Source organism: Ostrea edulis, chromosome 7 (assembly GCF_947568905.1).
Source record: "Ostrea edulis chromosome 7, xbOstEdul1.1, whole genome shotgun sequence".
NCBI classification, from domain to species: Eukaryota; Metazoa; Mollusca; class Bivalvia; order Ostreida; family Ostreidae; genus Ostrea; species Ostrea edulis.
Window position 1 is genome coordinate 7,266,427 of NC_079170.1, and position 121,665 is coordinate 7,388,091.

Genomic DNA, 121,665 nt, shown 5'->3' on the forward strand with positions numbered 1-121,665 from the left:
TAAAACAAGTACAATGCATTCCATTACACAAATGTCACAATGTTTAAATTCTTTGTAAGTTTTGTAATTTGTTATTTATATAATGTAACACTGTCCATGATATACACGTACATTTCATTGTAGGCCAGTAAATCTAAATAGTCCATTTATGGAGTCAAGTACTGAAGTAGTAGAATTTTGTTTTGGTATTTTTAATCTGACAGTATGAATGTTTGTGGACTTTAAATATTGTCTGTTGTTCAAATATTGGTTTCTTTATTTTGTAGATTAATCAAAGTCCACAAACATTCATACTGTCAGATTTAAAAAAGAAGAAAAAAACCAACACAATTCCTACTAGTTTTGAAAGTTTTGGGGCGAATTATATTCACGTGGACATGATACATTTCGAGCTCTTCTTCTAGCTTTTTACATTGACTTAGGAAATATGGAGAGTTCATTTTACCTTTGAGTATGGATGATACTTTCTCGGTGTAGAAGTGGATTTTAAATTCCGCGGCCTCCTATCAGGAGTTGCCATTTTGTAATATGCAGTTTAGAATCGCGTCGTGCAATCAAATTTATTCCGGTCATTCTTATGTAGTATCTCGTCCAATAACTATTTCGATATTTGAAATGTAAATCCAACTTTCGGGGCAGAAACGCTGACTAGGCTACTGGGTTGAACGAGTAAACTTTAGCCTGTTAGTCAGGCACATACACAATTACTAAAACCAGAGGTCCATACCGTTTCCCTCCATGATTGTGAAATCCATGATTCATTAATCATGTTCCACTCGCAGTTCCATAGTTCATACGCCCCTTACACGAACCGAAAGTAAAGTGGCCCCGTCTTTGGAGACAAAATATAATTAATGGCGGAGTCCCTAACACGACCCCCTGGTGCTAATCCTGTGGATGACACATTCCCCTGTCCGATATGTCTAGAAGAGGTGAGAAATCCAAAGTACTTGTCATGTTTTCATACGTTTTGTGAGACTTGCATTCAAACGTACATTTCAAGTACGGCAGCGCGTAAGGATAACGAAACTCTGAAAACCATCGAATGTCCCGTGTGCAGAAAACGTATCGAAGCTCCAAATAATGACATTACAAGCGAGGAGTGGGCGCTTGCTTTGCCACAAAACAAACTGATGGTGAGCATGTCGGTAGATCCTAAGAAAGAAGAACATAAATTCTGCATGTTTTGCAAACGGAATGACAAAAGCGTTACTGCGAAGCATTGGTGTAAATCATGCATGGAATCGATCTGTGATGATTGCAAATTCATTCATTCGTATGTTCCCAGTCTTCAGGGACACAAAATCTTAAGCCTCTCGGATGCACAGGAGTTAAAGAATGACATAGAAGTTGACGAGCCTTGTTCCATACATAAGGGGAAATTTCTTGAGGTATACTGCACGGATCACGACAAACTCTGCTGCAGCATCTGTTTTGCCATCGAACATAGAAAGTGTGAGCAAGTACAAGCGATTGAAGATGTTGCAGCAGGGATGGATGAAGACAGAGTTAAAAATAAACTGACAGTGTTTAAGGATCTGCTGGAAAGTCTTGAAAATTCGCAGGAGGAATACAGAGATAAAGTAACCACACTAAACAGCAGAAAACAGGAAATCATTTCAAATGCTGAAAAGAAAATTGAAGAAATAAAATCGCAGATAGACAATGCACATGCGCAGTGGTTAAAAAGATTTGAACAGAAACACACAGATTCTGTTGGAAACATTGAGGTTGCTTCTGACGAAATAAAACGGCTTACGACTACAGTACGAGATGCAAAAACCCTGCTACAAACAGTGCGAGAAAATGGATCTACAAAACAGATTTTCGTCACAAGTCACAAAATGGGTGTTCAGATTTTGGAGCATCTTGATCGGTTACGGGCTTTGGATATCTGGGACTTTGTCCAAGATTACAATCATCAGAACACAGATTTCCTTCATCAGATCTGTGACGATGGATCATTTCAGAATGTCAGTTTTTCTGAAATGCGATCTAAAACCTTACAGAAAATTTCCACATTTGTTTCATTGTTATCAGACAAAACGGAGATTGCACGTAGGAGAGAGATGTCCCGTAAAGATTGGATGAAAGTTAATTTTGAAAAGATATCTCGAATCAATCTGCCCACAGGAGTTTATTATGGTCTATTCATTAGTGATACAAAAGTCATTATGTCAACAGAGAACCCTCCGTCACTAAAGGTTTATGATATCTCTGATGCTGTTGGCGAGTGTGTCCACACTCATTCTTGTCAGGCCACTCCGTACGGTCTCTGTCAATCAGGGGACTGCATGGATAAAGTCTACGTCTCTTTTGAAGACTATGTTGATTATTACCAGATCAGAGTCGCAGGAAGTGTAACGTTTATCAAACTCGGTACCTTTCAACTGAAGGAACGGATGTTGGCCATTTCTTATGGAACAGCAGCTGTCTCCTCCGCTAATGAATCCAAGAGAATGATTTGTTCATCTAACTTTTCCGTCATCAATCACAGTTCACGGTACAGTAAAAGTGGAAAGAGACCGTTTGTGTCATCTTCGTCACGATCAGATCAACATTGTTTCATGAGAGAATCAAAAGTAGTCGTTGTAGACCAAAACAACAAGGAGATATTTCAGAGTTCTGTCACTGGTGGTTATCCACAAGGATTAACTTTTGACTTACAAGATAATATTTTGATTTGCTTGATGAATTCCAAAATAAAGCAAATTAGAAATGGAGGGACCGAGAGTAGGGACATTAATCTACCTGGTATTGTGTATTCCTACAACGTTGTACTTCATCCTACAGGGGAGAAGATGTTGGTACTAGACTTCAACAGTAAATGTTGTGTTTACAAAGTGTCATAAAATTCTTACTGGTGTAAAACAAAACAAGAGAGGAATAAGTTTGACTAATGTTTGGTTCCAGTTTCCGGTTTGTTATATTTTTCATTTTGGTTATCAAGGACGCATTGCTCATGTGACTGGAAGAAGACGAGATTCGTCTTTGTATATTTCATGTTTTATCTGAAGTATTAACGTTCTTGGTACTTCTCAACAAGAAAATTACAAACTAGGTACTGTTTCGGGCGTTGATTAATTATACACTATCTTGCATTGCACTGTAAATCATTTTAAAGATTTTATAAACGTATATGTACAATTATATATCTTACCAGCGTCCACCTTATCCCGCGACGGAAGTAGTCCGAAATATCTGACGTTTTCCTGGCTTTTTTTATGATTTTGATATTATTTACCGTGCCAGTAAATATCAAAATCATGAAAAAGCCAGGAAAACGTCAGATATTTCGGACTAGCGACGGGGGTGAGATTGACTGAAATCTAAATTATGAACATATATACTGTACTTCTGTATCAATACAGTGTTTCTACTCATAACGTTATCTTTGGTTTATATAATGTATGATAAAATAAACCCGTACTCAGGGGGCGTGATTGACGCGTTCCAAAAGGACATACGCGACGTTTCGCAATAATATATAATTTTTCATGACATTTCACGTACAATTCACTTGCGTTCCATCTTGTTTTTACAAATAATTTTGTAGTATATTACCATGTTTTGTTTTAGAGTTCACATAATTTGATAGTTCCTGGTTGTGGGAAATAAAATTGTAAAGACAGCTCTTATGTATTACAGTATAAGTTGCATGTATAAATGGACATTACAGTAGCAAGGAAGGAGAGAAAAATCTTTGGAACAATCCGGTATTGTATGGTGAGACCCCCCCCCCCCACCCCCCAGTGAGAAGTCTGGCTATATAGAGCCACCCGAATCTATCAAAAGTGTGGCTTTCCCCTACGTGCTCGGTCTGGATTTTATTTCAAAAATTTTCACCGGAAAACTGGCTATGGCATTTAGTGAGTCATGAAAGATAAAGATAATGAACAGTGATCAATCTCACAACTCTTATAAGCAATACAAAATAGAGAATTGGGCAAACATGGACCCCTGGACACACCAGAGGTGGGATCAGGTGCCTAGGGGGAGTAAGCACCCCCTTTCGACTGGTCACACTCGCCGAATTGAAGGTATCCTTAATAATTCAACTACTAGTATTGCATCTTGATCAGGTAAACGGAGTTATCGGTAGATTAATTATTCGAAGATATCAATTCAATTTGATATTGCGCAGTTGAATCATTGCTCTCGCCAATTTAATTAAAGTGCTCATCGATTCAATCATTGCGCGCATCAATTCAATTGGTGAGATCAAAAATTGATCTGATGAGCGCATCAATTGAATTATAAGAATTATTTCGAAGATTTATTAAATTGATACGCGCAGTAATTGAATAATTGCTCTCTACAATTGATTGTAGCGCACATCAGATGAATTGATGACATCTTCAAATGATTGAAGATATCTTCACTTATTTGAGTTTATGTTAATGCTAATGCCATCCCCCTTAAAATGGTGTCTATATACCCTAACCACTAGCAGTTGAACTTCCTCTACAATACACATAACGTGGTTGGTTGCAATTTTATCAATATCCTTGATACAACAATTGAACGGTTAACTCCTTTTCTCAGTCGTTCAAATACTAAATGAATGAGCTTATCAAGGATCATTTTCTAGAATAAGATGCATCTTCAAAGGAATTTAAACCGAAATGAATTAAATATATCATATTCTATTCAAAATAAAGATTTTTTGTTTTCCATTAATGCAATATTTGTACCATACACCGAATTGATGGTATCCTTAATAATTCAACTACTAGTATTGCATTCCATTTTTTATCCTATGTCATCATTAATTCAATTATTGCACACTATGCATGTAATTGAATATATGATATTTTAACAATTACTGATATCTTAATTCATCAAATCAAATAAACCAATTGATGACCTTATCCCAAGTTTTGTTTCTGCCTTCTCAGGTAAGCAGATCTGCAATATCATTACGAAATATACTCTGTTGTCCAGATTTCCGGGAGGTATGGTGTTAATTCAGTTACCTATGAAATTGGAGATATTTCGCTATTATGAGATTGATCACTGTTCGTTATCTTCACCTTGCATACATGTATATAGTCATATTTTCGTGGGAGTAATGCTGCTAGCTACCCAAGTTTCCGGGGGGGGGGGGGGGGGCTGCTTTACAGCAAAGATTTTGGAGGACAAATGGCTAGGGGGAAAGGCTACTTTTTAACTCTACACAAGGGCACAATGTATGGGCAGACGATTACGTATTTTATAGTATAACATTAAAGAATTTCCCTATAAACATGTATACACACCTATTGTTGCCCCACTCTACCCCCGGGGACCAGAATTTGAACAAACTTGAATCTAAACAGTTTAATATTTCGACCTCTAACGGTCCGTCGATTTATCAAATCGATATCCAGCAAATTGAATTGATGATGTCTTCAAATAATTAAAGATATCTTCAATTATTTGACTTTTTGGCGCTCCAAATATCCTTTGCTGGATATAGATATTATAGATCGGCGCGCGCAGTTGGTCTACTCCCCTTTCGTCCACAGCCCCGCCTCTGTAAGCTGAAACCTATCTTCCATCCACTCCTGATTGTGCGCCATGTCAGAATATCAGATTCCTGTAATTAACTTTTGATCATATAGATTGGTTATGTTCTGACAGTTCAAACGGATGTCCTTCAAATATAAAAAATTCCCTTAGGGATCCGAGTTAGAATAGATCCTCTGTACCCCCTTGCTTGTCGTAAGAGGCGACTAAATGGGGCGGTCCTTCGGATGAGACCGCAAAAACCGAGGTCGTGTGGCACGATAAAGACCCCTCCCTGCTCAATGGCCTTAATCGCCGAGTATAGGCCTAAATTTTGCAGCCCTTCACCGGCAGTGGTGACGTCTCCATATGAGTGAAATATTCTCGAGAGGGGCGTTAAACAATATTCAATCAATCAATCAGATATTAAAAGAGTCATTGAGAAGTTAAAATATATCAAAATATTCAATGTGAACACATCCCGTGTACTGGCCGAGAAGCCATGATATTTATTGATATAAAGTCGGCCTTTTTTAAAGGTAGGCCTACCTAATTCCTGTACATTATGTTTTTGTAAACTGAATTTAAAAAGTGCATAAAAGAAACTGTGCTTGTATTTCATATGATCGCACCATTGAACTACCCAAGCAGATATACAAAGTTTTGTAATATTACCACAATATAAACCTATTTAAAAAAATCACACTAGAATTCTTCATATCGAGGAGACGAAAAGATGAGTTTACAGAAAATTTTGGAAACGCGTCGCGTATGTCCATAACATTGAAAAAACCAGTAAGCCCTATAGATCAAAGAACAACATTTTCAGGAAAAACGATATTCAACGCCCAAATATGCGATGTGGTATTCGTTGGATATGCAAACTTCCTTTTTGTGTGAAAAAAGTACCATCTTGGCTTCCACCCACCTCCTATGAAATTTTTCGGGATCCTCCACTGCGTCTGCCTTAGTTTTTCCATTCTTATGTTCTCCTCAGCTAAATTAAGGGCACACACTTGTAGATATAGTTGTAATGAAATTTGAGATTAATGCCATTTTGATGCAATGCCGAAGAATAAATTGCTGAGTACATGGAAGATATCTCCAAATAATTTCATCTCTCTAAGGTAAATTTAATTCATTTAAAGATATTTTTGTATTCTTGATAGGATCTATCAGATTAAACAATGTTCTTTATCTTCACCATTTTCATTCAATAAGAAAGGTCTAAATAAAAGTAAAAAGTTTCTAATAAGACTAATTCTGAATTATTCAGTAATGAAGTTTCGATATTTGTCGTGCTAGAGCAGTTTCTCTTTAAGGTTTTGATAGAAAAGTTAATCTATTTCAAAACTTTCAAAACGTGTTTATGCTACACATATATACACAATACTCTTTCATACATGGTATGACATCGAGTATTTCAGAGAATGCATATCGTTTGGTGAAATACTAAATATTTGACATCAAATTCCATGCTCTTCATTTGTTTAGCTAACAAAGGGAATCCGATGGAGATATATTTTGTTTCAAAACTATCTTATATGTACTGACGCACTAATTTTCCACCTCTAGTAATCTGTGTTTGCCCAAATCTCTTTTGAACTGCTTATAGGAGTCATGAGATTGATCACTGTTCCTTATCTTCACCTTCCATATTATAATATTCAAGTAAGTTAAAAACTGCAAGAGATTTTTGAAAAAGTTTATGTAAACGTAAATTTTGAGGTTTCTTTATGTCCATCCTCTTCGTGTACGGTGTCGCACTGAAAATCATCGGTACCAGTTAAATGTTTCATAGGAATGGTAAAATTAATTCTCTAAAATCTCCTCAAGATAAACTTGAGCATCGACGATGTAAAACAGGATAATTATATAAGTCCCCGGTGTTAATATTAGCCAAACCATAACGGAGACCTACCACACAAACACACGTTGACGTCAGCAAAGTCTTCCCGCCCTGCATCTATTTGAACACGAATACATCCATCATTAATCTTAACAGTGATTCTAGACACCGTTTTATCTATTAACAGTACTCATTTTCATTCATAAAATTATCTCAATTCGATATATATCCCAGTGAACTCGATATAAAAGGTAACACAGAATCCTCCATATCTGTTTCATGTTTGGGTATGTTATTGAACATGGGAATTCTAACTGACTGTTGCAGGATCTGATCATCGAAGATGAACTATAAGAACTCCAACATATTTTTAACGTCAGAGTATTGTGCAATCTTTTTAACGTCAGGGTATTGTGCAATCTTTTTAACGTCAGAGTATTGTGCAATCTTTTTAACGTCAGGGTATTGTGCAATCTTTTTAACGTCAGACTATTGTGCAATCTTTTTAACGTTAGAGTATTGTTCAATCTTTTTATTGTCAGAGTATTGTGCAATCTTTTTAACGTCAGAGTATTGTGCAATCTTTTTAACGTCAGACTATTGTGCAATCTTTTTAACGTTAGAGTATTGTGCAATCTTTTTAACGTCAGAGTATTGTGCAATCTTTTTAACGTCAGGGTATTGTGCAATCTTTTTAACGTCAGAGTATTGTGCAATCTTTTTAACGTTAGAGTATTGTTCAATCTTTTTATTGTCAGAGTATTGTGCAATCTTTTTAACGTCAGAGTATTGTGCAATCTTTTTAACGTCAGACTATTGTGCAATCTTTTTAACGTTAGAGTATTGTGCAATCTTTTTAACGTCAGAGTATTGTGCAATCTTTTTAACGTCAGGGTATTGTGCAATCTTTTTAACGTCAGAGTATTGTGCAATCTTTTTAACGTTAGAGTATTGTTCAATCTTTTTATTGTCAGAGTATTGTGCAATCTTTTTAACGTCAGAGTATTGTGCAATCTTTTTAACGTCAGACTATTGTGCAATCTTTTTAACGTTAGAGTATTGTGCAATCTTTTTAACGTCAGAGTATTGTGCATAGTTTAACAAGGTATTTTTTTTTTTTTGGTATGACAGATCACAAGATATGAATACTTCTGAGTTCTATTTTTATTGAAGAAGCAGCTGTTCATGATATGAAGTCAAAAAGCCTACTCTTTTACTTATCGTAGGGAATGTAGTTCAGAAAGAGGAGGCAGCATTTAAAACTTTTTTTTCACAAAATTTACCAAGTTTTCAATACTATCATATTTTGGTATTTGCTAGCTCCTTAAACTGAATAATGTTTGGGCTCTTGCGAAATCTTTTGTTAACAGTATTTTTCTGTCATTTGCAAAAAGTGTATACATTACATCACATAATGAAATTCATCCCCAATACCAATGCAATCACACATAATACGTTTCCTTATACTTGTTTCGATTTCATTCCAATTGCCTGCTTTTACAGGAAGACGGAATTTACAAGTTCGCAATGAGATGTAATTCTTTATCTCTTGGCATACTAGTATTATAGGAGATGTTTGAAAAGAAATTGAATATATTTTTCAAATTATTCGCCATTTTAAAATGCCGATGACACTGTACTGGTAGCAGAATCTGAAAAAGATTTACAAAACCAATTTGATAGCTTCTATAAATACTGTAAAAATGGAATTTAAACACAAATATCGATAAATCTATATAGTAAAGGGAAACAAAAGAAAATTTGTAGTTTATAAATGATGTATTTCCTACAGCTATACTTCTACTATTGTAAATGGATTTATAAGAACATTTGTAGTTTATATATGATGATAGTTTAATGGAAATAGTTAGAAATTCAAATTATTTGGAAATAACATTAACTAAATGTTGCAAAATAGAGAAAAGCTGGAAAAGCAACAAAAGCATTAAATGAAGTTTTAAAAGAGAGAAGATTACATAATCTATCAGTACAGTGCCAACTTGATTTATTCAATAAAATTGTACAACCTATATTGTTATACGGATGTGAAGTCTGGAAATGTTACAATGATGCAATTATAGAAAGAGTTCATCTCAAGTTTTGCAAGCTTTTACTATATTCAAAACAACCAACTCCAGATTTCGTGACATATGGTGAACTTGATCGGTACCCCATGGAAATTCAAATTAAAACGCGCATTATATCCTAGCTGTTGGTCAAATCTAATTAATGGAAAAGAAGCAAAGATTGCAAATTCATTTTATAAATTGGAAATTGTCATAAATTAAGATATAAAAGGGAAAACTGATTGGATTGAAAATACTTAAAGTTTTTTTAAACTCTTGTGGACTCTCTGACATTTGGCTTTATCAAACCCCATGTAATGCAAGGTGGCTACACGCGAACATCAAACTAACAGTAATTGATCATTTGAAACAAAATCAATCTAATTAAAATCAGATCTTAAGATACGTTTACAATCGCTACAATAGGATCTGACATAACCCCATAGGGGGTCATGTCCGCATGCCCTTTCGCTTGGAATATTCATGAGAACTAGCAGCCAGTCAGATTGTGTCATACAGACAATGATGGTTATTTAGGCGGTTCCCGACAATTCGTAAACAAGCTGCAGAAAACTCTCTCCCACAAAATTTGTTCCACACTATAAATTATATATTCTCACAAAAACTTACTTTGTTAAACACCACTCTGATTCCACGCACAAGTATTCTGAAGTTGAAATAAAAAATATGCTGGAGTTCCTCATTGACAATATCTTCGTGGTCTTTGGTGATCAGGTCTTCCAACAGTCTGTTGGAATTCCCATGGGCACGAATTGTGCTCCTTTGTTAGCTGACCTGTTTTTATATTCATATGAAGCAGAATTTATTCAAAAACTTCTACGTGAGAAGAAAAAATCTCTCGCTGTGACCTTCAATTCGACTTTTAGATATATCGATGACGTTTTGTCTATTAACAATGATAGCTTTCATTCATCTGTCGATTTGATATATCCCTGTGAGCTCGAAATAAAGGACACCACAGGTTCGTCCACTTCTGCTTCATACTTAGATATTTTATTGAAAGTAGACATTATCGACAAACTAGCAACTCAACTGTATGACAAACGGGATGATTTCAGCTTCTCCATCGTCAACTTCCCACATTTATGTAGCAATATTCCATTATCACCTGCATATGGTGTTTATATATCTCAACTGATTCGATATGCAAGAGCTTGTTCTGGGTATAGTAAGTTTTTAAATCGAGGTAAGCTACTGACAAACAAGTTGATGGTACAGGGATTTCAACAGTCTCGATTGAAGTCAGCATTTCGTAAATTCTATGGTCGTTATAACGATCTAGTTCGTCAATACAACCTCGCATTGGGTCAAATGCTGTCTGACGTGTTTCATACCGATTGTTAAGCCGTTCTTGGCACACTGATTTTGACTGCGGATAACTCCGTTTACCTGATCAAGATATGGGGCTCACGGCGGGTGTGACCGGTCAACAGGGGATGTTTACTCCTCCTAGGCACCTGATCCCGCCTCTGGTGTGTCCAGGGGTCCGTGTTTGCCCAACTATCTATTTTGCATTGCTTGTAGGAGTTATGAGATTGATCACTGTTCGTTATCTTCACCTTGCATAAGGAATTTCAAACTTTGGCAATAATGCTTAATCTATTCCGTTCATACAAACAACAAAACGTACGATATAAAATACACCCAAATTGAATTAACTGTGATTCGCGATTTATGCATGAATACGGATGGGTACGATTTGAATAGTTTTCAAGATGGTTTACTTAAATAACGCGAGGAATATAACGCCAGTCAACGTAAACGATGCATTGTGACGTCACATCTAGCTGCGATGTGTTCGCAGCCATTTTATTTGATCTGTGAACACCGACGATTTCAGAGGCGACGTGCTGATTGGCTAACATAAAGTTCACATGAACGTGACCCCTAGTCGAGTTATGTCATAAGTCTGATTTTAATCAGAAACAAAATTGGTATTCTACGCTTCAAATTTCACCAAAAGCATTAAACTATAGAATCTATAGAGAACTGAAAATTGAAAATCTTTTGTAGATTCCCTACATCTAACCGCCACCTAGTGATTGAAAGAGGACGTTGGACTAATATACCAAGGAATCTACAAGAGATTGGAGAGAAATTTCATTATGTGCATAACAATAATTCAACACAATAACAAAGAATGAAATGTGTCTCACCTAAATAAATAAGAATTAAAAATGCCTTTTCTTTCAAACAAATTATGTCTAACAACAAATATTGTTTTAATGAAAACTGTAAATGTCTCCCCTCTACTTAAAATGTCCATACTTCATAACACGATTGTTTTTACCTCATAAGTATATACTCTATTTCACACATGTATTATTTTCTAATGTGCATGTTACAACTCTTTGTTTCTTTTATATCTCTGTATATCATTGTATAATAGTAATGAGATTCAATAAATTGAATTGAATTGGCATATTCAACAGCATCGTCGCTAGCCACAGTTACTACCTACCCTAGTGTAAACGGAGACAATAGGCGTGGCTTGCGACGATGATTCAACAGATAATGTTTGAAATCAAAATTTGTTTGAAAAATTCTGTAATTAATATACATGTAGATTGTCTATTGATAACACTACTCTATTCTTGTACAAAATTAATTTAACAAGAGATGTTTGTAAAACACATATGCCCCCCCCCCCCCCCCCCCCCCATGGTGCAAAATTGAAAAGGGTTATAAACACACACATCATTTAATTGAGAGTAGTATCATCAATTCAAAATATTGAGCAGACAATATCTTCCTATGTCAAGAGTGGATTGACCATGTGACCTAAAAATCAATAGGGGTCATCAACTCCTGAAGATGTACCAGTGTACCAAGTTTGATGTCTGTCAACTAAAGGGTTCTCAAGATATTGAACGGACAGTATATTCCTATGTCCAATTTGACCCTTGACTTTTGACCATGTGACCTTAAAATAATTAGTAGTCATCTTCTCCTGAAGATGTACTGGCGTACCAAGTTTGATGTCTGTCAAGCAAAGGGTTCTTAAGATATTGAGCGGACAGTATATTCCTATGTACAGTTTAACCCTTGACCTTTGACCACACGACCTCAAAATCAATAGGTGTCATCTTCTCCTGAAGATGTACCAGTGTACCAAGTTTAATGTCTGTCAAGCAAAGGGTTCTCAAGATATTGAACGGACAGTATATTCCTATGTCCAGTTTGACCCTTGACCTTTAAACATGTGACCTCAAAATAAATAGGGGTAATTTTCTCAAGAAGATGTACCAGTGTACCAAGTTTGATGTCTGTCAAGCGAAGGGTTCTCAAGATATTGAACGGACAGTATATTCCTGTCTAGTGTGACCCTTGACCTTTGACCATGTGACCTCAAAATCAATAGTGGTCGTCTTCTCCTGAAGACGTATCAGTGTACCAAGTTTGATGTCTGTCAAGAAAAGGGTTCACAAGATACTGAGCAGACAGTATATTCCCATGTCAAGTTTGACCCTTGACCTTTGACCATGTGACCTCAAAATCAATAGGGGTCATCTTCTCTTGAAGATGTACCAGTGTATCAAGTTTGATGTCTGTCAAGCAAAGGGTTCTCAAGATATTGAACGGACAGTATATTCCTATGTCCAGTTTGACCCTTGACCTTTGACCATGTGACCTCAAAATCAATAGGGGTCATCTTCTTCTGAAGATGTACTGGCGTACCAAGTTTGATGTCTGTCAAGCAAAGGGTTCTCTAGACATTGAATGGTCAGTATATTCCTATGCCCAGTTTGACCCTTGACCTTTGACCATATGACCTCAAAATCAATGGGGGTCATCTACTCCTTAGGATGTACCAGTGTACCAAGTTTGATGTCTTTCAAGCAAAGGGTTCTCAAGATATTGAGCGGACATTATATTCCTATATCCAGAGTAGATTGACCCTTGACCTTTGACCTTTTGACCTAAAAAACAACAGGGATCCTCTTCTACTCATAACTAATCCACATATGAAATATCATTATCATCAAGTGAATGGTTCTCAAGATATTGAGCGGACAACACATGGTCTACAGACCGACCGACCGACAGACCGACCGACCGACCGACAGGTGCAAAACAATATGCCCCCTCTTTTTCAAAGGGGGCATAAAAAAAGGCAATTTTAAAAAGCTAGGAAATGCTTTATTTATCTATAAACAACATACCGGGGGTAAGACAATATGGATCCACAAGAATTACGCGGGTTCGAATCCTGCTCGCGCCGATAAGTGAGAAAGTTTCCCAGTTTAATTTCGGAAGGTCGGTAGTCTCTTCCCAGGTACGTTGTATCTGGGTTCTCTCTTCCACCAAAAAACAAAAAAAACAAAAACAAAACTGGGCGCCACTATATAACTGAAAAATTGTTGAATGTGGCGAAAAACATCAAAAATCAAATCAAATCAAATCACAAGAATTAAGTATATCTTGTATACATTTTATCCATGGGTTTATAAATGACCCATCAAAGAAAGCACGTAGAAAGAACAATTATTTTCATGGCCTGTTGAATTTTTTGTGCAGTACAAAACCATTCTTATATAATTTAAGATTAATTGACAATGGGTGCCTGCCAGTTTCTTCCTACGCCATACAATTGTCGGTATTGATTTAAAGTTCGAGATAAATTTCTAAATTTTAAGTGCACTTTTTCGATGAAAACAGATATTGAAATCCATAATTTTGTAACCGTGATGAATTTAATGTAGGCACAGACCCAATTAATTGATTTTTTCGTTAGGTTCTATATTTGTGATCTTGAAGATGAATATATAATATATACCGGTACCGGGGCTACCACTACAAAACTTAGTGAACAAGGCAAAACAAGAAAACAAATTAAATTAAAAATTTCGGAGACTATGTAAATACAAACATTCTTTCAAACTAAGTTAAAAACAACAGCAAGTGCTTAGAAACAACTACAGCCAACAGAAAACAGTAAAAAATCTTCATTCTTTATGGACATCATAACCAGATGGAACAAGCGTGAAGACCATGTAGTGTGCGTTAAAACTGTCAAGGCATTCAAGACCGCCCTCGACAGCCTGTGTCAATATCTTACATTTATCATAGGGGATAATATAATTGCATTACTCTGAATTAATCTGTACTATGTAATAGAAATAACTTCTATTTCACTCAAGCAAAAATCATGAGTATATATATCTAATACTACAAAAATGTAATACATGTATACAATATAATAAGCGATAACTAAAATAGTTACCGAAGTGTGGATTCAGGCAAAAGAAAGAATTGGAACCATGTCCATAGTGTATTTACAACACATCAGACCTGTGTATAGTAATACACACATTCACTCTTTATGTAAACATATATAATAATGTCTTACATCAAGGCTGATAGTATCATATCTACCGATACATAGCATTAATAGTTATATCAGTGTAATTTACTTTAAACACTGCTGATACATTTATATTTGATCACTATACTCTCTCTCTCTCTCTCTCTCTCTCTCCCTCTCTCTCTCTCTCTTACATACATGTACAGTGTATAACGATAACTCACCATTTTCCAGCTTACATTCATATTGTAGAATTGTTCATGGAAATTATTAAAGAAAGGACCTCCTTTCAAGGTCTTCAATAGATTGTCCAATTTTCTCCAATTCTTAAATAATGGACAACTATGTGGCACTAGCAATTTCTATGACTGCTAACTTCAAAGTGATTTAAATTTACAGAATAAAACTCTACAGAACTTTGACCTCCTAGACCTTACAATAAAATTCCAATGGATACTTACAGTGACCAGTCAAATACAACTGACCTCTAAACTAGTTTTCTGACTATGCTAGTTTTAAATGAATAAAACAATAAAGACAACTCTTATTCTAAAGAAAGATAACTCTGATTATACATGAGTAACCGAAAAATGCAATCTCTACCCAGAGTTATCGTTCCCGCTAAGCTCCACTAATACCTTTGTCAACGTCTAAAAAGTTATATCAAAATGTACAAAAACTAACTTAGCATATCGAACTGTAATGATAATATTTGAGCAAATCAAACACTGCTTTGAATTTTTTAAAATCAGAAGATGGTAAATATGAGACACCTGAGCGAATTAGAAGGTTTATATAAATATTCATTCATTCAATAATACTAGTATAATCATGGAATTCGTTGTTTTTGTGAACCTACTTTAAGATTTAAAACTTAAACTTATAAAATTATTATCCATGATGCTATAGGTATAGGTAAGTTTTGCCAAGAATCTTGACATTTAGACGTTGACAGAGGTGTTGTAGCGCAGCGTAATACGCCCTCTGGTGAGAGATTGCGAAAAATGCAGTGCTGGTTAGTAATATGTACATGTAGTTTAATTTGAAAGTATTTAATTTAATTTTCTTTATTTATTTACAAGTATTTCATTGGTATATTAATACCTAAGTTTAGATTATTTCAAGTTTTAAAACACTTCAAAATAACACATTATCACATTTTTATAACTCTAATTTTCACAATAATAAAGAATGAGATGAATGTTGTCTTAATAAAACAAGTCAATAACCGTCAATTTATTGGTTAATATCAAAACAGCAAATCTTGCTTAATACATCCTCTATGATTCATTCTTTCAGGGCTTTTCATTTTAATTAAATCCAATTTCAATTTCAAATTCGCAACACAGTTCAAACCATACAGATATTGAAATATCGTTTTTAGGTATATATAAGCTGAAACACAGCGTTATTTCGTTACAAATTAAGTGAACATTTGATATCAAATTAATGATAATAGATGGTATCATGTCTTTTATTTTGCCTTTATACTCATATTCCATTTTGTATTGTCAACGTGGGTTTTCAGATTTTACAAATTTCGCTAAATGATGATATTGCACAACACGTAGTCTTTAACAACATTTGCTGATTTAATGAATTCTCGCCTGTGAAGAAAGAAGTACATTTAAATCATCGTTGACTCTTATGTAATTCAAAATTTATGCTGCATATAGTTTTGTTCATGAAAATGCACGATTTAGGTGTTAAATGCACTTAGATAAAACGTTTTTTTTTTTTGGGGGGGGAGGGTGTTATTCGTTCCGTTGTAATAAGTTGTTTCTAAGGTTACGCAATATTTCCCCTATATCCGTGTTAGGTGTCCCCTAATTTTGTTTTACAAAAACCTCTCACTTACACACACACAGACACACACACACACACAGACACACACACACACACAGACACACACACACACACGGTATTTTGGGTCACCCCCCCCCCCCCTCTTGAAAATTGACTGGATCTACCACTGTTAATCTCCCTCTCCCAATTGATATTATTGACTGTCTCTCTTATTCTGGTATACAATTAATATTGTTGACTGTCTCTCCTATTGAGGTATACAATTAATATTGTTGACTGTCTCTCCTATTGAGGTATACAATTAATATTGTTGACTGTCTCTCCTATTGAGGTATACAATTAATATTGTTGACTGTCTCTCCTATTGAGGTATACAATTAATGTTGTTGACTGTCTCTCCTATTGAGGTATACAATTAATGTTGTTGACTGTCTCTCCTATTGAGGTTTACAATTAATGTTGTTGACTGTCTCTCTTGTTCAGGTTTACAATTAATATTGTTGACATTCTCTCTTATTCAGGTGTACAATTAATATTGTTGACTGTCTCTCCTATTGAGGTATACAATTAATGTTGTTGACTGTCTCTCCTATTGAGGTTTACAATTAATGTTGTTGACTGTCTCTCTTGTTCAGGTTTACAATTAATGTTGTTGACTGTCTCTCTTATTCAGGTTTACAATTAATATTGTTGACTGTCTCTCTTATTCAGGTTTACAATTAATATTGTTGACTGTCTCTCTTATTCAGGTTTACAATTAATATTGTTGACATTCTCTCTTATTCAGGTTTACAATTAATATTGTTGACATTCTCTCTTATTCAGGTGTACAATTAATATTGTTGACTGTCTCTCTTATTCAGGTGTACAATTAATATTGTTGACTGTCTCTCTTATTCAGGTGTACAATTAATATTGTTGACTGTCTCTCTTATTCAGGTGTACAATTAATATTGTTGACTGTCTCTCTTGTTCAGGTTTACAATTAATGTTGTTGACTGTCTCTCTTATTCAGGTTTACAATTAATGTTGTTGACTGTCTCTCTTATTCAGGTTTACAATTAATGTACCTACCCGGGCAGCGTAATATACATTGTGCAGGGTTCCAAATTCGACTGAATACCTTAGGGGCCAAGTGGGCCCCTGAATAAGAAATTATGTTAGCCCACATGGAATTTTAGTAGCCCACACATAACATGAAATTGAATAACATGGTGTTTTTTTTACAAGAAAAAGAAACATCAAGTCACATTGCAATTTATTTAAAAAATTAAAATATCAATATTTGAATTCTGTTTCCTTCTCCGTAATTCTTTCAAATACCTCTCTCATTTCCACTCTCATTTCGTCAACCTAGCAAAAATATCAGAGTTCATGGACTTTTATGATCTTTGCTGCGTCTGATTTTAACTCGCATTTCTTCAGACTTTTATGTTATTTCAAAATTTCTCAGCTTTACGATGCTGTCAACTTTATAACTTGGACAAGCTGTCACAACGATTGGACTATTCGTGTCATGTTTTGTACACACAGCACGTCATCCCCTTTTCGCCGTCATCGAGCCATATCCTCCCCTTCTTTCCACTTTGGTTAAAAGCAGACGCTTTCTTTTCGTTTGAAGTAACTCTTGCGTTGTTCAACTGCTGGTTTAAATACATTTTGGAAGGTTTGATACCCCAGGAATCATGAATGTCTCACCAAGTGACAAAACCTCAACCGGAAATTGAACTTCAATTATAATAGGACTCGAATCGGTCGGAAAGAAAAATGTTGATCGGACAATTACGGTCGCCAAGTGGGCGACGAGAACGGAAATTTTGGGTGCCCACAAGCAAAGTTTAGTCGCCAATGCGAGTGGGCGAGCGGTAATTTGGAACCCTGATTGTGTACTATTTGAAGGAAAAAATATTAACTAATATGTCTGTCTTTTCATTTCAGTTGAATTTCTAATATGCAGCAATCGTCAATGACCCCCCCCCCCCCCCCCCCCCACTTGCACTTTAGAATAAGATATAAGATTCTTCACATCAAATTTCATCAAACAAGTAACAAAACATACCCTTTTCCAGCGTTTCTTTGATATAGAAAGAATCCTTATTGAAAGAATCCAAAATTTCCTGCCCAGCCTTTCTGCGTCTTCTTTTTGTCATGTTTGTTGACTCCCGCCTCAAAACATTTATACTTCCGTTTTCTTTACACAAGCACATGCGCATATAACATGTGTGTATCGTCAGAGGTGCGTAAACGAAGATGGCAACTTTAATCCACACAGTATCTGTGTAATCATGTGTTTGATGAAACCCCGAAAGTGGGACACATTATTATTTTTATTTTTCTAGATAGTAGACATGCTATTTATTTGTTTTGAACGATAAAAAAGATTGGGGACCTTAGTCAAGTCCCCAAACTTTTTGAGGCCCCCATTTTAAGACTTGCGTATCTGTAGCAGGTCCCCAATATGGCAGAATCACACACGCACACACACACACACACCGCGTGTCAAATGAACACGTTAACTTCCCACCTGAAACTGAACACTTCTACAGTTATTGGTATTTTAGTACGAAAATTTACTATCTGGTACTATAAAAACAACATAGAAGACAGTGCTACGGTCGAAATTTCTGAAATATAATTTTATTCACTCCTTGAATTTTTGCTTATCAAGTGAACACTTTCCTTTACACACGGTTAATTGAACACTTTCCTTTACACACGGTCAATTGAACACTTTCCTTTACATACAAGCAATTGAACACTTTCCTTTACACACGGTCAATTGAACACTTTCCTTTACACACGGTCAATTGAACACTTTCCTTTACACACGATCAGTTGAACACTTTCCTTTACACACAAGCAATTGAACACTCTGACACACACAAGCAAATGAACACTCTGACACACACGGTTAATTGAACACTGACGCACACAACCAGTTAAATATACTCTGACATACCACTCTGAAACATGCAAACAATCATTCGCACCACGCTAAATAGATTGGCTTTCTTCCGGTATTAGTCCAGTCATTCTAGCCAAAAATATAGCGTATAACCTCAAACTAATTGCAACAGAAATGTTTTTGTTTTCAAACGGTGAGTCAAGGGATGCTCTAGCGTATATAAAAAATCGAGAGCACAAAACAAAGAGGAAACGTGTATTTTGGGGGTAAAATCGTACATTTTGATAAAAAATAACCGAAAACCGGGATTTATCATTTATCTTCACACATGAAAGAAATAAAAGAAACACAATTGCTATAATCATCGGGAACGGTGTTAACATTCACAAACTACTTTATTCATACCAAAATTTCAAATGAATGATTTTTTATGAGGCGTAAAGCCTTATTTTGGAAGAAAAATCGATGAAAATGAGAAGAGTTAATATGAAACTCGTAAACATTGATTCTGGCACAAAATGAGATACTATTTATATGAGACAGTTAAAGAAGTGATAATTAATTCATAAAAATTATTTAACAGTTTGAGATTTTAAAATCATGAGTGTATCTGGCTGGAGATCGTAAGCCTACCTTTGAATTTAAAGACATAGAATCCGTGGGAATAGAGGTAACGATTTTAGCAAGACTTTAGATAGAATTATAAGTAGATATGACAACAGTCTGATTAAAACCAGCCCCCCTTCTCCTGTCGTCCCCCCTTCAGGGGGGCTGGTTTTACCTGACGACGATAGGAGAAGGGGAGGGGGAGCTGGTTTTAATCAGACGACGATAGGAGAAGGGGGGCTGGTTTTAATCAGACTGATATGACAACTACATCGTTATTGGCGATTTAAATATCAACATGCTTGACAAACAAAAAAGCTTAATATTGTCTGATATATGTGATACTCATGGTGCTAAGAACTTAGTGAAAAAGGCAACATGCTTTACCAAAATTGGTAAACCATCCCTACTAGATGTCATAATCACCAACGAAAATTCAAACACAGGCAAAGTATGTAATTTTGATTCAGGAATTAGTGACTGCCACACTTTTATATCTGTTCAGGTTGACATAACCATATTAGAGAGACAAGCAGAACACAGATATGTAGAAGTTTTAAACATTTTGATGCTGAAAAAATTGCAGGGTAATTAGAAACCAAATTATGCTTATTGTGTGATGGCAAAGATGTAAACAAGTCTTATAATGATTTTAGCAACTGCTTTCTAGATGTAGCTAACAAACATGCCCCACTGCAATCAAGAAAAATCCAAACAAAACAAGTCCCATACATGAATAAAGAACTTAGGAAGGCAATATACAAGAAAAAATGTTGTTTAACAAGTACCATTCCATAAACTCCTCTGAAAATTGGGAAAAGTACAGAAAACAAAGAAACTATGTAACCACCCTCAAAAATAAGTCTATAAATCAATACTTCATTAAAAGATGTGCTGGAGGCCCAAAATCAAAAGACTTTTGGCCAACTATAAAACCATTTTTAACAAACAAAGGATGCACCACACAGAAAAACTTAATTCTCTCGGAAAATAACACGCTTGTAAACAGCCAGAAAGAAGTATGTGAAATTTTTAATGACTTTTTCATAAATGTTGCTAAAAATATTGGGAATGCAGAACAAGTAGATGAAAATCACCCAAGTATACAGGCAATAAAAGCAAATAAAACAGAATGACCACAACAACATCCATTTTCCTTTAAAGCTATCACTGAAAACTTTGTAACAAAAAGTATAAAGAAAATAAATATAAAAAAAGCCACTGGTATTGATGGAATTTCTCCAAAACTCTTACACATCGCTTTACCAGTTATCAGCAAATCTCTAAGTCAACTAATTAACATGTCCCTATCAACATCAACTTTCCCATACCAGCTTAAGATAGCACAAGTGACACCATTACACAAGAAGAATAGTTCATTAGAGAAAGGCAACTATAGACCTGTTAGTGTTCTTCCTGCAATCTTAAAAGTTTTTGAAAGAGCAATTGAAAATCAGTTAACAATGTTTTTTAAAAAAATTTTCAATCCTTTTTTGGCAGCTTTTCGGTCAAGTGTTGGATGTCAGTCAACTTTATTAAGAGTAATTGAAGATTGGAAACAGGCATTGAATAAAAACGAGTACACAGCAGCAATTTTAATGGACCTTTCTAAAGCCTTTGACTGCCTTCCTCATGAACTACTTCTTCTTAAACTAAAAGCATATGGTCTCTCAAAAGCAGCACAAGAGATGTTAAGTAGCTATCTCTCATGTAGAAAACAGTGTGTTAAAGTAGGGGAACACACCAGCATCATGTCAAATATAATCAAAGGTGTGCCACAAGGGTCTATCCTCGGCCCCTTACTCTTTAACATCTTTATCAATGACCTCTTTCACTTTGTAAATAAATGTAATCTCTACAACTATGCAGATGACAATACTTTATCAAAATCAGACAAATCTTTAAATCATGTAATAGCAGCACTTCAAGATGATAGTAGATCTCTGATTAAATGGTTTAAATCAAACAAAATGCAGGCAAATCCAGAAAAATTCCAAGCTATCTCTGTTGGAAACAAAACACACAATGAAAACATAGTTTTTGATTTAGATGGGATAAAAATTTCATGTGATGAAGAAATAAAATTGTTGGGCATTACAACTGATTTTAAACTTTCTTTCAACACACATATTACCAATATTTGTAAAAAGGCAGCAAGGCAATTAAATGTTCTTAAACGAATATAGGCAAACATCTTAGCAAATTAGGTAAATTAACCATATATCATTCATTTATTATGTCAAAATTTAGTTATTGCCCGTTGACATGGCACTTCTGCACTGAACAAAACACCCGCAAAATTGAAAAGATTCAGGAAAGAGCTCTGAGGTTTATCTATGGTGATTATAAAAGTACTTACGAAAACCTATGAAAACAATCTAAATTGCCTTCACTAAAAACCAGAAGAATGCGAACAATAGCTTTAGAAACTTTTAAAATTATCAACAAAATGTCCCCACCTTTTTTTTTTTTACAAGATCTAGTTGTTATAAAAAACCATTCATACAATTTTAGATATTCAAATACAGCGGAGTACCAAGACCTAGAACAACCAGGTACGGGATTAAATCTTTTAGATATGAGGTAGCAAAGCTCTGGAACTCTTTGCCAAACGAAGCAAGAAATATTACATCATATAATCTATTCTCAAATTATATTCAAAATTGGTGTGGGGAATTAAATTGTAAATGCAGTTCATGCAGATTCCAGCCTCTCCTGCCTAAATCTTAAAGTTTTGATCTAACTTCTAACTATGCTTCTAAGCTTACATGTACAAATTTAACTGTATTATATTTACTCCGCTCTGTCTCTTAGGTATGCATATTTATTTAGTCTATGTATATATCCATATTTTTATGTTTGTGTTGCAAACTGTTTTCAGTGCTGTGCATCTTAATATAGCTAGTCCCTGTGTATATATATGCATGACTTGTGATGTCTGTATACATGTATGCGTCCTGTTTTATTTCAAATTTCTGTTTTTATGTCTATGCATGCAATTATATATCATTAATGCTTTGTGTTTTTATGCTATATAGTCAGTTAAAGAGCTCTTAGCTCATGTTTATTGTTACCTGTATATAGTTCCGACTTTAAATAAAAATTACTTACTTACTTACTTATCTAAGGGGCGCAGCCCCCCCCCCCCCCCCCCTTCAAAATTAAGATAAATCATGGCCTTTTCTTTAGAAAATTGTAAACAATAAAAGAAGCAATAATTTCTTCCACTCTCGGAGAAATAAATGACAAAATGTTTTGATTTATTTAATTACTTTTATTGGGAGAACTTGCACCCCCCACACCCCCCCCCACCCCCAAAAAACCCCCTTAAAATTTGCGTCATTTTATTAATTTCACTTTTATCCTAAATGACAGAAAATAGTAAAAATAACTACTTAGGAGACATATTTCAAGCCCTATGAAATCTGTAAAATCCATGCAGGAGTTCAAGGTGGCCCCCAGACCTCCTGCCTCATAAACTTGCGCCCCCCCCCCCCCCCTCCTCCCCGCCTAACCGCAATTACTGGATCCGCCCCTGTGTATGATCCCGTAATCGTGTTTGCTCTGTTCGTTTGTTTGTCAGTCCGCAAAATGTTTAAATTTGGCCATAACATTTGAATGGTAAATGACAGTATTTTCATATTTAATATGTGTATTTTTTGTGACAAAACCTTTAGATGGTACCAAACATTTTGACATTGTAACCTTGATGATTGACCTACTTTTCGTGACCTTGGAAAAAAAAACTTGCTTAGGGTGTAGAGATTTGCTTACAAGTTAGAAAATTCACGCTACATGTTTAGTGATAAATTGAATCGGGTGCATCAAATTAGCCGGGACGAGGGTATTGTTTTTGACCATTCCTCATTTCTTTCTCTACAAATATCTATAAGTTTCTTTGAGAAATCTACAGTTCGGATAGAAAAGCCATTAAGAATGGTAGTGGTTAGGCCGTCAGACTCTCGACCGAAAGGTCGTGGGTTCGAGTCCTGGCCGCGGCAGGGCTGACGTTGTGTCCTTGGAAAAGGCACTTTACATGAATTTCCTCACTCCACCCAAGTGTAAAAAGGGGTACCTGGCTATAGACAGTGAAAGATATTGTTAGAATGTTAGTGCTCTAGCGCTTGTAATGGCAGCTTGCACTGTATGCTTCCTAGGAGGCTGAGAAAGTTCTAGATTGATATAAGGTCTGCCGGGGTAATAGTGTACATTGATTATTGTAAAGCGCTTTGAGCAGCATACGCTGGATAAGGCGCTATATAAAACCAACCATTATTATTATTATTAACGCCACGTTTCCTATCAGCAAATCTGCACAAAATATACAGTTCTTGTTGAAGTAAAAAGTAGGTGTTCAGCGAAGACCGCGACTTGATCATTCATGACTAAGACTTGTAGATTTAGACACCAAATTTCCTTTTTTTTTTTTTTTTTTAATATATTATTGTGTTCGGATTAGTGTAGTCACGGCGACATTTTTGATGCACTCTTTTGCCACGCATTGTTACAGTAAGTCAGTAATTATAGTGACATACATATAGGCTGCGTGTGGAGAATTTGTGATAATGACGAAGTTCGCGATTCTGAACCATCTCAATGTTGTGGTAGTTTCGGAGACCCCATACTACACTACAATAGTTCAAAACGAGCTACACAAATTAAGAAAAGTTTTTCGAAAGTTGAAATTCCTAGGTCTTTGTAAAAACGAATTTTCGAGACAATGGAGTCATTTCTGACGGCACTGGTCCTGTTCACAATATATTGACTATCACCAAGAGATGTATTGCAAATTCAAGTGTTCATTCACTACCTGAAAATTAAAAAGTCGATGCAATTCACTTGTGAGGGACAAATACCCAATGCTTGAAAAACATTTGATTTTACTAAATCAGCTGGAAATTATTCTCATGTATGTACAATCAGAAGCTAAGTTCAAGGCCGCTCGTGTCATGGCTGCATCAAACCTAAGATGCGATTACTCTTTCACCAAACGCTCGACATTTCGAAGTGAAAATCACGTGACTTTCGAATATGACCTTAAAAATGGAGATCCCGTGTCGCGACAGACGTTGGCACGTTAAAGAATCATTACAAGTGGTATTTAACCTACAACTACAAACAAACAAAATACCAATCATTATATCGTCGACTGACCAGTTTCGGTGACCTTAGTGATAAACCGCGATTTTCTCATTAATCACTTGGATTAAATAAATAAATTACATACCTACCTTTAAAGTAATTAAAGTCCTTTACTTTCATCCAAAAATTTCAAATTCATTGGTACATTAATTGAACATATTTTCCTAACAAAAAGCATGTCACTTTGTGGTCCTAAAACAGTGACGTCACCTATTTCGGTGATCATTGTTAATATAGGTTTGCCAAAAGTTTGTAACTGTTAAAACGTATATACAGGAGGAATGTGCAACTAAATGTCAATGAATGAAATAACATAGTGTAGAGTTCTAGACTTTTGGTATACTTTAATATTAATTTGATGGTTGGCTTGAAAAAGTAATAAGTAAATGGGCTTATTTTTGGGGTGCTCGTGTGGATTTTTTGCATACTCTCCTTCAAATAGTTCATTTTCGGAAAAAAAATTGAAGACGTACGCTATATATGTTTGCAAACACTACGACGAAATTGATGACGCAATCTACACCCGGAAACGACAACGCACACACGTAAACAAAAGGTCACCGATTCTGGTCAGTCACTGAAATAGGGCAGTCGACGATATAAACGTTTGAAGAAATATTAAAATTGATAAGAGATACGTTTTTGTTGTTCTTATGTTTTTGCGACATTTAACGCTAAACATGATCAACTAATGGCAAAAACTGCTTTCCATACCTTTTTGTTTGTTGTTAGCGAGGGCTTACATATTGATAAGATATTTTTGTTTTGGAGAGAAGTTAGACTCCAATATTTTATATTTTTCAAATTGTAGTTCTTTGATTATATATGATCACTTGGTTTTAGATGCTTTGGAACCGATGTCTGTAAGAATCAGACATAATAAGGATAGTATACATAGAATATTGTATAACGTTGAACTTCATTAGGCCTAATTAGCTTTTATACAAAGTCATATTTTTTTTCGTATGAAAATGTAATTAGTGGTCAAAAATTAGCACATGTCTGAAACAAACTAGCATTTTAGAGGATAAAATTGACTTACCAGTATATATGCAGTACCACAGGGGCTAAGCCCGTTTTGGGCCCGAACCCTGTGATACCATAAATATAGAAAGGGGTCGAACTCTGACCCAGATAAAAAACTAACCTCTCGCTTCAAATGCCTAAAAAATCTTAAATTAGGTACGCTATGCGTAATTTGCCGATCTCCTTGCATAGATTAATGTTTTAACTACTTGCATGCCAAATTTCAAGTCACAGGTTCTTAAAAAAATAAAGATATACGTCATCGTTCTCTTGATTTCACTTGTTTATTTTTACTAGGACATTTACCGGTCCAGGTCACGGAGTCGTTTCTCGCCTATGACAGCAGTGAAATTCAGACTAGTGTGGAAGATTTCGGACCTGTCAATTAAAATTTCACATCAATTGTACCTATAATTTCTTTTGTGTGTCGCTGGTGTGTTGAATCTTTTGTGTTTGGACCTGCAATGTAACCATCAAACACGATAGTAACATCAGTATTGTAATTGTAAACAATGAAGTCAATATATGTCTGACATATGTCACCAAAGGACTGTCCATTTGTCCACTGAATTCGATGCAACAAAGACACACCATCAATGACATAGTGCACATTTGTCTCTGGTATATGAACAGCAGAACAGTCACCTTTACTCCAGACTGCATCTCCAAATGCTGACTTCTGTGGAATTCTCATCAGTCCACTAGAATCAAAGATTGAACTCGGATGACTACGGAGTTCATATGTAAATATTTCTTCTTGATTTTCGCCAATGTTATTTGCAGCAGCAAGGAAACGCTGAAACAAAAGCTGGGAATTTACAGTAATAACATCATCATCAACTTTGATTGCTGACTTGGCGATTAAAATGATAGATTGGTCCTTCTTTTTGAATGAAAATTCGATTATCTTTTTGCCATCCATAGATGATAATATTTTGATGCCCAGCTCTCTGGAATTGTCAACATTTACACGTGAATCAGCCGTTACACCTGTTTCTATGTTACGTAAGCTAATGTCCTCAACGAAAGGATCTCGTTCGACAAGAAATGATATGATTGTTTTCACATCACTACAGTCTCTTATTCGCCTTGATGCGCCATCCTCTTTGTGCTGATCACTTGAATTATAATTAACTCCAGTGAACTCTTGCATAGCGTATTAGGAGACCATAAGATCGGGATGATAATCAAAGTAAGATCACAATCTTAATCCGAGGTGTGACCTGCGAGATCTTTGCAACACATTTTTTTTTTTTTTTTTAAATCATTACGCTCTCTCAGTCGCGTGCATTAAGCTAGTTCATAATATCCGTTCATAGTCAATATGGACGGATGGTGTCGCGTGCTGAAATTGGTTGGTTCATAGAGGAAAATGCGATTTGTAATATGAATATGGTGTTTTGAACAACGAATTCTGTATGAAAGGTGAAGATAACGAACAGTGATCAATCTCATAACTCCCACAAGCATTACAAAATAGACACGGACCCCCGGACACAACAGAGGCGGGACCAGGGGCTTAGGAGGAGTAAGCATCCCCTGTCGACCGGTCACACCCGCCGTGAGCCCCATATCTTGATCAGGTAAACGGAGTTATCCGTAGTCAAAATCAGTGTGCCAAGAACGGCTTAACAATCGGTATGAAACACGTAAGACAGCATTTGACCCAATGATAGGTTGTATTGACGAACTAGATCGTTATATCGACCATAGAATTTGCGAAATGCTGACTTTAATCGAGACTGTTGAAATCCCTGTACCATCAACTTCTTTGTCAGTAGCTTACCCCGATTTAAAAACTGACTATACGCAGAACAAGCTCTTGCATATCGAATCAGTTGAGATATATAAACACCATATGAAGATACATTATTTGTCGAAATGCGCATCTGCTGCATCAAAATTGGTACCGTATAAGTTTTACATTATGACCCCTGGGTCGAGGCCTCGGCTGGTGGACTGTTAGTCCCCGAGGGTCTCTACAGCCCAGTAGCTAAGTACTTCGTTATTAGCTTGAAAATACGGATGTATACTTAATTGCAGTTATTAAATTTAGAAATTCAGTTCAAAATTAAGGATTATCTCCCTCACGCATAGCTCTTATCCTTCGACGAATTTGACTCCACTTTTTTGGCACACTGTTTTTCCCTATAATAGCTCTAAAACTTCATTGTTATTTCGGATTTCAAACATTTCGGTTGGGCATCACTGAAGACATTATTTGTCGAAATGCACATCTGGTGCATCAAAATTGGTACCGTATAAGTTTTACATGCGGGTGATAATGGAATATTGCTACATAAATATGGAAAGTTGACGATGGAGAAGCTGAAATAATCCCATTTCTCATACAGTTGAGTTGTCAGTTTGCCGTTAATGTCTACTTTCAATAAAATATCTAAGTATGAAGCAGAAGTGGACGACTCTGTGGTGTCCTTTATTTCGAGCTCACAGGGATATATCAAATCGACATATAAATGAAAATTATTATTGTTAAGGTAACTCCATACTCAAAGTTTTATCTGATACAAGTTTGAGAAATGTATCTATTTCCATTTATTAGAGTTAAAACTAACAAATTATCAAATAAAATACATATGTCATCACACTTTTTAAGATACAAGACGTACATAAACAGAATCATCTATCACCGTCAGAAAATTGCAATTTTCCTTAAATAACTATCGGGAAAGACTCAAACAAAATGTATGTTCCTATCACGCATAAATGTAAATAAATCATTGATTTTGCAAAATCTGATGACATCACAGGAGGGTGGAATTACTTTAATAGACAAAACGTCATCGATATGTCGAAATGTCGAATTGAAGGCCACAGCGAGAGATTTTTTCTTCTCACGTAGAAGTTTTGAATACATTCTGCTTCGTATGAATATAGAAACAGATCAGCTAACAAAGGAGCACAATTCGTGCCCATGGGAATTCCAACAGACTGTTGGAAGACCTGATCACCAAAGACCACGAAGATATTGTCAATGAGGAACTCTAGCACATTTTTTATTCAACTTCAGAGTACTTGTGCGTGGAATCAGAGTGGTGTTTAACAAAGTAAGTTTTTTAATGACTGATCACTAGATATGAATATTTCCGTTTTCCATTTTTGTTGAAGAAGCAACTGTCTATGATGTCAACAAGTCTAATCTTTAATTCATCGTGAGGAATGATCGTGTATAGTGTTGAAAAGTCATTGGTTTTAATGTTACTGATTTGGGAAAAATTCTGCGATATAATTCACATTTGATTAACACCACTTCTGGCATATGTAGTTGCAAAGTAAGTTTGAAGTTTCTCCTTCACAGCTGTTAATATTTTCGTGAGGAGCAAAGATAGGGGCTTGGTAGAGCACTTACTGAATCCAGCAATGTATCTTTGTTTTTAAAGGTTTTTATGTAATTTAGGAATCCAGTAGAGGTACGGTAACTCATATTCATTTGACCCATTGACTGGGATATTAAATGTGTTTAAAAGTGAAGCATGGTTTTGAAGAATTTCGTCTTTTGAAAGGGCAGTTGGAGTATATGTACGATTACTAAAAGTGGAATTAATGCGAAGTTCGTTGAAAATACAGTTGTAATAATGAGCCATACAAACAAAGACAATGTTGTTACTAGCTTTGTCAGCTGGAACCAAAACATATTCCTCATGTAACCTTTCTAATTCTTTTATCACTTCTGGTTTACTAAACACAGAAGGATATATGGTACGTACTTTTGTTTTCATATGTCGAATGCGGGATTTTAATATTGCTCTTATGCTTTTAACCCATTCTGACAGTGTATCAAGTTCTTACTTTTCATATTTAGCCCATCGTCTGGCATAATCTTCGACAGAATTCATAATAGAGATGAAGTTTTGTCGCCAATTAACAGACCGAGGTTCTCTGTATTTAGGACCTTTTAGAATAAGTGATTTGAGGTCCTCATTTTTAACTATATCAACATCACCAGTAATGACATGTCAAGCTGGACTATAGTTGAAGGAAGATGAAGAAGAAGAACACGTTGGTGGATTACGTATAAGATGGTCTATATCTAGGCACTGCAAAGTTTGTTTATAATTAAAAAGTTTGGATGCAATAGTAGAAGTATAGCTGTAGGAAATGCAGGGTGTAGACTTGAACTTGAAATAACTTGGAATACACGACTGAACCCTTTTATGACAAAGAATGTTGCTTATGTTGACGGCATCTATTCCTTTGTTTGTAAATTGGAGCTTAAGGAATTGGCGGCATGATTTGGAAGGAATATCATCCATGACCCGTGCTGGTGTAAAGAGCCTGTGATGGGCAACATCCATAATCATAGAGTTCAGTCTATATTCAGGTGTTGAAAAATCCAAGTATAGACTAGCCATAGCTTCTTCAAATAACGTGTGTAAAACTCTCAATGGAACAGAGTAAAGTTTTGTACGAATATGATGTGGACATAATTGTCTGTTAACGTAAGGCAAAAGTGAATCAAACATGACATCATTTATACTTGGTCTTTTATATGAACGATGTCCATGACTGCGTTTCCGTATTTGGTTATTGGGAAAGAGTCCCATCACATTCACGTTATTTCCTTGTGGACTAGTCAAATTTCCCACACCATATACATTATCATTGCATCCATATGGAATAGTCTGGATCATCCCGACGTTTGTGATTTGTGGGGGAGTCGGCGTATACACAAACGTCGGGATGATCCAGACTACCATATTCTCTCCGTACTACATTTTTTTTGACCGAGTTACGTTTTAAACCGTCATAAAATTGTTAGTTACAAGAAAAATTTTCTCACGGTGAAAATAGTTATATCTCATTTAATATGTTAGAAGGGGATCCCCCATTGCAATGTTCAAAAGTGCAGTATGTCGTATACAGTACAAGGGAGATGGGGAAGGTACAGCCGGGGCGCATGCCCCCACACTTTTCAAAGGGGGAAGAAGTATGGTTGTGCCCCCCCCCCCCCCCTTAAGTAAGGCTTTTTTACAGTCTGATTAGAATAAGATCCCCGATCCGCTCCTTTGTTTTCATATTGTCTCTACAACATAGAAACAAAGGAGCAGATGGAGGATATCATTTTAATCAGATTGGGATTGTTAATTAGTACCCACAAATAAAACAATTTTGAGTCATTACAGTCGGAACATGAATCTTGAATTCTTCAAAATTTTCTTCGGGAGACATGAAAATACATGAAACTTGATTAATAAAGTAAGTAGGAAATGTCATACAAGCAAAGTATATAAAGTGTTAAAAAAAAAAAAAAAAAAAAAAGTGACATGGGAAGTGTAAAAAAAAAAGGGGGGGGGGAGAGAAGGGAAGTGTGTAAAAGGGCTTATCGACAGAAAAATTTTGACATGTTAAAAATTTCTGCGGGAGAAAAATTTGTTCTGATCCTGTCAGAATTCCGCTTTCATGTCCTCTCCGGTGAACATCCGTGGTGATTCCGTTGATTCTATATAATAAAATCTGCATTTCTTTCAGCGGATATGAAGAAAACATGCATGTAGTGTTCTGCCTTTTTGCTCCCAGATTTCAAATGGATGAACGCTTATATATACATGTAACTGATGGGTGATATGCAGTTCATGTATACTTACATGTATTTTGATAGTGTGCTTTGAAGCAGTTTTCTTAGTGAATACAAAAGAGCTTTTTTTCAAGTACTTAAAAGAATCACTCGATCATTAAATATTTCCTTTATTCCTTACATAAATTCCTTTTCGTTTTTAGCTCACCTGAACCGAAGGTTCAAGTGAGCTTTTCTGATCGCTTTTTGTCCGTCGTCTGTCTGTCTGTCCGTCTGTCTGTTAAACTTTTCACATTTTCGACTTCTTCTGCAGAACCACTGGGCCAATTTCGACCAAACATGGCCAAAAGCATCCTTGGGTGAAGGGCTTTCAAGTTTGTTCAAATGAAGGGCCATGTCCCTTTCAAAGGGGAGATAATCACAAAAATGCAAAAATAGGGTGGGGTCATTTAAAAATCTTCTTCTCAAGAACCACTGGGCCAGAAGAGCTGAAATTTGCCTGAAAGCTTTCTGACATATTGCAGATTCAAGTTTGTTCAAATCATGGCCCCCGGTGATAGGATGGGGCCACAAGGGGGGATCAAAGTTTTACACACAAATATATAGGGAAAAACTTTAAAAATCTTCTTCTCAAGAACCACTAAGCCAGAACAGCTGAGATTTACAAGAAAGCTTCCTGACATAATGCAGATTCAAATTTGTTCAAATCATGGGCCCCGGGGTTTGGATGGGGCCACAATAGGGGATCAAAGTTTTACATACAAATATATAGGAAAAATCTTTAAAAATCTTCTTCTCAAGAACCACTGAGCTAGAAAAGCTGATTTTTACATGAAAACTTTCTGACATAGTGCAGATTCAAGTTTGTTCAAATCATGGCCTCCCGGGGATAAGATGGGGCCCCAGGAGGGGATCAAAGTTTTACACACAAATATATAGGGAAAAACTTTAAAAATCTTCTTCTCAAGGACCACTGAGCCAGAAAAGCTGATTTTTACATGAAAACTTTCTGACATAGTGCAGATTCAAGTTTGTTCAAATCATGGCCCCCCGGGGGGTAGGATGGGGCCACAAGGGGGATCAAAGTTTTACACACAAATATATAGGGAAAAACTTTAAAAATCTTCTTCTCAAGGACCACTGAGCCAGAAAAGCTGATTTTTACATGAAAACTTTCTGACATAGTGCAGATTCAAGTTTGTTCAAATCATGGCCCCCCCGGGGGGTAGGATGGGGCCACAAGGGGGATCAAAGTTTTACATACAAATATATAGTTAAAATCTTTTTCTCAATAACCACTGAGTCAGAAAAGCTGATATTTACAAGAAAACTTTCTAACATAGTGCAGATTCAAGTTTGTTCAAATCATGGCCCCCGGGGGGTTGGATGGGGCCACAAGTGGGGGAGGGGGTGGTCAAAGTTTTACATACAAATATAGGAAAAAGCTTTAAAAATCTTCTTCTCAAGAAGTTGACATTTACATGAAAGCTTTCTGACATAGTGTAGATTCAAGTTTGTAAAGGGTAGTTTGGACCATAATAGGGACTAAGGTTTTACATGCAAATATATATGGAAAGTCTTCAGATATGGGCCAAGGTGACTCAGGTGAGCGATGTGGCCCATGGGCCTCTTGTTGTAAAGTAAAATTAAGTATCTTAAGGATGATGTGATCCAAGGTCATATTCTTCAAATGTCGTCATCCACGTGGATTAAGTATCTTAAGGATGATGTGATCCAAGGTCATTTTCTTCAAATGTCGTCATCCACGTGACTACTTATAATGAATGAGTGTTTAATTGATTTCTGTAACGATCATCGCATTAAGGGCACTAATTTCCTTCTTGTAGTTTTTTTTCTTCAAATTTCGGCATTTTAGTTTCAATGATAGAGTTTTCCTTACAAAATCAAAAATACTATTGAATATGAATTGTAGAAGGATTTTATTTCGGTGATTCAACCAGTATTGACTTCATAGGCGGATCTAGAAATTTTTCAAAAGGGGGTTGAAGATTTTGAAATTGGTAGAGGTGTTAGAATACATTAGTATCATCTAAAGCCAGTGGCAGTTCCAGGAATTTCCTAACGGGAGGGAGGGGGGTGGGGGGGGGGGAGTAGAAGTCAGGAGATCTTGGGCTGCATTGAAGCCCCCAGTAGGTCCAGAGCAAGCTGACGAATTCTTACAAATAAGAGGTGAATTTTCATTTAAATTAAAGATAACGAACATATAAAATAATACATTAAAAATTCAAACAGTGGGAGGGGGGGGAGGCTGGATCCGCCTTTGTACAGCTATGATTACAGACCGAGTCTAGATTTGTTTTATTAGATTTTAAAGTAAACATACTGATGACATAGGAACAAATATGATTTGATAAACCTTCGTCGTCATTAATTGTTCAAACATCAGGTCATAAATGATTTTAAACAGGACCTCGGTTTTTTTAAGGTCATTCCGAAGGTCTGTGCCATTTAGTAGCATATTCTATGACAAGCAAAGGATGCTAAAGACTTATTGTTGGTCGGTCCCCAAAAATATTTCATGTCATGCAATGCATACATATGCATATCCATTGTATCTTCCCATTATGAACCTGTCTCAACAAATTGCATTCACAACAATGTGAACCGCGTAATTGCTTACATTAACTCTCAGAAGTCAATATACCTAAAGCAGTGAAATGCTTACATTAACTCTCAGAAGTCAATATACCTAAAGCAGTGAAATGCTTACATTAACTCTCAGAAGTCAATATACCTAAAGCAGTGAAATGCTTACATTAACTCTCAGAAGTCAATATACCTAAAGCAGTGAAATGCTTACATTAACTCTCAGAAGTCAATATAACTAAAGCAGTGAAATGCTTACACATGAAAATTTGCTAAGTGTTTTAGGTCTGTCAATTACAAATTTTAGTTTCGATTTGCAGTTTTTGCCAAATCTGACTTTGTTAAGAATTTCTAAAGTCAATAATAAAGAACAAAAGTGAAAAAGAGGAAAATTTTGACATTTCATGAGGAATGCTCCCGGAATTATTCATTTCGTTGGTTTCATTTGAAAATACACCTGTTGTTGATACATAGTTACGTATTCCTCTGCCTGCTCCTCTATGTCTCAAATTTCCTTTTAATTAGTGAATTGCACCCAAACTCTTGGATTTTTTGCAAATAACGTCATCCACAAATATTCGACTCAGTTCGAGTACCCCCCCCCCCCCCCCCCCCCCCCTGCTCATAGACACATACAAGGTGGAACGTGATAGAGGCCTTTGAGGAAGTTACAAAACTATATACTTAAATTATAAAACAAATATGAAGACGGATTTCTTCATGAAAATGTTCCCTTCAATATTTATCATAACCGACCCATACAATGGTCCACGAAGAAAATATGTCAAATCAATAAATGTTTTATCGTTGAGCATGACATTATGAAGTGCGATTGCTCTGCAGACAAATTCCCTATCATGCGTGTTAAGTGCATCGTAGAATACACCATCAGAGCAATTGCACTTCATTCTTCATTTCTTATATGATAGACATTTTGCTTTTCGATTCATATCATAGTACTATATCACAGCATATGATTCAATATCATAATATGATTAAATGGAATAGCATCATATGTATCAATATAACATCAGAACATATGCTTACAATGTGATATGATACGATATTGTACGATACAAAATCATATGATAACCTACTATGACAGTGACAATGAGGGGGAAGGGACTGCCAACTTACCCCATGATCCTTGCACAGAAGATATGAAATTACGATCTTTAATTGAAAATTGTGCGAAAAACTGTATTTCTACATTTAGTTTATCAGACATCAGAGAACACACCATTTCCTTATCTGAGATGACAAGAAATGAAATTAAAGACTTTTATATCATGGCGAAGTTAAAAATAAAATCTAAATGTAGACAGTCAAAAGATGGAGATTCAAATAGAAAACGTCTTTTGTACATTTATGAATTTAAGGATGTTGAAGTTTGTCGACAAACTTTTTTGATAACACACAACATTGGCGAGATGACATTGAAATCTCTGATACATCATCTGATCACAAATGGGTTGGTTTCAAGAACTCATGGAAATAAACATAGGCGGCCTAAGAATGCACACTGTTTTGATGTTTTGAGGGATGTTGCTCAATTCATATCTAATTTTGACGAAGAGTATGGTCTGTATCACCCGGCAGCAATCAACAGAAATATCCGTGGACACATACTTCTACCATGCAGTGAAAGCAAACAGTCCCTGTACAGAATATACAAAGATGTTTGTATCGATAATGACAAGACAGCAGTACAGGGCTAACGACGTTCAAGGGCATCTGGCAGAGTTGTTGTCCAAATATAAAATTCATGTCACCCAAGACTGACGTATGTTCTATCTGTGAACAACACAAATCTCACATTCAATTGGCCATGACAGAAAACGAAGTTATCTGCTCTGGACAAAAATAATACACATCTGAATGAAATGAAAGTAGAACGACAGATACCTTACAATACATAAAATTCCCAAACCATTAAAGTGTGGAAAAATATTTTATAAAATGCATTAAGATACTGTATTACAGCAAGTGTGTTTGATATCCGTTGTAAATACTGTGGTATCTACCGATAATAAGAACTATTTTTTTTTTTAAAAAGACTTATACTTTTGGTTAACGAAATCCAAAAGTCCTTTGAAATTAATTGATATTCTAATAGCAGTTATATAACCAGTCTATCACTAATGCGAGAACCAAGGTAGCTGAGCAACCAGTCCCGTACAGTCAGCTTCGCCGATATCAAGAGAGCTTAACCATGTCCATTATACCTTCGATTACTCGCAAGCTGTATCCATACCGCATCATGTTTGTCAAGTTGGACCTCTCTACTTTTACACCTAAAAGATTCAGTGGTTTGGAGTTGCTATGGAGGGTGGCTATTATCTCTATGTACTATTTTTCTAAATTTAGACAATTTAATATTAATACGTTAGCATTTTCTAACGAAAAAAAGCTATTTAGAAAGAGGCTTTGTAATTCACGTAGGTATTTCCTAGTAGATGAGGATTCGACACCGGGGGAAAACGGAACACACGTCAAGGGCGCGATTGGCGTAATTTCCATGCTTCATTATTGCTTTGAGAATTTTGGACTGAGTGAAAAAGAACACCACTTACATTGTGATAATACTTCAGGTCAGAATCCAAATTAAATAATAAAAAATGATAATGAAAAAATGAAACACGATTGTATAGTTGCACATGCATTATGAGTCTTACAATTCTTAAAGAAGCATTCTAATTTTACTTTGAAGGAGAAAACAAAAATATATTCATGTTGGCGTACTTACTTTGGAGAACTCTGAGTGGCAAGCACTCCCAAATACATTTTCACATGCAAGTTCGATACTATGACAACGGCTTAGTGGACGCCGGGTTTGCTTACATAAAAAAAAATTATACAGAAAGTCAGAGGTTGATTCATTGGATCAGTTAGCATCCGTAGTCAGAAAAAGCGCGACATCTAACGAAGTGGTTGTATTCGGTGGTGCTGATGGAGAATGGCTGGATTGGAAAACATTGACATCCAACGATTTCATTCCCTTCAAGGGTATTAGAAAATTCAGACAATTTGTTTTCCTAGCAGATAAGCCAGGTAAAATAAACTAAAAGGTTTTTTTCACATAAGAAATGGATTGTAAAAAGTCTTGTTTATTATGTTACCACATATCGATTTTTTTCGGTTGTTAAAACAAATCGTGAGAGGGGATACGTTGTATTGGGTGATGTGTGTGTGTGTGTGTGTGTGGGGGGGGGGGGGACTTTAATTCGCTGACTCGTCATCTCATAAAAAAAAAAATTCCTAAATCATTTCCAAACAAGGTACTGGCACATTTCTAAATTTTCTCTTTCTGAATTAAACTCTCATAAATGATTTACATTTTTTTAAAATCATGTTACCACATATCGATTTTTTTCGACTGTTAAAGTAATTCCACCCTCCTGTGATGTCATCAGATTTTGCAAAATCAATGATTTATTTACATTTATGCGTGATAGGAACATAAATTTTGTTGGAGTCTTTTCCGATAGTTATTGTAAAAAATCTTGTTAAAAATAAATTATTTTAAAAGTCTTAGTTATAAATGAATAATCAATGATACGTTTTAAATTATTGAATCCAAGGGCAATAACTCTGTTTCTATTGATTTCTTTATCAAGTCTATTATGCGATAGCTGCAGAACTGTAGCTCTCTGAAAAAATATTTTGATCAAAATATTTTTTTAAAGAGCTACAGTTCTGCAGCTAATTATGCGATAGATTTCCTTTATTTTTACAGACATTTCGTATATTTTTGTGAAGATACAGTTTCATGAAATTGTTATGAATGCTGCTATATCGTCATAACCAGTTTGTATGAAGTTTTGATAACGCTGTTTAAGGAAAATTGCAATTTTCTGACGGTGATATATGATTCTGTTTATGTACGTCTCGTATCTTAAAAAGTGTGATGACATATGTATTTTATTTGATAATTTGTTAGTTTTAACTCTAATGAATGGAAATAAATACATTTTTCAAACTTGTATCAGATAAAACTGCGAGTATGGAGTTACCTTAAAACAAATCTTAAGAGGGGATACATTGTATTGGATGATAGGGGGGGGGGGGGGTGCGGCGACTTTAATTCGCTGACTCGCCATCTCAACCAAAAAAAATTTCATACCTTAATCATTTCCAAACAAGGTATTTGTACATTTCTAAATTTTCTCTTTCTGAATTAAATTCCCATGAATGATTCATATTTCTCCGATATATTGTGCACATTCTTCTACAGATATTGTTGTAGCTTAAGAAGTGCCAGACTCACCTAGAACTGAACTAAAACTGCTGAAAGCATGCGTTGATACAGATATCATTCAGCCTCCAAGAGTCAAATTTATTAACCCTTTTGTCAGGGCCCCGTATAAGGACGTAGTCACCCCCTTCACCCAACACCCAGGAAGAATAAAAGACTCTAAAAACTAGCCTATTTTGAATCTGTCATAATTTAAATAGTTGTGTGAATGTTGATATATGTATACTTATATATCAGATGATATAAAAAATCTCGACTCATGCATTTTGATTACGTTTAAAACAGTCACAAAACGTAACGAAATACAACGTAAATTTCCAAAAATCATGACGTCAAACGACTCGATGCAAGTTTTTTACGAAATTTGATGGGAATATTTGATGTCATTATCATTGGATTATAATGGAATGCTACATATCAACAGAAAGAGGAGAAATTCCTCTACCTAAAACATTTAAAAAGTGAAAAAGTGATATTTTTCACTTAAGGGTGGTTTTTGCGTGACGGTAATCATATTATGATAACCTACTATTCTGTATATTATATATTTATTACAAATAACATTACATAATTGCATGCCATAATGGTATCATAAAATGTGCCATATATCCACAATCACATCAGCCAAGCAAGTGTGAATGAGATCGGATCAGTAGATCTTCCTTAAGAAATAAGGTATCATTTTAAAATATTTATTGGGATATAAATACGGGTTGGTCACGTGATCAAATTCGGGCTTTATGGAAAATTTGATCATGTACCAACCCGTATTTATATCCCGATAAATATTTTAAAATGATACCTTATTACTTATATTTACATTTTTGGTCGGTAACATTGCTGAATTGTGTTAACAACACGTTTCCATACATTTTAAATTGTTGACGTCCACAACGAAGCGTCAATAGATGTTCAAAATGACGACAACACAAAGCAAAGTTCCATGAAATGAAGAACTGTTTTAATTATTAAGACGCTAGAAAGGAAGTATATCAACATTTACTTATACATTAACTCGGGAGTATATAATGGAAAACTCTTCCATATGTCTAATTTTAGGGGGGGGGGGGGGGGGTGCGCATTAAAAAAATAATGTACACATGATGCACCTTTTTTAAAACCTCAAAAAAAACAACCGGATTTTGGTGGTGGATTTTATTTATATAATCTATTATTCGGACACAAATCATGCAAAACTGCAATATATTATTCGGGAACAAATAATACAAAACTTCAATATCTGACAACCGAGCCCCTGTGGTACCTGTTACCTACGTTTAACAAATGTTTATACGCACAGCGATGACCTCTGTTGACCCCGCAGTGGATTTATGCAGAGATAAATACGTATTGCTCGTAATAGTGTTCTGTAGGAGAAAACAGTTGCAAATGTAAATATATATGTATAAACCGCTAAGAATAGTCTCGGAGAAAATCCAAAACAGGCTACATGTAGCTCTGTGCTATGCATGTATATTCATAACAACATTAACAATTCAAGTCTGATGAGAAATGTTCTTGACGAGTATTTGTCTGCATTCTTAAGCAAAGTCTTGACGAGTATTTGTCTGCATTCTTAAGCAAAGTCTGACATTTGATATCATACTCCATATTCTTTGTAAAATATTTATAAGCTACATTGACTATATGCAATTCTGAATGGGTTAGCATAACACTCTAACCTTAATAACACATGGGGACACGGATTTCACAATTATGGTAGTAGCTACTCTGTGTATATCAAATCAATTACGCACTCTCTTTGCATGTTATGGTCCTTAGTGTAGAATAAACTAATGCATGTTTACAAATGTAACTATAGAGCCCCCTTCCACGCCTGAACCCATATTCCCTTTATGGCAAGACGATTGCATGTATCTCGATATAACTATGCATGTATTTACTCGTAATAACGAATATAACTCGTTGTGACTAGACACTTATTTGGTACGAGTCACTATTTTGTTAAAACTAAGTAAATTCTTATTTTTGAAACAAAATTACAATTCCTAATATGTTTTAATCTGGTTACGTTTCATATGAACGATAGATTTACTTATAATATGACAATGTTGGACTGCCTCCCTTAGGCATTACCAGAGAAATAATCCTTAATAAAATTTACAAGGGGGTCATTATTCCACGGGGGTCATTTTTCTAAACGTGAAATGGACTGATTTTTTGAAAAAGACATTTTTTCTACGGGCAAAAGGGGTCATTATTCTACGTCGAAAGGGAGTCAAAATTTGCCTCTACACCGGCCGCGATAGATCGATGATGAGAACAGGGGGGGGGGGGGGGGGGGGGGGGGGGGGGGGGGGGGAGATAGGGTAAGATAACTATAGGTATCTCTGTAGAGAATATTTAGCTGTGGTTAGATGGTGAATTGTTTAATGCGAATAAATATTTGGATTTTTTGTACGATTCCAATACCATTTTCAATGGAGGCCGTGATCGCCTTTTTGTTAATCTCATTAAACTATTACATGTTTGACTTGTTACATTTTATATATTGATAAATTTCTATTTGAAAATCTATAATATGAAAGTATCATTTTAACAAACCACTATCTAGCGCTTTAAGTGTATGCATCTTTTGTTTTTATTTTCCAAGTAACATGCATGTACAGGACTAGTGCCATAGATCTCTCTCTCTCTCACGCGTACTCAATATCTTAATTAAGCAGTACGAAATGATTTGATCGTTTAAGATATATGATGGCATTCATCAATACAAAAAAGAAAAATATTGCATACATTTGTGTATATAGTTTAGATTTGAAAAAAAATATATAGATAAAAATCTAAACTTGGTTCAATAAGTCTCATTCCTACTCGAGATATATGTGGATCAGTACCCGATGCTATATGTACATCTAATAATGTATAGAGGGAGTTCTGGGAGTTGTAATTCACTCAGTACCGGATCCATAGGGGGGTCTGGGAGTTGTAATTCACTACAGTACCGGATCCAGAGGGAGGTCTGGGAGTTGTAATTCACTACAGTACCGGATCCAGAGGGGGTCTGGGAGTTGGACACCTCCCCCTTCATCAAAAGACTATTAAATAACGCATTTTGAAGGTGGACCCCTCCTTCCTTTGAAAACCAAAATTAATGGTAGCTATAGACCCCCCACTTTTAATACTTCCTGGATCCGCCCCTGCACTAATTCAACAAATCCTAAATATTAAGGAAATAAAACTCAAACACATAATATTGGATAAGCTCGCACGCGCGAGTACAACAGAGTTTATTCATACACGTGTACATAGACATCTGGAGGTTCATTATTCCACTCAACTCATTCTACAACAGAAAAAAAGTATATCAAAACACAAGTATGTATTTATTATTTAGTACCAAAAGCGGAGGTCCGCTGCATGAAATCCCCCACCCCCCTCCAATGAATATTGCTAATCGTTTTATAACAATAAATATGATTCTATTTGTACAAAAGGCCGAATTCAATATAAAAAGGGATATAATCAAGAAGTTATATCTATACATTGTTTGCAGATTCCAATTTTTTAATGAAAAGAAATCTTTACGTCTGACGTAAATGTTAGCAAAACTACCCAACATAAACTAGGTCAAAGCAAACTTTAAAACTATATATTTACTCAAGCGATAACACGTAGATAGTGTATACAGGCTGACATGCCGCACAAGTATTTAATTCTCAGGACTAGACGGAAGGTCGAAAGAACAGGGAGGCCATGTTGGATTTTAAGGTGAGACTAAATTATTATTATAGTAATGACTGCTTTGTTTTATATCATATTGTAATTCTATTTCGTTAATTGTTTTAATCTGTCAACATCTTTAAATGAAATTCCGGTTTTATTTAATCAACAGTAAACTTCTCGTGTGATCCCGCCATCAGAAATGCATCCCCGGCGCAGTGCTCAGGAAGTCCTACTGTGTGACCTCTGTGAAACTGTCCCCCTACAGAGTCACTGTGAACTTTGTAATATAAATCTCTGTGTTAACTGTGCAGGAAAACATGTCTCAGACTCGTCTAAAAGACACAAAGTCGTGCCGTTTTTACACAGAAAGTCTACTCCTAACTACCCGAAATGTCCAGACCACGCCGATAAACACTGTGAAATTTACTGTGAAAAATGTGGCGTTCCTGTCTGTTCTACCTGCGTCACTTCAGGTAAACACAAAGGTCACGATATATCAGATATTCTGGAAAAACTTGGATCTAAAACAGAAAGTTTACAAAGAGATCTAGAAGAACTCGAGACAAGAATTTATCCCCGATATGAAGAAATGGGGTCTAATGTCGAAACTGAGAAAACCGAATTAGAAACGAAATACGGGAAACTGACGACAGAAGCCGATCAACAAGGAGAAATCTTACACCAGGAGATTACCGCCATTGTCAACCAGCGGAAATCCGCCATTGCGGAGATGAAAACTAAACATCTGGACGCGCTAAATAAAAATACAAAAGAAATCACACAGAAAATGGCGGAACTCAAACAGATCATGTCCGACTTGAAATCAATCCTAAAATCAAATGATGTCTCCTTAACCTCTGCTTACAAATCTAGGAATTCCCAATTTAGAACATTACCGCCTAAAGTCCGAGTCACATTACCGAGTTTCTCTCCTCAGAAAATAAACAAAGATCAGCTCAATGAAATGTTTGGTTCTCTGCCGCCATTATCCATTAACACAGAACATGGCGACACAATGAAGTCAGCAGAAGCTGTATCGTCTCCTCCAGTCAAACCACTGCTTGATGAGCCGCGCCTCACCGCCACCATAGACACTGGGTATAGCAGGTTCTTAGACAGTCTATACAGTGTTAGCTGTCTGAGTGAAGATCAAGTCTGGACATGCGGGACTAACGACACCATGAAGCTGCTCAACCTCCAGAGTAAACTACTGACATCAATACAAACCAAGTCAGGGAACACACCAGAGGACATAGCAGTGACACGGGACGGAGATCTTGTTTATACTGACTATTGGAATAACACCGTGAACTTAATTAAGAATAAACAGATACAGACCGTGATCACACTACAGGGGTGGAGACCTGGCTATGTCTGCTGTACCGCGGGTAACGACCTCCTGGTTACCATGATCAGTGATGATGAAACACAATCCAAAGTCGTGCGTTACTCCGGCTCCACAGAGAAACAAAGCATTCAGTTTGATGATCAGGGTCGTCCTCTCTACTCATCTGATAATAACACTAAATACCTCAGTGAGAACAAGAACCTGGATATCTGTGTGGCTGACTTTACAGCTAGAGCAGTAGTGGTGGTCAATCAGTCAGGAAAACTCCGATTTAGATACACTGGTCATCCCTCTAATACCGAGCAATCATTTCATCCATACGGCATCACTACAGACAGCCAGAGTCACATCCTGACAGCAGACTATCACAATCATCGTATCCACATCCTAGATCAGGACGGACAGTTCCTCCGTTACATTCACTGTGATGTAGTCTATCCATTCGGTTTATGTGTGGACATCAGAGACAACCTCTTTGTGGCTGAGTTATACACTGCTAAAGTGAAGAAAATCCAATATCTATAAACAGTGTTAATTACACAGCTCTACACAGTGTTAATTACATAGCTCAACACAGTGTAATTTACAGAACTGTGTTAATTCCTTCTACTTGTTAATTACATCCCCGTGTTAATTACAGCCCTGTGTTAATTACAGTCCTGTGTACATTACAGTCCTCTGTTTGTGATGTGTAACATGTACTTGTGTTTGTGAGTTTAACAGAACATTATTTTGTTTGTGAATTAATTCAATATGTGTTTGATTTTACAATGTATATATTAGATAAACATGATACAGAGTTCAGTCTTACATTATTACTGAGTACTTACTTAGATTTGTAGTACTGTAACAGAGAGTGACCCCAAACGTCCAGTCTTCATCACAGATCTTCAGATTCAAGGTCACAGTCTTCTGTTTACCATCAATAACATCACACCACTTATCTAAATCTCCACCGTCCTACAAAATAAACAAAGTGTAATCATATCAAACTGAATTGTCAAGGATAGTCTGTGATATATTTACATGTTTACATATATGTCAATGTAATGGGAAGGAAAAGAAGATATGGCTGAACCGGTGTCACAACGGGGATCGAATCCAAGGCCTTCGTTCCCACGATATGACAGGACCAGGGATTGGACCCGAGACCCCTGTACAGTGTATTACTAGTCAGGTGCTCTAACCACTGAGCTATCCAAACCAATATCCATGGTTTGACTGGACCGGGAATCTAACCCAACACCCCTGTATTACATATGTAATAGTCATGTGCTCTAAACACACAAAACTATCCAGGCCAATATCCACAATACAAAGTGAGCTTTTCCAATTGAAATTTATCTGTTGTTATTGACTTTTTACATTATCATCTTCTTCTCCACAACCACTTGGCCAAATCCAATCAAAACTGGTACCATTCATTCTTAGGTAAAGGGAATTTGTGTTTGTTCACATGATTGATTGATTGTATCTTCTTTAAGATTTAGACCTATACTCGGCACTTACGGCCATTGAGCAGTGAGGGTTCTTTAGCGTGCCACACCTACTGTGGCACCGGACATCCATTTTAAAGGTCATCTCCGAGGACCTGTGAAATTCACACCTGATGTCGAATGTTTGACGATAGAACTGTCACTACCTGTTTTAACGACTTAGATCTGTTGTGGTCAGGATTTGAACACCGGCCTTCAGCATGCGGGGCGTGCGCTCTAATCTCTAGACCACCACGGCGATACCGTTTGTTCAAATGAAGGTCAAAGGGAAAATAATCAAGAAAAGCCAAAAATAGGGTGGGTCATTTAAAACTCCTCTCAAGAACCACTGGGCCAGAAAAAATGAGATTGATGTAAAAGTTTTCTGATATAGTATAGATACAAGTTTGTTGAAACCATGGCCTCCCTGGGTTTGGGTAGGACATCATCAGCGGGTCAAAGTTTTACATGGAGATATAAAGGAAAAAATCTTCTTCACAAGAACAAGGTCATAATTAATCATATCAATATGCAAGCATCCCCAGGTAGTGAAGATTCAAGTTTGTTCACAATGTGGTCCTCGGGGAAGCATGGGGGGTGAACCACAATAATGGACACAAGTTTTTAAGGGAATGTATAGGGAAATGTTTTTGAAATTCATCTAAAAAACAGCAGGGTCATGATTGGTCATGTAAATATGCAAACACGTTTAGATAGTGCAGGTAATTCACTTAAACAAATCATTTTCAAGTAGGAGGTGTGCTGAGTCAAGTGTTTTATACCCCTGCGACTGTAGCTGGGGAGGGGGAGGCATATTGTCCTGTCCTGTATGTCTGCCCCCTACTTTAACATTGCTACTAACTTTTGAATTGGGAGTCGTATGGCTCTCATATTTCATATATCAGCATTCTATGTAAAAAGACCTTCCTGATATTACTAGAGATTTTAACCTTGTGACCAAAACCTTAGCGTTTGAATTTTTTTTAAAGAAACCCAAACTTAGACAGTATCTCCTGAACTACTTAAAGTATGACCTTTAGATTTTGTATATAGATTCCTTCTGACAGAACCTTTCATTTTACACCATTGTCTTTGACTTTGCAGTCTTGACCTTGAAGTTTGACTTATATTTCAAAACTTCAGGTGAAACTTGAACCTTGCTGCTCATCACTTTTGAATTGTAAGGGATAGGTCATTCATGTTTCATGCGTGCATTTCTTGTGACAAGACATTTTTAGCTATCAAAGTTTTTACTTGTGACATTGGCTTTGGAGTTTGACCAACTTTTAAAAAACCTCATCAAGGTCATATCTCCAGAACTATTTAAGCTGGGGCTTTCATATTTTGTATATCAGATCCTTTATCACAAGACCCTTTGATAAAATGATATTTGATACAATGACCTTGACGATTCACTCCAGCTGGAATTTAACCTTCATTGGAAATTCAACTTGCTGATAGCTTTTGAATGGTGAATAAGAGATCTTTCATTTTACTAAATCCGAAGAGACCTTAAACAATTCTATATGACCAATCACTTCATGTTGAATTCTTGAGTCGGAGAGGACAGTCTAAGATTTAGGAACTTGTGCCCAATTATTTTGTTAAAACATCTGGAAAATAATATATGTTAAAATCAAATTTAGTTGATTAGTAGAAGAATACTTATGTGTTAATAAAATGTCCACACTTAATGCAGAGAGTTAATTAGACATGGTCGTTGACTACACTCTTTTCTTTGTTATTCGCAATTTTTTTAACTTCTTGATATTTTACTGCTCACAGTTTAGTCCAGTCATTCTACTGTTTTACCTCAAACTAACTGCAACAGAAATGGTTTTTGCAAAACTTGTAGTGGAATATGCTTATACTGATCATATAAAAAATCGAGAGAAGGGAAAGTCGTCGATTTGCTAATTTAAATTAGAACATTTTCATAGCATAAACTTTGTTATGGCATGGCTTCCATAGACGCAGAAGAGTTTACAAGGGAGATAATTGAAGTTATGTAGACGCTCTTTGTAGTACTGCATATATACTGGTAAGTCAATTTTATCCTTTAAAATGCTAGTTTGTTTCAGACATGTGCTAATTTGTTTACCACTAATTACATCTTCATACGAAAAAAAAAAGACTGTATAAAAGCTAATTAGGCCTAATGAAGTTCAACGTTATACGATATTCTATGTATACTATCCATATTATATTATCTGATTCTTTAACAGACATTGGTTCCAAAGCATCTAAAACCAAGTGATCATATAATCAAAGAACTACAGTTTGAAAAATATAAAATATTGGAGTCTAACTTCTCTCCAAAACAAAAATATCATATCAATATGTAAGCCCTCGCTAACAGCAAACAAAAAGGTATGGAAAACAGTTTTTGCCATTAGTTGATAATGTTTAGCGTTAAATGTCGCAAAAACATAAGAACAACAAAAACGTATCTCTTATCTATTAATATTCCTTCAAACGTTTATATCGTCGACTGCCCTATTTCGGTGACTGACCAGAATCGGTGACCTTTTGTTTACGTGTGCGCGTTGTCGTTTCCGGGTGTAGATTGCGTCATCAATTTCGCCGTAGTGTTTGCAAACATACATAGAGTATGTCTTCAGTTTTTTCCGAAAATGAATTACTAGAAGGAGAGTATGCAAAAAATCCACACGAGCACCCCAAAAATAAGCCCATTTACTTATTACTTTTTCAATCCAACCTTCAAATTAATATTAAAGTATACCAAAAGTCTAGAATTCTACACTATGTTATTTCATTCATTGACATTTAGTTGCACATTCCTCCTGTATAAACGTTTTAACAGTTACAAACTTTTGGCAAACCTATATTAACAATGATCACCGAAATAGGTGACGTCACTGTTTTAGGACCACAAAGCGACATGTTTTTTGTTAGGAAAATATATTCAATTAACGTACCAATGAATTTCAAATTTTTTAAAATGAAAGTAAAGGACTTTAATTACTTTAAAGGTAGGTGTGTAATTTATTTATTTAATCCAAGTGATTAATGAGAAAATCGCGGTTTATCACTAAGGTCACCGAAACTGGTCAGTCAACGATATAATGTTTGGTTGTTTGTAGTTGTAGGTGACACGGGATCTCCGTTTTTAAGGTCATATTCGAAAGTCATGTGATTTTCATTTCGAAATGTCGAGCGTTTGGTGAAAGAGTAATGGCATCTTAGGTTTGATGCGGCCATGACACGAGCGGCCTTTAACTTAGCTTCTAATTGTACATACATGAGAATAATTTCCAGCTGATTTAGTAAAATCAAATGTTTTTCAAGCATTGGGTATTTGTCCCTCACAAGTGAATTGCATCGACTTTTTAATTTTCAGGTAGTGATAGAACACTTGAATTTGCAATATATCTCTTTGTGATAGTCAATACATTGTGAACAGGACCAGTGCCGTCAGAAATGACTCCATTGTCTCGAAAATTCGTTTTTACAAAGACCTAGGAATTTCAACTTTCGAAAAACTTTTCTTAATTTGTGTAGCTCGTTTTGAACTATTGTAGTGTAGTATGGGGTCCCCGAAACTACCACAACATTGAGATGGTTCAGAATCGCGAACTTCGTCATTATCACAGATTCATTCCTTTACCTGCACTACATGTATGGCGAATTCGGATGGAAGAATTCTTAACGCTGACACTGTATAGGCTATTTGATACTGGAATTTTCTACTATCAATGGACAACATTACTAAACATGTGTGAATCAATATAATAAGTCTAACTGGACATCACAAATGAAGTCATTATCGGAATCTTTAAATTCTATAGAAAATATATAATAGATTACTAATGTGTGACACTGGTGATTTCAGAACAAGTTGCTTCATAACTATAAGAAGTAGTGGCTAGTACATGTAAAAGTAAATCAACTATTAAGTTATGTTTATATAGAGATATTAAAACAAATTTTAGAGCCGAAAATTAATTTTCCAAGAGCATTCCAAAATATATAAGATCTTTACTTGCAGTATGAAGATGTGGTATACTTCCAATTAGAATAGAAATGGGGCAACACAAAGGAGAAGAATTAGAAGACAGAATATGTACACTGTGTTCTTTAGATTGTGTTCCCGTGGGGGAATAAATGGAGCGACCCTTCGGATGAGACCGAAAATATTGAGGCCCCGTGTCACAGCAGGTGTGGCATGATAAAGATCCCTCCATGCTCAAAGGCCATAAGCGCTAAGTATATAGGCCTAAATTTTGCATCCCTTCACCGGTGATGTCTCCATATGAGTGAAATATTCTTGAGAGGGACGTTAAACAATATACAATCAATCACTTTTAATAGATGAAGATATGAGTGAGTCACGTTTTACTACCTTGTACTGCATACTTAAATCTCAGAACAGATTATTTACTAGTTGTACCCCACATTGTGTATGTCAACTTAGATTGTATTATTTTTTATTAACAAATTCCCCTCGGCAAACCATCCAGTTCATACATTCCGCTTATATTTACAGACATTCTTTGATTTACAGAAAACACTCTGCGTAATTATTGTCTTTGTATTGCTATTATTTCTTTATCATAGTGACATATAGATCCGATGGATCGGGTGTTTTGAATTCGCATTTATTCGATATGATGTATGTCACTTTAATTACTGACTTACTGTAACAATGCGTGGCAAAAGAGTGCATCAAAAATGTTGCCGTGACTACACTAATCCCAACACAATAATATTTTAAAAAAAAGAAAAAAAAAAGAAGGAAATTTAGTGTCTAAATCTACAAGACTTAATCATGAATGATCAAGTCGCGGTCTTCGCTCAACAACATCTACGTTTTACTTCGACAAGAACTGTATATTTTGTGAAAATTTTCTGATAGGAAACGTGGTGTTAATGGCTTTTCTATCCGAACTGTGCAGTCTTTTGGCCCGCCACTAATGCCCCAGGGGTCCTGGAGTCCTGAAATTTACAATTTATGTCCCCCTTGTCCTAAATATGCTTCATACTAAATTTGAAAAGAATTGAACAGGCAGTTATCAAGAAGTTAAAAATGTTCAATTGTTAACGCATGACGGACGACACACAACGCACGACGACAGACGACAACCCATTTCAATGTCACCTGAGTAAAAAACTAGCTGTGTCGTAGCCATACAATTGCCTTTACTCAAGGTTCATCATTTAACAAAAAGAGAAGAGTTTCCCTATATATTACTATGTAATTCTTCTGATCCTCTAATATGACTCCGCCATTTTTGATCCCCTACTGTGGTCCCATCTTACTCCGTGGTGCCATAATTTGAACAAACTTCAATCTACACTATTTCAGGAAGCATTTATATAAATTTCAACTTTTCTAGCTTAGCGGTTCTTGAGAAGATTTTTAAATGACTCCACCCTATTTTTTTTTTATTACCTCCCCTTTGATGGAGCATGGTTCTCCATTTTGTACAAACCTGAATCCTCTCTACCCAAGCATGCTTTGAGGCAAGTTTGGCTGAGTGATATTAGCCCTGTGGTGCTTGAGAAGAAGTCGAAAATGTTAAAAGCTTATGAAGAGACGAAAAGACTGATGCTGGACAAAATGTGATCAGAATGGCTCACTTTAGCTTTCAGCTCATGTGAGCTAAAAAGAGTTAACATTATATGCCCCAGTCATTGTCTGAATGAGGTATAAAACATTTTACATAATTTCATTAACAAACCTGACATTTTCTACAGTAATAAAGCTATCCAAGTCCTACAAAATGTTAGAGTCTCAGGGAAATTATCCTCATCAATCAGCCGGACATCTCAAGTAACTGCTACCCTGTAAAATTGATTTCAACATTAAGTACTAGGTAACCAAAATGATTCCTTCCCACCATTATATTATGCTATTAGAACAAGAATGTCTACAAAAAATCCATGTAATCATTCTGAATGTACCAAATTGAGAACAAACGTCAATTTAAAAACACTCATCACACAATATCTAATCTCTGTATACAAAAAAAAAATGTACATCAAGTCCTATACGTCATCAATGAAAAGTTTCTCACCCCCTCACCTCCCAGCATAAAGTTGAGAAAATAGTTCTCCATCCCCTCACATCTCAATGTAAAGTTCAGAAAATAATTCTCATCCCTGTCACCTCACTACACAAAGTTCTGAAAATAGTTCTCCAACCCATCACGTTTCAATGTCAAGTTAAGAAAATAGTTCTCCATCCCTCAACTCCCAACGTAAAGTTCAGAAAATAGTTCTCCAACCCATCATGTCTCAACATAAAGTTCAGAAAATAGTTCTCCATTGATCACTGTTCATTATCTTCAGCTTTCTCCTATCCTAAGGATATAAGACTTTTCCCCGTTTTTCCCCATGTAAAACTTTGATCCCTATTGTGGCCCATCCTACCTCCAGGGTCCATGAATTTAATAAATTTGAATCTGCACTGTCAGGAAGCTTTCGTGTAAATGTAAACTTCTTTGGCCCAATGGTTATTGAGAAGATTTTTAAAGATTTTCCCTTAATATTTGTATATAAAACTTTGATCCTTTATTGTGACTCCACCCTTCTCCGGATGTCTCCATATGAGTGAAATTTTCTCGAGAGGGACATTAAACAATATACAATCAATCAATCAATCCACCCTTCTCCTGAGGGCATAATTTAAAAAACTTGAATTTGCACTAGGCCAAAATAAAAATATTGTTTGTTTCCCCTCGCCCGACGGAGTCTGAAAATTCACACAAGTTTTTATTACGCCATTCTGGTGAAGTTTTTTTTTAATTTCAAGAAAATTTCAAGGTCGTTTCTGGTGCAGATCAATATTTTATAATGACAAAAATTTTCTATTATCTTCTTTGGTTTCGATCCAAAATTAAAAAATAATGATACGAATATAGGAGGTGTTCTGGTCCGAAATCTAGAAATTTCGCCGCCTCCAGCTGGAGGCGGCATTCTCGGGCTGATTTCAAATACTTACAAGCCGAATTCAATTTTAAACTCATAACTAATCAATAAAACGATTCTTCTTGTACTTACTAATATCAATTTTAAGGGTTATTTCATCACATAAACAGTCTCTTGAAAACATTTTATCAAACTGTCGAGCTTAGTTTTGAGTCACGAGACTCGTTAGTTCAAATGGCAGTGAAAATTCGGTTGACTACAATTGTTGGCTTCTGTTATCGAATTTTGGAGTGATATTTTCTTTTAATCGATATTAATAAGTACAAAAACCATTGTTTTATTGATTAGTTACACTTCGTGAGTTTAACATTGAATTCAGCTCGCAATTCGGACTAGTGATCTGCAAAATCAAGATGGAGAAATGTTGTCTACACGAGGAGCGAGGAAACATGAGAAATGTTTCACACAATGAAGTAGGGAGAAAACCAATCCAGAGTGAATTAAAGTAGAACTGGACTCTTTCTGACTTTCAATTTGGTCAAAGCTTACCTCATTCAAATAAGCAGAGGTCAAAATATTAGGTTTACATAACAATTTTTTAGGTAAAAATTGTAACCTATGGGACAGTGAAGATTTATGAACAATTAGGCTACTCTGCTTTGATTTGTTTTCATTGCTTGGGAATTTCAAAGTACAAAATGGGAAAATACCTGCTATTTAGCTCACCTGAGCTAAAAGCTCAAGTGAGCTTTTCTGATCACCCGTAGTCCGGCATCTGTCCGTCTGTAAACTTTTAACATTTTTGACTTCTTCCCAAAAACCAATGGGCCAATTTCAACCAAAGTTGGCACAAAGCATCCTTATGTAAAGGGAATTCTAAATTGTTAAAATAAAGAGCCAGACCACCTTCCAAGGGGAGATAATCAAGAAAAGGTAAAAATAGAGTAGGGTCATTAAAAAATCTTCTTCTCAAGATCCATTGGGCCAGAAAAGATGAAATTTATAAATAAGCTTTATTAGGTAGTGCAGATTCTAAATTGTTAAAAGCATGGTCCCCGGGGGTTGGATGGAGCCACAATAGGGGATCAATGTTTTACATACAAATATATAGGGAAAATCTTTAAAAATCTTCTTCTCAAGAACCACTGAGCCAGAAAAGCTGAAATTTACATGAAAGCTTTCTGACATAATGCAGATTCAAGTTTGTTAAAATCCTTGCCCCTGGGGGTCAGATGGGTCCACAATAGGGGATCAAAGTTTTACATACAAATATAAAGGGAAAACCTTTAAAAATCTTCTCAAGAACCACTGAGCCAGAATAGCTGATATTTACATGAAAGCTTTCTGACATAGTGCAGATTCAAGTTTGTTTAAATCATGGCCCCTGGGGGTAGGATGGGGCCACAAGGGGGGGGGGGGGGGAAATCAAAGTTTTACATACAAATATATAGGAAAAATCTTTAAAAATTTTCTTCTCAAGAACCATTGGGCCAAAGAAGTTCACATTTACATGAAAGCTTTCTGACATAGTGTAGATTCAAGTTTGCAAAAACCATGGCCTCGAGGGATAGGTTGGGGCCAAAATAGGGACTACGGTTTTACATGCAAATATATTTGGAAAGTCTTCTGATATGGACCAAGGTAACTCAGGTGAGCGATGTGGCCCATGGACCTCTTGTTTAGCATGGGAATGGAACCTTATTTCAGCCCCCTAAAGACCCTGAAATTAGAGGGCATTTCATATATCATAACAAAGCATTCAGATAACAATAATAATGATTGGTTTTATATAGCGCTTTTTCCAGCTGCTCAAAGCGCTTTACAATGCATTATTACCCCGGCAGACCTTATATCAATTTAGGACTTTTTCAGCTTCCTGGAAGAATACAGTGAAAGCTGCCGTTACAGGTGCTAGAGCACTAACATACTAACAATATCTTTCACCAGTCAATGATATAAAGATTTGCAAACCACAAGCCATTCGGGCAACCATTTTCAGGAAATCCACATGCCCGAACTCAATTTCACTTGCCCGAAAAAAAATGTAATTATATGCATGCGAAATCTGAATAATTTTCAAGACAAATCCGGAACAGACCGAGTGAAGATGTGTAATCAATGGGACAAATGACTTTGTTTGGGACGAGTTATTCTAATTTTATGACTTGAGCATGCGCGTAATATTTACTTCCGATTGTCAAATTAAAACTCCGATGGGTAAATTTTTTTTACAGGCCAGTGAAATTCACTATCTATAGCCAGGTACCCCTTTTACACTTGGGTGAAGTGAGGAAATTCATGTAAAGTGCCTTTCCCAAGGAAACAACATCGGCTCTGCCGCGGCCAGGACTCGAACCCACGACCTTTCGGTTGAGAGTCTGACAGGCTAACCACTAGGCCACCGATGGTGGACAATGCATCCCATCTTAAGACAGACATACAAGTATACATTGCTGTACAATAATACGTCCCACCTACAAACGGACTTACAAACATTGATTTACCATGGTATACCCCGTCTACAGACAGTCATACATTAATATACCATAATATGTCCCACCTACAGACATTGTTCCACAATACACCCCATCTACAGACGTATATGCAGACATTGCTGTACCATAATACAATCTATCTACAAACGGATGTACAGACATTTCTGTACCATAATACGTCCCATCTACAGACAGACATACAGACATTGTTGTACCATAATACGTCCCATCTACAGACAGACATACAGACATTGTTGTACCATAATACATCCCATCTACAGACAGACATACAGACATTACTGTACCATAATACGTCCCATCTACAGACAGACATTCATGTACCATAATACGTCCCATCTACAGACAGACATGCAGACATTGTTGTACCATAATACGTCCCATCTACAGACAGACATACAGACATTGCTGTACCACAATACGTCCCATCTACAGACGGACAAAAAAATTGCTGTACCATAATAAGTCCCATCTACAGACAGACATACAGACATTGCTGTACCATAATACGTCCCATCTACAGATGGACATACAGACATTGCTGTACCATAATGAGTCCCATCTACAGACAGACATACAGACATTGCTGTACCATAATGAGTCCCATCTACAGACAGACATACAGACATTGCTGTACCATAATAAGTCCCATCTACAGGCACACATACAGACATTGCTGTACCATAATACGTCCCATCTACAGACGGACATACAGACATTGCTGTACCATAATGAGTCCCATCTACAGACAGACACACAGACATTGCTGTACCATAATAAGTCCCATCTACAGACGGATATACAGTCATTGCTGTACCATAATACGTCCCATCTACAGACAGACATACAGACATTGCTGTACCATAATACGTCCCATCTACAGACAGACATACAGACATTGCTGTACCATAATAAGTCCCATCTACAGGCACACATACAGACATTGCTGTACCATAATACGTCCCATCTACAGACGGACATACAGACATTGCTGTACCATAATGAGTCCCATCTACATACAGACACACAGACATTGCTGTACCATAATAAGTCCCATCTACAGACGGATATACAGACATTGCTGTACCATAATACGTCCCATCTACAGACAGACATACAGACATTGCTGTACCATAATACGTCCCATCTACAGACGGACATACAGACATTGCTGTACCATAATACGTCCCATCTACAGACAGACATTGCTGTACCATACTGAGTCCCATCTACAGACAGACATACAGACATTGCTGTACCATTATACGTCCCATCTAAAGACAGGTATATAACATGTTCAATTGGTAATGCACGACAGACGAAACACAATGATGTATGCAGACCAACAGCAATAAATGCATCCCTAGAGCGTCAGGTACATGTAATCTACTGTTAATTCTGTAGGTAACTGTATGTGAACTGGTACAATACAGGCAGCTATAACTCATGTCTTTGACTACAAACCAAATTGACAACATTCAAACAACATTTAATAGGTGAAATAACACCATTAACAAGAGCTGTATCATAATTTACATAGTCTAAGGGAGATAACTGTAAAATCTGCCTTCATGCTCTTTACATGAACTTAACTTTTTCCAGTAAAAATGAATACTTCTCTGACTCTTCTCAGGGCAAATGAGGACACCCACTGATTGCTGCACCCCAGCAATTTTCAATAAAGTGTTCAGTCTCCAACAGCTGGCAATGATGGGATAGTCAGTCAAGAAAATTTCTTCTGCCCATTCATACAAGTCCCTAAAAATTTTAATGATAATTCATTGCTAAAATTGAGAATGTAAATGAGGCTGAGCTGATCGAGACACATATGTTGCCAGCTGGTGAATGTCAAGACACTCGGGAGAAATGAGTCCCTACATGAAATCCCTGTTTAGAGTGAGTGGTACCTGCTATAACCCCCTGTACACTTTAAATATGTATGTACTCGGGGGTGGGTGAGTCGTTCTTGCAGCCAGCAACACAAACTGTGTACTCCTTCCTTAAAAGTGTCACCTCAAAGCATGAAATAATTAAAATGGTGACAAAGAATGAACTTTGCTGAATACATGGTCACTTACTAGATGACAATGACAAAACGAAGATGAGTTAGATGACATCGACTATTGTGTTAGTTTTATGTGACAAACAAAACCTAGCTCAGACCCATTTTTAAATATTATCTATAAATTATGTAACAAGAAGACTTGATTTATTTCTTCAGGAGATTATAGATACAGTGTATTTTTTTCTTTTCTTAATTATTTGCTAGCAGTTAACATGGTTATTAGGTACAATATATATACTATGTGTTAGCAAGTTTAACAATGAATGTTTGAAATCTAATAACTTGTTTTTAATAAAAGTGTTTTATTATATTCATCAATCATGATATTTCAGCCAGCTGTTTTTAATATCCATTGGGCCCAAGGGGCGTTATTAGTTTTCAAATGATACTTCAAAAAAATAAGTTGATAACTGGCCAAGTGACCAGGAAGTAAAACTAATTTAAAATAATGTAGCTCTGTATCTTGTAATGCTTCTCCAGAAACTTCTCTGACGGAACGAACAGTCCTGGTCACTCTTCTGATAATGGACTAGGCAGATCCATTCCATGTCTGTGTGCAGGGTAGTGCTACGATCCCCATCATTAGCTTAGTGGACAACATCCTAGATAAAATAGACAATACGAATTAAATAAAAAACATAAACAAATATCTCAGTACAAAAACATAACAAGCAAGACACAAAGTAGACAGGATTACGAGCCCGAGACAAAAAAGTGGACATCTTGAGCATCGTTCAGATCCAAATCTGTGTGTTAGTTTTTCATTTATTCTTTGATATTAATATTCATTTAATTATTACATTAAATGATGCATTTTTGATGCTGTGCCCCACAGGTGGATATAGACCATCTTCTCCTACCTGGACTCAGGGGTCGCGATGTTAACTGAATCTACAAGACATTGAGATGCTAGTACACATAATTTTAAAAAAATTGAATTCATCATGATTTGGTCCTTTAAAAGATTTTCATTAAAAATGTCTACTTTATTCATACGTAATCATCACAACTCTTTGTGACTCCATTCTAATCCCAGGGGCCATCTTAACATGAAATAACTGTAATCTACAGTGAATGAGGATGCCCATCGGAGTTGTCGCATTATCTCTTTTCAAACAAAAATCTCAGTTCTGTGTATTCCTCCTTAGTGACCAAATCTTGAACACAAGAGTCGTGTTGTGTACAAATTAAAGTACATGTTGATGCTTGCATAATATATATTTAATTGTAAAATGAATTTAAATTTGTGGTTCCTAAAAAGAAAATTTATTTTGAAAGAAAACACTTTTTCCTCTTGTGACCTCACAGGGTTTGACACTAAGGCACGTCCGACCGACCGAGTCTACTAAATGATAGGTCCGGTCGGGTAAAATGTCGATTTACTAGTCCGACTGGTCGTGTTAAAAAAATAAACAAGAAACTTTATTTTAAACCATAAAATATCTTATTTTTAACTTAAAAAAAAAAAATAACTGTAAAGAGTTTGCGAGCAATTTTGAACCGCGTCATGACAAAATCTCTATTTTTAGTTCTAATATATAAGTCGCTGTCGGAAGTGATGTTTTACGACATTTAATACTCTTTGTTAATGGGTGTAAAGTTATGTTTCGGATAAATAGATATAAACTGAATTCATTTTCATTTGAAAAAAAAAGAAGGTTTATTTTAATTGAATATAAGAAAGTGTCTATCAAATGAATAAATTAAATCGTAAATAGCCATTTTTCGTTGTTGACACGTGTGCAGGAATGTCTCGACTTCTTGTCCTCAAGGAAGGATGTTCCAAGAGAAAAAAGGAGTAGGTTGGGAAGAAACAAAGCAGTGCTTATGAAAAAGAAATTATAAAAAAGCGGTTGAGGTCATTTTATTCTAACAAAAGACTAAAGAATTTCTGTGCCGAGTAGAATTTAAAGAAACAGAAAATGCGTTTGAAAATAAAAGCATCAAATTGAATGACGAGACTAAAGATGTTTTTGAGACAATTAAGTACGTTTTAGTTTAAACTTAACGTTTGTCATTTGAATTAAGTACTTAAATATGGAGAAACCATCAGGGTTTCTTTTCTCTGGAAAGTTGGTCAGGGCTAGTGGATGTAAGGTCAGGTCTAGTAAAAATCATTTGAAGTAGCCCGACTGGTCTAGTGCTCAAGAAAGTAAATGTGAAAACCCTGCCTCACCCTGACCTCAGTAGTCATTGTGTGAACAAACTTGAATGTACACTTCATGAGGATACATGTATATTAACATATATATATTCCAATAACCCTTATGGTTCTTAAGATATACGACAGAGACTTGGTGGGCCTTACTGCTCACACGAGTTTTTGTATGTCTGTATTTCTGTAGCCGCTGTCTGAAGTCATTGTGTCTACAAATTGGAATCTACACAAAATGAGGGTGTGGGCATTACAACATAAAGAATTAGGCTGATATAGGCCTATATCATTGTGGATTTTAAATGCATTTTGCAAGAATTCTTTTGAAATATACTTCTATATAAAACTTAAGACTCCTAGGCTGTCCCATACCAATGGGTGGGTGGAGGTCACATTGGTGTGCATTTTAATTTTTTCTGAAGTCTTTTAATAGTCCTTACTCCTAACACAGAGGCCACAGTATTGAACCTTTATATCAAATGTCATATTGCACCCTGTGGTTCTTTGAACCTCTTTTAATACCTCATCCTTGTCCCCAGAGACAGTTGTGACCCAAACCAGTGACGGATCTACAGGGAGTTAACACAACACCCGCCCCCTACATTTGGTTGAATATTTTTTTTAAAAAGAAAGACATTTTTGTCATTTCATGGTCTTGGGTAGAAAAAGTACACATTTAGGTCGCACCTTTTCAAAATTGCCTAGATCCGCCACTGGTGTAAACAAACACAAAGTTACGTTCGGCCTCAATCTGACTAAAGTACTTTAGTCAGATTGGTTCGGCCTAGGTTGACAATCCCTAATCCGAGATTCCTCTGACTCTTAACCCCGCTTTTATTTTGTGACTTCTGCGGGGGAGAGTCAGAGCGGACTCCATATTGAAAAGTGGGAATTCAGTGACACCAGCTGGTGTCGCTGCTTTACCTACCTCTTACAACTTTATTTCGCGGACCCATCTTCCAAGACGCGAGGATTCAGTTATCGGAAGATTATTCTACAAATACATCATGATTAATACGATGCTATCGCCGTTTAAACGATGGAATTTTGTGTTTACATGTGCTGACGTCATGCGCAAAGAAATCAATGGCGAGGCGGCGATCTAATTCAAGTGATGCTCCATTTGTCGGTGTTAGGGCCGTTTAAACGGCGATAGCATCGTATTAATCATGATCTATTTAAAGATTTATCTTCCGTTAACTGAATTCTCACGTCTTGGAAGATAGATTCGCGAAATAAAGTTGTAAGAGGTAGGTAAAGCAGCGACACCAGCTGGTGTCGCTGAATTCCCACTTTTCAATATGGAGTCCGCTCTGACTCTCCCCCGCACATGTCAAATGTCGGGGGTAAGAGTCAGAGGAATCTCGGATTAGACAATCCCATACTGGCTAAAGATATTTCTTTTATGCAACTCACATAGATCTATATAGATAATTAACCAGACGATATATTTAGTGTTCTACCTAATAGCACTGTACCTGACGGTCATTTTTGCTAAGTACCTGTAAATATCCCCAAAATGAACTGTCATGTCCTTCGGATTCGGCATCCATTTCCGTTTTCACAGCAAGTGTCTTCTGCTTCTTAAAGAAAGACAACTCTTGTAGATTTTTAGTGGTATACATGAACATGGAATGAGTTGTATTTCTTGATAAAAAATCATTGGCGGATCCAGATAATTCCTTCAAAAAGGGAGGTGAATCGAAGACCGTAAACGAGCAAATGTTGATAATTTTTGGTTGATAACGTTTAAATAAAACCCACCCACTAGATCCGCTACTGTAAATTATGTAGTGCTCAGCTAAAATTATCATTTCAAAATAACAGCACATAATCTTCCCACTCCACATACTTATTGAATTGTCAAAATATTGTAGATCCCGCCATATTTTTTACGCTTTGGCTGTAAGGTTGATTTGAACAAACTTTTCTCGCAATATTCAGATTTCGTAAGCCATAGGAAGACAAGCAGTCATTTCACCCCCCCCCCCCCCCCTCCCTTAAGGTAGAGACCGATAGCAACCACGTGATCAGTAAAAATCGTGTATTTTCACGTGAAATTATTTTTCGGAATTCCGTACATCGCCATAGAGTAGTTGAAAAACAAAAAGGGGTTCCGAAAGTACAAGTTGCTGTGACTGAATCGATGATTGAGAGGGTCGTCTCGACGAAAGATATAGAAATTTGGCCATAGTTTAGATTAGGAATACGTCAATGTAATAATAGTGGACTAAATGTTTCGTCCGTGCAGAATGGCACTTTTTACCTCACGAAATTCACCACCATGCATAGCTGCGCTACGTAAACAAAGTTGTTGATGTAGCGTGATCGTGGTGTCCGAGTGCTGCGAGTTTCAATACTGTTTATGTAGTCATTGAGAGTTTAAACAAAGTTTCTTCTGAGAAGAGGAATTCGATGGATGCATTCAACGTGGACAACGAAATCATAATTTCGTTTGGTAAGTGAAAAAAATGGCAAATTGAATTTGTATTCAACCCACTTTTCCTCTGCTATTTCACAACGCGATTTTATAATAACATCTATAAACGCACAATTTGGAGCTGTTTCATTTTTTGTGCATTTATGTATTCCATATGTGCCCAAAATATAACTCCTACATGTGCATGTAATTGTAAATGGATGTCATGTATATGCCAGATTTGAAAAAAAAATAGGGCTCTCACAAGTTTGGGGGGGGGGGGGGGGGTGTTGCACTAAAATTCTATTTTGGTATAAATGATAGTACTTCTAGTATCTTGAAATTTCATTGACCTAAGAGATATCTCAAATCTGGGGTTTCATGTTTCATGCAAGCATGTAGGTCTACAAAACTTTATTTAAAATATTTGTAAAATCACAAGCCCCCCTCATAGGCAAATAAATGTATTGTATGAAAATAAGATATGGATGTCCTTCTCTTGACCCACACTCCGTAAAGGAGACAGGTCTGATAAATCTAGAGTTGACTTGTTTTGATATTATTAGAATGAACTGGCAGTTTATGAAAACATATCTGTCATCTCATATTGTAATATGATAATTATGATGTTTATTCACCTCATTAAGGACCCGGGGGTGGGAGGGTATGTACAGTTTAAATAGAAGGTAACTATAACAATATGAAATAAATAGCAATCATGCAGATGTACTACTACTGCAAGAGTTCACATTGCTGCACTGCACACATTTAACATACATGTAGTGTTACATATGTAATACTGATTTCAGACAAGATTTTAAAAATTAACATAATAAAATACATGTTATGTGTGTAATTTTCAATATATCAGCATTTTAAAGTTCACTAAACATGCATTGAGACACACGATTTTAAAATTGACATTGTCTGACACAGTATAATTAATGATTAATACTGACTGTGCAAATATTAATTATGATGATTTTTTTTCTAAGCATCATCCTAAGGACAAGTGCAAGTTGAAATGGGCTTCCAGCCAACAACTTCAACAGCAATTTGCCATGAAAATCAGCAAGAAAGGTACAATATTTTCTATCTTAGTAAGATAGAATTTTTCATTTTAACACCAGACATTTATAAAGACAATTCTTAGTATATTAGATATTCATCTTTTTTTCAATATTTGAATATACAGAATATATTTTTTATAACAGGTACTTCATTTACATTGATGATGTCATATCCCCTGGACCCCACAACTTCACAGGTTACAGAGAAAATTCAAGAACTTCTGCAAAATGTGGGACTTGGATAGAATCAATAATGTATTTGTGAGCCCAGAGCAATGGATATATTGTGCAACATACTAAAGTGTGAATTTAATGGAAAACAAGTACATGTACTCATGTATTACATGTCTTTTTTAAAGACAATAATATTGTATAAATATAGAGGAAGTGTCATTGTTGATTATTCTAAGTTTTTGATATATCAAAATCAGTAAACATTTCTAAATGAAAATAAAATACCAATTTTATAACTTTAATCAATGTGTTTGAATTTCTCATTTTCTAACCCCCCCCACCCCCCCCCCCCCCCCCCCCCCCCCCCCGTTACACACACTCAGTGCATATATACTGCCAAACGCTCAGCATCAGGTGTGAATGTCACTGGTCCTCGGAGATGACCATCAAAACGGATGCCCAGTGTCACAGTAGATGTGGCACGCTAAAGAACCCTCACTGCTCAATGGCCGTAAGCGCCGAGCAAAGGCCTAAATTTAAAGCCGTTCACCGGTCTTGGTAACGTCTCCATATGAGTAAAAAATTCTCGAGAGAGACGTTAAACAAGATACAATCAATCCATGGGTCGATTGGGTGGAAATCTTTCCATTGATATTAAATATAAAGTTGTTATTTAAACATATTTGGTGCACTATGCTGTATAATCATATCAATTTCTTATAATAGGTAATCGTGTCTGGTTATTATAAAAAAAAAATGTATGAAAAATAACTAAATATTAATGCAATCATTGTGAGTGCAAAAAGGTCAATCGCAAGAGCACATACATAAATGCATTGGCGGATATAGTGGATGGGGTGGGGGGCAACCGGCGCGAGCCCCCCTAAAATTTTCAAGTTTAAAGTAAATCGTGGTCTCTTGTTTAGAGAAATATATACGATAAAAGAATCCATAATTTCCTCCACTCTCAGAGAAATAAATGTCTGACAAAATCTTTTGATTTATTGAATTACTTTTAGTGGGAGAACGGCTACTTTTTCCAAAAACCCTTAAAATTTGCGTTATTTTATTAATTTCACCTTATTAAAAATGACAGAAAATAATAAAAATGACTACATAGGAGACATATTTTAAGCCCTAAAAAATCTGTAAAATCCAGGAGTTTCTGGGGAATCGCCCCCCCCCCCCCTTTCAAGGCGGCCCCCAGACCCCTGCCTCATACAGTTGCACCCCCCTCTCAACTTCAATTCCTGATCCGCCCCTGAAATAGCTTATAGAAACCTTCTTATTGTCATGTTCAATTTTCAAAGAGGTAATTTGGGAATGCTTAAACATTCTAAGTTATAAAAAGGTCAGTAGTTTATCTCTGCTGGCTGAATCTTTCTTCTCAATGCACCGAGTGCATATTCATGACGTCTATGTTCCTGCTCATTCTTTCTCCTCCATACCATGCAGTATATTAAAGGGGTTGGGATGTAATGGAGACATTTGTTTTAACAAATATAAATTGTATTTCAATTTTTTGTGGGGATTTTTATTTGAGAAAACTCTTAATATTAATCATCAAATATGATGACGTATGATAAATCTATATTCTGAGTGTAAGTGCACAAAGGTCAACAACGAGAACTACAACAAAATATAAGCTAAAATTTGAAATACATACTTTCTGTATTATATTTATTAATTTAAAAAAGGTATTACAAAGAATCTTCGAATTTCAGCAAGCTGTTTTTGATGGATTGTTTACAACATCTTTTAATAACCCTTTTTCTTACGAAAATGTGTAGTTTGTTAAAAGGGGGTGGGGTTAGGAATTTTTTGCTAGTTCCATATTGAACCCCATTATGGTGTATAATTTTTTTCATATATTTTACTTACTAATAGACTGACCACTTAATGAAATAAAATAAGAAATTTGATGGGTAATTTTTTTGCAGCTTAAGCAAAGGTATGACCCTGTGTGCAAATATTGTGCACTGTTTTAAGGTAATTGGTCAATGTAGCTCTGTTGAAGTAATGTTGTTGCATGTTAATAATGATTGCTGAACTTGAAATTGATGTGTAATATACAATTATGTGAAAGGTTGTTTGGAACCATATATGACAAGTTATGATCCTTTTTACAATAAAAATGTTATAGCTCTATTTGTATATTGCTCTCTACTTATTTTTCTTCACTTTTTACGCTTTACAAGGACTAAAGAAGGTGTTGTTAAAATCGCCATATTTCTCAAAAACAAGGTCGATTACCTACATTGATTTTTTATTATGTTTTATATCGAAGCTTCATCATAAACATATATCAAAATAAAAAAAATTCAATGGTTAATTTTTTTAGCATCAACCTATCAATCTCTACCTTAATTGATAAAATGACAAATGATATATCATATATATATATATGATATAATATATTTATTCACCAATCAAGGGCCCTTAGGGGGATATATACAAATTAACAATTAAACATTATAACTACATGATACAATTTACACATGTGTGTACCATATATACACATGTTAAGGGTTTCTACATTAACATAGGTATTGAATTGTCTCATCACTGATTGGAAATGCACTGTACAACTGTACAATAAGTGTGCTATACGGGAAGTAAAGTAAAACAATATTTAAAATGTTGTCACAAACACAGAGGGTAACAAGGGACGGTGCCTGAGCCAATTCGATCAGACTGGCAGTCTTGTACCCTAAGTATTTGAGACATTATAATTTTGGTGGTCTGGTTCGAATGGGCTTTTTGCTTTGGTCACGTGGTTAAGACATATACATAGGCGAACATGTGTTTGGGCGGCATTCTAAGCACGCTCGTTAGTTTTGAACTATTTATCATGTTTATTGGGTAACTTGTGTTTCTGGATCATCTAAGATAGTCAACAGATAAAGTCACAATGTGCTAATCGTCTTATGAGTTACGTGTGTTACTGAAACATTTGAGACAGTTCATAGATAGAAGCACCATGTGCTAAATATATTATGAGGTATATGTATTACTGTAAAGCACCATGTGCGTGTCGTGTGAATGTATTCAGAGTTGTGAAATGAAATGAAATGAGATGGAATGATTGAATTCATGGAAATAAAGTATCAAAAAAGCCGTAAGGAAGTGTGGAAATTTCATCATCCTAGCATGAAGCTAAATGGGGGGGGGGGGGGGGGGTCATTTATCCAAATTGTTTTCCTTTTCTATAGGTATACAGTCGTTTTCGATCGGAAATTCAGGAAATGAAAAAGGACAGCAGATTTGCTTCGGCAGCTTCACATATTAATTATATTATCAGAAAAGGAAACAGCGACAACTCTAATAAAAAATACGACGCTTATTTCAAGAGATTTAAATCCTGGTGTTTGGATCATGGTGTTGCATTTTACCCGCAGCAGTGAACACTGTGGCAGTCTTTCTCAGTGGCCTCGTACAGCAATCAGTTTCCGAATCCGTATTATCAACTTATTTTTATAGCATTAGCTGGTACCACAATTGCAATATGTATTATAATCCTTGTGATGAAAAAATTCTGCATATGATTATGGAAGGGGGAAAACGGATCATTTCGAAACCGCCAAGGATAACCCATGAAAGCAATTTATAAATCTTGCTTATTTCCAATGGGGTCCTAAGATGTTATAAGTTGATTATAGATTATGTATGACTAAGACAACATAGACAAAAATAAGAGAGAGCATTAGATGACATTTATAGATGTGTTTATTTGAAAGTGACAAGGAGTAAATTAAACATACTAGTATAGTTATACAATCCTTAGTATTCTATATCCCTGTTTTTAAAATCATTTTACTGATTTATTTGAGTATTTGTGCATTTTCATTTGTCATGAGCCAGATCAACTTTTGATCATTATTCATGTTACAAGAGTTCTTACAGCAGTTATTCACCAATTCATATATAATATATAATGTGCATACATTCATATTAGGTCCGCCCCAATGCTCGAGCTGTGATTTTGCCGTTTAAATTTAAAAAGTTTAAATTTTTAATTTTATGTTTAAATACTTTAAATAAATCTTTGCCTAGGATAACCCATGAAAGCAATTTATAAGTCTTGCTTATTTCCAATAATTATTTCCAATCTTGCTTATTTCCAATAAATTTAAATTTGCAATTTAAATAGCCACTTTATACGATCTATAACTCTGTTATTTCTGTACCTATTTTGATGCGGTTTTTAACGCTCAACTCGGTAAAGAAAATTATTTTTAAACACAATTAAATATGATTTCATTGCATAGGCCCTTTAGAGGCGATTTTTTTTTCAAAAGTGAAAAAAAAAATCAAAAGTGATAAACAAAAGTTTTTGCAATGTATCAGTGAAAATATGCCTTGTGTGTTGATTTTTTAGTAGTATTATAGACTACTTATGCACATAGTTCTGTTATTTCAATCAGCGCCGGGTCGCTTTAGTACAGACAGATCCCGGGTAGGTTAGATTAATAACCCCAGGTAGTTTGGGATAATAATGCAATGTGTATATAAGATGGGTGTTTGACATTTACAGATAGCATTATCGTCTCCATATCGTATACATCGAGTAGAAAACTCACGTGTTTTCATTGAACACATGGTTGACTATTGAGTTAACTTACGCGTATTCATTTTGAGCTTTTCACACGATAGATTACAACCACCCACCCTCAGCTTCTGCATTGACATTTTTTTTTTTGTTCCTTAAAAGATTTGAATTTATATTACAAAGTATGCGTATCGTTGTAAATATCAAGTTCTATATCAAGACGACGAGGCTGATATTCACGTGGTCTATGTACTTTAAATACGATGACGGATGCGCACGAGAGAAGGACCGCCCATCTCTTTGATAATGTGAATTTTACGAGGATGCTAGAAGATGACCCACTTCAGGCTTTCAAGCTGGTCCTTATTTTTCTATAACAGCCCTTATTTTCCTTATTTGAGCTTTAGAATCCTAAAAAAAGCCCTAATTTTTTGTTGAAATTCCTACATTTTCAAATTTTGAAAGTTTAAATAAATATGACATAAAGTAAGCGTTGGAATTTATTAAATTTAGTCTTAGTATACTTTCAGAAAATGAATATGTTGATTAAATGTACATCTCAGAAGACATCTTGATGGTTATCAGCTATATTCAGCATTGATTGTGAGCCATGGGAGTCCACCTGAATTATATCATGGTTTGTGCTGAATGTCGAACATGGCTGTTGATGACCACTGGTATGATCTTCTGAGTGGGTAATTAGTTTTTGTATTATTGCTCTTGCAAATGGTGAGTAAAACATTTTTTCTTTCCTATTGATTTGTAAATTTAATCCTTATTTTTGTCTAAAAAGCCCTTAAAAATCCTTAAAAAGTCCTTTATTTATTGATAATTTTGCCCTAAAAATGGCCCTTATTTTTTGCAAAATGTTACTTGAAAGCCTGCGATTTGTCACATATTTCAAAAGCTTCTCATTTTACATTATTGAACCATACATTCAATACAATGGTAGATTGTCATATACATGCACCATCATCGAACGATGCATGTGTTTATAAAAAAAAATACGCTTTACCCGTAAAACAGCAAAACTAACTTAACGAAAACTGATTATCCCTGTCATTATCAATCACATATTGGTGGCTTCATAAATTATTTTTCAGAAATTTAATTCTAAACATGTATTTGTACAAATGTTTTAAGAAAACATGTATAACACAAATATGAAAATAGGAAAAGGATTAAAGACTTGCATTAGCAAACACTTTATAAAATGAGAGAGAGAGAGAGAGAGAGAGAGAGAGAGAGAGAGAGAGAGAGAGAGAGAGGACTATTGTTGCATATACTACACATCAAAAGTTTTCTCATTTACTCCTCTGTTGAATGGTATGGGTATGCTTGTGTAGCATAGTCTATTAGGCTGTAAAACAGCAAAGTGTTATCTCCCTCGCTGCATAAATTTTCTAGATTTGCATAAAATGGCAGAAAGGTTATTCTATAGCAATTATATCTAAGCTAAAGTGGTTAAATGTGATATGCACAACTAACATAAATGTGCACAGATTAGGACATGTGAGTCTACATATACATTATGTAATACTTACAGAGTTATGTATAATTAACATGGTACCACGTGGCACTGTATGCAAGGTGAAGATAACGAACAGTGATCAATCTCATAACTCCTACAAGCAATACAAAATAGACAGTTGGGCAAACACGGACCCCTGGACATACCAGAGGTGGATGCAATGATCTTAAATCGAGATTTTACAGTTTAGCTGGTCTGATTTTGCATATTTGTGGATATTTATTCATGTGTGTTCATATTGGGACACAGAGGCGAGAACCGTTGCCGATATAACAAAGTCTGTAAATACGACCAAAGAAAATTGACTCAGTGGTCCTTTCTCGCCGATTGCAAGTGCGAGAAGTCAACCCTGAAGACGTACATAGACATGAGCTGTCCACAAGATCTTCCTCGCCCTTTTGTGATGAAGGGAATATGAGAAAACTACGAAGTCAGGCCCAGCAAAGCAGCTAGATGCATCAGTATATTGCAACACTGGCCAATTCAGTGGAATTGTATCATCAGCATACGTACTGAATGAAATGTCATTAATACAAGGAATTAAGGACACATTTCTCGACCTTGCTGGTGTCTTGCTGAAGTTGATGATGAACTCCTTTGACAGAAATCAAGGTACAGAATCAGTGGCTGTTAAATTTGACAGATATGACCAAAACCTCAGTATGAAGGCAGCTGAACGAAACAGTCGTGGAGAAACAGAGCAAGCTAAATACGTTATCCAAGCAAGTCGTCAGGTTCCGAATTACCAACGATTCCTGAAGTTATAAGGAAGCATAGCTGTCCATGTTGCCTTTGTCTCTGACCACATTGTCAGTGTTGCACACAGTATGGCATTAGAAAATCAGAGAATAATTCGTGCTGGAGGGGTTCATGAAGGACATATAGTTAAACTTGTCACATCCAAAGAGGCAGCTACCATTCCAAGCCTTTTCAGTTCCCGAGAAGAAGCGGATACAAGAATGCTGCTTCATGCCATCGACCTGTCTTCCACTCATGATCAAGTGATGATACCGATGTTTTGGTGCTGTTGGGCAAAAAATGAAACATATTTTTGTTTCCTGTTACCAAAGCAAATATTGCAAGTAGATAGGTAAGTTTTAAAAAATTATTATTATTGTTTGATTTAGAAGCTAACCTGGATCGAATCAAAACACATTCTGATCTGGAAATAATTTTTGTCCGGAAATTTGGTCAGAAACAAATCCAAGTCAGCAGCTTTGAGTCCAGGTACATGTAACTCAGGAAAAAATGGGGGGCGTTATTATGCTATTGCAGTGATAACATGCTCACTGATTTTGTGTACATGCTGGCAGGTCATAACAGTCGACAAGCAACTTTACAGTCCTGTCCATTCCATTGTGGCAGAACTTGGTGTGAAGTTCTTTGAAAGTCTCCCAGCAGCACATGCACTTATGGAATGAGACAGCACAATCAGTTTATACTAAATAGGAAGCGCGTTGCTGACACAAAACTGCAGCAACATGTTGGAAAGGACATCCATTCATTGACAACCTTTTGAATACTGACTAACGTGGAAGCAAATGAACGGTGAAGAAAACGAACAGTGATCAATCTCATAACTCCTATAAGGAATAGAAATTAGAAAGTGGGGCAAACACGAACCCCTGAATATACCAGAGGTGGAATCAGGTGCCTAGGAGGAGTAAATATCCTCTGTCGACCGGTCACACCCGCCGAGATCCTATATATTGATTAGGTAAACAGGGTAATATGTAGCCAAAATCGGCTTAACAATCTGCATGAAACACGTCAGACAGCATTTGACCCAATGATTGGTTGAATTGACGAACTCGATCGTTATAACGACCATAGAATTTGTAAAATACTGACTTTAATCGAAACTGTTGAATTCTGAAACCGCTGTAGCATCACCTTGTTTGTCAGTGGCTTGTCTCGATTTAAAAACTGTCATACGGAGAACAAGATGTGTCTTTTGCACGTTCTTATGTCCTCAAATTGTATGGGGGAAAGCGAAGACATGTTTTTCCCTGGATCAGCTTTGGTATTTCTAGGCCTCGACAACAGACAAAACCGAGGGTCGCTACCATCGTCGCCTCGCTACAACAAATCATCAAATTAACCTGCCTGACATTTCCCACTAATAGAAGATGCTTACAGGATGTCCTCAGAGCAAGGTAACAGACCAGCATCTGGTGTCAAAGTCACTTTGGCAATCTGAACGGCAACAGATGGTATGTGTCAGATGATCAGCTTGAACCAGTACTTTATACCAAAGAATCAGCTACAGTGGAAGTCCGCAACCTCACTCATATGTACTGTACAGACCTTGACTGCCGACAATCTAATAATTGTCGCTAACACCGAGTTTTGTTCATGTCACGGCGCACGGCCACTGTCCGAACATTCTAGAGGCTGCTGTTGACTCTAACAGTGATGGTAATCTTGACCGAGAATCTTTTACTCAAACGATGATGATCTTGACGTGATATACATTCACAACTTTACTTCTACTGTTCACTATATATTTTGTGTTTGTGGTGCAAATAGATTTAGCTTTTCACTTACGTGGTCATTTGAGCATCACGCGGAAAAATAATATTGTTAGAGAATTGGTGTATGTTTTGTATACTTTCCAATTAATACAAATTATAGTCATCCATGTCTTCATTCTTCTCATTTTCCTGCCCATATATTTAACAATTAGTGAATAGTTTATGATATATGACATTGTATGAATATGGATGTATGATAGGTGAAAACAACGGTGATCAATCTCATAACTCCTATAAGCAATACAAAATAGAGAGTTGGTCAAACACGGACCCCTGGACACACCAGAGGTGGGATCAAGTGCCTAGGAGGAGTAAGCATCCCCTGTCGACCGGTAACACATGTACTTATGGCACATGTGACGTACTTATAGCATATGTAACATAAGTAATGTGTAAACTTGTATAGTTGATATCACTGAATAATGTTCTTTAACATTGTACGAATATTTATCTGTTGTTATTTTAAATACCACATTGATGACAAAGTGGATATGGTACTTCAACAGTGTTAGGGATTTAGATTTACTAGTGGTTGTAAGAAATTATTCAGTATATTTTCATGTCACAAGCTTATTCATGCTACTTTTGCATTGTTGTGAATGATTAACCACTTTAGATTTGATAAAATTACCATTATATGTAAATCCACAAAATTTAGGCGGTTTCTCAAATTTGGGGAGGGGAATAACACTTTGCTGTTTTACAGTCTAATAGACTATGCTACACAAGCATACTCTATACCATTCAACAGAGGAGTAAATCAGAAAACTTTTAATGTGTAGTATATACAACTTTTTTCATGAATGGGTCTGTCAGATTCAAGAAATGAGGGTATGCGGAACGAAAAATGGAGACATTTTTGACAATTTTAGTCCATATTTCTTTCATTATTCAAAAAACTTGCACAGTATTGGCATATGAAAGGCATGATACAATCTACTTGATCAGGCTGCATGGTTAAGAAACCAACTTTGTTTGATTCTCTGCATAAAGTCGGCCATAAATGTACAAAATGTACTTGCTATCTCCCCCCCCCCCCCCCAAATTGTGACTTTGTAACAGAAAATCCAAATTTAAGCTAAGTCAAACATATTTTATCAGACTACAACCATCATTTGTATAATCTAGACAAAATTATGCATCAAATCATATAGGTTGTACTTTGTTCTACCTTAGGTTAGGGTCATCTTTTTGACCTCGTGGCCACTGCACTAATATTTCAGCCATTTTATGGCGGTTAAATAATTGAAATATGTTTGGTTGTGAGTTTCCCTAACGGCCCCCAGTAAGCCTACTCTTTTTCGAAAATCAGGGAAACAATCTTGTGTAAAACGTATACGGTACCAATGTTGACGCACGTGCCATAGAGGCTCGATCCTTGATACGGGACACCCTTTAACCATTAACCATTGGATGGGACATCCAATGGTCATGAAAATTAGAAATACATACACAGGTTAAAATACAGATCATATTCTTGTAATAATCACTTCGTCTTGGCATCTCATTACGATGTTACACGGTTTCTTTACTTTGTTATCAATAGGAAAAGTTTACTTGTGTCACAGAAATCCCAAAATATTTTCAATAGAGAATTTGAATCTAGTTTTATGAAATAATTTTTTTAATCAGTGTAGGGAATTTTAAAGTGTGCAATGTTATCTTGAAGTGCATTTTTCGCCGACCACGGGGAAATGTGTATTTAAAAAAACCTACGAAATTCTATGGCGTGTAGTTTGATTTTCATTTTTTTGGACAAATTCTCTTGAAAACACACAATAAATATTTGTGTGTTTTTGAAAATCAATATTTGATTTGATTTACAACTGAAAGTTTAAACTGCATGACTGGTTGTTTGCACACTAAAATAATCAAAATGAATTTACTGTCGAGCTCATAAACATATTTCTTGGTTTTATCTATAAGGTGAGAAATGAATACAGCCACTCTAACATTGAATATGGCGATGCACGATATTTTCGGTTCGTTTTAATTCCTATTTAACACAGATCAGTCGACGCTACTATCATCGTCGATCAATTAATTTCCGATAGTGGACACGTGCGTACATGTTCATGTATACTTGAATTTGATTTTCTAATTTTTGTTTTTACGCACGAAATACATCATTGGTATGAAACTGATGTACGTAAGTGCAGTTACGTACATCCCAAGATGGCGGAAGAAGAAACAGGTAAATTAGAATAGCGATGTTTTTGTCTTTTAGAAAGCAAAGTGAAATAAACTTCACGAAAGAGGGTGTCTATTTATATCAATAGTTCACAATTGTACCCAAAGTCTTCATGATACTGTCCCGAATTTGCTGCAATCGGTATTTGAAATACGTAGATTGATGTACGTAACTTTCACAATATGATGTACGTAACTTTCCGATTTGCACATAAAAGATGTGCGTAACTCAAAAGATCTCCATTAAACTTTTATTCATTTGTTCATTCAAAAAGCCCGATAGAATGCCTTCATCAATAAAAATCACATGTTAAATAATGCTACCAACATGCCATTAAAACAGACTTTCTCTTTTAAGAAGATTTAGGAACGTTCTTTCATATCTATGATGTAGTACCTATAATGCTATAAGTTAAAGAGCAATCAATCAAAAAATGGCACAATCACTGATAAACTTCATTCAAAGTACGCCACAAATATTCCTCAACAGTAACCAAACTCGTTAATGTATGAGCAAGTACAGTACCGACCATGTTTTTGTAACAAAAGGATAAGGGACCGGTCATTTAACTTGGTTGGTGAAAGCTGCAAATGTAGGTTAAACTGACCAAACTCTTTTTGTTCAGGTGTGCCAAATGTAGTTGTGATATGGCACTGTGTGCGCGTGTGTCATTTGCTATTTTTCTTCTTTCCTGTTATGTCATGTAATTTAGGTAATAATTTTATCACTAATTAGGTGTGTCTTATGCTATATTTTCCCCCTTTCCTTTTATGTATATCGTTCAGTCGAGTCGCAAACAAGGCAGACGGTAAACGTTCTTCATACAAATGTCTTGAACCTCAACTTGTCATTACGCAAATGATGGATCCACAGTTTATATAGTCTTTTCTTTTCAAATGACTTGACTGAGTCGGGAATTTCGAGGGGAAAAAACCCAACCTTTTTCACATCTCCCCTTCGCATTAGTGTAATTAACTGCTTGCCAGGAAGACATCAACCTATTTATTCATAAGATCCACCGCATGCACATCTTTGATGATCTCACAGGTGCTTGGGTTCAGGACACACAAACACGCACGCACGCACGCACGCACGCACACACACACACACACACACACACACACACACACACACACACACACACACACACACACACACACACACACACACACACACACCGAATAAGCTACATGAGTTGATTTAATTAAATTTTTGTTGAAAATATTTCTGTTTTGACATGCATTAGAAATATTTTCAAGAAAAAAATAATTAAATCAACTCATGTAGCTTATTCGGGGGGGGGGGGGTGGGGGGGGGGGGGTCCTGAACCCAAGCACCTGTGGATGATCTTAGAATCTCATCAAAACCGGAACAGACGGTGTGACGTCAATATTATTGATTTTTGTGGTCTTGAATACAAAAGAGTTACACATCATGGCAGCCTCTATAGATTGCGGGAATTTCAATTTTTGACGTTATCAAATTAGTATTGAAGCTTATCTAGGCCATATATCAACATAATTGTATGACAAATCTTTGTCAATATGATTAATCCTATCATTTATCATGTACAAATATTTTGGGCTGCTTTTCCCTTTCAATTGAAAGTTTGATGGCATGTTGGTAGCATTATTTAACATGTGATTTTTATTAATGAAGGCATTCTATCGGGCTTTTTGAATAAACAAATGAATGAAAGTTTAATGGAGATCTTTTGAGTTACGTACATCCTATATGTGCAAATCAGAAAGTTACGTACACCATATTGTGTAAGCCATGTTGACAAGGAGAAAAGATGGACGAGTGCTAAATCTTTACACACTTGTTACACACATCTCATAAATCCTGTGAGTAAACACTTCAGGATTTTGAATGAAGATGAATTATTTAATGATTTTATGCTGATTTTTATACAAATCCAAATGAACATCACCATTTACGTATTCCTTTGGCCTACCACGTGTTAATTTGCACGTGTGCCTTCTTACACACACACACTCACGCACGCACGCACACACACACACACACACACACACACACACACACACACACACGCTCACACACACACACACACACACACACACACACACACACACACACACACACACACACACAAACAGAGTGATGTAGCTTTCTATGAAGCACGGAAACATGTGCTTCCACATTGTTACACGGTAAAGATATGAAATCATTACTTAATTTGACTATATTTAAATTACTACAAAATATATTAGAAAAAAACTATGGCATAAAGTTAGTGTTGTATTATGTTTATCAATCTATTTAAAATCAAAGGCACATGGGGTAAGGCCGGACATCGTATCCTACCCCGTCATTTAAAAAAAAATCATCAATTAGATTAACTGCAATTTTTTAGACGTTATTCACTCTAGTTATAACAACTACTTAATGTGTTTCTGAACTCTCTCAAAGCTTTATTTAAAACTACTAAAATTCGATTGTGTCTTCTTTCATGAGATTGATCACTGTTCGTTATCTTCACTTTGCATACGTCGAATTTTAGTAGTTTTAATTAAACTTTTTACGGAATTCAAAAACACATTTAATTTAGGTGTTATAAAAAGAGTACAAAACGTCTCAAAATCAAAAACAAATTGCAGTAAAACTAATGGACAATTGTTTTTTTTTTTAAAGGAAGTTACCATGTCCTTACCCTCATGTGAAAGTGTTTAAAATTAAAGAAAATGTGTATTGAAGACTTTGAAAATACCTTTCTTAATTGTCTAAAATGCACCAGCTTCCGGGGGCTTTACCTCCTGGCCCCCACCAGGCATTTGCCCTGGATCCATTGGGGGCCATAGGGCGGCCCTCAAACCGCCTGCGCTTTCTGCTTCCATATTTATCTTCCCCAAGCTACACCGCTGATTATAGAGTAACTAGAGGCTGACAGACGAGTTAAACATTTGGCGTGTTAACTATATGTAATACAAATTATAAATCCCGGGCCCCTACATCTCCGTATGCAGTGGCAGATCTAGAGGGGTATGGGGGGGAGCAACCCCCCTTTCGATTCGCTAAGAGAGAGAGAGAGAGAGAGAGAGAGAGAGAGAGAGAGAGAGAATCCCGAATATTTATTGTGTTTTATTTTTCCTGAAACGGTTTTGCTTTCGTCTAGTTTTACCATATACTTTTTCGTGAAGTGATGCTTTTCCGGTTTTAAGTAACATTTTGAATGATAAAATCATGAATTATTTACGTGAAAGAAGATGGAAATTGACATCTGATTCTAATTACGAGACTGTGTGATTTTTATAGAAAACTTAAACAGGAGCTTAACAAACGTGTGCTTTGTTGGGGTCCAGATGAAGAGAAACTAGACATCGACGAAGTAGGGAGCGCGCTCATACCAGACGACATTGAAATGACTATAGAGTTATTAAAATCCTAAGCGATGGAAATTGTTTATATAATTGTGCGTCAACATTTCTATCAGGTGATGATAATTTAAATTATCTTTTATATAGTTTGTATCTGTAATGTTTCATTTTATTTTTTTTTAAAATGAATTACTGGCAGTAAATCGGAATGTATTTTAAAACAAAAATACAAATTATATGATGAATGATATGGGGGTTTATTGGTTTTAATACTTTTGAAACTGTTTGGTAATTTTATAATTAACAACAGGAGAAAGAAAAACACGAAATCAAACGACATTATACTGTTTACAGACATTGTCAGGTATCTGATCATTAATACTTTCATGAATCGATATTTAAAAAACAAATTGCAGTAAAGGCTCGTGAATTTGGCATTGGCATGAAAATATTTTATTTCTGTTTCAGGTGACATTTCTTGCAGGCAATATATTAAGGGCCTTGACGGCGTTCGAGTTATATAAAGAGGCAGAAAAGTATGCTCAGCACCCAGTTTTGTCACAAACCCTTCAAGAAGGTGTCGTGTTTACTGATCATGAAGACACGCTTTTTTCGCTTTTGCCGACCGAAGAATCATCAGCTCATTTTGATGAATGTAGATATCGTTGTTCTGCTGTATATAAAGAGGCAGAATTGACCTGCAATGACTTTTGTTGGTCATCTATGATTCACATTTTTGCCCTAAACAATTGCAATGTTCTGCAAATTTCCATTGAGTATGTTTATCCGAATGTAAATCATGGTATACGCCCACTATGTCACAGAAAATCATTCCTCTCCTATCGTCAGACTTTAAGAATAACTGGATACTAGTATAGGAATATTATGGGCAAGAAATGGAGCTCTTGATAATCGGACAGGATTTTCTTATGAGCCAAACCATTTTGTTCTGTTGTTACCGGACCATTCTAAGCCTCGTCGCACGTTTTCCAGTATCAGTGACCCTGCAGACACGCTCTCATAATCCCCACCATTTGTTTCCATGGAAGTTGATGAAGAAGAATTATCCGATGAGTTTTATAAAATATCAAAAATTGGATCATATAAAACCTCACAAATGAAGAGTTGTCAGCTATGTGTGCCAGAGGAATGAGAGAATCGACATCAACAAACAGTCCATTAGAAATAGAAAAGGACAGTACTTCAAGGAAGAAGAGCTCTTCAGATAGTATTCACACATCACCTGCTGGGTTTTTTTTTATGTCGGAGAGCTTATTGCTGGGGGTTCTACACCAGGTCGAGTATTGACTGATCAGGAAAGGTATGCTCATCTGAAAGACCACTTTGTTCCAGATCAAAACTATGCACATTTATCAACTCAAACCCGGCCTGACAAAGGGTAAAAAGAAACACAATTACACTCTTAAATTTCAGACCTCTTGGTTTCAAAAACATTCATGGTTAATCTTTAGCCCAAGGCAAAAAGGATGTCTGTGCAAATGTGTATTATTTCCACCAGCAACAGATCGCGTGAAAAATGCTGTTTTCGTAAACTGAGCTTTTCATAAATTATCAAAAGCAACTGGAAAGGATGGAGCCCTTGAAACGCATAAAAGCTGTAGCTACCATAAAGAGGCAGGTCTACGTGGAACAGCTTTTTGCTGAGAACTATGCAGATTCATCGAAAAGTATTCAGTACAAAATTGCAAGCACACATATCTGAAAGTTGTAAAATTTTATTTGTATCTAATCAGTTTCTTTATTACAACGAATGTTATGTTCTTATTTATTGATATCATTCATGTTAAGTTGTCGTTTAACTATATCAACGTATGCTATAACATTATAACAACTCTTATTTCCTCTTCAACGCCCCCCCCCCCCCCTTGAAAAAGTTCTAGATCCACACCTGTTATGTATATTACAAGGGCGTAGCTAGGACTATTTCAATGTGTAGACCCAAAAGATGAAATTGAAGGTTTCACCGAGGCGAGAGGCGAGAAGCGGCGAGGGGGTAGGTGCGGAATCCCCGCTGGGGAGGGAGAGGGGGGTTGAGTTCGACGGTCACATCCGATAAAAAAAATTGAATACTAGGGCTCATCTGCACTGCTCTGTATCAAAATGATTACAATAGACTTTAAATATTGTACAACTTTTCAATGATTTTAAACTGTTAAGTTGAATGTGTAATTGTGATCACCATAAGTTTAGAAAAACATAATTAACCATTATGTAGAATACATTATGAAAATAAAAGTCTGACGGAATAATTATTTTAAATCCGATTTTAAAAACTAGAAATATATATGAACATATTAGGTTTTGCAAATATTTATGGGGGGAAATGTGTACGTACGTGCCTACTGGAGCCTAACGAAGCTACGCCCCTATGTATACATGTATATATCTCGCGGCTAAGCTATTCCGAACAGGACTTTCATGTTCCGTTTGTCGTTCCACAGTTGATAAGGACCGAAGGTAACTGGTTCCGGTTTTTTGGGACAAGATATTATAAATGGCGGAGTCCTTAACAGGACCCCCTGGTGCTAATCCTGTGGATGACACATTCCGTTGTCCGATATGTCTAGAAGAGGTGAGAAATCCAAAGTACTTGTCATGTTTTCATACGTTTTGTGAGACTTGCATTCAAACGTACATTTCAAGTACGGCAGCGCGTAAGGATAACGAAACTCTGAAAACCATCGAGTGTCCCGTGTGCAGAAAACGTATCGAAGCTCCAAATAACGACATTAGAAGCGAGGAGTGGGCGCTTGCTTTGCCACAAAACAAACTGATTGTGAGCATGTCAGTAGATCCAAAGAAAGAGGAACATAAATTCTGCATGTTTTGCAAACGAAGTGACAAAAGCGTTATCGCGAAGCATTGGTGTAAATCGTGCATGGAATCGATCTGCGACGATTGTAAATGTTTTCATTCGAATGTTCCCATTCTTCGAGGACACAAAATCAGAAGCCTCTCGGATACACAGGAGTTGAAAAATGACATAGAAGTTGACGAGCCTTGTTCTGTACACAAGGGGAAATTTCTTGAAATATATTGCATGGATCACGACAAACTTTGCTGCAGCATCTGTTTTGCCACCGAACATAGAATGTGTAAGCAGGTAAAGGCCATTGAAGATGTTGCAGTAGAGATGGATCAAAACAGAGTTCAACATAAACTGACATTGTTTAAGGATCTGCTGGAAAGTCTTGAAAATACGCAGGAGGAATACAACGATAAAGTAACCACACTAAACAGCAGAAAACAGGAAATCGTTTCAAGTGCTGAAAAGAAAGTTGAAGAAATAAAATCACAAATAGACAAGGCACATGTACAATGGTTAAAACAATTTGAACAGAAACACACAGATTCTGTTGGAAACATAGAGATTGCTTCTGATGAAATTAAACGGCTCGCGACTACAGTACAAGATGCGAAAAACCTGCTACAGACGGTGAAAGAAAATGGATCTACCAAACACATTTTCGTCACTAATCACAAATTGGGGGTTCAGGTTTTGGAGCATCTGGATCGGTTACGGACTTTGGATATCTGGGACTTTGTCCAGGATTACAATCATCAGAACACAGATTTCCTTCGTCAGATCTGTAACGATGGATCGTTTGAGGATGTCAGTTCTTCTGAAATGCCATCTACAACCTTACAGAAATTTTTAACATTTTCTTCATTATTATCAGACAAACTGGACATTACACGTAGGAGAAAAGTGATGTGCCGTAAAGACTGGATGAAAGTTAACTTTCAAAATATATCAGAAATGAATCTGCCTACGACAGTTTATTATGGCTTATTCGTTAGTGATACAAAAGTGATTATGTCAATAGAGAGCCCTCCGTCACTAAAGGTTTATGATATCTCTGATGCTGTTGGTGAGTGTGTCCACACTCATTCTTGTCAGGCCACTCCGTACGGTCTCTGTCAATCAGGGGACTGCATGGATAAAGTCTACGTCTCTTTTACAGACTATATTGATTATTACCAGATCAAAGTCGCAGAAAGTGTAACATTTACCAAACTTGGTACCTTTCAATTGAAGGAACCGATGTTGGTCATTTCTTATGGAACAGCAGCTGTCTCCTCCGCTAATGACAACAAGAGAATGATTTGTTCATCTGACTTTTCCGTCATCAATCACAGTTCACCGTACAGTGAACGTGGAGTTAAACCGTTTGTGTCATCTTCATTACGATCAGATCGACATTGTTTCGTAAGAAAACCTGACGTAGTAGTCGTGGACCAAAACAACAAGGATATATTTCAGAGTTCTGTCACTGGTGGCTCTCCACGAGGATTAACTTTTGACTTACAAGATAATATCTTGATTTGCTTGATGAATTCCAAAATAAAGCAAGTTAGAGATGGAGGGACCGAGAGTAGGGACATTAATTTCCCTGGTATTGTGTATTCCTACAACATTGCACTTCATCCTACTGGAGAAAAGATGTTGGTACTGGACTACAACAGTAAATGTTGTGTTTACAAAGTATCATAGAATTCTTACTGGTGTAAAACAAAACAAAATAATAAGCTTGACTAATGTTCGGTTCCTATTTATGATTTTTTTTTATTTTGACTATAAAGGGGACATTGCACACATGACTGGAAGGAGGCGAAACTTGTCTTCGTATATTTCATGTATTGTGTCCTATGGTTTTCAATTACTCGACAAGAAAAGTACAAACTAGGTACTGTTTTAGGCGTTGAATATAACTTACATTGTACTGTAAATCATAATAAAGATTTGATCAAAGTATGCATATATATTTGACCATCAACTGCCTGGACCCTCTATGGAGATGAAATCGACTGAAATCTAAATTATGAACGAATATATTTCTATATATGCAAGGTGAAGATAACGAACAGTGATCAATCTCATAACTCCTACAAGCAATACAAAATAGATAGTTGGGCAAACACGGACCCCTGGACACACCAGAGGTGGGATCAGGTGCCTAGGAGGAGTAATCATCCCCTGTTGACCGGTCACACCCGCCGTGAGCCCCATATCCTGATCAGGTAAACGGAGTTATCCGCAGTCAAAATCAGTGTGCCAAGAACGGCTTAACAATCGGTATGAAACACGTCAGACAGTATTTGACCCAATGCGAGATTGTATTGACGAACTAGATCGTTATAACGACCATAGAATTTGCGAAATGCTGACTTCAATCGAGACTGTTGAAATCCCTGTACCATCAACTTGTTTGTCAGTAGCTTACCTCGATTTAAAAACTGACTATACCCAGAACAAGCTCTTGCATATCGAATCAGTTGAGATATATAAACACCATATGCAGGTGATAATGGAATATTGCTACATAAATGTGGGAAGTTGACGATGGAGAAGCTGAAATCATCCCGTTTGTCATACAGTTGAGTTGTTAGTTTGCCGTTAATGTCTACTTTCAATAAAATATCTAAGTATGAAGCAGAAGTGGACGACTCTGTGGTGTCCTTTATTTCCAGCTCACAGGGATATATCAAATCGACATATGAATGAAAGTTATCATTGTTAATAGACAAAACGTCATCGATATATCTAAAAGTCGAATTGAAGGTCACAGCGAGAGATTTTTTCTTCTCACGTAGAAGTTTTGGAATAAATTCTGCTTCATATGAATATAAAAACAGGTCAGCTAACAAAGGAGCACAATTCGTGCCCATGGGAATTCCAACAGACTGTTGGAAGACCTGATCACTAACGACCACGAAGATATTGTCAATGAGGAACTCTAGCATATTTTTTATTTCAACTTCAGAGTACTTGTGCGTGGAATCAGAGTGGTGTTTAACAAAGTAAGTTTTTGAATGACTGATCACTAGATATGAATATTTCCGTTTTCCGTTTTTGTTGAAGAAGCAACTGTCTATGATGTCAAAAAGTCTAGTCTTTAATTTATGTATCAATGCAGGACGTGTTATCTAGGCTCAACCTTTTTTGCGATTCATAAAATAAACTAGTACTCAGAGGGGGCATGAATTATGTGTTTTGAAAGGACATATACGCTACGTTTCTCAATAATATATAATTTTTCGTGACATTTCACGTACAATTCATTTGAGTTCTATCTCATTTTTCAACAACAAAAAATTGGGGTATATTACCACAAAGGCGGATCCAGGAAATTGTGAAAGGGTGGGGGGTGTCTAGCACTTGATCTTTTACGTGCTTTTTACAGCCTCCACCCCTATCCCATTTTATACCCTTTGCTGGTGTACATAACATCCTGGGTAGATTTAGAGACCGTTTATACATGAAAATGTCTTGTTTATTTACTACTTGCTTCCAAAGTTCTAGTCATTCTAATCGACAGACTCGGATCTGATTTCGCATTGAAATTTCAAAAAAGCTGATTTAAAGGTTATTCATAATAGAATGGGGACCGACTAGGCTCGCAGAAGGTCACGAATAAATGGTGAAAATCCTGCATTCTGAGCATTTTCCGGAACTTCTTTTTCACTTTCCAATTGTCCACTTCGCAAACAAAATTTTTATGTTTCATATACTTTTTAAGAATTCTTAAGTGATACTTGTATCTGACGAAAATATCGTGAATACATATCTTTATCATAGAATTAAATGATATGCTGGTACTGATAAACCTCGTACCTCCAAATGATTATATATCTCTAAGATGTGTATAATTCATTGAAGATATTTTTGAATTCTTTATAGGAGAGATGAGATTAATCAATGTACTTTATCTCCACCATTTTCATACAGTATGAAAAGTCTAAATCAAAGCAAAACGTTTCTAATAAGATTAATTCTGAATTATTCAGTAAAGAGGTTTTCATATTTAGAGCAGTTTCTCTTTAAGGTTTTGATAGAAAACTTAACCTATTTCAAAACGTGTTTATGCTACACATATACTGTATACACAATGCTCTTTCATACATGGTATGACATCGAGTATTTCAGAGAATGCATATTATGGTCTGGTAAATTACTAAGTATTTGACATCAAATTCCATGCACTTCATTTGTTTAGCTAATAAAGGGAATCCGATGGAGATATGTTTTGTTTAAAAACTTTCTTATATGCGCTGACGCCCTAATTTTCCACCTCTGGTATATCTAGGGGTCCGTCTTTGTCCAACTCTCTATTTTGTATTCCTTATAAGAGTTATGAGATTGATCACTGTTCGTTATCTTCATCTTCCATATTATAAAATTCAAGTCAGTTTATACAAAAAGAAACTGCAAGATTTTTGAAAAAGTTTTTGTAAACGTAAATTTTGAGGGTTTTTTATATCCATTAGAAATTCATTTCAAAATTAAGGATTATCTCCCTCACGCATAGCTCTTATCCTTAGATGAATTTGACTCTACTTTTTTGGCACACTGTTTTCCCCTATAATAGCTCTAAAACTTCATTGTTATTTCGGATTTCAAACATTTCGGTTGAGCATCACTGAAGAGACATTATTTGTCGAGATGCGCATCTGGTGAATCAAAATTGGTACCGTATAAGTTTTACATCCATCCTCTTCACGTACGGTTTAGCACTGGAAATCGGTATAAGTTAAATGCTAAAATTCATTCTCTAAAATCTCCTAGCCCAAGATAAACTTGAACATCGACGATGTAAAACAGGATAATTATATAAGTCCCCGGTGTTAATATTAGCCAAACCATAACGGAGACCTACCACACAAACACACGTTAACGTCAGCAAAGTCTTCCAGCCCTGCATCTATTTGAACACGAATACATCCATCATTAATCTTAACAGTGATTCTAGACACCGTTTTATCTATTAACAGTACTCATTTTCATTCATAAAATTATCTCAATTCGATATATATCCCAGTGAACTCAATATAAAAGGTAACACAGAATCCTCCATATCTGTTTCATGTTTGGGTATATTATTGAACATGGGAATTCTAACTGACTGTTGCAGGATCTGATCATCGAAGACGACGTAGATATTGTCAACTAAGAACTCATGCATCCAATCTTTTTAACGTCAGAGTATTGTGCCATTTTTTAACATCAGAGTATTGTGCAATCTTTTTAACGTCAGAGTATTGTGCAATCTTTTTAACGTCACAGTATTGTGCAATCTTTTTAACGTCAGAGTATTGTGCAATCTTTTTAACGTCAGAGTATTGTGCATAGTTTAACAAGTTATTTTTGGTATGACTGATCACAAGATATGAATACTTCCGAGTTTTAGTTTTATTGAAGAAGCAGCTGTTCATGATATGATGTCAAAAAGTCTACTCTTACATTGTAAGGAATTAAGTTCAGAAAGAGCAGGCAGCATTTAAAACTTTTTTTCAAAATTTACCAAGTTTTCAATATTACCATATTTTGGTATTTGTTAGCTCCTTAGATACCGAGTTTTTCGACCGGTCGGTTTACCTCAGGTAAGTTTAGTTGGGGGCGGAGCTAATTTTAAGCAGGTGTGAAGCCCCGAGGGAAGAATGGTAGCTCGTGTATAGCTTCCTGAATACACGGGATGTTACCTGTGTTACCTGTATACGTTTTCGTAAGATAAATCATAAGTGCAATTATTTTTCTTGTGCATGTTATTCAAAATATTGATAAAAAAAATTAAAGAATCAAAACATGTTAAAGCACGATAACTTTATTTTGTAATTGAGGACGTTAGCCATTGAAAAATCAGGTTTGGATACCATGCTCGGACTTTACGAATAACACAGTCAGGCATGATATCTCTCTTGTATCCGTGCGTCTACCAAACATACAGATTCCTACGAGAATCCCTTCCTACTGCGGCGGATTTTCTGGCGATATAACGATCATCGTCCCACACCCCACGATGACTCAACATAGTCCAGAATTTCTTATAAAGTTTTTTTCTGATAGATTTATTTTTTCTGGACTGCACACCGGGATTTTCTGGCCACCAAAGTTGTCTGTGCGACTCGTCCATAACGCACGGCCTACACCAACAGTCGGGACATTCAGCTCTTCCGGCATTTCCCTCAATAGCTGGTCCAGGCGAAGAGGGTACTTCCTCAGATATAACTTCTTCTTCCTCGGCATCCCAATCCCAACCATTGTATGCAAAAAGGGCCCATACAGCTGATAATTTCTCTTCTGATAGAGTTGCGGTTACTTTTGTTGCCATGTTTCGTCGTAAAATGACGCTGATAAAATTTCAACTGAATATAAACGGAATTTTAATGATGTATTTACTCATAATTAAAATTTTGATAATAATATATAAACACGACATTTCCAATGAGAGTCGGTACAATCTCTTGAGCATAAATTCCATGTCCATGTAAATTATGTTCTAACCATCCATAATTTTCTATCGCACTTCTTCCTAAACACAACCCATCATAATTTATTATAATTGATGTAATTATATGTAAGATTTTCTACTCAATACATTATATTTTGTGACTATAGATGTAATACAAAGCCATAATTTTCTTATCAAAACTTTCTCTATTGAGCTGGCATACTACGCGGTAAACATCAAAAGATTTCACGGACGCCTCGATCGAGAGACGAGGTGGACAATGTATACACACGGATAGTAACTAAATGTCCATCAATTTCTAGCATCCAATCTGAAGCTAAATTTCTCCTGATTGACAGGGGTTTACAGACCAGGTAAAATTGAAGGCGGTGCTTATTTCCTCGGTCTTTAAACTGAATAATGTTTGGACTCTTGCGAAATCTTTTGTTAACAATATTTTTCTGTCGTTTGAAAAATGTATACATTCCATGACATAATGAAATTCATCACCAATACTACTGCAACTACACATCGTACATTTCCTTAGACTTGTTTCGATTTCATTCCAATTGCCTACTTTTACAGGAAGACGGAATTTATAAGTTTGTAATGAGATGTGATTCTTCATCCCTTGGCCTACTAGTATTATAGGAGATGTTTGAAAAGAAGTTGAATATGTTTTTCAAATTATTCGCTATTTTATATGCAGATGACACGGTACTGGTAGCAGAATCTGAAAAAGATTTACAGAACCAATTTGATAGCTTCTATGAATACTGTAAAAATGGAATCTAAAGACAAATATCGATAAATCTATTTAGTAAATGGATTTATAACAAAATTTGTAGTTTACATATGATGATAAATTAATGGAAATACATGTAGTTAGACATTCAAATTATTTGGGAATAACATTAAGTAAATCTTGCAAAATAGAGAACAGCTGGAAAAGCAACAAAGCATTAAATGAAGTTTTAAAAGAGAGAAGATTACATAATCTATCAGTACAGTGCCAACTTGATTTATTCAATAAAATTGTACAACCTATATTGTTATACGGGTGTGAAGTCTGGGAATGTTCCAATGATGCAATTATAGAAAGAGTTCATCTCATGTTTTGCAAACTTTTACTATATTCAAAACAATCAACTCCTGCTTTCGTGATATATGGTGAACTTGATCGGTACCCCATGGAAATTCAAATCAAAACGCGCATTATATGCAAGGTGAAGATAACGAACAGTGATCAATTTCATAACTCCTAGCTACTGGTCAAATCTAATTAATGGAAAAGAAACAATGATTGCAAATTCATTTTATCAATTGGAAATTATCAATGATTACGATATAAAATTTTACAGCAAATCTTGTTAGGTATCCTATGTCCTTAAATTGAAAATTGACGCACAGTTAATTGTGTGGTCAATCATTAATTTACAAAACCGAAGAATTGGACATACACTGTACATGTACAACAATTTTGTAACATATTTCCATGCGTAAAAGTGTGAACTCAGCTTCCCGAGAAGCCGTGACCGAATTTAAAGTATTGAAGCACGCGGACCTCGTGTATTACAATCAAGTTTTTAGTTCTCCAAGTCAATTTAGTATGGTTAAATAATTCTCCATGATACTTGACTCATCAATACTCATCTAAATTTTACAACACTTCTGTGTAGAATTAATTACTCGCGTTTCCGTTGATCGACTTCTTTATTTGTATACAACAACGTTGAACACGTTACATTTATAGTCAAAAATAATTCATAATATGAATTTCTGATAGATAAAAAAATAAGTAATTCTGTTCATCAAGGTGAAAGATGGGATAAAGCTTTGTAGCTGAATGCTTCGTTTACTGACAGTTCAAACAATAATAGTACACAGGGAAAGTCGATGAAAAATGTTAACTTTCTGAATGACCATACCTCGTGGCTTCACTGATTTTAAGCCGCTATTACTTCATCAAAATTTTGGGATTCAAGAATACCGCCGAATGGTTCATTTACATCATTTAACATAAAACCCAGGTTTCAATGTCATTTTTATACGATCTCACGGTGGATATCAGGGACTAACTTGTTAGACAAGGCAGTCTTCTTGTGTATTCGAAATACACATACATCGTGCCACGCCGTGTCCACGGACCATTTCACACCGTGTGTTTTCTACCGTGCGATGAGGAATACTCGTGGTCTGTACTATAGATTTTATTATCAACATTGTTGTATTCACCCGTAAAATTACTAACTGAACCTAACATACACTAAGTACGCAAAAAAACAACATATCAGTTTACAGCGTACAGTACCTGGCCATGAGTCATAATTGTTTATTTTTTCACTAAATATATTTCATTGAAAAATGCCTTTTTGAATAAGCTTAGTTTAGTATCACTTAAATTGTAGGTAATTTTTATAGATATACAAGAAATTTTTATATTTCGAGGTTAAAAGTTTGCCTTGATGATTTCAAAAATTATTCTCAATGATCATGGTATCACAATTTGCTTAGCATTATGGAAAAGAAAATTTGAACAATTTTGCATATATTTCATAATCTTTTCTAACAATTATTTCCTCATTATACAAAATTTCCTTTTCATTAAAGTCTTAAAAGCTTACACTCGAACAGCTTCCATTTCAACAAACAACAATAACATAAATTCAATACATTCAATACACATCTATATTAGCCAAAACAACATCACATTGTCGGTAGTTTGTCGCTTACGAAACTTGGGCCGAAACGACTAGGTATCTAAGACCGAAACGACAAGAGGCCGAAAAAACCTTGGACCGAACTGTAAAAAGGCCGAAACAATTTGCCTAATAACAACACTCGTAGTCTAGGTCACCTACACGTTTGTCAATGCAGTGTTCTACGAGAAAAACGTCTAGGAGCATTTTACCATAAACATTTACACTCCATAACGAGGCTTATCCGAATTCTGATAAAGCAGCTGATTGGTTGATGCATAACGATGACGGACGCAGTCGAACAGAAGATAAACAAAGTTTTATCAGATTTAAAAATCGAATTCTCGCTGAAACCTTTACAGAAAGAGTGTTTACTTAAATTAGCAAATAGGTCAGACGTGTTCGCAGTATTACCAACAGGCTATGGGAAATCGCTATTGTATACGATTCTACCGCAATTAATGTTTGGAGAAGACCTGCATAGTAATACTAGTTCTCGTGAAGTCAGCATAATTCTGGTCATATCGTTACTGGTCTCTCTAATGAAGGACCAAGTTTCGAACTTGCAAAAACACAACGTTTGCTTTCTTTAGAACAAGCGACACATAAACTGACATTTGGAACAACAGCTGTGGTCTTTGTTTTCTTCCGTGTCGCCATTTCCGTTTTTCGATAGCGCCCCTCGCGGTGTAATATTTTTAAATAGAACGCTCCAAGGCGTTTGAGTGGGAAGTCAAACGGCTTGCGTGACCTAGGCTACAACACCCGTTGATAAGTGGTCCTGTCTTTTGGGGACAAGATATATATGAATGGCGGAGTCACTAACAGGACCCCCTGGTGCTAATCCTGTGGATGACACATTCCGTTGTCCGATATGTCTAGAAGAGGTGAGAAATCCAAAGTACTTCCCATGTTTCCATACGTTTTGTGAGACTTGCATTCAAACGTACATTTCAAGTACGGCAGCACGTAAGGATAACGAAACTGAAAGCCATCGAATGGGACATACGTGTGCAGAAAACGTATCGAAGCTCCAAATAACGACATTACAAGCGAGGAGTGGGCGCTTGCTTTGACACAAAACAAATTGATTGTGAGCATGTCGGTAGATCCTAAGAAAGAGGAACATAAATTCTGCATGTTTTACAAACGACAAGACAAAAGCGTTACTGCGAAGCATTGGTGTAAATCATGCATGAAATCGATCTGCGATGATTGTAACTGTTTTCATTCGTATGTTCCCATTCTTCGAGGACACAAAATCTTAAGCTTCTCGGATGCACAGGACTTGAAAAATGACATAGAAGTCGATGTGCCTTTTTCCATACACGAGGGGAAATTTCTTGAGGTATACTGCACGGATCACGACAAACTTTGCTGCAGCATCTGTTTTGCCACCGAACATAGAAAGTGTGAACAAGTACAGACCATTGAAGATGTAGCAACAGAGATGAATGAACACAGAGTTCAAAATAAACTGACATTGTTTAAAGATCTGCTGGAAACTCTTATGAATATGCGGGAAGAATACAGAGATAAAGTAACCACACTAAACAGCAGAAAACAGGAAATCATTTCAAGTGCTGAAAAGAAAGTTGAAGAAATAAAATCGCAGATAGACAAGGCACATGCACAGTGGTTAAAGAGATTTGAACAGAAACACACAGATTCTGTTGGAAACATTGAGATTGCTTCTGACGAAATAAAACGACTTGCGACTACAATAGGAGATGCAAAAACTATGGTACAAACGGTGAAAGAAAATGGATCTACCAAACAGATTTTCGTCACTAATCACAAATTGGGGGTTCAGGTTTTAGAGCATCTCAATCGGTTACGGGCTTTGGATATCTGGGACTTTGTCCAGGATTACAATCATCAGAACACAGATTTCCTTCGTCAGATCTGTAACGATGGATCGTTTCAGGATGTCAGTTCTTCTGAAATGTGATCTACAGCCTTACAGAAAATTTCAACATTTGTCTCATTACTCTCAGACAAAACGGAGATTGCACATAGGAGAGAAATGATGAGTCGTAAAGATTGGATGAAAGTTAACTTTGAAAAAATATTAGAAATGAATCTGTCCACAAGAGTTTATTATGGCTTATTTGTAAGTGATACAAAAGTCATTATGTCACTAGAGAACTGTCCGTCACTAAGGGTTTATGATATCTCTGATGCTGTTGGCGAGTGTGTCCACACTCCTTCTTGTCAGGCCACTCCGTACGGTCTCTGTCAATCAGGGGACTGCATGGATAAAGTATATGTCTCTTTTAGAAGCTATGTTGATTATTACCAGATCAGAGTCGCAGAAAGTGTAACGTTTATCAAACTTGGTACCTTTCAACTGAAGGAACCTATGTTGGCCATTTCTTATGGAACAGCAACAGTCTCTCCCGCTAATAACTCCAAAAAGAATGATTTGTTCATCTGGTTTTTCCATCATTCATCACAGTTCATCATTCCCCAGAGATGGAGCCGCGGCGAACTTTGTATCAACTTCACGATCAGATCGACATTGTTTCGTGAGAGAATCAAACGTAGTCGTTGTTGACCAAAACAACACGACAAAATTTGAGAGTTCTGCAACTGGTGGTGTTCCACGAGGATTAACTTTTGACTTACAAGATAATGTGTTGGTTTGCTTGAAGAATTCCAAAATAAAGCAAATTAGAAATGGAGGGACCGAGAGTAGGGACATTAATCTCCCTGGCATTGAGGAGTCCTACAACATCATATTTCATCCTACAGGAGAGAAGATGTTGGTACTGGACTTCAACAATAAATGTTGTATTTACAAAGTATCATAAAATTATTATTGGTTTAAAACAAAACAAGAGAGTAATAAGTTTGACTAATGTTTGGTTCCAGTTTCCAGTTTGTGATATTTTTTTTTTCATTTTGGCTATTAAGGGGGCATTGCTCATGTGACTGGAAGGAGACGAGATTCGTCCATGTATATTTCATGTTTAGTCTAAAATGTTAAAGTTCTTGGTACTTCTTGATAAAAAAATTACAAACTAGGTACTGTTTTATGCGTTGAATAATTATACACTATCTTTCATTGCACTGTAAATAATTTTAAAGATTTTTAAACGTATATATATTTTACCAGCATTCACCTGACCCCGCGACGGAGATGAAATCGACTGAAATTTAAATTGTGAACATATACTGTACTTCTGTATCAATACAGAGAGTGTTTCTACTCATAACGTTATCTTTGATAAAATAAATCCGTACTCGGCAGCGTGATAGACGCGTTTTTAAAGGACATACGCGACGTTTCTAAATAATATATGATTTGTCATGACATTTCACGTACAATTCACTTGCGTTCTTGATTTCACAAATAATTTTGGAGTATATTACCATGTTTGTTTTTAGAGTCCGCATATTGTGATAGCTTCTGGTTTATGCAAGCAAAAATGTAAAGTCTGCTCTTATGTATAACAGTATAAGTTGTATAAATGGACATTACTGTAGCAAAGAAGGAGAGAAAAATATTTGGAACAATCAGGTGTTGTATAGTGAGACGTCCTCTTGGAAGACTGGCTCTATAGTGATATTTCCCCTAGTGAGAAGTCTGACTATATAGTGAGATCCCCAATCTATCAAAAGTGTTGTTTTCCCCTATATGTGCTCGGTCTGGATTTTATTTATTTTTAAATTCCACTGAAAGACTGGCTATGACATTTAGTGAGTCATGAAAGATAAAGATACGGAACAGTGATCAATCTCATAACTCTATAAGCAATACCAAATAGTTGGGCACACATGAACCCCTGGACACACCAGGAGTGAGATCAGGTGCCTAGGAAGAGTAAGCATCCCTTGTCGACCTGTCACACTCGCCGTGACCCCTATATCTTGATCAGGTAAACGGTAGATTAATTAATCGAAGATATCATCAATTCAATTTGATATTGCGCGCAGTAATTGAATCATTGCTCTCGTTAATTTAGTTAAAGTGCTCATCAATTCAATTGGCGAGATCAAAAATTGCCCACATTAATCGAATTGATATGCTCAGTAATTGAATTATTGCTTTCTACAACTGATTGTAGCGTGCATCAAACGATTTGATGATATCTTCAAACAATTAAAAACATTTTAAAATTATTTGAGTTTATGTTAATGCTAATGTCATCTCCCTCAAAGTGGTGTCTATATACCCTAACAACTAGCAGTTGAACTTCCTCTACAATACACATAACGTGGTTGGTTGCAATTTTATTAATATCCTTGATATATCAATTGAACGGGTCACTTATTTTCTCAGTCTTTCAGCTACTAAATGAATGACAAACAGTGTGCCAAAATACTTGAGTAAAATTCGTCTAAGGATAAGAGCTCCGCGGGAGGGAGATAATCCTTAATTTTGAAATGAATTTCTAAATTTTGTAACAGCAATTAAATATACATTCGTATTTTCAAGCTAGTAACGAAGTACTTAGCTACTGGACTGTAGAGACCCTCGGGGACTAACAGTCCACCAGCAGAGGCCTCGACCCAGGGGTTGTAATGTAAAATCAAAGTATTCAACCTTCTTTGTAAAAATCGCATTCTTGTAAATACTGTATAATATAATGATTGTCAATATTTGTAAAACGTTTTTGCATTGATTGCACATTACCAAAACGAATATGATGTATAGTTAATGAACAGTCACAAGATATACATTCAGGCTGAAGTTCTCTGTTTAGTAAGTTAGAATGAGTCAAATTTGAATGTCCGATGCGTATTCTTAAAATAATCACTTCGTATTGGCCTTTCATTACGATGTTACACGGTTTATTTACTTTGTAATGAATATAATAAAGTTTACTTGTGTCACAGAAATCCCAATAGATTTTCCATAGAGAATTTGAATACAGTTTTATGAAATATTTTTAAATCGGTGTATGGAATTTTAAAGTGTGCAATGTCATCTTGAAGTGCATTTTTCGCCGACCACGGGGAAATGTGTATCTAAAAAAGCACCTGAAATTCTATGGCGTGTAGTTTGATTTTCAAACTTTTTATGAGAAATTTTCTTGAAAACACACAACAAAATATTTGGTTCTTAAAATCAATATAATTTTATTTCATTTACAACTGAAAGTTTGAACTGCATGACTGGTTGTTTGCACACTAAAATAATCAAAATGAATTTACTGTCGAGCTCATAAACATATTTTGTAGTTTTATCAATAAGGTGAAACATGAATACAGCCACTCTAAGATTGAATGTGGCGATGTACGATATTTCGGTTCGCTTAAATTTGTATTTAACACAAATCAGTCGACTCTACTATCATCGTCGATCGATTGATTTACCGATTGTGGAAACGTGTGTATGTAGTAGGGTGTAGTTTTATTCATATTCATTTTGCAATGGTATAATAGGTGCATTTAATACAAATTATTCGCCATTCCTACTTAGTGGTGGGAGAATGAAATAAATCATTTCAATATATTTTAAAGTGTTTTTAAACTAAATTATCTCACTTGATCATTATGAACATATTCATTAGTATCATTTATGTCATCAACAATATACACTGTTCAGTGCTACATATATACAACACCCTTTTACTCCCTGATTCTTTATTGTTTGTAACCGAAGTTCTCTTTGAGCCTTGGGGCATCTATACCTGTGTGGTCACTTACAGACATGCGATTAAGGTCAGGTGGCTATTTAAACCAATAATTTTACCTATTTTATTTTCCCGCTAAAAAGTCCCTAGTCTTTGTTCATCCCAAAGTCAGACTTCAGACAACTCTCAGAGAGGAAGTACTGCATGTTATATTGAGCATAACTTTAAATAGAATTGAAGATCTGGACATTTTGGACATATTACTAATAGTAAGTACCGGTATAATATTTATTTCACTCTTCTTTACATCTTTTATTAATATTATTTCTGTAAAGTTTCTAATTTAGCATTTCTATTAAATTGAAGTTAGAAAGTAAATTCCATTGATAGATGAACGAATTCTAGAATTTTATTCATAATTAAATTCTGTATATATATTGATCTCATACACAATCAGTACAGTATCATGTAAATATTGTTTGTAGTACTGAATTGAAACCTAGAGCTTCATTAATTGACTGATGAGAGATTAAGTAATGCCTTGCTCCACAAACAGGTGATTAAATCACATCATGTTTTATCCTTCATATATGTGTGTGTATTTCAAATTGACAAGTACTCATTATGGATCTAGATTTAAAGTTCAGTATCAAGGGGAATAACTTGTATTTCCCAATATCTATAATGTTTCATGACAAAAGTTATCCTTCTTGCAAAGTATTGAAATGGTATGTGTTATGTACTGATTCATATTATATGTGTTTGAAACCTTTATCTTTTTATTATTTCATTTTTGTTATGTTACAGGGTTTCTTCTCTCTTAGAGATCCTGATTTCTAATTGTGTCAATAAATGTAGAACCCAACCAGCCTAGTTGTCATCTTTCATTCGACCACAACATAAACAGGCTATCACATGTACATGTATACTTGAATTTGATTTTCTAATTTCTGTTGCTACACACGGGGTACACATGCTCTATCTGTCAATTAGCTGGCGCTTGTTGCTTAAGAACAACGGGGAAATGTGTATTAAACAACCCTGAAATTCTATGGCGTGTGGTTTGATCTGCTATCATTTCCGATCGACTGATTCCCGATTGTGAACACGTGTACAAATGTATGTGTATCTTTGGATTTGAAAGGTCCATGCAACTCATATTCTAGAATACACAGATACCGCAACTTCAAAGACACCGAGATTTCTGGCCCCATGCTACAGCGTGAACTTTCAGTCCGCGGGACCCGTGCTTTTGACCTGTATTGTATTATGATCGGTGATATTCTGTAATCGGCAATCCTCGGCTGATTCCGCTACGCTCCATACAATGTTGAGTGCGCGAGACATCCGAGTAGTTCCGAGTGGATATTCTGACTGTGTGTAGGAATTTTTGAATGTGTGAAATATCGCTGTTAACATTAGATTGTATATCTAGTGATTAATTCAGTGTAATGTAATATATTTTATTTCCTATGATAAATATAAGAGATATAGCTTTTATTTTAATACTGTAATTGTTATATGTTTTGAAGGGTGTATGTATCATGTATTCATCTTCAAGATAACAAATATAGAACCTAACGAAAAATCAATTGTGTTTGTGTGTCTACATTAAATTCACCACGGTTACAAAAAGATGGATATTCAATATCTCTTTTCATCGAAAAAGTACACTTAAAATTTAGAAAATCTCAAACTTTAGATAAATACCGCCAATTGTATGGTGTATGAAGAAACTGGCAGGTAACCATTGTCAATTAATCTTAAACTATATAAGAATGGTTTTGTAATGGACAAAAATTTCAACAGGCCATGAAAATAACTTCCTAATGTATTGTTCTTTCTACTTGTTTTCTTTTGATGGATAAAATGTATACCACTTTGGATCCATATTGTCTTAGATTGTTTATAGATAAATAAAGCATTTCCTAGCTTTTTAAAACTGTCTTTTATGAAATGAAAGGTGAAGATAACGAACAGTGATAAATCTCATAACTCCTACAAGTAATACAAACTAGAGAGTTTGGCAAACACGGATCACTGAATATACCAGAGGTGGGATCAGGTGCCTAGGAGGAGTAAGCATCTCCTGTCGATCGGTCACACCCACCATTAGCCCTATATTCTGATCAGGTAAATGGAGTTATCCGTAGTCAAAATCAGTATGCCAAGAACGGCCTAACAATCGGCATGAAACACGTGAGACAGTATATGACCAAATGACAGGTTGCATTGGGATCAAATCCACGGAGTTATCCATCGTCAAAATCAGTGTGCCATTAACGACTTAAAGGAAAAATTATGTATTGTTGAGAAACGTCACGTATGTTCTTTTAAAATGCACTAATTACCTCCCCACACACACCCCGAGTACGGGTTTATTTTATATCATACCGTATATCTAAATCAAATATAACGTTCCAGGGGTCCGTGTTTGCCCAACTATCTATTTAGTATTGCTTATAGGAGTTCTGAGATTGATCACTGTTCGTTGTCTTCACCTTGCATAGTATGAATAATGAGTAGAATAATTTTGTTGAAGTGGTCTGTCAGGTTGACTGATACATTTCTAAGTGGTCCATCGGCTAGCATCAAACATTGTTTGAAGAAACTAGTGTCTGAGAAAGTTAAAAGCAGGAAGACGTTTAACTTCTTATGAGGTGCAAGCACTTTCAATAATGGAAAAAATTAAATAGTATACCATATGAATAGAATTCGGTAAATATATATATATATATACATGCATTATTAAAATTATTATTGATATATTCAGTAAGTCTAAATATAACTATATGTTTGGGGTGTTGCTAAGCGAGGAATTGTGACATATCGTTTTCCCTGAAAATGTTGGCTTTTGATCTATAGGGCTTACCGACTTTCTATATTATGTACATACGCGTTTCCAACATTTTTTCATTTTTTTCTTTCGTTTCCTCAATATGAAGAATTATAGTATGATTTCTGAAATTTTAAATTGTAGTAATATTACCAAACTTTGTATATCGGCTTAGATAGCTCAATGCTCAGATCATATTTAGTTCGAGTCCTGGCCACGGCAGGGTCGACGTTGTGTCGTTGGGAATGGCACTTTACACAAATGTCCTCACTCCACTCAAGTGTAAAATGGGTACCTGGCTATAGACAGTGAAATATATCATTAGAACGTTAGTGCTCTAGCGCTGTAACGGCAGCTTCCACTGTATGCTTTCCAGGAAGCTGAGAAAGTTCTAGATTGATATAAGATCTGTCGGGGTAATAATGTATTGTAAAGCGCTTTGAGCAGCATACGCTGGAAATGCGTTATATAAAAACCAATTATTATTATTATAATTAACTAATAATACAAGGTTCTCGGGTTCGATACCGGATTGTTCCAAATATTTTTCTCTCCTTCTTTGCTGCAGTAAATATACATTCATACACCTTAATAGTGTAATACATAAGAGCCGATTTTACATTTTAAAAAAATCGAGATAGAACGCGACTGAATTGACATGAGAAATTATATATTATTGAGAAACGTCGCGTATGTCCTTTCAAAACGCATCATTCACCGTGGTGAATTTGTCACCACCTCCCTACCTCCTGAATATGGGTTTATTTTATTATTTTATCATACCATATATCTAAATCAAAGATAGAATTCACAGTATGAGTAGAATCATTTTCTATATTGATACAGAAGCACAGTATATGTTCATGATTCCAGTCAATTTCACCTCTGTTGCAGGGTCAGGTGGATGATGAAAACATATATACTTATCTACGTTTATAAAATCTTTAATATGATTTACATTGCAATGCAAGCTAGTATATAGTATTCAACGCATAAAACAGCACGCAGTTTGTAATTTTCTTGACGAGTAATAGCAACAACACTAGAGACAAGATATTAAAATATACAAAGACAAATCTCGTCTCCTTCCAGTCACTTGGGCGATGTCCCCTTTATAGTCAAACAAACACAAACAAACAAACAAAATATATCACCAAATGGTAACAGGAATAGTCAAGCTTATTATTTATTTTGTTTTACACCAGTACTCATTCTATGATACTTTGTAAACACAACATTTCCTGTAGTCCAATACCAACATCTTCTCACCAGTAGGATGAAGTACAACGTTACAGGAGACCCTAATGTTATGTAAATTAATGTCCCTACTCTCAGTCCCTCCATTTCTTATTTGTTTTATTTTGTAATTCATCAAAGCAAATCAAAATATTATCGGTTGAGCATCACTGAAGAGACATTATTTTTCGAAATGCGCATCTGGTGCATCAAAATTGGTACCGTATAAGTTTTACATTATGACCCCTGAGTCGAGGCCTCTGCTGGTAGATTGTTAGTCCCCGAGGGTCTCTACAGCCCAGTAGCTAAGTACTTCGTTACTAGCTTGAAAATACGGATGTATATTTAATTGCTGTTATAAAATTTAGAAATTCCATTTCAAAATTAAGGATTATCTCCCTCAAGCATAGCTCTTATCCTTAGACGAATTTTACTCCACTTTTTTGGCACGCTGTTTTTGGCTTTATTAGCTATAAAACTTCATAGTTATTTCGGAGTTCAAACATTTCGGTTGAGCATCACTGAAGAGACATTAATTGTCGAATTGCGCATCTGGTGCATCAAAATTGGTACCGTATAAGTTTTACATTATCTTGTAAGTCAAAAGTTAATCCTCGTGCAGAGGCATCAGCGACATAACTCTGAAATATTTCCTTGTTATTTTGGTCCACAACGACTACTTTTGATTCTCTCACGAATCAATGTTGATCTGATGGTCAAGTTGATACAAAGGCTGCCAAAGAATGATGACCTGTGATTGATGACGGAAAAGTCAGATGAGGAAATCATTCTCTTCGAGTCATTGGCGGAGGAGACTGTTGCTGTTTCATCAGAAAGGCCAACATCGGCTCCTCCAGTTGAAAGGTACCAAGTTTGATAAACGTTACACTTTCTGCGACTTTGATCTGGTAATAATCAACATAGCTTCTAAAAGAGACATAGACTATATTCATACAGTCTCCTGATTGACAGAGACCGTACAGAGTGGCCTGACAAGAAGGAGTGTGGACACACTCGCCAACAGCATCAGAGACATCATAAACCTTTAGTGACGGAGGGCTCTCTATTGACATAATGACTTTTGTATCACTAATGAATAGGCCGTAATAAAGTATTGTGGGCACACTCATTTCTGATATTTTTTTGCAAAGCTAACTTTCATCCAGTCTTTACGGCACATCTCTTCTCTCCTACGTACAATCTCCGTTTGGTCTGACAATAATGAGGTAAATGTTGAAATTTTCTGTAAGGTTTTAGATCGCATTTTAGAAGAACTGACATCCTGAAACGATCCATCATTACAGATCTGACGAAGGAAATATGTGTTCTGATGACTGTAATCTTTGACAAAGTCCCAGATATCCAAAGCCTGTAACCGATGAAGATGCTCCAAAATCTGAACCCCCAATTTGTGACTAGTGACGAAAATCTGTTTCGTAGATCCATTTTCTTGCACCGTTTGTAGCAGGGTTTTCGCATCTCGTACTGTAGTCACGAACCATTTAATCTCATCAGAAGCAATTTCAATATTTCCAACAGAATCTGTGTGTTTCTGTTCAAATTTCTTTAACCATTGTGCATGTGCCCTGTCTATCTGCAATTTTATTTCTTCAATTTTCTTTTCAGCGCTTAATGTTTTCTGCTGTTTAGTGTGGTTACTTTATCTCTGTATTTTTCCCGCATATTCATAAGAGTTTCCAGCAGATCTTTGAACAATATCAGTTTATGTTGAACTCTGACTTGATCCATCTCTGTTGCTACATCTTCAATGGCCTGTACTTGCTTACACATTCTATGTTCGGTGGCAAAACAGATGCTGCAGCAAAGTTTGTCGTGATCCGTGCAATATACCACAAGAAATTTCCCCTTGTGTATGGAGCAAGATTCGTCAACTTCAATGTCATTTTTCAACTCATGTGCATCCGAGAGGCTTAAGATTTTGTGTCTCTGAAGAATGGGAACATACGAATGAAAACATTTACAATCGTCACAGATCGATTCCATGCATGATTTACACCAATGCTTCGCAGTAACGTTCTTGTCATTTCGTTTGCAAAACATACAGAATTGGTTTTCCTCCTTTTTGGGATCTACTGGCATGCTCACAATCAGTTTGTTTTGTGGCAAAGCAAGCGCCCACTCCTCCTCGCTTGTAATGTCATTATTTGGAGCTTCGATACGTTTTCTGCACACGGGACATTCGATGGCGTTCAGAGTTTCGTTATCCTTACGTGCCGCCGTACTTGAAATGTACGTTTGAATGCAAATCTCACAAAACGTATGGAAACATGGCAAGTACTTTGGATTCCTTACCCCTTCTAGACATATGCAACAATGAAAAGTGTTATCAACAAGATTAGAACCACAGTGTCCTTTTCGGGACTTCGCCATTTAAAAGGTCTTGTCCTCAAGCCAGAACCAGCTTACCATTTACTTTTGGTTCAATTATTTGTCGCCTTAGCAACAATGGAGCAAATACATAAAACATGAAAATTCGGTTCGGAATACCTCTGCCGAGGTATAAGTCCCTGGGTTAATAATAGAAAAATAACACATAATGGGGGGTTTGCATGACTAACACGCTTTGCTTAGTTTGAATAACGTCGGCCTCTACTATAATTTGTTTGGAAGTGAGAATTTCTCGTAAAACATTAGGGGACACCCAGTGCGGATGCATGGGAAGTAACCATGGAACCAACTAACTACAATGGAACAAATAAATCCACACATTGTATCTAATTACATTGATCACTCAGATTGTGCTTCTTGAACAACTTGCAATTGAATGAAACGACATGCAACATAGACTTTGAATTACAAAGGAGAATAATGGACTAGAATTTAAACTTAATTTTCTTTCATCACAAGTGAGAACTCATTAAATCACATTCAGGAGAATTTAAATGTTCTTCATTTTTCACAAGTGAGAATTCATTATATAATCAACAATTATCAAAGTCTGAGTATTTTTTATGATGCAATGTAAATTTCATTTTTGTTGTTGCAAAATATCAATATTCAAATTGACAAGAGAATGGAATACGAGTATAACAACAGTACACAATACGATATAGAGTGTTTTTCTTTAGCCATAATTTGTAGAACTTTGTTCCAGGTAGTATCAGCCATCATCAGCACCCCTACTAACGTGTTCGGAACATATTCTTTATCGGTGTTAAGTAGAGCGTAAAATCAAAGACTATCGAATGAAATATAATCTCGCTGCTCCGAGACTCCAGCGCGAGCTACCTGAGACCCGGTGAATTTTCTACCGGATATGGATGTGCTTTAAGGAATTCCAGTGTTAATGTAAGTATCAATTAGAAATTATGGTATATTGTGCTTTATTTGTTTTTGCAATATATAGATATACGTATCAATGCATTATTTTCCTAATGCCATCAGCTAATAAACTTGAATAAGAAATGGTAAGAAAGATTCATCGTCCTTAGATTTGGACCTAGGCCAACTTTGAAACGACTCTTGATTATCGTGAAAAAAAATTGAGAGGGCATCTTTCTATTTCAAAGTGCAATAATTAAATTTTAATGTTGCATAGGGATTTTGTTCAATTTATCAAACACTGAAATGTTGCATACAGTTTACCATTTTCACGCAGAAAATACTATAGTCTGTTTCATGTTTGAGGTATATATGTATCTGTGAATGTACATGTTACAAGCAAAGAAAGATGCATTGCAAGTATCTTAAAACTTCTAAACTTAATATTTCTTTGGTGGAAACATAATCATTTTCCTAATTTAGCAGTATAGATAAAGTGAATTTATTTTATGAAGAAAGTACATTTTATTGATTGGATCTATTGTGGTGACCAGGGGGTGTATACTACCCATTCATAATTTTTTTGAAATGTAAAGATTTTAATAATTAAACTCTTTGATGCATGCAGCACACCTAAGAAAATTAGAATGAATGAAAAGTATATGACATGTATTTGTATGATTATCATTTGGTACATATGTAAATGAAAAATTCCAACTTTTCCTTATATGATATGATTTAATAATAATACCATATTTATATAGCACCCTTTGCATACACTATGTACGCTCAAAGGTGACCAATTATGGATTGTTTTAAAGTGGAGGGAAAGCAACAATAAATGGAAATTAGAACATGACTAGATGTAGTACAATGCATGTACTGTAAATATATATATATATATATATATATATATATATATATATATATATATATATATATCCAAATTGTGTTTTTAAAAAAAATCACAGTGTCCGGTATAAAATATTAAAAGAAATAGAATAAACAGTACACAAAGTTAAAAATTTAACGCAAGCGCTTTCATTTTATAATCCTCAGGCGTTACATTTTAAAATAGTTTTGAAATGGTTTGACGTCATAAAGGCGTCCTAACATTTCACGTACATAACGACGTCATAAACGAATGAAGGGAAAAGGATTTTATGTTAAGCATATTATGACGTCATAGATAATAACAGTAAACATATTTTACAGTAAGCTATTGAGAGCCGGTTTTAAAGTCTTAATAAAGTGTCTTTCTTTTTCTCGTCGGGAAATAGTATTTTCTGTATACAGTTTATAAAACGGAAATACACTGAATTGTCCGTGGCCACACACATCTATATGTTCACTAACTTTAATTTTTCTGTATTCGGGTGCTGAAATGTGTTGTTTATGAACTCGTATACGAGTTCGCAGAGTAGTTCCAGTTTCACCGATATAATGTTTTCCACAGCCAGCATATGTTATAACATAAATTAAATTTTTGGTGGAGCACGTCATATCTGAATTTACCGTAAATTCCTTGTTGTTAAATTCGAACGAACTTCCTTCCCTTAAGTATGGGCACGTTCCGCATCGCCGATCGTCACATTTGGTAACGGTGAAAATTTTTTTGTTGGACTTTTCCTGAAAATTAGATTTACATAACAGTCTCCTAAGATTTTTCGGTTGTCTCTTGCTGTTGATAAAAGTATATTTCTTCATAATTTTCCCCATTTTTTCATCTGTTTTTAGTAGGTCGTTGAGTTGCCGAACGATAGGTGTAACATTAGAGTTCCTTGGGTTGTATGTTGTAACAAACGGTAAAATGTGTGAATTTGTTGTGGGATTGATTTTGGATTTATTGATAAGATTTTCTCTATTGAGTTCTCTGGCTTTCTTGATTCCGTCGTTTATAAGTTTGATTGGATAATTCTGTTTTTGTAAATAACTATTTAATTCCCCTAAACGTTGTTCTCTGGTAGGTTCTTCGCTAACGATGGTACATATTCTTCTGGCGAGGTTGTAAGGTATGGCACGTTTTGTGTGTCTTGGATGCGAGGACGAAAAGTGTAAATAATGGTGAGTGTCCGTGTGTTTGTAAAAAATATCTGTAATTATTTTATCCTCCTTTTTGATAACAGAAACATCCAGGAATGGTATACAAGATGTACTGTAATCCATTGTGAATTTTAAATTGATATCCAATTCGTTTAGAATGTTCTTAAATTTATTCAAATCCGTAATGTCTTTGTTCCAAATAATGAAGCAATCATCCAAGTATCTTTTCCAGTTTTGTCTTATATATAGACCGAATTGTTCATCAAATGATTTTTTAACTTTTTGGTATAATAATTCCTCTAAATAGCCGAGTGTAAGTGTGGCATATGTTGGAGCCATTTTGGTTCCCATTGCGGTACCTTTATCTTGAAGATAGTGTTTGTTGTTGAATGTGAAAACATTGTTTTGTAGTACAAGTGCTTCGGGTTCAAGTCCGGCGAGCGCGCTGGCCAGTCCATACGGACAATTGTCTCCTGCTGAAGGTACTGCTCCACCACCCTGGCGCGATGAGAACGGGCGTTATCATCAATCAGGATGAACTCGGGGCCAACAGCACCAGCGTAGGGTCTGACATAAACATCGAGGATCTCATCCCGGTAGCGCACCCCGTCATTGTTCCTCTCTCCAGGACATGAAGATCTGTTTTTCCATCCCTGATGATTCCACCCCAGACCATGATGGAACCACCACCATAACGGTCATGTTCATTGTTGTTGGCATCATGGAAACGTTCATGTTGTCGTCGCCACACTCGGTGCCTCCTGTCTGTAAAGTCCAAACAATACCTGGACTCATCGGTGAACAGAACTTGAACCCAATTGTTCTGTGTCCAAGTGACATGATCTTCAGCCCAGTCCAATCTCTCCCGCCGGTGTCGAACAGTCAGATGGACTCGAACACATGCCCTTCTCGAGTTGAGACCTGCATTGTGAAACCGATTCCGTATCGTCTGAGTGGACACATTCACCCCCGAGGCGTTCAGGGGGTCGTTACGTTGGCTAATTGCTGTCCAGAAGGGATGGCGTCGTGGAGCCACAAAATGGTCTTGGCGTTGGGTTGTTGACCTCTGACGACCACCCCCATGTTGGTGTGCTGCTGTACCAAAAGTTTGCTGTCGGTTCCAGGCCCTGTTTACAACGCTCTGGCTGACGTTTAGTGCAACGTCACGTTGTGAATAGCCAGCGTCAGGCATTCCAATACATCTGCCCAGTTGTTCTGTCGTCAGGCGACGCCTTACACGTTGAGGGGGCATTGTGTTGATAAACGTAGTGTAAACACCCAAGTGAGTTTGAAATTTTAAAAAGAATCAGACACCGATGCCTAAACAGATTTAAGTTTGTTAACTAAGTTTGTTAAAATTATGCCCCCTCCCCCCCACCACCCCCAGGGGAAGGGTGTGGCCACAATAAAGGATCAAAATTTAACATACAAATATATAGGGAAAATCTTTTTCTCAAGAAACCATTGGGACAATGAAATTTACATTTACATGAAAGCTTCTTGATATAGTGCAGATTCAATTTTGTAATAATCATGGTTACGGGGGTAAGTTGGGACACATTAAGGACCAAAGCTTTACATGCAAATATACAAGAACAATCTTTAAATATGGGCCAAGGTAACTCATGTGAGCAATGTGATCCATGGGCCTCTTGTCTTTAATGCTATTGATACTAAATTGAAACAGAATAGATATCTAGAAGGAGTAATTAAGACAATCAATCAGTATTCATATTTCATACTGGAAAATAAAATTTAGATAGCTTATATTGATCAGGCCACTATTAAAAAATTGTTTGTTGGGCGTTTGCCTACCCTACCCCTTTGATGATGGGTAGGTAGGTAGGTTTTGTTTTTTTTTTGGTCAGGATTAATTTTTTTCATGCATTAAATATTGTTCTCCCACATACGTCAGTGCTGCTGGAATTTTTTGTACATCGTCTACCAATCTCTACCCAGAGTTGTCGTTCCTTGCTTTCACTTACACCTCTGTTAACGTCACAAAATAAGCAATGTTATTCCACATGTAAATCCACTTTTTAACGGCTAATAAAACTAAGAACTATTTTATAAAATATCTGGAAAATGTAGGACAAGCAACTATTTGTATATTTTTTTCCATTATTATATATTCTTCATGTACCTATCTATAGGCCTGGTGCAATAGAACTACCCAATATCTACGTTTCAACCCAAATCAATGCTTCTTGTGTCACAAATAGACTTGACATCTGCTCAGTATTTATTTATCTATGTATATTTTTGTAACTGAAGTCTAAACCATACTTTATTTGAGCATACGTGCCATTTTACAAAAATCTTGTAAAACCCTTGAGACGTTTACAGAGATGTAAGTGAGTGTAAGGAACGATAACTCTGGGTAGAGATTGCATCGTCTACATATATCTGTATATTTTGTTTGCTATATTATATCTCTTCATTAGCTAAGTTCTTTGTCATTTATTAAATATGCTTTTAAATGTACAAGTGTATATGTGCCAGCCTTATCATATTCAGCTCTATCATATTTATATATCTGCTTTTGTATATAACATCACTATTCATCAGTATACCACTTTGCAACACTTTATAAATAAGAATCAGTTTTGCTTTGCACTTTTGTATTGTTCTGTGTATGCGCCCTTTAGTTTTTAGTCATCCTCTGCTTTATGCTAGTAGGCATGCAGTGTTATGTATTCCATTGAACATGTCTGACACATGGAACTAGTGTGACAACTGTTTTATGTAGATTTGAAATTTCTAAATGAAATATATAAGTACTGCTCAGTAACATAAAAGCATGATGAGTGGATTTTATTTCAAAGTTTTTCTTGGGTATAAAATGTAAAGTAGCAGTCTAAAACATTGAAAACAATATGGATTTTGTTGAGGGATTTTGTATCTTTTTTTCAAATTCTAAGAAAAGCTTTGAAATAAATGTTAGATCAATGCATTTCTGCATGAACTATTAACCAAGCACTGCAAACATCGTGTAACTGGGGGTTCCAACTAGCATAGAATATGTTATAATGGCTTGGTTTGAGAAAATAAATTTAATAGATATGTACTTCGACATGTGCTCTATGTTGTGTCTACGTTCGCCAGCCGCAGCTGAATCCGTGTCAAACTCAAGCAGTCTATTGGCTTTGCTTCGTTCCTTTGAGTTTTTAAACTCTATATTTACGCATAAAGTTGCGTACGATTTTGTCCTCTTCAGGTCGGACATTATGAAACAAACCATCAAGGAAGCGGTTGAAGCGAAGCAAGGTGACTGTCAAGCGCTTTACTGACTCGGACGGCTAAAATCCGGCTCGAACTCGGTTCTGTTCCGCACCGGACCATAACCAAAAAACAAAAAAACATCGCTGTTGGACCAATAAATTTTTTTGAGTCGGCGACCTTTTGAGAGGGTCGGGCGGCTAACGCCCAACAAAATAATTTTTAATACTGGCCTCATTGTGAGATTTTTTTTCTTTCAGAGATTCATTTTGAGGAAATAGCTGGTGTGCAGTGCACATTCCAAATGAATTCATCAGTTTACATTAAGGATCTACCTTCAAATCCTGTAATCTGGGATGCTCTAAAGTGCATGTCACAGACTAAAGTTATACAAATAACTTCCAAGAATTTTTAAGAAATTGTTATAACTTTAAAATGTACGTATTTATACTGATATTGAATTAAATTTTATAAAATTTCAGCATCTGATTTTATGTATATATAGACATATTGTAAAGATTTTCCACTCTAAAGGTTTAATTTCTTTAATATTTAAGACTAAAAAAAACTTTTATGCAGATACAGTGGTGTAACCTTGTCTTGTGACATGACCGGCAATGTTTTTCTTTGAAGTTGACAGTACAATAAGTAAAATACAGAACACTGTTCAGTGGGCGTTCCCTGTGCAAATGACCCAAACTATACAACAACTTAAATAAAGAACACTTGAATCAGGGAACATCCAATTTATTTTTAGAAATAAACAAAAAAGAAATGACTAGATTTTTATTTCATAGCAATATAAAAACTGAAAAAAACGCAGAAAACAGCTTCTTTATGCCGTAGAGAGATAACCTGAGCATAATTCACTTCATAGAGAAAGTACAATTACACATATTGAACACTGCTGGAAAGGAACTTAAATCCTTGAAAGGCTCACGCTTTGCGGACTCGTTCTGGGTTTCTTTTCACATGGGTTCGCTGAAACCTGACAGGTCATCACCGTGGATATGCTTGTAAGACCGCTCCTCATTTTCAGGGTCCAACGACCTCTTCACGGAACTCCGTGGCGGATCTAGAACTTGCGACACCTTTTTCAACATAGCCGAGCTGCAAATTCCCACATAGTTCACCTTATGCATCTCTCCCCTAAAATAAAAAAGGCATTAATCAGCGAGCCAAATTTAGCCAATATAAACATGAGAGAGAGAGAGAGAGAGAGAGAGAGAGAGAGAGAGAGAGAGAGAGAGAGCGCAGTTTACAATTTGTATTTGTAAACGTAATGAATGCAAGTGATCTAATCAATATGCGATCAAACACTTTTTTCAAATTGTAGAATGACAAACGCCAATACGAGAGAGAGAGAGAGAGAGAGAGAGAGAGAGAGAGAGAGAGAGAGAGAGAGAATTTCAATTTACCAGGATCAGAGTAGTGTTTGATGTTCTTATTCTGAACATGTAACTGGCCTAATCCCCCTTTATAAGTTTTGGAAGATCGCCCCACAAACTTTATGTAATTTCCACTCTCGTCCGCGCCAATGAAAAATTGTTCAGCTGTCAAACTATGAGTATGATGCTCGTCACATCCTCTGAGGCCAAATAATTTGCTAGCATAAAAAAAACATCGTCAACTGCAATTGCTCTCCGTTTTCTTGTCCAAAGACCCCTTTTTCCCACAGTTTCTCTTCCTGTTCCGGAAGTATCGGGTCTGCACGTTTTATGTCACAGCCAAGTCCTTTATCAATGAGATTTCTCATTTGTGCATTAGCAATCTTTCGAAATCCAGCGAATTCTGTGTTTTTTTCATCCAAAAAATTCTTCTCATATATCCCTTTGTCTCGTAGGTGCCTTAACAGTCCGCACAATATCAAATAAATCGATTTTGGCGGATACTCCGTCCCGTCTTTCTTTCGCATTTCCACCACGAACCACTCCAGCCAGTAACCCATTTCTTTGGAATCCATAACGTGAAGTTTGGGAATACTCTCGCCATTTCTCGAATACATTGACCACCCATTTCGTATTGCTTTTAGTGTTTGCATTCTCTTGATCGGACACGAGTTTGTTTAACTCTTCCTCTGTTACCGGTTTCCTAAAGCGCGTAGAATTTTCTTCAGGTTATATCTCAGGTTTGGCGACAAACTCGGGGCCAGTGTCAATGCCTACACCAAAATCGCCATAACCATTAGGAGTTGCGTCTTCATTCAGATTGAGAGATAAATCACACATTCCCTCAAATGCCAAATTTTCATTCTCTAAAGTTTCGCAAATTTGAGAAGTCTATGCCATTGTCCCAGTTTGCACCAAGAAAATCAATATCCATTAGCTCTGAGTCCATTGTCTGAACATCCATTCTTTCACCATCCAAATGATACTAACTGACACAATTCGCGCTCGCGCAAAATACAATGTAAATTGATTGGTCACTTTGTCAACTTAACCTTTAACTTTGATTTATATCATTGCAACATCTGATTCGCTGTGAAAATCATACAGATACAGAATCTTCAAAATCTAAAAATAGCTGAACTATCATGTCACAAGTCATTTAGAATACTCGTTCCCTATTGTATGAGAGATACAGGGCGGGGCCCGGCTCGAGCTATCGCTCTCGCCTCGAGTCCCGCCCTGTATCTCTCATACACCAGGGAACTCGTACTCTAAATATTACTTACTTTCTGATCAACACATATAGATAAGAAAACTACGTATATTTCAATAAATGTGGAAAATTTTCAACCATTGAATTTCCATTTATGAGCAGTAACTTGTACATAGTACTTCTTAACCAACTTTAATACTGTATAACTATAACTACCTGCTTGCATGCATTGCAGAGCACAGCCGTAGTAATAAGTCACATTTGCTGATGAATTGCTTTAGCATAAAGAGTAAAATTGATACATTAAGTTTTAAATTGATGAAAATGCATATTAGGCTTTTCACAGATATTTCTTAAGATAAATAGAAAATATGTATATATTCATATAATTTGTATAAATCCTGCTAATCTAGCTTCTTCCTAAGTGAGGTGTATGGCACGCCATATTTATATCTACCGGGTATTCCTATAAGGATTTCGTATATAATTTATGAAACATCTTTTATTTCTGATAAGATATCTAATAAATCTGATAAGATATATATCTCATATAATTTACAGTTTATAAAATATTTAAGATATATATTATAAATTATGAAAGATATCTCCTAAGCTTTATAAGATATCTTGTATATCAAATGATATCTTATCATGCTTAACAGATATCTTAAAAATAGAAGGTATCTTAAATTAATTTTAATGATATCTTATAAAACATAAGATATCTTAAATGTTTTTAAAAAAATTCTCACAAGCTTTATAAGTTATCTTACATATCTTTTAAGATATTTCATAAACATTTTTTTTTAGAAAAAAATATAGCTCAAACTTTGACATATCTTATAATATACATGCAAGATATCTCATATATTTTATGAGATATCTTATAAAAGTAAATTCATATGATACATTATAAAGTTAACAAGGTATCTTATAAAAATTTGTTTTTGAGATATCTTATAAAATATCTTATTAGGTTTGAGATATCTTAAAAGACATAAGATATATGTTTTATAAAATATCTTATAAAATATATAACATATATTTGTTAAGAAAAATACATAGAATATATCATCTTTTATAAGATATCCAATAATAAAGGATACAATTAATATATTTCATAAACTTTAGAAGATATCTTGTAAGTTTTATAAGATATCTTATAAAATTTATGAGATATCTTTAAAGAGGAATAAATCTAAAAATAGCATGCTATAGAAGTGTAGTAATAGTATCTAACAATAACATCAATTTCATTTTTTCTGTGACGTTGATGATTTACTTATAATGTGATATATTATTTTGTGCAGTTTATGAGTCGCAATTATACTGTAAGGGAGGAATCGCACATTTTCTTCACCAATTTTATTTTCAATGCAAAATATTCTCTCTTTTTTGTAACCAAGGCTGAAGATAACTTAATTTGTTAAAAATCCTTGACAAGAGAAAAAAAATTCTTTTGTCCTGTGACTTGCCCACTCTACAAAATCCTAAGTCGGGGAGGGGGAACTTTTCTCCTTAGTTCGAAATTTTTTTTGATTTCTTAATTCTGTGGGGGTGGGTGTTAAAAACTTCCTACCAAAGATATTTTTTTAATACAAATTCTCCATCAACACATGCATACATGTTTGCAGTTCTGTCTTTACCCTAAATACCACTATAAATGAAAATGGAAAATTCTTTATTTGTATATGTTATAAACAATGGAATTATTACCGTTGCCCCCTCCTCCTCCCTCATGACACGACAGTAAGACTAAATATCAGTTAAACTACAATCTAGATCTTTAAATGACTTTAACTTCCTGAGATTTTCACTATTTCACAATCATCGCCGGTATGACAGTACTTTTGCATTGATGATACATGTCTATTACAGTATATAGAAAATGACTATAGCTTTGGCAGATTTATTTCCGGTTTCCTTCACTGCGGAATTTGACCTCACTTCTAACCTTTTAATGGGTCCAAAAAAAAACCACGTGGTGTAAATTTGAATAACAATAACGTTAGTAGGGGTGATCAGGCTGTGACATACTTTCTTTGCATTGTATGAAAAAATGAAAAAAAGGTCTTAGCTTAAAACTGTGACAAGAGGTAGAAAGACAAAACAAGAGTTATGTGTGTAAAATCCCCCCCCCCCCCAATTCAACCAAGTTCAACCTGTAACTATCTAAAACATCAAAGAAAATTGAAAATTTGTAAGAATTACAATCCTTGCGCTATGCACATCTGTGTTTACAAAGACCCTAGCTTCTAAACTGTGAGATGACTTTAAAGGACAAACCATGCCCTTTAATTGATATATTTCTTCAAACGGACTAAGTCTAACAACTTCTAATTTTCTTAAGAATTAAAGAAATTCAAAATCTTTGCCATATGCACATTTTCTATATCCATACAAATACTCTGTAAAACACTTGAAAACTGTGGAAGGAAAACCAGACAAATAATTGTCTCTATGCAATATTTCCTGAAAACTAAATAAGTTCAACAATCTGTTATTTTCTCAAAATTTGAGGGAAATGAAAATCCTTGCCACATGCACATCTTCAATATTCCTGAAAGAGAGGTCGAAACGGAACAAAATTGCAAGATGATCCAAAGTGAGCCACAAAGAAGCTACATAGGACATAGCAAGTTTCAGCTTGATATGTGACAGAGAAATGAAATCGTCAACTTCCCATATTTATGTAGCAATATTCCATTATCAACTGCATATGGTGTTTATATTTCTCAACTGATTTGATACGCAAGAGCTTGTTCTACATATAGTGAGTTTTTAAATCGAGGCAAGCTACTGACAAACAAGTTGATGGTACAGGGGTTTCATCAGTCTCGATTGAAGTCAGCATTTCGCAAATTCTATGGTCGTTATCATAAGGATCTAGTTCGTCAATACAACCTATCATTGGGTCAAATGCTGTCTGACGTGTTTCATACCGATTGTTAGGGCGTTCTTGGCACACTGATTTTGACTACGGATAACTCCGTTTACCTGATCAGGATATAGGGTTTACGGCGGGTGTGACCGGTCGACATGGGATGCTTACTCCTCCTAGACACCTGATCCCACCTCTGGTGTTATAACGAACATAGAATTTGCGAAATGCTGATTCTAAACGAGACTGTTGAAACTCCTACACCATCACCTTCTTTGTTAGTAGCCTGCCTAGATTTAAAAACTGATCCTACTTTGAATACTTTAGATTATTTAGATCACGATCATACTTTAGATCTATTTTGAAAAAAAATTTCAAGTATTTTGTTTGATGTTGATAGTTTAAGAACACTACGCATACACGAAAGAGGGTGAACTTGTCTTTACATCGATCGCGGAAAGCAGAAGATTCATTTATATTGAATGACAAATGTTCTTCAATCATTTATAAATTTGTTTTGCAACATTTCTTGAATATTTTTTATGATCATAAATTTGAATTATTAGTTAGCAAAACACGAAGTGGAAGCGATATTTGTATAAATTTGCTCATAGATTATTACTTATCAATGGGTTATAAATGATCCATCGATATGAAATACGTAGAAAAACAATCCATTACAGTAGTAAATTTACTCTCACGGGCCAAGTACACACTCATTCTTAAGGTTAATTGACAATGGGTACCTGCCAGTTTCTTGATGAACCATACAATTTGCTATTCTGGTTAAGTTTCAAGATATTTTAGTTGAATGTTTTTTAATGAAAAAGTATTGAATATTAAAATCTTCATACCCTAATTTTTACCACGAAGAAAGATTGAGGTAAACGATTGATTGATTGTTTTCCCACGTCCTGGCGAGAATTTGTACTTGTGTTGAGACGTCACCACCTGCAGGTGAAGTACTACAACTTTAGATCTATGCTTAGCGCTTAGGGCCATAGTAGTGAGGGTTCTTCATCGCGCAAACGCCTGCCGCAATACTTCTAAATGTCACACGTTTGGCGAAGGAGCAATCACTACCTATGTTAACGTCTTAGGCACGAACGGGACTCGAATTCACGATCGCCCGGTTACGAAATGAACGCTCTACCACTGAGCTACCGCGACCATAAAACTTATAAAAGACATTTTATCAGTAAATTGAAATATCGAATCTTACGTACTACACCTTCAATAATTCCATCATTCGATCCCTTTCTATTCTATATTTCTGCAAATCTTGTTTCATTATTTAGTACTATTTATGGGGAAAGTACAAATGTCTATATAGGCTATGTTGCACTGTACGGTTTAAATTTCAACAAAATTCAAAATTCAAAAATGCTTATGAAATATAAATACGCTCTTGCAAAGATGAAGAAAAATATGCAAACTATATTATATTGCGATGTAGATGTTATGCAATGAGATGCATCATTACAATATTCTTTCAGGGCTTTAACCTTTCATTAAATCCGTTTTCAAATTCGTAGCACAGCTCAAACCATGTAGATATTGGAATATCGTTTTCAGGTATATACGCTGAAACAAAACATTATTCTGCCCTTTGTTGCAAAGTGAGCATTTCCATGCCAACTATATCTAGTGATGATAAATGGTCTTGTATCTTTCTTTCTGATTGTTTTATACTCATATTTCATTAGATCAATCTTCAAATACTACGAATATAGCAAAATGAAAATACGCAGTCTTGATATAGTTTAATGATATAATGAATTCTCACTTGCGAAAAAAAAAACCTAATGTTTAAATTATAGTTGTCACTTCCAAACAAGCTATAGTACTAAGAGGCTAACATTAATCAGAGTGATCAAACTTTAGTGTGTTAGTAATGCAATACAAAAGATATAAGCTGGGGCTGCTATCGCCCCTATACAGTGACGGATTTAGACCTCACTCACCACAATAATGTGTGTAAAACGCACGATTTGACACCCAAAATGGCTACGTATTTTGGCTAATCCTTGACTTTCACATCTAGGACCCCCTTTTTGGAAATCCTGGATTCGCCACAAAATATATATATATATAAATTGAGCGTATCGTTAGATCCCAGGAAAGCAAGGTCTGCATGTTTTGTAAACGAAATTACAAAAGCGCTATCGCGAAGCATTGGTGTAAATCATGCATGCATGGAATCTATTTGTGACGATTGTAAATGTTTTCATTCGTGTGTTCCCCTATACATAGTATTCTATTATTAAACCAGGAACCTTTTCCGAGACAAAGGTGTTCCGAATAGGATTTTTTATGTTCTAATCATTGCTTCATAGTTGCTATGGCTATTCTATTCAGTACTGAATCGAAAGTGGTTCTGTCGTTTGGGGACAAGATATATAATGGCGGAGTCCCTAACAGGACCCCCTGGTGTTAATCCTGTGGATGACACAATCCGTTGTCCGATATGTCTAGAAGAGGTGAGAAATCCAAAGTACTTGCCATGTTTTCATACGTTTTGTGAGACTTGCATTCAAACTTTCATTTCAAGTACGGCGGCACGTAAGGATAACGAAACTCTGAAAGCCATCGAATGTCCCGTGTGCAGAAAACGTATCGAAGCTACAAATAATGACATTACAAGCGAGGAGTGGGCACTTGCTTTGCCTCAAAACAAACTGATTGTGAGCATGTCGGTAGATCCCAAGAAAGAGGAACATAAAGTCTGCATGTTTTGCAAACGAAGTGACAAAAGCGTTATCGCGAAGCATTGGTGTAAATCGTGCATGGAATCGATCTGTGACGAATGCAAATTCATTCATTCGTATGTTCCTAGTCTTCAGGAACACAAAATCTTAAGCCTCTCGGATGCACAGGAGTTAAAGAATGACATAGAAGTTGACGAGCCTTGTTCCGTACACAAGGGGAAACTTCTTGAGGTATACTGCACGAATCACGACAAACTTTGCTGCAGCATCTGTTTTGCCACTGAACATAGAATGTGTAAGCAAGTACAGGCCATTGAAGATGTAGCAGCAGGGATGAATCTAGGCATAGTTCAAACTAAACTGACATTGTTCAAAGATCTGCTGGAAAGTCTAGAAAATTTGCAGGAAGAATACAAAGATAAAGCAACCGCACTAAACAGTAGGAAACAGGAAATCGTTTCAAGCACTGAAAAGAAAGTTGAAGAAATAAAATTGCAGATAGACAAGACACATGCACTGTGGTTAAAAAGATTTGAACAGAAACACACAGATTCCATTGGAAATATTGAGATTGCTTCTGACGAGATAAAACGGTTCGTGACTACAGTTCGAAATGCAAACACCCTGCTACAAACGGTACAAGAAAATGGATCTGCAAAACAGATTTTCATCAGTAATCACAAAATGGGGTTTCAGATTTTGGAACATCTCAATCGGTTATGGGCTTTGGATATCTGGGACTTTGTCCGAGATTATAATCAACGAGACACAGATTTCCTTCATCAGGTCTATAATGAAGGAAGGTTTCAGGATGCCAGTTCTTCTGAAGTGCGATCTACAGCCTTACAGAAAATTTCAACATTTGCCTCATTACTGTCAGACAAAACGGAGGTTGTACGAAGGAGAGAAATTATGTGCCGTAAAGACTGGATGAAAGTTAACTTTGAAAAAATATCTGAAATGGACCTGCCCACGATGGTTTATTATGGCTTATTCATAAGCGATACAAAAGTCATTATGTCAATGGAGAGCCCTCCTTCACTACAGGCTTATGATATATCTGATGCTGTTGGCAAGTGTGTCCACACTCATTCTTGTCAGGCCACTCCGTACGGTCTCTGTCAATCAGGGGACTGCATGGATAAAGTCTACGTCTCTTTTGAAGACTATATTGATTATTACCAGGTCAAAGTCGCAGAAAATGTAACATTTATCAAACTTGGTACCTTTCATTTGAAGGAACCGATGTTGGCCATTTCTTATGGAACAGCAGCCGCCTCCTCCGCTACTAACTCCACGAGAATGATTTGTTCATCTGACTTTTCCGTCATCAATCACAGTTCATCGTACAGAAAAGGTGGAAGTAGACCGTTTGTGTCATCTTCATTACGATCAGATCGCCATTGTTTTGTAAGAGAATCAGAAGTAGTTGTTGTGGACCAAAACAACAAGGAGATATTTCAGAGTTCTGTCACTCGTGGTTCTCCACGAGGATTAACGTTTGACTTACAAGATAATATCTTGATTTGCTTGAAGAATTCCAAAATACAGCAAATTAGAGATGGAGGAACCGAGAGTAGGGTCATTAATTTGCCTGGTATTGGGAATTCCTACAACGTTGTACTTCATCCTACAGGGGAAAAGATGTTAATGCTGGACAACTATAGTAAATGTTGTGTTTACAAAGTATCATAAAATCATTTCTCGTGTGAAACAAAACTATGAGCTTACTAATATTGAATTGCTGTTTTAAGTTTATACTGGGTTTTTTTTTTTAATTGTCTTTGTGATTGAAAGATGAGTTTGAGATCTATTTGTCTTTGTATGTTGCATGTTTTGTATGGGGCAGAAGTATGTTCGCCTACCCCCCCCCCCCCCCCCATCTTCGCTAGCGAAGGGTTTACGATCCGATCCGCTTCTCTACAACACTTGGCTGCGTTATAACGATTTTCATAGCTTTGAGTGGCGTCCTCTAGTGGATGGAGAAAACAAACTGTTTGGTTTACATCATGTTCAACCAATGAAAATGCGTTTTTCAACTACACTTTGTGTGTTGTTAAAAAAAATAGCCGCAACTAGTGAGTTACAATGTTTTATATGTAAATCATTTAAAATCAATAAACTTATTTCTCATAGGCAAAGCCTCATTGCACAGTCTACACACCCCCATGTTGTATGGAGACTATGCAAATCTGATTAAATGGAAGCGTTTTGAAGACAATCACTAATTGTTTACACATTCCTTAGTCTTGCACGTGTTCTGACGTAACACACTCTCTGCAGGGAACTTGGCCTGCATCCAATCATATGCAGGAAATTGTTGTCACGAAAATCGTGCTAACGCAGCCAAGGGTTGTAGCGAAGCGGAGCGGATGGTAAACCCTTGGCTGGCGAAGATGCCTTCCCCCTCCTTTTTTGCTGAGTGTATTCTTTAAACCGAATCTCCTTACTACATATATCTTCTTTTCATATACATGTATTTTAAGAATTAAAATCCCTGGACAATCTAGAAATTCGATCACTTCTACCCAATGACGTTTATTGGTAATTTCAACATTATAGTTTAATTGAGAGAGCAATCTTGTAGTTTGATTGTGTATGCGGATTTAATTCTAATTGATAAGGGCGTTTTTGTTTAATCATTTTCAAGTTTGGTCATTTTCTGCCATTTGGGAGAATGCAATCTCCTTTTTTATGAAAATTTAAGTACCGCCTTGGCTCGTACTCTCCTTGAAAAATATTGGAGATCCGCCAATGCTTCCATCTGCCCCCCCCCCCCCCCAAATATATTTGCAACAGTTGGCTGAAGAGCACACTGATAATCAACTAGATATGCAATGTAACTTGAACGAAATTAAAGATAATTAATGTACAGTGTTTTAGTATAAATCATTGATTCAGAATGAATAGTATACATTTATCTAATTAATCTAAAGTGTTTTTTTAATTTGAAAATATTCAAAAAGGTTCGCACCTGAAATTTGGAGTAATGTCAGTTTTTTGGGAAGTGTACTTTAATCTCTACATTACGAAAGCCGGATAGCCTCATTTTTGAAAAGTGAAAAAATATCTAACTCACGAGTTAATTATCTCGTTATAACGAGTTAGTATCTCGTATAATGAATTAGCTATTTCGTTATACCGAGATAGCTAAATCATTAAAATTATGTATCTTGCGGAAACGTTGTAAGACATTCTCTTACAGTGCATTCTCGAAATCTAAGATTAGTGTGAAAACAGTGCAAGTGGTAGCATTGATACATTTCCATGTACTTAAACAAATAAACAAAATGTTTTCTTAATCTAGAATTTTCCAAGATTAAAAAAAAAAACTTCGTAAGTGTTTGTAAAAATGCATATCTTATAAATTAAATCATCAAAGTATATCAAATTTGCAGATGTTTGTAAGTTTATATATCTTACCGGTAATATTTGCATATTTTTTTCGTGATATTTAACAACAGAATGATGAATTCCTGTCTAAGCGAGAAGAAGTAATGGAGGAAATTCTAAAGGCTAAATATAATCAAGTGGAAGAATATCACGCTGTACTGAAGAAAAGTACGCCCTCCACTATATATGCTGAAGCCGTCTACGACGATTTCTGGGGCACTGGCCTAAATCGGATAGGAACGGATCACACAGATCACAATAAATGGCCCGGCAAAAATATCATGGGTAAGCTTACTCACAAAATCGCTTGTGAAAACAGACCCCCGAGTCGATCAATATCCGTCCCCAGGAACACTCAGTTGTCGGACCAGAGGAACATCTCAGACATGCTCAGCAGCATTCAAAAGAACGATGCTAAAAAGCCAAGAACTGGACGAAACTCCCGAAACAGGAACACAAAAAATAGTGTTAATTCAAAAAAAGAATGTGATCAATCTGTCAATACGCCACAACCAGTGACAACGGATAGGTAACAATCATATATTGCGATTCACGGACTGAAACTGGACAATGGAATTAGATATCTACAACTTATACAAAACTATCTTTTTATATTTTTTTTTGCAATTTTATAGATATGCAAACTTTCTTCAACTTATATACATATACATGTATTTACATATTACTGTATTTTTCCTCAAATTATAGCCTAAATGGATAAGTTTGAAATACTGTCGGTAAATGTTCGAGGATTAAACTCGGACGAAAAAAGAGTTAAGTTACATACATGGTTAAATGATATGAATGTAGATATTATCTTTTTACAAGAAACACACTATATTGAGAAAAATATATTTAAATATGACTCAAGGTGGTTCGGTAAATCGGTTCATTGTTTTAGTGATTCACCTTTTAGTAGAGGTGTTAGCATTCTTTTTAAAAAAGAATTAAAACTAGAAATAATTGAAAAACACGCATCATTGGACGGAAGAAGATTGTTTTTAAAAGCAAAAATACATGGAAAAATAGTTTCACTTGTAAATATTTACGCACCAAACACTATAAAAGAAAGATGCACATTCTTTAAAAAATTGAACAATTTTCTGCAAAAACAAGGTATAACAGAAGATGACAATATCATAATATGCGGGGATTTTAACTGTAAAACAGATAACTTTCATGACCAAAGTACGTCGAAGCTTAAAAAGATTGTTTGTTCTTTTGATTTGTATGATACTTGGCAATCAACACATCCAACTTTTAAAGGTCATACATGGTGTAATTCAGAGGATATCCCTAGTAGTAGAATCGATTATATATTTCTGAATAGAAACTTTACATTCGATTTAAACAATATAATCATTCGAAAAATTCCAGGTACAAACTTTGGGAAAAGAATGTCTGACCATAGGTCATTAAAAATAACGTTTAAAATAGATGCAAATAAAAGGGGAAATGGATATTGGAAACTTAATAACTCCCATTTAAATGATTTAAACTATAAAAAAGAAATTCATAGAATTATCGATGAGATACATAATGAAGAATTAGACCCAGTAGATAAGTGGGAAACATTCAAAATAAAATCTCGGGATTTTTCTATTCAGTTTTCGAAAGAATCAAATCTAAATATAAAAAATCGCATTAAATCAATAGAAAAAGAAATAAATGATATAGAGGAGCTTGATTCTTATAGTATAGATATGAATAAAAAACGTAATCTAGAATCAGAACTAGATAAGTTATATGACAAAAAATGTAAAGGTGCCTTCGTAAGGTCACGATCAAAATGGATGCTGGAAGGCGAAAAATGTTCAAAATTCTTTCTAAATTTAGAGAAAAGTAGGCAGAAACAAAGTGTCATAAAAGAATTGAAAGTTAATGAAGATACTCGCATAGAAAACACCAACGATATTTTGGGTGCTATGTGTGATTTCTACAAAAGTCTATACTCGTCTGATAATATATCAGATGAATGCATAGATAATTATCTATCGTCTATTAATTTAGAAAATGTACTGAGTGAGAATGATGCAAACTATTGTGAGCAGTTTCCATCTCTTGAGGAATGCACTGATGCTGTAACAAATCTAAAAACGAACAAATCTCCAGGACTTGATGGTCTTACAAACGAATTTTACCAATATTTTTGGAATGACATAAAAGACCTATTTTACGAAGCGCTAAAAGTAATATTTGATAATGGTCAAATGACTTTTTCACAGAGAACTGCTGTTATCTCCCTCCTGTATAAAAAAGGAGATGAAACGAACCTTAAAAATTATAGGCCAATTAGTTTGACTAACACGGATTATAAAATAATTGCTTTTATTTTGGCGAGAAGACTTCAAAAGGTTGTAGGAAATATCATTAATGAACATCAATCGGCATACATTAAAGGAAGATATATTGGCGAAAATGCTAGAGTAATTTTAGATATATTCGAATATTGTGAGGAAACAGAAACAGACGGAATATTGCTATTTTTAGATTTCGAAAAGGCGTTCGATTCAATAGAATGGAACTTCTTATTTAAAACTTTAGAGAAATATCATTTTAAACATAATTTTATAAAATGGATGAAAATTCTTTATAAAAATCCGCTATTTCGATTAAAAAACAATGGATGGATCTCAAAAACATGTCCCATGTCGAGAGGCATAAGACAAGGGTGTCCTATTTCGGCAATTCTATATCTATTTGTCGCAGATATTCTAGCCTTAAAGATAAAGAAAAATGATAAAATTTTAGGAATTAAACCCTCTGAATTTAGTAAAGAGTATAAACATGTTCATCATGCAGATGATCTGACACTATTTCTTAAAAGTGTAGAATCTTTAAAGGAGGCTTTAAAAACAATCAATGAATTTTCCAAACATGCAGGATCAAAGCTAAACGTGGATAAAACCGAATGTATATTGACAGGTCCACATAGGTTGCATCGTAACATAGAAAAACTTGAGGGAATAAAAGTAAATACATCATCTGTAAAATGCCTTGGAATATATATTGGCGTAGATAAAGAAGAATGTTACAAAAGAAACTGGATTGATAAAAGTGAAAAAATGCAAAAACTGTTTGAGTCATGGAAGAAGAGAAAACTTACAATTTTTGGTAAAACTGAAATAATTAATACTTTAGGCATAAGCAAATTCATTTATGTTGCATCTATACTACCTCTCCCTAGTGAAATTTTTATTAAACAGCTATGTAGAATTATTTTTAATTTTCTATGGGGGTCAAAAGATAGAATAAAAAGAAAAACACTGATTGGTAAAATAGAAGATGGTGGTATTGGAGTAATAGATATACTTACTAAATTCCACGCATTGAAAGCTGCCTGGATACCGCGACTTATAAAAAATGACGGTCATAACTTTATA

At 35.8% G+C, this 121,665-nt stretch overlaps 7 protein-coding genes and 2 long non-coding RNA genes across 11 annotated transcripts in view; 6 read left to right on the forward strand and 3 right to left on the reverse strand.

The window, feature by feature from the left end:
- Positions 1 to 556, reverse strand: part of LOC125656208 (ADP-ribosylarginine hydrolase Tri1-like) — a 14,855-nt gene extending 14,299 nt beyond the window's left edge. For both annotated transcript variants that reach the window (XM_048886807.2, XM_048886806.2), the window contains exon 1: positions 446 to 556. In XM_048886807.2, the coding sequence (XP_048742764.1) occupies positions 446 to 520 (75 nt within the window). In that variant the 5' untranslated portion in view covers positions 521 to 556. The remainder of the gene's footprint in view (positions 1 to 445) is intronic.
- A 198-nt stretch (positions 557 to 754) lies between these two features.
- LOC125654067 (probable E3 ubiquitin-protein ligase MID2) lies at positions 755 to 3,634 on the forward strand. The gene has a single exon (XM_056143164.1). The coding sequence runs from the start codon at positions 855 to 857 to the stop codon at positions 2,850 to 2,852; it is 1,998 nt and encodes a 665-aa protein (XP_055999139.1). The 5' UTR covers positions 755 to 854; the 3' UTR covers positions 2,853 to 3,634.
- Positions 3,635 to 41,828: 38,194 nt separating this feature from the next.
- LOC130047766 (uncharacterized) lies at positions 41,829 to 60,321 on the reverse strand. 2 transcript variants are annotated; one of them, XR_008796573.1, is made up of 6 exons: positions 60,248 to 60,321; positions 56,141 to 57,192; positions 50,824 to 50,927; positions 44,477 to 44,606; positions 43,637 to 44,142; positions 41,829 to 41,918 (listed from the first exon to the last, which is right to left on the reverse strand). It is a non-coding gene; the product is annotated as an uncharacterized LOC130047766 (long non-coding RNA). The 2 variants fall into 2 exon arrangements; XR_008796572.1 differs by lacking the exon at positions 60,248 to 60,321 and having other exon boundaries at positions 56,141 to 57,266.
- On the forward strand, positions 42,252 to 44,446 carry LOC130047765 (uncharacterized). Its single transcript, XM_056143165.1, has 2 exons — positions 42,252 to 42,343; positions 42,468 to 44,446. The coding sequence occupies exon 2, from the start codon at positions 42,498 to 42,500 to the stop codon at positions 44,169 to 44,171; it is 1,674 nt and encodes a 557-aa protein (XP_055999140.1). The 5' UTR covers positions 42,252 to 42,343; positions 42,468 to 42,497; the 3' UTR covers positions 44,172 to 44,446.
- Positions 60,322 to 60,752: 431 nt separating the features above from the next.
- Positions 60,753 to 62,711, forward strand: LOC130047767 (uncharacterized). Its single transcript, XR_008796574.1, has 3 exons — positions 60,753 to 61,203; positions 62,160 to 62,244; positions 62,379 to 62,711. It is a non-coding gene; the product is annotated as an uncharacterized LOC130047767 (long non-coding RNA).
- Positions 62,712 to 79,003: 16,292 nt separating this feature from the next.
- On the forward strand, positions 79,004 to 81,325 carry LOC125657059 (uncharacterized). The gene has a single exon (XM_048887695.2). It carries the CDS (start codon positions 79,067 to 79,069, stop codon positions 81,065 to 81,067), a length of 2,001 nt encoding a protein of 666 aa, XP_048743652.2. The 5' UTR covers positions 79,004 to 79,066; the 3' UTR covers positions 81,068 to 81,325.
- Positions 81,326 to 89,144: 7,819 nt separating this feature from the next.
- On the forward strand, positions 89,145 to 90,452 carry LOC125656752 (E3 ubiquitin/ISG15 ligase TRIM25-like). The gene is given in 2 exon segments (XM_056142931.1): positions 89,145 to 89,505; positions 89,508 to 90,452. Coding segments are annotated over 2 exon segments (1,140 nt in total). The 5' UTR covers positions 89,145 to 89,310.
- A 9,332-nt stretch (positions 90,453 to 99,784) lies between these two features.
- Positions 99,785 to 100,577, reverse strand: LOC125656839 (transcription intermediary factor 1-beta-like). The gene has a single exon (XM_048887425.2). The coding sequence runs from the start codon at positions 100,544 to 100,546 to the stop codon at positions 99,785 to 99,787; it is 762 nt and encodes a 253-aa protein (XP_048743382.2). The 5' UTR covers positions 100,547 to 100,577.
- Positions 100,578 to 114,551: 13,974 nt separating this feature from the next.
- Positions 114,552 to 117,769, forward strand: LOC125656750 (uncharacterized). Its single transcript, XM_056143180.1, has one exon. The coding sequence runs from the start codon at positions 114,584 to 114,586 to the stop codon at positions 116,582 to 116,584; it is 2,001 nt and encodes a 666-aa protein (XP_055999155.1). The 5' UTR covers positions 114,552 to 114,583; the 3' UTR covers positions 116,585 to 117,769.
- The last annotated feature ends 3,896 nt before the right edge of the window (positions 117,770 to 121,665 follow it).

Coding starts and splice junctions, on each gene's coding strand:
- LOC130047765 (XM_056143165.1), top strand. CDS start 42,498: ATGCATCCCCGGCGCAGTGCTCAGGAAGTCCTACTGTGTGACCTCTGT.
- LOC125657059 (XM_048887695.2), top strand. CDS start 79,067: ATGGCGGAGTCCTTAACAGGACCCCCTGGTGCTAATCCTGTGGATGAC.
- LOC125656750 (XM_056143180.1), top strand. CDS start 114,584: ATGGCGGAGTCCCTAACAGGACCCCCTGGTGTTAATCCTGTGGATGAC.
- LOC125654067 (XM_056143164.1), top strand. CDS start 855: ATGGCGGAGTCCCTAACACGACCCCCTGGTGCTAATCCTGTGGATGAC.
- LOC125656839 (XM_048887425.2), bottom strand. CDS start 100,546: ATGGCGAAGTCCCGAAAAGGACACTGTGGTTCTAATCTTGTTGATAAC.